The 144,179-nt window shown below is 41.3% G+C and overlaps 3 protein-coding genes across 6 annotated transcripts in view; all 3 read right to left on the reverse strand.

Moving 5' to 3' along the window:
* Window positions 1–18,231: 18,231 nt before the first annotated feature.
* LOC114050629 (serine/threonine-protein kinase 31-like) lies at window positions 18,232–88,836 on the reverse strand. Its single transcript, XM_027872466.1, has 24 exons — window positions 88,779–88,836; window positions 85,937–85,983; window positions 85,802–85,854; window positions 84,029–84,127; window positions 81,655–81,729; window positions 78,274–78,432; window positions 72,759–73,105; window positions 71,604–71,778; window positions 68,602–68,717; window positions 67,243–67,402; window positions 62,029–62,151; window positions 55,341–55,520; window positions 51,482–51,598; window positions 50,656–50,775; window positions 49,836–49,967; window positions 46,074–46,175; window positions 45,159–45,239; window positions 43,678–43,803; window positions 41,832–41,957; window positions 41,535–41,621; window positions 39,535–39,684; window positions 31,189–31,314; window positions 26,088–26,156; window positions 18,232–18,567 (listed from the first exon to the last, which is right to left on the reverse strand). The coding sequence occupies exons 2-24, from the start codon at window positions 85,962–85,964 to the stop codon at window positions 18,346–18,348; spliced, it is 2,973 nt and encodes a 990-aa protein (XP_027728267.1). The 5' UTR covers window positions 85,965–85,983; window positions 88,779–88,836; the 3' UTR covers window positions 18,232–18,345.
* Window positions 88,837–95,617: 6,781 nt separating this feature from the next.
* Window positions 95,618–114,418, reverse strand: LOC114050562 (protein FAM221A-like). 3 transcript variants are annotated; one of them, XM_027872352.1, is made up of 8 exons: window positions 113,947–114,308; window positions 112,455–112,572; window positions 110,610–110,783; window positions 106,550–106,740; window positions 104,824–105,030; window positions 101,414–101,506; window positions 100,674–100,753; window positions 95,618–95,738 (listed from the first exon to the last, which is right to left on the reverse strand). In XM_027872352.1, the coding sequence occupies exons 1-8, from the start codon at window positions 114,128–114,130 to the stop codon at window positions 95,673–95,675; spliced, it is 1,113 nt and encodes a 370-aa protein (XP_027728153.1). In that variant the 5' UTR covers window positions 114,131–114,308; the 3' UTR covers window positions 95,618–95,672. The 3 variants fall into 3 exon arrangements, with proteins under 3 accessions (XP_027728153.1, XP_027728154.1, XP_027728155.1); XM_027872353.1 differs by lacking the exons at window positions 112,455–112,572; window positions 113,947–114,308 and adding an exon at window positions 114,346–114,418; XM_027872354.1 differs by lacking the exon at window positions 112,455–112,572 and having other exon boundaries at window positions 113,947–114,026.
* A 23,786-nt stretch (window positions 114,419–138,204) lies between these two features.
* Window positions 138,205–144,179, reverse strand: part of LOC114050623 (coiled-coil domain-containing protein 126-like) — a 19,994-nt gene continuing 14,019 nt past the window's right edge. For both annotated transcript variants that reach the window (XM_027872456.1, XM_027872457.1), the window contains exon 3: window positions 138,205–139,106. In XM_027872456.1, coding sequence (XP_027728257.1) covers window positions 138,922–139,106 — 185 coding nt within the window. In that variant the 3' untranslated portion in view covers window positions 138,205–138,921. The remainder of the gene's footprint in view (window positions 139,107–144,179) is intronic.

A 144,179-nucleotide genomic window follows, 5' to 3' on the forward strand; every position in this document is an offset into this window, starting at 1 on the left:
AATCTTTCTCTCCCTCTCATCCTAGCATACAGAGGGTGCCATTTTGATTTCCCAAACCAAGACACTTTTTGTTGCTTTTAAGAATGGTAAAAAAAAAAACCATAATCATAAAGCACCCAATTAAAAACAAAAAAGAACTAGGGGTCTTGATTCCGGAGAATAGAATGTGAAACATGTTTTCCTCTGTCTTGGCCAGGGGGTGGGGGGTGGTCTATAGGTCTAGAATGTTGCTAACACTCTCAAAGTCTGTGTTAGTAGTTTTACCTAACCATTTTTCCTTGTTACAAATGTAAGTCATTGAAAAGTGAGAGCCTACTCTGTTGAGTTAGGTTCTCAAATTCTGACTACCTTCCTCGTTGGGGTTCTAGGGATAACCCTAAGGGATTATGGGGTTTTCCTTAATTCTACTGACTTAAGCCCTTATTCTGCTCTGTTCTTCCCAATATGAGTTACCAGTTATAACTTGTATCTCCCTCATATCACTGATTGACCCATAGATAAGTGCCTCAATAACATTTAATCGATAAACATCGACTAGTTTTGACAAAAGGATAGTTAATGAGAAGACAGAAAGAACAGAAAAAGAAACACATTCCCCCAAATCAGTAGCATACTCTTCCCCTTATACCACCTCAGTCCCTAGGGAGACTGAGCTTAAGCTGAAAGTGGCCACTAAAAAGTATTCACTGCCAAATGCACATAGCTGATGGATCAATTACTCCCTTGCTTGAAGGATGTGGTATCTCATTACCATCTCCATTCACCATTGGGCCACATCCGAAATATCACACTTTGGGGCTACATCGGCTTAGCATTGACAAAGTCAGGAATGGACTCCTGTTAGCTTGGTGACTCGGTGGATAACGAACAGAACCTGGAGCTAAGAAGATTTAAGTTCAATTCCAGCCTCAGATACTTTACTGGCTTCCCTGAGGAAGTCACTGTACCTCCATCTGCCTCAGTTTCTTCATTTGTAAAATGAGGATAATAATAGCACCTATTTCCCAGGGTTATTGCGAGGACAAATTGAGGTACAAGGCATTTTGTAAACCTTAAAGTTCTATTTAATGCTAGTTATTATTATGAGGCTGCCTAATTATGGTAGTGGATAGAGCACAGGACCTCAAGTCAGAAAGATATGAGTTCAAATCTAGCCTCAGACACTTACTAATTGCGTGACCCTGGGCAAGTCACTACATCCCTTTAATCCTCAGTTTCCTTATCTGTAACACGAGTATAATGATAAAATCTATCTCCTAAGATAAAATGAGATATTTGTAAAGCACTTTAGAAACCTTCGAGTGATATCTAAATGCTAGCTATGATGATGATGATGATGATGATAACTATGATCACTGAACCTCTGGTCCTCTGACCTTTAGAATCTTACAAGGTCATTTCATTTCTAATATTTCTGCAGACAAAATAAGGACAGGCCCAACTTAGGTATCATGTGGCTTTGAAGCCACACTGCAACCAGGTTGTAGAGGGGCTCCCTCCCCAGAAGTTACAGCAGTTCATATTCCTTACTGACATGCAGCCAGGAAATGGTGGTGAGGACAATTTGGCCAGTTTGTGCCTTTTGTATGCATAACCACTTCTGGCTTAGCAGCTAATGCAGCAGCAGCCCTCCTTGGCCAACAGGCGTAGAATAGAATCTGAAACTCCCAAAGCGGGGTTGGGGGGAAGTGGGAATCACACCAAGCAGAGTATTTCGTGCCCAGTCCTCTTTTACACAAGAAAAGGTTCTTTGTGCATAGGGACCAGGGGTTAATGACTGTGGAGCTTTTATTTTTAAGAGTACCAATAAAATTCTTTAAAAGAAATTTTAAAAATTGAAGTGGAGGCATTGAGATACACTCTACTTGCTATGTAGAATGAATTTTCCTAGGGCTGTCTGGGAGGAAAGACATGCCCAGAATTCTCAAAGAGAAGGTACCCTGCACCATGGGACAACTAGTCCAGAATGTTCATGATATTCATATAAATGTATCCTCTGTAGGGCCCAAGGCAGCCTTAACTTCAACTTGGGATCTTTTTAGAGGGAGGTGAGAAATACAACATTTTAAAGACCTTCCCTTTCCCCCTGCAGTCTTCTATTAGCACAGACTCTCGCTATTTACTTAAAGCAGCTCATAAATAATTGGAGGTGATAGGCAAGTCAATAAAAGTGGGAGCCAAGAGTTAAAGAACAATGCCCCATGCAGGATCAGCCAGTGGCACAGAAAGACTTTAGAGGATCCGCACTGTCCTGCAGCTGGGAAGCTAGGGACCACCGAGAGATCCAGCAGAGAAAGATGGGTGTTTCCCCATCCATCTGAAGAATGAAAAGCCATACGCAACTAGATAGCACTCAGTACTCATAAAGTAAAATGATGCTGGGATCTAACAGGTCTTGGAAACAAAATCAGTCATTTGAATGGATGAATGAGAGAATCACACATGACCCAGTTATCTTAGCTCAGTACAAAAAAATGCTAGCATTTAAAAAAAATTACATGCTTAGAATCACTGTAATATGATCTTATTCCCAAACAACTCCACTCCTTTTATTAGAGGCAGAAGGGTCCTCTGAAGCCAGTCAGTCCAAAATCTTCATTTTGCAAAGGAGGAAACTGAGACCCAGTGAGGCTGACAGACTTTTCAAAGTCCCACTAGTAGGGAATGCCAAAGCCAAGATTTGAGCCTAGGCCTCCTAACTCCAAATTCCGTGTTCCTTCCATTGCACCACTGGTAGGCTTGAAAAGGGAAATGTCAGGTTTCTCTAGGCCCCAACAGAGGAATGTACCCATGACATTCAAGGTGGTGAATCAAGGGATAGCTTGTTTTCTGAATCTCACTCTTTAACTTCAATAGCCTTGTGAATTTGGCAAGAGGGCATTCAGTCAGTACATCTAATTCACTTTTCAGGAGGAGATCAATCGTCCTGGATATGCTTGACACCACATGAGTCTGCCTGTCATTTTATCCAGTCTTGTGCTGCTCTCTAATGGAGCCACTGGTGCTTAACATGTCTTTGCAGAGAGTGGGAGCTCAATGAGCACAAATAGAGTAGGGTGCAAGCCCTGGGTTCTGGGCCATCTTCTTTCTGGGCCTCTGTTTCTGCACCTCTAAAAGGTGCAGATGGGATCTAAACAGGAATTCTGACTTTTTTTGTGTCTTGGGAAGTCTGAAACTTGGTAAAGCCTTCCCAGAAATATGTTTTTCCATTGTGTCAAATAAAACACATAGGATTACAAAGAAAACCAATTGTTTTGAAATATAACTACCAAAATATTTTTAGAAAACAAGTTCATGGACTAAAGACTAAGAATCCCTTAACTAGATGGTCTGCTGGCTTCCATCTGGTCTTGTATCTTAAACTGTCAGTCCCCAAGATAGAGATACCCAAGTCACAAAACTTAGGTTGATGGATCATTGAGCCCAACAATGTGAAGGAGTGATATGGCTGCTGCTGTCCATGGTACCTGGCCAGGACATACCTTGACTATGTGTCCTTTACTTGCATTCAAAGCTTTGGAGGTGCATTTGTCAATTAAGCCATGAATTTATTTTATCAAAAAGTATCTGATTCCAAATGAGGGTGCCTGATTCAACAAGGGAAGCAGCATGGGGGGGGGGGGAACTCTTGATTTAGAGCCTGGGGGTCTGGTTTCCAATCTCAGCTTTGACATTAACCCCTTGTGTATCCTTGGACAAATTACCTCACCTCCCTTGACCTCAGTTTCCTCCTCTTTTTTATTTTTTTAGGCAATTGGGGTTAAATGACTTGACCAGGGTCACACAGCTAGTGTCAAGTGTTTGGTCTGAGACCAGATTTGAACTCAGGTCCTCCTGACTTCAGGGCTGGTGCTCTTTCCACTGCACTACCTAGTTGCCCCTTTCCTCCTCTGCAATATGAAGGAGTTGGATGTGATGAGCTCTGGGGTCCTTTCCAGCTATGATCTTAAAATGAATGACTAGCTACTACTCTCAAATAAATAGTTCTTACAAAACTCAACAAATCTTCCCTTTGATGTTCAATAACTCAGAAATAAATGTCTAGATGATCTCGTCCATTAATGAAGCACTTTATTTGTAAAGATTTACAAGCAACATATTAACCAAATGGATACATGACAAGGTAGCATTTTTCATTTCTATCTAGACCCTTTCCCTCAAGATGTAAGACCTAGAAAAAAGAACACTGGGTTTGGAGTTAGCAGACCTGGATTTAAATTCTGGCTCTGAACACTTACTTTCTATATCACCTTGGCCAGGTCATTCATTTTCCTATGCCTCAGTTTACTCATCCGTAAAGTGGGGGGATTAGACAAGATGATCTCTAAGGTTCCTTCCAGATTTAAATTCTACAACCTTGAAGTTGTTAATTATGAACTTACCTTCTATAATTCTGCAAGACAGTCTTTCCTTTTCTCTGCCTTGTAGTCAAGTCCCAAAGAAAGTCTGGAACCACGTATGTCAGTATTTCTAGGAGAATAAAGAACGTCCTTCCTTTCCAAAGCTCTCATTCCAACTTCATCCCTTGGGCAGCCATGTAAGGTCACAACAGCATTCTCTCCAGGATTTAGGAGAGCTTCATGCAAAATGCTCCATGCTTGGCTTGTAGCTTAGGCTGCATAACAGCTGACATGGAGAGCTTGAAAGTTTGCAGAGTATGTTACACACATTATCTCATTTGAATCTCATAACAAATTAAAGAACATACATATGGTGAGTTACACACCTCCAGTTATGTTCATCAATGCTATCAGTAACCACCACCAGTGGTATCATCTTTTAATTATAAAAAACAATGAGGCATCCTGAGAACCAGAAAAGAATGCTAAGGAAAAGATCAAGGAATTGGAAGCATTTTCATTTCACTGGAGGTAAAAGGTCAGTGTTGCCTCTTGAATTCCCTTTGGCTTTTCTCCTGTAACCCAACTCTATCCTGTCCCACCATACCAAAATGACAATTTGGCGATCTATTCCAAAGACAAGTGTCAGGTAGATGGAAAGGATGGCCCACAGAAGACACGGGGAGATGAAGGAACCAGGAGAAAGAGAGTGAGGAAAGGGAAATAACTACCCACATACAGCTCCCATATGCTTTACACCACTCCACCCAACCCCCACCAACATATACTCTCACACATCCTTGCCCTTATTCTAATAATAATGTAATGGAACTCTTCATACACAGACAATATCTGTACAAGCTCTGGAGGGAAGGGTAAGGGCTCTATTATACCACCACCATCACTAATAATAATAATACATTAAAAGGTTTCAAGTTATTTACATATATTACCTCAATGGCTCCTCACTACAAGCCTGTGAGGTAAGTACTGTTATTATCTCCATTTTATGGATGAGGAAACTGAATCTGAAAACAATTGAGTGACTTACCCAGGATCACTGGCAGTGGCTGAAACAGAATTAGAATCCATGTCCTTCAGACTCCAAGTTCCACAAGTTATCGACCATGCAAGCCTTCCATCACTACCACTATTTCAGAGGCTGTCCAAGCCTCAACTTGGGTTTCCTCTAGCACCCCACCTGAAGAATCATATTTTGGTAATTCCTGGCTTAGTAAAAAAAAAAATCTTTAGAGGAGTCAGGAGAACTGATATTCTGGGACCAGCTCAATCAGTGAATGGCAAGTATGACCATACCCCAACATATAATGGATGTCCTTGATGAAGGTACATCCTCCAGAAACTCAAATGACCACCCATCCATGCCTGCCCATCCTATGGGACTTGTCCATGTCCTCTTGTCAACTTGCTACCTCAGGGAGCAACACCCAAGAAGCTTAAAGCCTCCACAGTCTCTTGACATCATGGAAGCACATGGGCTGCCCCATCATTCTCCTCCATTCCTATGACCAGTCCCTCTTCCTTTAAGATTACCAGTTTCTTCAAAGATATCCCTGATACTGCTTCTCCTACATAATACTTACTTCGAAATGTGTTGCAACCCCTTCACTGCTACCATGCATCTTTCCATTGCCCTTTGGGTGACTTTCAACTCCAATTTTTCAGAGGTGGACCATGGTGTTTCATGAAACTTCTTCATGGGTTAAAGAGAGGGTAGGGCTGGAAGGGTTTAGGGTGTCTATCCTAGAAAAGTGAAGTACTGGCTACCTACCTCAAAAGGTAGTGTCATAAACAGAGTAAAAATGTGTTTCAAAGCTAGCTAACAGCTGTCCTGATTTCACACCTTTTTCATAAATCTAGGTCCTATCCAATTAAGGCTCAATATAGAACATACACACAATCCTGCTTTTAATTTACTAAAAATATAATTGGTAGAAGATGCTTGAGAAACTATCCCTCTACACAGAGATTAGCACATTTGAATGGGCGTAGCATAATTTACCATCTGAGCAGAGAATCAATGCTTAAAAACAGCCAGAAAGCCAGCCCTAGGTGACTTTGGGCTACACCAATCAATATCTTTGTCCCATTAACTATCACAATTAGTAGAGTAATTATTCAATATTGATCTTTCCTGTCGGTTCACATTGGGGTAGTTTTGCACAATCATCTTTAATAAGTTTATTCACCTCTCAAAATTTAGCCTGTCATTAGAGCTTACTGCCACCAGATGGCAGTGCTGCCCCTTGTGTCTAAAATTCAACTCTGCTCATGGTCCCCCAGAGCTAACCAAGGATTGTTATCTACCTTATTTATTAGAGATTTTTTCCTTAATTTTCTTTTTTTCCTTTTTATTCATTAGAAATTTTCTTTTCTCTTAATTCTGTATTAAAATAAAACTGGTATTTGCATATTTAAGGCTTGCAAAGTGTTTTACCTATATCTCATTTTTATCCTCACAACAACCCAAGTAGGGTAAATACTATGTTATCCCCATTTTACAAATGAAAAAGTTGAGGTAGAGGTTAAGTGATTTACCCAGGGTCATACAGCTAGTAAGAGTCTAAGGTAGGATTTGAACTCAGGTCTTCTTCACTTCCAACACTATTCACTGCATCATCTGTCTGCCTCTGAATTGTGTCTGGACAACTCAGGTTATACGGTGGTTAGAGTACCATGCCTCAAGTCAGGAAGACCCAAATTCAAATCAACCCTGGGCAAGTCACTTAACCTTTATTTGCCTCAGTTTCCTCAACTGTATAATAGAGATAATAATAACACCTATTTCCTAGAGTCGTTGGGAAGATCAAATAAGATAATAATTGTAGAACATTGAGCACAGTGCCTGGCATATAATAAGTGCTACATAAATGTTAGCTATTACTATTATTTTTGTGTGATTATCCTATGATCTCGTCCCCTTTTGTTTAATCCTGGCTCTGATATAAGAATAATGGCAGCTTCGGTCCTAAACAGCCATTTAGGTCCCGTGGTGCACAGCCCCACGGATCAAAGGTCACTTGTAATTAGGATGAAAGATAAGAGTGGGCAGACCGATCCCCCTTGTTACTGGATTAGGCTCAGTCCTACACTGTGATCCTCACTGATAACATCATTCTGAGTTCCAAGATTCTTGAAGCATCACTCAAACCTGATGGCTCCTTCCCACCTCTGCTTTGTCTTCTTGCTTCTGACTGTTCTCTTGCACCTGCCAGCTGAGACCTCAGTCTTCTGAGCAATTATAACTTCAACTGGTGACTGCAGAGACTTAGGTCCGATTTGCCAAATTGGGAACCGGATATCTGGTTCAACCCTTTCCTAGTCCCAGCTCCCAATCCACCTAACCTGACCCTGTTAATTGTTTAACTGTTTGTCAGCATGACATTAAATATTAACCGTAACTATTAAAATTCTCCTTTATTTCATAGATTGAAAATATAATTTCATCCGGAAATTAAACCAATGCAAATGAGTTGCTACAACAAGGAGACTGAAAGACCCCAGAAAGCGCCGTAGCCATTGAAGATCTGATTTACTTGTTAAACAGAGATGGCCAAAGGCAATGTCAAGTTAGAATATAAACTCATCTGTACAATTCTGTGGAGGATGAAGATGGATAATTATGAATGGTATTTTATCATAAAGCAAAGAAAAGTGGTAAAGGGTAAAACGAACATAAAGAAAATGGGGCGAGATATCTAAGCATAGTTACCCCAGGAGCATAAAAATGGAAGGGGACCACAAACAAGAAAAAAATGGAAAAGATTTGCAAAAATCATTTCAACGAGATGTTTTCTGCATCAAGGATGGTGAAAGTGCCACGCTTGAACTCTAACCTTCCACGATATCTGAGATGCTTACAAAAGAGGCAGAAATTGCAATAAAGAGAATAACGATGTGGAAAGAAACTGGTTTGGACCAATTATATAAGGAAGAGATTCATGCTAGATGCAATTGTGAGGGCATTGGTAAACCAATATGTAAGATCTATAAAGGAGGGAAAGCTATCGAAGGTGTGGGTGGAAAATGTCAGACCTTATTAATACAAAAAAGGTGGCTGAGAGAACTTCAACCTATGGGTCTTTTCCATCTACACAATATCTTTAGGAAAGTCATCAATACTTGAACTAGGCATCTTCAATAGGGGTATTATTAAGCAATAAGCAGGCTTTCTTAAAAGATCATCAAAAAATGAATCCTATCTTTATCATCTCATAATTGATTGAAAGATGTAGAGAACATAAGCTCCCACTGCATTTATAATTTGTTGATTATGAAAATGCATTTGATTTGGTAGAACAAAACATCAATGCCTCAACTCTTTCACAACAAGGTATCTCTCAATGTGTGCATCACGATGATGCGGGATTCCTTGAAAGGTGCAACAGAACTAACTCTGCTCAGTGACCCTCTGCTCACAAACATCAGACAGAGCACAGAGCACGTACCCTCTCCCCCGACAGCCCTTCCTCTGATCGAGGACATCCAGCACAAAGTCCAGGACAAGGAAAGATTCCCTAAGGTGAGGTCCTTCAGATATTCCTGTTTTCAAATGTGATGACTGCAGGAAGCTCCTGCTGGAAGAGATCTGTAATCATTCAAGAGAGTTTCACCTACCCATTCACACAGCAAAGACCAAGCAGATGAAGGAAGTCTATTGCCCAGGTTTCCTCATGCATTTTGAAGGACAGCCAACAGAGCTTGTCCAATGGTGTGCGTATCTGGGTCAGACAGTACAGACAGACAGTGAGCTGAACCCAGAATTAAACAGGACAAGGAAGAGAGGATGTGGGATTGCTCTGGGGAGATGGCAAAGCTCTTACTGATTTCAGTCTTCCTACACAAAGGCCCATCTTTTCAACACTAACGTTTTACCAGCGTTGTTCCACAGCAAAGAGAAATAGACACCATTAGTTCTGAAAATGAATAGAATAATGGAGAGGTTCATGCAGAGAAGGAATAGGCTACAGCATATAACCATCAAGAAACTCTGAAGAACAAGAGTAAAGGAAATGTATGCTGGGAAAAGAAGATGGGCTGGTCACATGGCATGACTGAGGCAGGACAGCTGAACAACTAGGCAGCTAGGTGGCATACTGGATGGGTGTTGGAGTCAGGGCTGGACTCCAGGACCCACAGTACTAAGCTCAGAGTCAGAAAAATCTGAGTTGAAATCCAGATTCAGACCCTGACCAAGTCACTTAACTTCTGTCTGCTTCAGTTTCCTCCACTGTAAAATTGGGATAATAATAGCACCTACCTACCAGGGTTGTTGTGAGGATTAAATGAGATAATATTTATAAAGTGCTTATTAGCACAGCGTCTGGCATATCATCGGCACTTAATAAACGTTTCCTTCTCTCCTTGAGGGCTCTACTGGTACCCTCACAATATCAAAAAAGAGTAAGGAAGGCCTTCAAGTGCTTTTGGTGGGCGCCCTGTGGAGCACTTAGGGGAAGACATGGATCAGAGCGGCACCAGGTGGGCAGGCAGGGTTGGGCTGCACCGCGAATCACCAGAAGAAAATTCTGGAATGAGATCACAGGCCTACTTGAGTAATTACAATATTTTCTAGAAATCCCCATGAAAAACCTCAAATAAATACAATTTAATATCTTTCTGATCCCCTACTTTTCCTTTACATTCCCTGAATCTGAGTATATTATCAACCTTCCCCTCCCATCCCGGGTCTATCCTCAACCTTCAGCATAGTCATTCCAGCTTATTCCTCTCTGAAAAACAATGACCTTTTGTCTCAGCCACGAGGGATGTATTTACTCTGCCAAAGCCCTCCTGGGCCTTTTCTGCCTTTTCAGAACCTTTAGCCTTCTCCCAAACACTGCGGCAGATGAAAAGGAAATGGAGAAACAGCTCTCCCTTCATTCAACAAGCATTTTTGGGGTCTCTGTACCAGGGGCCAGTCCCTAATCATAAAGGCAGAGACCAGGTTCTCAAACCTCTTTGTATCATCAATGCCTTGAAAGGTAAGCTATCACTATGGCCTCACCAAATGAGCATTCTCACTGACACCATCTCTCATGACACCATCTCCTATCCTGGGGCCTTGGCAGGCTCCCTCCTCCTTCAGCCTCTTAAAATCCCTGCTTTCCCTACCACCTTCAACCTGAGGCCCTTCCTTATTATTCTAGTTGCTAGCATCTTCATTCTCTTTCCCCTCCAAAAAAAAATTAATAAAATCACCTTTTGTGTATCTTGCATATAACTACATGGCCAAACTCTGGAATCACTCTTCCAGAGAAAGGCTGGCTACACTGTCCCCCAAGCTTCCAGGAGTATGCCTAAAGGGATGGGGTGGCATTGTTGTTGTTTGGTCTTCTTTTCAAAGAGGACCAATAAGGTCACAGAGTGATGTCTGGCCTCTTGGGTGAAGTGGATTTCAGTGAGGCAGAGGTGCACAAAGTTGTCAGCCTCACTCTCTCTTCCAGAGTCATCCAAGTCCAATGGCAGGACGAAAGTCAGGAGATGCAGTAGATGAACTTGGCATCTTGAACTTGACCAAGCTCTAAGCACTCTGCAGTGCCTGCTTCAGCTGGCTACAAATTGTTCTCATCCACCCGTTCCATTTCAGGAAGCCTTCACGTGCTTGGAATAGACACCCCCCTCACTCACTGAGAGTTTGGGGGCCCATATTTTGCCCTCAGCCTGGCTTAGTATCTGCCAACATGGTTTACCAGGTTGTGGTCACTGTGCAGGTGACAGCTTCTTGGTATCAGATCAAGAAATTTCATTGTGTTCCTCCCACCATGTTAACTGTCAGGGATTAGTGCCCCAGTTCCATTTAGCCAACTAGCACCTACAAAGGGTTATTTACTGCAAAAATATAGCAAGAAAAAAGTTACAACCACATCCCCCAACACTTGGGGGCGCATTCTTCCCCATTGCTCCTGGTTCCTGGGGAGAACGGGCTCACACTTAACACAATGTCTAGCAGAAACAAAAGCAACAGAACAGTCTTGTGCTTGTACCAGCTCCAGATGAGAAGGGGCCTGAGGCCACCCCTACCTGGAAGCCCACAGCAACTCATCCTTGCACAATACCAGCTAGTCTGGAAAGAGTCAGAGTCAAGAAATTTGCCCTGGCTTTATGTTTTTTGGATGCAACTCAATTCTGGCTACACAGACATCTACAATCCACCGCCTTATTATGGGGTCCTCAGAATGAAATCAAGAAATGGGACCCTTCCTTTCCAGTCCAAAAGTCTTTCTAAGGGCAGACTCATCATCCTCTTCCATGTAGGGGATTGAGGATTTCATCAGCCGCCATTAACCTTATATATGGACATGTTGCCTCTCCTGAAAGAATGTAAGCTCTGACAGCAAAGATGACTTTGTCTTTGTCAAGCAGCAAGAAATATCATTTCATGGGATACTTGGTAATCTGGCATCACAGAGTTCATAATAAAGTATTTTTTAAACCATATAAAAATAATTATGGCTTATACAACTACATCTGTTGCAGAGGAAGAAAAGATAAAGAAATACTTTTACAAACTCAATGAGACCCTCCAAATTAACGCAAAATATAGTTTTAATGCCTAGAGACTTCTCTGCAAAGGTAGGTCCACGCAAGATTGGAGGGAAAATATCAGAAAATATTTCAAGAATAGGGAATCAATGAGAGGCCAAAGACTTACAGACCACTCAGAAGCTTCAAGTCTATACATCATAAATGCTCAATTTGAGAAAACAACTGGGAAGCATTGAGAATAGTGAATACAAAATATGGAACAGGAATTGACAGGAAACAACTTTCCCCTGACATGGGAGTCATTACCAAATCATCTATTGGCATGGACATACCACCAACTTGTTAGAGCATCTGACACCTATTTGTAGATGACATTGTGCTGATCGCATCAATCCCTGTAACACTGCAGAGGCTCCTAAATGAGTGCGAAGGAATTCTGTGTAACAAATCACATTAAAACTAAGTGAAGAAAGAATACTTGCTGTCCAAGGCTATGATAGGCAGGTAGATGGACAAGCTATACAGTAATAATGATAATAACATCCATAGTAGTAATAAATAGCTATCCTATCATTATATAGTGCTTTAAGATTTACAAAGCAACATATATAAACTCATTTGATCCTTATAAATGCTTTGTGAAATAGGGGCTATTATTACTACCATTTTACAGATGAGGAAACTGAGGCACAAAAAGTTAAGTGACTCAACCACAGTCACATTACTAGTATCTGAGGTAGGATTTGAACTCAGGTTTTCCTGACTCCAAGTCATACACACACACACACACACACACTATACACATGCATATATACATATGTGGCTACTTAGGTGGTACAGTGGATGGGTACAGATGATAAATAGACAGATAGATAGATAGATAGATAGACAGACAGACAGACAGTCAGACCTTAGGTAGACAGTAAAAATGGACAATGAGCTGGACCCAGAATTGAGCAAGCTGATTCTCTTTCAGAAACTACTTGTTTAATGACCCTAAGCTTCTCCTTGAAACAAATGTGCATCTTTTTTTTTTTGAGTATTTTTAATTCTAAACTTGAACACAACTAAAATGGATGTTTCCGGATACAGAGTGGAACAGAAAAAGATGGCACATAAAACTGTGATAATTCACTTTTCTTTTAAAACATACAATAAACATGTAGCTTCAAGGTTGCCCTGCTTGCTTCTTGCTGCCTTTCCTTCTGCTCTCCTCTTCGTATTTTTTTAAAATGCTCCAATGATCCTCTTTTCTTTTTAGTTTTTTGGCCACTTATCCTTAGCTTCCTTCTCCATCCTCCACCCACCACCATCACGGCAGGGCGGAGCCATTATTTTTTTTAAACTACATATTTAAGCAATACAAATTCCCACATTGGTCATGTCCAAAAAAGTATTTTCATTCTGCATTTTGAGTCCATAATCTGCCAGGAGGTGGAAACCATGCTTCAGCAACAGTCCTCTGGAATCATGGATTTGCAAAAGAAGAGGATGGATTGATCCTCTGATCAATTACTGCATTGATCAGAGGTCTCACATCCTTCAGAATTGTTTCTTTATGCTGTTGTTACTATTGTATAAACTGTCCTGCTCACTTCGCGGTGCATCAATCCATACGAGTCTTTCCAAGTTCATCTGAAACCAACCCTTTCGTCATTTCTTACAGCACAACAGTAGTTCATCACAATCATATGCCATAACTTGTCTAGCCATTTCTCAGTTGATGGGCATCCCCCTGGTTCCCAGTTCTTTGCCTAAACAAATAGGAGCTGCCGTCGGTATATTTTGTGTAAATGAGTCCTTTTCCTTCTCATTTGATCTCTGGCATATAGGCCTAAGAGGTATCTCTGGGTAATAGTATGTGCAATTCAATGGCAAAAGTCACTTTTTTAACATCACTGATGATGGATGACTCTAAGTCATAGGCCTTAACTTTTTATGTTGTGGACCCCTTTGGCAGTCCAGTGAGGCCTATGGACCCCTTCTCAGAATAACTTTTTTGGATGTGCAAAATAAAATACATAAAACTACAAAAGGAACCAAATAAATTGAAAGTTATCAAAATATTTTTTCAAAGTTCACTGACCCCAGAGTAAGAATGCATACTCTAAATCATAGAAGCTTATAGTGGATTAAGAAAGTAACTTTAAGATTCCCCCAAAGGGCCCTTTCTCATCTCCCTCACTTTGTCTTCTTTTAAATCCCAGATAAAATCTCGTATTTTGCAAGAAGCCTTTCCCAATACCCCTCAAGGCTAGTGCCTCCCTTCTGGTGATTATCTCTAATTGATCTTGTCTATAGTTTTTTGTATGTTGTCTACCCCATTAGACTGTGAGCTCCTTGAGGACAGGCACTGTCATTTGACTTTCTAGGTCTCCTCAGCACTCAGCACAGAGGCTGGCAAAATGGTAAACACTTAAATGCTTATTGACCTGCCAGGGATTACAAATGGACAGTGAGTTGGGTCGAGAATTTCCCTAGAAAGGATGGGAAACAATGAAGTTCAAATTTTGCAAATTTCTATGAATCATCAGTCAATGAATCACCAAGACAGATGCTGCCCATGACTCAGGCAAGATGATCGCAGCTAAATTACACTTGCATCCAACCCAGCTAGTGCAATTTGCAGTTACTAATTGGGAACCATAAATGGAGCTATTAACAGATAAAAATGAATCCTAGCATTTAAGGAAAAGCAAATAAATGTCAAAGGAGTAATCCACACAATACCTCTGAGCAGTTATGGAGATTCCATGTTTGCTTAGTTGGCTATCTGGTCTGAAAAAGCTTTTCAAGTAGGAAATATTTTATGCTCCCAGAATAGCTTATGCTTAGCAATTAAGTTCTTCTGGCAATAAATCCAACTTCCCTTCCTGTGGAACACTGGTAATGGCGGTGGTGACAACATACCTAAAGCAAGGTGTTACAGATCAGGCACTATTTACACCCCACAAGGAAGGGAGGGGAGAGGAGAGACAGAGACAGAAACAGAAACAGAGACAGATGGAGGCAGAGAGATGTAGATGGTGGGGGGAGGGAGAGGGAGAAGAAAAGGAGGAAAAGGAAAGGAATGTCTCTCCTATATGACAATCCATCCTCTTCTTTTGCAAAGGCTGGCTCTCTCCCATGCTTGGAATCCTTTCCCTTCTCACCTAAACCTTAGAATCTCTGGTTTTCCTAAAGTTCAAGTTCAAATGACACCTGCTACCTGGTCTTTCCTGTTCCCCCACCTGCTAGTGCCTCCTCACCACACAAAATGACCTTGCATATATTTGCATTAATTTACGTGTGTAGAATTGCTTTCCCATTATAATGTAAGCTCCCTGAAAGAAGGGATTATTTAACTTCTGCCCCCAGTGTCTAGCACAGTATTTGACTCATTGTAGCCACTTGATAAATGCTTGTTGAACAATGAACCATCCCTTCTTTCTGGATATTCTCTTCCTTGAAATTTCATAACCTAATCTGTGGGGATTCTCTCTCTCCCTAACCATCCTCAGTCTCCTTTGCAAGATCATCCATACCCCACCCCCTTTGCAAGGGTATCCCTCAGGGCTCTATCCTGAGCTCTCTTCTTGTCTTTCTCCATTTTCTCACTGGTAGATAGCAGGCCCAATGGATTCAGCTGTCATCTCTATGCAGAGGACTGACTCCGAGATCTGTAAATCCAGCCCTCATCTCCTTCTTGACCCCTAGTCCTCCAGCTCCACCTGGTCCCACATAGGCATCTCAAATTCAACACACCCAAAACAAAACTTAGACCTTTCTCTGCAAACTTTCTAACTTTTCTATTTCCACCAAGGACACCACTCAGTCACCAAGGATCTCAATCTAGAAGTCGTTTTGAACCCTTCATCCACACATGTTCAATGAATTACCAGTTTTTGTCAGTTTCATCTCGACTCTCCCCCTCCATCATTTTCCACTCGGCACCATCACCCTCATCCAGACCTTTATCACCTCTTCCCTAAACATTTCCAATGGCCTCCTAAGTAATGCCCTATTATCTAGTCTCTCCTTTCCATAATCCATTCTCCACACATCTTTCAAAGGACTATCTAGAGCACAGATTTAATTAAGCTATTCCCCTCCTATGGCTCCCTGTTACCTTTAGGTTAAAACAAACTCCTCTGACATTTAAAGCCCAGGCTTTTGTTTTCTTATTTCATATCCAAACTGGCCCGTTGATATTCCCTGTACAACAAATTCAATGTCCCACTTTGTTTTCTTTGCAAACGCTACTTTGCATGTCTGCTATGCTATCCCTCCTCTCCTCCACCTTTGGGAACCTCTATCTTCCCTCAAAGGGGAGCTAGGTGACAGACACCACAGTGCACAGAGCACTCACTGGGCCTGGAGTCAGGAAGACCCAAGTTCAAATTTGGTCTCAGACACTCACTAGCTGTGTGACCCTGGGCAAGTCACTTAACCCTGTCTGCCTCAGTTCCTCATCCATAAAATGGGCTGGAGAAGGAAATGGCAAACCATTCTAGTATCTCTGACAAGGAAATCCCAAGTGGGGTCACAAAGTGGTAGTACACAACTGAAATGACTGAAAAGACTGAACATTTCCATTGTACTGGAACTAGTTATCCTATTTTGCATAACTTTGAATACAAATTTGAATGCATTTGAATATTTCCAAGGAGTCATTTTTTGCACCAATTGGGCTCTAGCCATATAAGTTCCTAAAGCGCAGTGATGATCTCGCTTCTGTATCTGCAACCCCAGGCCTAGCACAGAATAAGAGCCCCTTAAATGCTTCCAGTTTATCTTAATGAGTGTCAAGAGGGCTACCAATGCCAGCACGAAGCATGCTCACCATTCCTGCCTCAAGAAAACTATGGAGAGGTTTGGGGGGGGGAGGTGCTGCTGCTCCCTGCCATATCTGACTCATCTCTGAAGGGCTGATACTTCAATGAGGGGAGGAGGCCCTTCCCCTTACTGGCAGCCTAGAGCCAGTGGATGACGTGCAAATGAGCATTGTCCCTTTGGCTATTGATGAAAAGGTTTAATTATCCCTTGGAATCTCACTGAATCCTCTTCTTAGTGCATATTACCTTTGTCACACTTGACTCCTACTGTACATTAAGTGCCTTACTTCCTGTTCTTGAGGGAGCCTTAGACGTAAGCCATAAGTGAAGTCATCCCCAAGACACTCTTAATCAGGAGAAGAGCGTAAGAAGTTTCCTTATTGGAGACACGGGTCCCTGGGATTAAACCACATACCTGAATACAGGCCAGGGAAGGGGGACAGTACATCCCCCCTCTTGCCTAGTCCCTGCAGTAATGCTTGAAAATTCGATGAAGAAAGCACTATGTAATGTGACTTATCATTAGTCTTGACCCACCCAAAGGAAAAGCAGAATACTTGAGAGAAATTTAAAAGCTATGAGAGGGTAGGTTCACCCTGGAAATTCAACTCCTTTTGGACATCCATCAATTGGGGAACTGGCTGAACAAGTTACGGTATATGATTGGAAATGGAACACTATTGTGTCACAGGATATGCCAAGCAGGATGATTTCAAAAAAACCTGGAAAGACTTACATGAACTGATGCAGAGTGAAGTGAGCAGAACCAGGAGAACATTGTACACAGCAATACAGTAATGGTGCAGTACGATGACAACTGTGAATGACTTAGCAATGATCCAAGACGCTTCTGAAGGATTTATGATGAAAAATGCTGTGTACATCCAGAGAAAGAACTGATGGAGTCTGAATGCAGATCAAAGCACACTATTTTTCACTTTTCATGGTATCTTTTGGAGGGAGGTCTGTGTTTTCTTTCACAACATGACTAACAGGGAAATACATTTTGCATGATTACATATGCATAACCTATATCAAACTGCTTACCATCTGAGGGAGAGGGAAGGGACAAAGAGAATTTGGAACTCATGATTTATTTTCAAAAAATGTTTAAAAAAGACAAGAGGGACTGCTAGGTGGAGCAGGGGATAGAGCACCGTCCCTGAAGTCAGGAGGACCTGAGTTCAAATCTGGCCTCAGACCAAACACTTGACACTTACTAGCTGTGTGACCCTGGGCAAGTCACTTAACCCCAATTGCCTAAAAATAAAAAGATAAAATAAAATAAACATGAATACAAAAAAAGAAACTACTTTAAATCTAAAAAATTAAAAAATGCTCTCTTATGTAACAACTTTGGCAAAATTTTAAATATATTGATAATAAAAAAGAAATTGAACCCCTTTCAAGTTCCTAATTTTATTACTCAATTCCCAAAAGTAGTAATATAATTTAAAATTTTTTTAATAATTACAAATTCAAGAAAATTTACAAATCAAACCAAACACTGTTCTGTTTATCCAAACATTTTTTATTTTTATATCTGAATACATGAAAAATAGGACAACTTGTTCTGGACCCTTCCAGAATTATATAGGTATAATTGTTAACTTTTTAGTTCCTTTAATTCAAACTAAACAAATGAAAAAAAGTAAAACCTGAGAAGCAAAAGGAAAACCGTTTTACTGGTCAAAACTGTCTTCACTATTTTTGGCCTTTTCTTCATACATATCCAAGTGCTTCTCCTCAAGCTCTTCCTTCTCTTCACATTCATAGTCTTTTTCTGGATACGCAATTAATGTTATCTTAGGCAGTAAGAAACACTCAGCATTCAAGACCTGCTCAGCAGTCATTGAATTTCTACAGTAGATTAAACTGGACAGCAGGGTCTTGACATCATCATCCTGAAAACAAAACAGAATAAGTAAAGGAGGACCGACTCAAAGCAAAGAGCTCTGAATACCTGAATCAGTGACATAGAATGATAATCTAGTTTCCCCCTAAATATTTTAATGAAACAAAACTCGAGGTATTATTTACACTAATGCCACAGACATATCCATCAAGCACATTCATGGTCCAAAATAAAGACAAATATTTTTAAAGGATGAAGATTCACTGCTAAATGATTCGAACAAAATGAAATTTCAGATCAGGTCCTCTTCTCATCTCCCCACCTCCATCCGTCACCCCCCCACACACACTTTTTTTCCCTCTTCTAAACAAACAAACAACAGCCAATCTTTCGAGGAGCTGAGAAGTCTAGTGCTCAGACATTTCCTTATCAATGTGTCTCATCTCAAGTCAGCCATTCACCACTTTTCCTCTTCCTACTATGGGAGTTTCTCAAGATAATCTTGTATATTTTCCCAAATGTCACCCAGTCTATACTCTTCTTCTTCAATGGCGGGCCCATCTGTTCTCCATCTTCAGTGTCTGTTCAGGATGGAGCAGCTGGATCGACACAATGGACTAACTGCCCACCCAACCACAACAGACATTTTCCGACTCTGCCTTTCTTGGGTCAGCGGTGATGCCAATCTCTCTCGTGTCATCCTGTATCTCTCTGGGGTTGCTGAGCTTGATACAACCAGCACATCTTCCACAAAGGAGAGCAGAACCATCTCCACGTTACACCTTACTCTGATACTGAAAAAGCGTAACTGAATAAACCTACCTAGAGGCATTTGCATCTATCAAGGAATCTCTGAGGCTGCATTTCACAAATGCTTTTAAAAAAAATCTTAGGAGAGCAGTTTTAGTCATGGTAAGGTCTACCTTATACCCCAAATGGGTAGCTGAAGTAGAACAGAGCTAAATATTCAAGGAGTTGAGTAAGTGCAGAAAACGAGGTCAGGTATCACAGTCATTAACACAGACAGAGAGGCAGGTGTCCATGCATTGGAAGATGGGGTAGAAAAGGGAAATCTCTGAAAAGCTTTTTTTTTAAATTTTAAATAATCAAGCAATAGAATCATGTGTTCTTTGCATCTTTCAGTCAAGTATGGCTCAATGAAGACAGGTTCTGCAGTATAAAACTTTGCACAATCCTGACCATCCCTTTCTCACATTTTCATCAAGCCCACCTCAGATGCAGAGAGAGACAATCCTCCACAATTTTCGAGACAAAGACATAAGCATATTGGTCAATAGTTACTGATGCTCTCTCAACTGCCTTCTACTGGCAAAAATCTATAGTGCTTCCTTCCTAATCACAGGGTATCAAAAAGAAGGACAGCAATCTTGAAAATTAATCCCTCAATGTCTTCACAATCATGTCTCCTCCAAGACAGATTTCACATGTGTGTGCCTGTTCTGTTCAGCTGCTCTTTCCAAGAGTTCAAATTTGGTGGTTCTACTGCCATAGATGATGACAAAAGTGGGTCCTAGAAATAAATGTTAACAGATTTATTCCACTTTTTATCTTTGCTCTCTTCCAATCTTTTCCCATCTCTGTAACCCCAGAGCCTGGCACAATCACTTGCACATTTGGTGAAACAAATGAAATAAAAAAGAATTAGCTCTAACTGAAACTGGACACTAGATTTCATCCAGTTTACTCTGATTATTTTAAGCACTGATTATTTTAAGTACTTAATATTACCTGCCTTCTTCAAACATTTCTCTTTTCTACCCAAGGCATGGAAACCTGACTCTCTGTGTTGATGACTGTTATACCTGACCTCATTTTCTGCACTTACTCAACTCCTTGAATATTTAGCTCTGATCTAATTCAGCTATCCATTCTGGGCTGAAACTGAACCATACTAAAAAACTTCTCTCCTCCTAAGATCTCTGGCCCTGAACCCCTCTCTATTCTCCTAAATCCATCCCTGGTGCTGATTTCATTCATCTTACTACCAACCTGGGACTTCATGCTGTCAACCCCTTTCAACAATGTATTCAATGTACTCTCCACAACATGTGGACACTATTGGAAATGACCAAACAAATTATAGTATGTGAATGTAAGGTATATTATTACACCATAAGAAATGATGAAATGGACAGTTTCAAATGAAATTGGAAAGATCCATATGAAATGACGCCAAATGAAATAAGCAGAACAACACTTTATACAAAAATATTACATATAACAAAAATTGTAACTACTTTAAGCCTCGATTACTGAGATAACAAACTCTGATTCCAGAAGACTGAAGATGAAGCATCCTATCCATCTCTTGACAGAGAGGGGATGGCCTCAAAATAGAGAATCAGACATACATTCTTTCCAATGGCCAATAAAGGACTCTGCTTTGCCTAACTGTGCATCTTAGGAGGTGGGCTGTTTTTCCTTCAGTGGGGAGGAGGGACTGGGAGGGAAAATTAGAGGGAAAGAAAATAAATACTTGTTAATTGAAAAAATAATAAAATTATATTTGAGAAAAATTCGCCATGGAGAGAAAAAAAGTCCTTTAATAAAGTACTTTTCTCCAGACTGATAATGGGAGTGAGAGAGAACTTTACATCTAAGGTCCCTTTCATCTCTAAAATTCTATGATTTTCTATGTATAATCCTGATTGTGTACAACTGGGGATAGGCACATCTATTTTACCTAATGTTAGCAAAATGTTGTTCAGTTGTGTCTGACTCTTCATGACCCCCCTATATGGGGTTTTCTTGGCAAAGATACCAGAGTGATTTGACATCTCCTTCTCTAGTAGATTAGGTAAACAGGGTTAAGTGACTTGCCCAGAGGTCATACAGCTAGTAAATGTCTGAGGCCAGATTTGAACTCAGGACTTCTTGACTACAGGGCCAGAATTCTATCCACTGAGCCACCTAACTGCCTCCTAGTAAAATGTTACCTGGAGCCTAAAAAACTCAACTATGTTCTCTCCACCATCACAGGATGCCTCAAGTACTTGGCATTCTGCTGCTCCCATCACGATAATCCCTAACAGTAAGCAACTAACTGCCTCCCAATTGCTTTCTTCACTTGTACTCCAAGACTGTGGAGTGCTGCTGAAGTCAAAGAAACTCAAAGATCAAGTCTACTGTAAAATTCAGGACACAATCTCCCAGAATGTTCACTGCTAATTCACAATCTTTTTGTTTTTCTCAATACCACTCCTTCCCATGGTAAAACTGTTCTCATCCTCCTGCAACCCCACAGGGATCCCACCCAATCTGCCAGTCCTTCCTCCAGACTTCAAGACCAAGCCAATGCCAGGGAATCCCAAGGGCTGTCCTTCCATCACTCTTCCTTCCAGACCTGACTGTTCCACCTCTTCCTGATCACAGAACTCTTTGGGGCTCCATTCTTTGCAAATATAAAGAGCCGCATTAAACCCACATTATCAAACCTGCTCTGGTAGGCCCACCCCACTCTTTGACTATAAGCAGATAGCTGTGACTTTATGCCCTCTGCTCTCCAGCCATCAGATGATGGCTGTCAAACATTTGTACTTTACCCCTGGAACTGCTTTAGGCTCAGAACTTGGCCTTCTCTTGTCCAAGCCTCCTCTACACTCCCATTACCTTTTCAAATCATGTTCAAGGGTCAACTCCAACCCAAGGCCTTTTCAAATCTTCCTAGTTGACACTCCCTCTTCTAAATTACTTTGTATTATTTTATAAATAATTTGTATTTATCTGTATGCATGTAACTTTCCCTCAAGGGAAAATGAACTCCTTGAGGGCAAGGGCTTGATTCCTTTTTGACTTTATAACCCAGAGCTTCATGCAGTGACCAACACACAGTAGTCACTTAATAAATGTTTGTTGAATAGAACTAGCTGAAAAGGAAAGGTGGCATCAGACTGTAAGGGGACATGAATGCTAGGCAAAGAAATGGAGATCTAAATGGCTCAATCCACCTCAGAGTCCAACATCTTCATTTCACTGATGAGAAAACGGAATCTAAGGGAAGTTAAATAACAGAGACACAAGATCTGAACCCAGGTCCTCTGACACCATAGCCTGTTGATGGGCAATAGTCCCTGCCCACCAGAAATGGAAAGTCCAAGCAGGGACGTGACAGTGAACTATAAACCCAACAGATAAAAAGGAAGGTGATGGCAAGAGGTGGAGAGATAATGAAGGCCTCCTACAGAAGGCAGCACTCAGTGAGGAGGGTCCTTGCAGAAGCAGGAGGAAGGACAGGACAGAAAAGAGGAAAGGAGACTTGGGGTAAGGACGCCGGTGCAATGGCTGATGGCACGGATCTGGGTTGTGATGAACAATAAGAACAAAGGAGAAGAGACGGATGCTAAATCCATGTTGCACACACATAGTGGCACTTTTCCAATATCTATCAAAATCGTTTATGTCAAGACCTATTCCAAAACTTCAAAACCTCTGTACCTCCACACATGTAATGAATGATTCACAAGATAGGAAGCCTGATGGAAGGTTAAAAAAAAAAGTTTGAATGACAAAATAAAATTAAGATATCCCTTAACTTAACATTGATTTTTCTCTACTTTTCCTTATATTAAAAAAAATTAAATCCAGAGAGGACCCAAACAAAATAACTACAAAAGGCAAAAAGTATCTAGCAATCAGTCTACCAGAGCATACTCAACTGCTGCACAGATACAATTATCAAATGATCCATAAGGATTTAAATAACTGGAGAGATATTCAGTGTTCATGGATGGGCCAGGTCAATACAGTCAAAATTAAATACTACCTACATGATTTTATAGAATTACTGCCATAGTAAACAACAAACCAAGAATATATTTTATAAAACTGGACAAAATGTTAACAAGGTATGTTAGAACAATAAAATCTAGAATCTTAGTGGAAATAATTTTAAAAAGTAGGAATGGGGAGAAGGTAGATTAACACTTCCAACCTCAGAAACCATCAGAGCAATTTGGAACTGGTTAAAAAACAGAAAAGTAGGAAAATAAAGAATAGAAAGTAACTAAATTCAGCAACCTAGTGCATGATAAACACCAAAAACTTCCCTATGAAAAAAGTTCTTAATTGGCAGGATTTGGTAAGAAAACCAAACATCAGTTGGACAGAAATTTGGTTTAGACAAATATCTTGTACCATATGCCACAATAAACATGGATGTGACCTAAAACAATAGCAAAGTGATTGAAGCAAGTCTTCATACATTGAGGACTGGCTAAACAAGCTTGGTATATGAATGTAATAGAATATTCCCATGGTATAAGAGACAATGAATATGATGAGCACAAAAAAGCATTGGAAGATTTTTAAGAATTAATACAAAGTAAAGTGAGCAGAAGCAGGAAAACTTTACAGGACTAGAACAATGTAAACAGAAAGAACAACAAAAAACCTAAAAATAAATGCTGTAAAATTATAATGACCAACTGAACACAAACCAAAGCATACTATTTTTTCACTTTCTTTTTTTCAGTTTGAGTTTTCTTCTACAAAATTAGCAACATGGAAATATGTTTTACATGACTACACATGTATAACCAATATTAGATTGCTTACTGTTTCAGGGAGGGGAAAGGGGAGAGAGGGAGAAAGAGAATTTAAAATTCAAAAAATGCTTTCAATGTTTTAAAAAATTGTTTTTACATGTAATTGGGGAAAATAAAATATTATTTAAAAAAAACTTTAAAAATTATAATGACCAAGAAAAATTATAATTCCAAATATATAAAAAATATAATTCCAAAGAAAAGATATAAAAAGGTATGTCCCCCTACCCCTTTTTTTGCAAAGGTGGGAGGGAGACTAGTGAGATAGAACATTGCAAACATAAGGCTTTTTCATGTGCCTGTTAGTTTTGCCAAACACCTTTTTTCCCCTCTTTTTTTATTCATTTTCTGGAAAAGGAAGGAGGGAGGGAAACACTGTAAGACATATGAGGCACAAAAAAAACCAACAGATAACAATACAAATTCATTGCTAAAAAATTCAGAATCAAGTAAAGTATTAATAAATTTTTAAACTTCCAAATTTGAATAGCCCAAAGGACACTAAATTTGCATTGCCAGGATTCATTTTTATTAAATTCTATCTATTTCCAATCACAAATTAAATCTTTCAACTTCAATCTTCCCATGTTTCAAGTAAAATTAATTCCATTCCTCCCTTGCCAAGAAAACAAGTAGCAGTCCTAACAAACACAGGGGGGCAAGTGTTATTATTCCTTAAAATCTGAGAATACAAGATGACAAAGGACATGTTTAATAGCTCTGTGCCATCATCACATTAAGGTAACCCCAAATCAGAGTCATCCTCTCTTGACTATGATTTTTCTCCTCCCCAATACAGAAAAATGTTTCCTTATTTCTGGTTCTACTATCTAATTTCAACTCACCTACACAAGCAGAACTTAATGCTCCTGTAAACTGAACTAATCCAATGGGATCAAAAGCCAAAAATAGGAGTCAACAGAGTTTATGTGGAGGAAGCAAGATTTTGCCCCTCCTATTAAACAGCTAAGAAACTATCATGTCCTGTCTCTATTTCCTCAAACTCAATCTAAATCCCCTAAAGATTGTCAAGTGCTTGTTTATCATTCAGCTTGGAATCACATAACTCTCAAAGGGTTAATTACATCACCAAACTAACAGTGTCATCACTGCCAACTTGTTGGGTGTGAGGTAAAACATCAGAGAGATTTTGATTAGCATTTCCCTTACTAGTAATCTGAAGCATGCTTTCTTAGGGTTGTTAATAGTTGCAATCCTTTTGAGAACTGTCTTGTTCATATCCCTTAATCATTTATCTATTGGGGAATGGCTTCTTGTCTTATATTTTAAGAAACATACCAAACTACCAAATTCTCATCTGAGAGATGGTGAGCAAATCCCTTAATACAATAATTACAAACTGAACAACTATAGTGTCAGCTTGTACACTAGTGAGAAAATGAAAAGTTCACATCATCATACACACAACGATAAAGGTCACTGCTTTGCAAGGGTCTAACACAAAACCTTTCAGAAACTTTACTACCTATAATTCACCAAATGATATTTGATTACAGATTAATATACTGAAAATATAACTTCTACCTGTGAATGAAAAAGTAAAATGCAGAACAGATGATACCCAATTTCAACTTACATACAAATTTAATACTATTTGAACATATGATATTTTCTTCAAGTATGCATAACCAATGGGAAAAACAAAATATGCAATATGTTTCTTTAAATAGTGGTAAGAGAAAACCTACAGCATTATATTCCACTTCCTCAAAGTCCTATTTATTACCTAAGATTCTTAGAAAAACTTCCCTTTTTGGATGACTAGTTCAAGGCATACAGAATTTAAAAGCAGCAAAGAGCCAAAATGACCAGTCTTAAATATGACTGAAAAAGTCATCTCCCTTTCCAAATTTAGAGAAGCATTTAGAAATTTAAAAATGATGAGTCTTTTTTTGCCAAACGGTTAACAGATTTTAAATATGAGCACTGGTATAAAATTAATCTACATGCTCCCAATTTAGTCAAATACAGGAAGTTTACATACCAGATGAAGAGCATCTACTTCAGGAATGCCATCCTCATTTATTTCAAATTCTTGATTCTGAACACAAAGCTGCAAAATAAATAAATAAAAAGTCATCATAACTTTAGGAAGTAAAAAACCATTATGGGCAGGAACAAGCTTTAATCACCTTTGCTTCCAGATGTCGAAAGAACAAGATCACTTAGAGGAGTATAGTGACTCTTGGATAACAGCTGCATCACAAGTTCACAATAAAGAAGAAATATTTTTTAATTTATTCCTTCCACCCCCCAGTCAGATTTGTGCTCAAAATGATTAGCTTATACCAAGTGGTTTCATCAATTGTCATAAACATTTAGCCCCATTATTTCTAGAAAACTGTTAATGACAACTCTGGATAATCCCACTTCATTGTCTCAGCATGACTTCTTCCCACCATCTAACACACCTTCATAGACTTTTTATCCAATATATCTATGGACTATGAACATTTTATTATCCCAATAAAAATACAAAGATAAATATATTCTGTCCTCAAAAATCACTTACTATACGCTAAAGATACAAAAAAAAAAACTTTAAAATCTTTTGGTCTTTCCCGCAAAAAATCTTTGCAGCAAGTTTCTCTGATGAAAGCCCAATATCCAACTTGTATAAGAAACTGACAGAAATATTTATGAACAGGAGTCCATTTCCCAAATAATAAATGGTCAAAGGCTATGAAGAGACAATTCTTAATGGAAAAAAATCCAAGATGTTGGATCCTATAAAAAGGTGCTCCAAATCATTAATAATTTGAGAAATACACATTAAAACAACTCTGAGGTTCCATCTCCCATCCCTCAGATGATCAAAAAGGACAATAAAGGAAGATGACGAACAATGAGGGGCAGAGTCCTTCTGGAAAGCTTTCTGGACCTCTGCCCCTAAAAGTTACTCAATACCCATGCCTTGTGACCTAGTAATACCTACACCCCAAAGAGATCAAAGAAAGAAAAAAAGCACATTTGAGTTTGCTCACTGTCTGCAGGAAATGGAAGAGACTCTTTTGGGAACCATAACTTGATTTAGCCTAGCTGCTGGCATGTTTTCAGTAACATTCCTTTTAAAGGATTGACGTCTTTACTCACTTAAGAACATCAAAAGGAAAAGTGGTGAGTTTGTGATGTCACATTCCCTAACAAAGTGAACGTCTTTCACTGAAAGTGTTTTTGCCTAATCTCTTCTTCTGGAAGCACCAGTTAAATGAACTCTCCAAACACAGGGAATACCAAGTAAGAACAGCCTCTCTGGAACATTCTTATTCCACCTCATCAAATCACAGAAGCCAATTACTCCTTCTGGGGGAAAAGCAAAAAGTAAGCCGAGGGGCAGAAGCCAAGAGAAAAAGAACTAAATTGATAAACAAGTACCGCCATCTCTCAGACACTGATTAGAACACGGGCCCAAGGGGAAAATGCATGATGTACACATTAATCAGACCAAAGGGCTCAAAGAAGGAATGCTGAATCAGCTTTCAGCATACTGTCTCTAATAAGCACTTTTCAAATGAATGGTTGCAACCCCCAGATCAGGATGCTGAAGAATGGCCTCACTTTGGGCAACGGATGTCCTCTGAGGGTACATTTAAAGACGATGTGCAGACATACCCAGCGTGACTGCAGCAAGCCTTGTACGCCCTCAGATGACCCAGACCCAATACCAGAGCATCCCTTTTTCCCCTCTCTCAAGGCAAGGTACCAACAGTGGTACAATCTCTAGACTCTACAGACCAGATAGCAGAAGAAGAAAAACAGAAGATGAAAAGGAGGCCGTCATTTCACCAGTGGGCAAGTGCCTGCAACCATTTGGAAAAACTACTCTGTGTTCACATCACTACAGCCCTACAGCAGCCTCTCCCTTTCATCAACCCACCATCTACTAGAAAATTAGGCTAGAAAATCCAAAAATTTTAGGGGGTAGTGACATGGTCACATGTGCACTTTAGGAAGACTAACTTGGCAGATGAGTGGATGATGGACTAGAGCTCAGAGACTCCTGAGGCAGGCAGAGCCCCCAGTCAGGCTACTGCAGGATTCCAGGCATGAGGTGATGAGGGCCTGGACCAGGAGGGTGTCCCTGTCAGAGCAAAGAAGGGAGCTGGTGCAAGAGAGACAGCTACGTGGTATAGTGAACAAAGTGCCAAGCCTAGAGTCAGGAAGACCTGAACTGCCTCACCTATTTGCCTCGGTTTCCTCATCTGTAAAATGGGAACAATGATAGCATCAACCTCCCAGGACTGTTGTGAGGACCAAATGAGACAATAATTGTAAAGTGCTTAGCTCTGTGCCTGACATAGTGCTATATAAATGTTAGCTATTATTATTAGTTATTAAGTATAAACAATGGGGCTTGCCAACATATTGGATGAGAGATGAAAGTGAAGAATCAAGGATAACACCTCGGTTGAATATGGAAGTTAGAAAGATGAAAGGGTTGGGGGAAGACATTAATGAGTTAAGATTTGGACATGCTGAGTTTAAGACGCCTATATATGAGATAATCCAGTATGCTCTAAGAAGACTTTACCCCTCCGGGGGAAAAAAAAAAAAAAAAAAGAAGGGAAGAGTCAGGGGGAAGAAATATTCCAGTAGGTGCTGACTGGCAGTGTATTACAGAATATAACATTGATATTTTTTAAATGTCACTCTCCCCCTTCTTCTGACCCCAAAGCACTTCACATCCTTCACCAAATCATACCATTATAATAAATACACACATTTCCTCAGAATCAAATGACCTATTACTAAGTTGCAGTGATCTCTAAAGCTAAAAGACAGTCAAGATTTAACAAGAAACACAAATTCCATTCAAAGGAAAACAAAAGACCAAAACAAAAACAAATAAATAAATGATAATTTATATTTTAAGTATGCAAATAAATAAATAACAACGCTGTTTGTTTAAACCATACACAACCCAAGTAAACTGTAAAAGTCAGGTGAAACACAGTAACTTGAGCTGACAGCTGACCAAGATTAATAACTAGGACCAATCACTTCTTCATCCTTTCAAAATAAGTCATTAGAGGGGTGGCTAGGTGGCACAGTGAATAGAGCTCTGGCCTTGGAGTCAGAAGGACCTGAGTTCAAATCCAGCCTCAGACACTTAACACTTACTAGCTGTGTGACCCTGGGCAAGTCACTTAACCCTGATCACTTAAGCCAAAAAAATAAAAGTTATTAGGCATTCTAATGGCCAAACAAGTGTTTGAATTTGGGGTTCTCCTTCCCCCAAAACAAAGTAGAGATTGCTCCCGAGTGAATCATTAACCTCACTGCAAGCTGTGACCACACTGTTCAAAACACAGACCCAGTTCTGTGGCACCTCTAAGAGGCACCAGGTTAAAGTCAACATTTCACATAACACAGGCTTCTTGGCCTTTTTCCATCAACTGAGAAAATGTTAGCTGAATTTACAGAATTCTTAAGAAAGTGGCACAAATAACTAAGAAAGATTAGACTCAAAGTCCATTTCCAATTCTCAGTTTACATTATGTCACACTTCCAGGGTCAAGTATCACACTTTTATCTTTCGTAATGAATTACATATAACATTCAGAACACCCTTATTTAAATAATAAACATACTGGTCTTCATTTTTTATTTTTCTGGTTCCTCCCTCCTACATGTATGACACTTTCTTTCAGGATTGCAATGTGGCATATAATATTATGAGTTTTCCAACGTACTCATCAGTTTTGCTGAATTTTTTCTCTTTTTCTTTCTTAAAAAAAAATTTAGGTCATAAGTGATGGCTCTCTAGGAGGAAAGATGAGGGAATAGAAGGAAATCTAAGCAAAAAGAAATCAATAAAAGCTATTTTAACTGCAACGCTGTATGTAATTTTGATTCATTTCTTATGATTCTACACTTAATCTCAGAATTTCAATATTTCCTTAAAAAAAAAAAAACACCGAAAAACATCCAAATGAAATTCTTCTCCTTTATAAAAAAGGCTTCACAAACAACATCATAGGGAGAAATTGTGAAAAACATCTTATCAACAACCAATTTTTCTAAGACTAAATTAACTGTAAAAACAATCAAACAAATGCCTTTAGCCCCTGTTACTGAATGGGACATAACACTCCTAGAGTGATCCTGGTTTGGGGCAATCTTCTGACTGACCACCCTGCTGCTGATCACGAAGGTTTTTTTGGGGTCTGCTGCTCAAAGTTGATGATGTCTCACTAGCGCTCCTAGAAGGAGATCTCAAGGCATTCTAGGACAACTCTTGGGCAATTGGTACATTTGCCTCCTGCTGATCTAGGTAGCATCATCAGAGACATCACTCCGATAGTTATTACTATATAAAGCAGAAAGGCCACCATTAAGCCTGAAATTTCTTTTAAAGAAGCATCCAAACCAATCAGCCCCAGTTGTGTTGGGCTTTGAAAGATGTAAAAACTGAGAATTACTTTTACATGCCTCCTACTCAACAAGGAGACCAGACTTAAGCCAGGGCAGCTGAATTGCAAAGGCAACTCCAGAAAGCCCTGGCAGAAGGGCAGCATCACTGGCTCCATGAGGGATGAAGGAATTGGCCAGACTATATTCAATTCTGATCACAGGTTGAATACAACCAGGGCAACTTATGTGTAGTGACTACTCTGTGAAAGGAAAGGTCAAGTGGTACCATGTACAACGGAGAAGGAGATAACAGGAAGAAAGGAAGGAATAGGGCAGGGGACAAAGAAACAGAAAACAATAGGGCCACTTATAAAAAAAACTCATTTTCAGTAGAAGCTCCAGGGTTTTCTACCTATAGGAGAAGGTAGTTTATAGCAGAACAAGCTTGGAAGAAAAACTAGCTTTTAAAATAAAGCACCTTCTGGGGCAGCTAGGTAGCGCAGTGGATACAGCACTGGCCCTGAAGTCAGGAGGACCTGAGTTCAAATCCGGCCTCAGACCAAATACTTGACACTTACTAGCTGTGTGACCCTGGGCAAGTCACTTAACCCCAATTGCCTAAAAAAAAAACAAATAAACAAACGAAAAAATAAAGCATCTTCTTGGTCACTGCTAAATCTTCATATGTGGAAAACTGGCATCAGTCAAGATTTCAATAAGAAACGACATACCCACAAAAAAAGACAGCCATAAGCATACAAGTCTGAAGCTGGAGAAGGTGGCTGTCCTGCTTTCAATTCTGGCGACATTAGGTTCAAGCCACCAATTACCACGGAATTCATAGCGGTACGCTGGCTCTGCACAGAAGACAAGGCACATATTTTTAAAGCAGCATAAAGTTTAAAGTTGCTTTTTAACTCAACACTTTCCACTCATCTAACATGTATTTTACAAGTTCCTTTCAGACTTTTTTTTGATATTCCTTCCTCTAATACTCAAAAATTAATAGATTTTAATTTTATGCCCTTAAAAATCCCTTTTGATTAATCTTTAAATTAGTCCCATAAAATTAAGAACTCACTAATGATTCTGCTCCAAGTCTAAAAAAAAATAAGTTTCAGACATATAATCACTGTTAACATTACTTGCTGGCTCACTTACTTAAACATTTAGTTGAAATTTTATTTTCTAACAAACTTACAAGAGGCAGTATGTATTAAGGGGTAGAATCTCTGGAGTCAGAAGCCAACCCCTCCCTTGTTCACACATTAGCTATGCTGACCCTTGTTAAGTGACTCCATATCTCATCTCAGAGCCCTAGCAACTCCCTTCCAGGAAAGAGCCCACAGATCAGCATCACTAGAGCAAAAGGAGGGAAAGAGGGAGTTCACATTCCAGAGCTCCTTTACCATGATGAAATGACAAGTACAAACTAAAAATAAGCAAGCCAACGGACCGGACCCTCAGATGTCAAGGAGGGCTTCTATATTCTAATGAAAGTCACTTCTCATATTAATCTCTAAAAACACTGAAATAAACGGTAGTTGTACATGTGCGTTCTTCTGCTAGAGGCCATCACGAATGTATCACTTTGCAAAATAACATGACTTGTGTCAGGACTAGGGCTTGAAATCAGAGGGCCAAGGTTATACATTCTCCATGACACCATCACAGCTCCTGGTACACATTAGGCACTTAATAATAAATACTGATACCACCCCAAGCTCCACCTCCACTAAAGGGATCTATTATTTTAAACCCAAATCATTAATCTAATTTTGAAATTTTTGATAATTTGAACACAAACTAGATTGAAGTTTTTTGTGCTGTGATCTAAGGAATTGGTAAGGAAATCCAAGTAGAAACTATATCATGAAAGGAATACTTGACATGATCTAGAAAAGCTATTATTTAACATATTAAGAGTAACCAAGTTTCATACAATTACCACTACTAATAACAGCCTGCATTTATACAGTGCTAAAAAGTTTGCAACCATGTGATATATATCTCATTGATTAATGAATTAAGTACAAAACCTATTAGTTTACTATCATGTATCCTTGGGAAAGAAAATGTGATCTTTGTAAAATAACAAACATAACTCAGACTGGCCTAACTCAAAAGTAGCTTATTCAGTTGTTGTTTCGTGTGTACTATATCAATATGTGACTAGACCCAAGCTGGGGGCTCTTCTTTCAACCTCCCATGAACCAGAGTACATGCTACTAACTAAATCACTTCCAGCCTCTGGAGATAAAAGACTCATAGTCTTTAGTGATAGGCTACAGCAGAAAAAGTAATTTTTCTTTCAAAAATCTGAGGTTTTGAATGAGAACCAAAATGAAAGTAGAACATCCCCTCCACTCTGTCAAGTTAACTTCAATTAAGCTAAAAAAAAAAAAATCGATCACTTAAAGAAGTTATTTCCCAAGTACTTAGTATATACACAGCACTGAAAATAGAAGTAAAAATTACTCCATTAGAAAGGCAGATAATGTAGTGAAAAGAACAGGATTTGGGCTCAGGAGACAGGATTTAAGAATTGCATAGTTCCAGAAGTAGAGAAGTAATTACTCCACTGTATTCTACCTTCATCAGGCCTCCCTGGGAATACTGTACTAAGTTCTAAAAAGCATAATTTATTAGGATATTGGCCAGCTGAAGAGTGTACAAAGGAGGGCAAACCAGCCTGGTGAAGGAAGAACTGTGAGTTTATGACACATTAGGATCAGTTAAAGAAAATGGGCATCTTTAGCCTTAAGAAAAAAGGACTAGGGGGAGGGGGCTGAGCCAAGATGGCAGAATAAAAGCAGTGAGGTCTCCCCCAAACACCTGTAAAAAATTCTAAAGCAGCAGAACCCACAAAAAGACAAAGGGAAACAAATTTCCAGCCCAAGACAGCCTGGATGATTGATTGGAAAGGTATATCATGCCAGGCAGAGAGAGAAACACAGTTTGGCGTGGGTGTGCAGGCAAAACAAGCCTCAGCAAACCTGCAGCAGCCCTCAGAGGACAGAATCACGGGCAGCTGTGGCGGTTTCCAGACTTCTCAACCCATGAAAGTCAAAGACAACTTAGAAGGCCAGCAGGAAAAGTCTGTGATTGCAGACCCCCGTGCGGCCCTTGGGCAACGCCTGCTTCCAGAGCTTCTGCCCCACAGACAGAGGGGCGATCGAGTGGTTGATCAGAGGGGGATTGCAGAAATCTCTTTCCTGGTGTTGAGACAGGACTCTCTTGCTTTGCCTGTCCTTGGATCTAGGTTACAGTTCTAGGTGGTGGTCCTGGGGCAAGGAGGAGTGCTGGCATGGTGGAGCTTGTGGTGGTGGTGGAGAAGGAATCCTCCTCACAGTTCCAAGGCAGAAAACAGTGCTTATGGTCACTCATAGACCAGAGCAAAGGCCAGGAAAGCAATAAACACCCCGCCCCTTATCATACTACTTTGGAAGAACTGAAAACTTACAGGTCCCTAGAAGTAGCTCTAAAAACAGCTGCACAAAACCCCTGAAGCTTGGGATAGTACATTCTCCACACTGGAAGCAGACCCCTACCTTAACAAAGAGTTTATAACTCAAGTAAGTGGCTCGAATCATGAGCAACTTTGCAAAAAAAGTCAGACCATACAATCTTTCTTTGGTGACAAAGAAGATCAAAACATACAAGCAGAAGAAGACAATAATGTCAAAGCTCTCACATCCAAAGCCTCCAAGAAAAATATGAATTGGTCTCAGGCCATGGAACAGCTCAAAAAGGATTTTGAGAAGCAAGTAAGAGAAGTAGAGGAAAAACTGGGAAAAGAAATGAGAGTGATGCAAGAAAATCACGAAAAACAAGTCAACAGCTTGCTAAAGGAGACCCAAAAAAATACTGAAGAAAATAACACCTTAAAAATAGCCTAACCCAAATGGCAAAAGAGGTCCAAAAAGCCAATGAGGAGAAGAATGCCTTAAAAAGCAAAATTGGCCAAATGGAAAAGGAAATCCAAAAGATTACTGAAGAAAATACTTCCTTAAAATTAGAATGGAGCAACTGGAAGCTAGTGACTTTATGAGAAATCAAGACACTGTAAAACAAATCCAAAAGAATGAAAAAATAGAAAACAATGTGAAATATCTCACTGGAAAAACAACCGACCTGGAAAATAGATCCAGGAGAGATAATTTTAAAATTATTGGACCATCTGAAAGCCATGATCAAACAAAAAAGAGCCTAGACATCATCTTTCAAGAAATTATCAAGGAAAACTGCCCTGATATTTTAGAACCAGGGGGCAAAATAGAAATTCAAAGAATCCACCGATCACCAAAGAGATCTCCAAAAGAAAACTCCTAGGAATATTGTAGCCAAATTCCAGAAGTCCCAAGTCAAGGAGAAAATATTGCAAGCAGCCAGAAAGAAACAATTCAAGTATTGCGGAAACACAATCAGGATAACCCAAGATTTAGCAGCTTCTACATTAAGAGACCCAAGGACTTGGAATATAATATTCTGGAGATCAAAGGAGATAGGATTACAACCAAAAATCACCTACCAAGCAAAACTGAGTATCATCTTTCAGGGGGAAAAATGGACATTCAGTGAAATAGAGGACTTTCAAGCATTCTTGATGAAAAGACCAGAGCTGAATAGAAAATTTGACTTTCAAATACAAGACTCAAGAGAAATATGAAGAGGTAAACAGAGAAATCATAAGGGACTTATTAAGGTTGAACTGTTCACATTCCTGCATGGAAAGATGATATTTGTAACTCATGAGACCTCTGTCAGTACTAGCGTAGTTAGAGGAAAAAATTTATCTATGTACATATATAGATAGATAGACAGACAGAGGGCACAGGGTGAGTTGAAGATGAAGGGGTGATATCTGCAGAATAAAATTAAGGGGTGAGAAAGGATTATACTGGGAGGAGAAAGGGAGAGGTAGAATGGGGTAAATTATCTCACATAAAACAGACAAGAAAAGGCTTTTCACAGTGGAGGGGAAATGGGGGAAGGTGAGAGGGAATAAGTGAATTTTATTTTCATCAGATTTGGCTTAAGGAGGGAATAACATACACACTCAATTGGGTATGGAAATCTATCTTACCCTACAGGAAAATAGAGGGGGAAGGGGACAAGAGAGCAGAGGGATAATAGAAGGGAGGGCAGATTGGGAAAGGGTGTAATCAGAAGCAAACACTTCTAAGGAGGGACATGGTCAAAAGAGAGAATAGAATAAAGGTGGGGGGTGGGATAGGATTGAGGGAAATATACTTAGTTTTTTACAACATGACTACTATGGAAGTGTTCGGCATGACTACACATGTATAACCTATATTGAGTTGCTTGCCTTCTCAGTGAGGGTGGGTGGGGAGGGAGGGAGGGAGAAAATTTGGAACCCAAAGTTTTAAAAACAAATGTTAAAAAAATTGTTTTCACATGCAAGTGGGAAATAAGATATACAGGCAATGGGGTACAGAAATCTATCCTGCCCTACAGGAAAACTGAAGGGGAAGGGGATGGGGAGATAGAAGGGAGGACAGATTAGAGGAAGGGGTATTCAGAATGCATGCCATCTTGGGGTGGGAGAGGAACAAGATGGGGAGAAAATTTGGAACTAAATCTTGTGGAAGTGAATGTTGAAAACTAAAAATAAATAAATTAATAAATTTTTTAAAAAAGAAAAGAAAAACGAACTTGGGAAGGAGCACTGACTCGAGGCCTGGCACTCTATCCATTGTGCCACCTAGCTGCCTATTAAATATGAGACAGTGGACTGTATATTTGATCCTGGTGGTAATAGTGGAGCTCATTGAGCAGAGAGATGGCATGGTCAGACCTATGCTTTAGAAAAATCACTTCTGGGGCAGTTAAGTGGCACAGTGGATAGAGTACCAGCCCTGAAGTGAGGAGGACCTGAGTCCAAATTTGGCCTCAGATCAAACACTTGACACTTACTAGCTGTGTGACCGTGGGCAAGTCGAGAGCGAGAGCGAGAGAGAGAGCGAGAGAGAGAGAGAAAGAGAGAGAGAGAAAGAGAGAGAGAGAAAGAGAGAAAGATCACTTCTGCAGTTGCATGGAAGAGGAATTGGAGAGAAGAGAAGCTTGAGGAAGAGAGATCAGTTGGGAAAATGTAGGAGTTGAGGTGAGACGTAACGAAGGCCTGCAGAGGAATGTTGGTTGTATGAGTGGAGTGTAAGAGATAAGCTGAAGGTAGAAAAGATGAGACCTGGCAATGGCTTTGGTTTGAGGGGTGAGAATGAAGAGTTGAGGATGGCATTGAGGTTATGAGCCTCTGTGACTAGCAGGATGGTGGCACTTCTGAAAGTAACAGGGACCTCTGGAAGGGGGGAGGCTTGGTGAGAAAGAGAATGAGTTTTGTTTTGGGCATACCAAGTTTCAGATGCCTTTGGGAAATCCAGTTCAGGATGTCTAAGACTCAGTTGGAGATATGTGACTAAGCTCAGCAGAGAGACTATGGTTAGAAATAGATTAAGGAATGATTTGCATGGAAAAGATACTTGAACCCCTAGGACAGGGGTGGGGAAATTGCAGCCTTGAGGTCACATGTGGCCCACTAGGTGCTCAAGTGTGGGGCCATACTTAAATGGGCTTTCCTTCAGTCCCACTGTGGGAACATAAAAGCACTATGGAAACATCTTACATCTGCTAGGGCTGTCATCTAAAGTTCAGAAAGATCATCATTTATCTGACTTTTAAAAAAAAACATAAGTAGATGATTTGTTAACATTGGAAGTAGCTTAAGCCAGTGTGTTCACTAGGTGCTACATGCAGTCATCAGAACTGGAAAGAAAACAAGTTGTTACTTGAGACCCTTTGCAACAAACACATAAATAAGTCCGGAAACATCCACTGGGACAACATTTTAAACATTCTCTGCTTCTCCCATAGAAATATATTGGTAATGAAATGAACAAAACCAAAAAAATAAATAAATAAAAAGGACTCAGGGGAAATGTTCAAGTATAAAAGGGATGTGCCATGCTGAAGAAGCATTAGACTTGCTCCATTTGGTCCCACAGAGCTGAACGAGGAGAATGGAAAGAAGCTCCAACGAGGACAACTGAGGCTTGATGTCAGGAGGACCGTGCTAAAAGGCAGAGCTGCTCCAAATGGAAGAGGCGAGCCACACTTCCTTAGAGGGCTTCATGGCCACTCGTCTGGGGTGCTCCAGTAGGATTCCTTTGCACATGAGGTAGAATAATTGGAGGCTAAGGTCCTTCCCAACTCTACACCTCTGTAATTCTGTGAAATGCTGGCTCAAAGTGTTCATATGTTTGACTACTCTGGTTTCCTCATTTAAAATGTACACAGCAGTACCTGTGCTGCCTACCTCATGGGACTGAAAAGAAAAATACTCTGCAAACCCTAAAGCACTGTATAAGTGAGGTACCACAAAGATAAGTGGGAGATACAGCTAACATAGATAATCATAAGAAATACACAGATTACCCTTCCCAACCCAAATCACCCACTCTAGCCATATCCTTTTTACTTTTATCCTTTTCCTGTAGGACTGTATGGCCAAACTGACTTTCACTCTCTGCCCAGTGTGCCCCCCCGCCCCAGGAAGATGCACTGAAATGCCAGTGAAATGTCTCTAAGCAGACAACGGGAAAAGCGCTCCAGATCATTTTCCCTTGAACCATCCCTGTGAAAGGGTCTGTAGGGAAGAGGTTTATTTATTTTTTTTTTTTTAATGATGGGTGTATCATTAGACTATGCTTTTTTTTTTTATAACGCATTTAGCATTTACTGTTCGTGGCTAGCTGAAACAAGGGCCCACACATTTTTATTTAAAATTCATAACTGAATTTTAAGATACTCTTGATTTTTATGCAATATTAACTTGCTAAATTGAGTATCTGAGCAAATCTGTTTTATGTCAGCCTTTTGCATAATCTGGCATTTGATTAGAAAACCAGATATAGATTCTCACTTGTCTGTTCATTTTGTGGAATGCGGTATTAAAAATAAAAAAATTCTCTGGCTTCATACAGAAAACAAGCATTACTTTATGATTTGAGGGTGACTACATGAAAACTAGCTGCCATTACAATCCATGATGCACAAGAGGGAATTTTTTTCCTTCTACTTCTGCAGAAGGAACACTTCACAGGAGGTCTACCATCTCAGCCGACTGTTGTCAGCTGGGTTTCTACAGATGGCTTGCTCTAAGCAGACAGCCAAGTGAACCCATCAATTTCTCCAACTAAAAAATCATCATCATTAGCTTAGCAACTCCTATGAACAGGTAACTTCAGGACAACCATCAAGGGCTGTTAAGGCATCTATTACCAGTCATACAATGTCAATCTTCTACTTCTGTGCATTCCTACAGCCTGTGGCCCAGTCCTAGAGGGTATCCCACCTCTGTGAGGCCTTCCTGGAGACAAGCCAAGTGGCTAACACGCTCTACTGCTCTTCCTAAAAGTCATAGTAGCCTTGGCTCCATCTTGCCCTTGCCCTCCTCACTCCCTCCACTGTGTCCTACTGCATCCTCTTATATGGCTATGAGCTTCCAGAGGACAGGGATGGTCTGATTTCTCACTTGGCACTCCTGGCATCCAGCAGAGTGATTTGCATACAAGCATCATCTGAAAAACTCTCTCTCTTTGTTCATCACGTCCTTGGCTTCCATGGGGCTAGGAAATCTTGTAAAAACTAGCACAACTCTATACATGATTAATCTTTCAATAAATACTTCTTTAATTATAGTGATACTCAGCTAACACATTCGACTGCAAGGTCTTGTTTCCATCTCTGTATTCTGGACACATAGCAGGCCCGAACAAATGCTCAATGACTGACGTTGAGACAGCATGAGCGTAATTACTGGTTATGGAGCAATCAGTCATTTAAGGCTCTGTCTACAAACACTACTTACCCCACCATTTTACCCACTCCTAACCCATAATAGGGAAACAGCAAACTGAACAAAGCTCAACACATACCTTAGCCCAAGGTACAGGAGCCTGTGTTTTAAACGTACATCTAAGGTCATGACTACCTACTGGTAACAGAGTACTCACATTTAAAGTAATTCAAAGAACCAACCCCAACACTAGACTTTTTACCACAGATTTGGTGAAGTCAAAATCTCCCACAATTCCTCGTTCTCGGTTCAAGACAAATACGTTGTTGTGATGCAGTGATCCATGGATGATGTCAGCTTTATGCAATGTACGAAGGCCATGCGCAACACCCTTCATGACCTTTAAAGCTTCCTAAAGTTTAACAACACACAAAGAAAAATTTTAAAAAGGTCAACTCATTCTGCTCCTGGGCCTTCTCTAATCACATCAGGGGCTCAATTTCCCATAAAGAAGCTCCCCTCAAAAAACCATGATGATTTCTCAAATAGTGACTAGTCAGAATAAAGAAAAATAACTAAATTAAAGACAGATAAAACTCTAGGTTTAAAAATGGAGAGTTTAACATTTTTCTGTTTTTCCAAGATAGCAAACCACTCAAAGCCCCTTTATAGATACTCCACTTAGTCATTATTTTAATGATAATTACTTGAGAAAGAAGATCAAACTTAAACTGATGTTATGAGAAAGGAGGAAGAGAAAATACTAAACAGTAGAAAGACTGGGGTCATACATCATACTGTATGCTGTATACTAAAATTCAATTGGATCCATTAACTCAAGTTTTGAAGTCCTTAAAAAGTGGGAAGGAAGATTTGTTTTCTATGATAGAGAAAAAAATTATAAAATGGAAGAAATTATAGGAGAAAAATGGATGGCTATGACTACCAAAAAGATTTTCTAAGATAAAAAGTAATATTTAAAGAAAAAAAGAACAGGTTATGAAAAAAAGTTTGGAATACCTGTGATAAATATACTTGATAAATATCTGACATCCAGAATCAAAAGAATAATAACTATTCCCCAATGGGAAAATGGTTAAAATAGACAAAGCAAGTAATTTTCAAAGGAAAATACATAAATTGTTAAGAACTAATTGAAATGCTATTCAAACTCTAACAAACAGAAAATGGCAAATTAAAAATTTGAAGGCACCAGCATACAACTAGCAAATTGGACCCCAAACCCTAAAAGAAATTCTATTCAACACGTACAGGGGCTAAGAGGAAAAAGATATTCTATTCCATTATTGGTAAGACTATAAACTGGTATGAGATTTAGAAGGGAGGAAGATGGCAATACAGTTAGTTATAAAAACTGATAATACCTTTTAACTTGTTTGACTACTAGGACTACAGCTCAAAGATATTATTAAAAATGAATATATGGACTTATATATAAAAGGGAGCAGCTTGGTGGCACAATGGATAGAGCACTGGGCTTGGAGCCAAGAAGACCTAAGCTCAAATCTAGCCTCAGATACTTACTAGCTGTGTGACCCTGGGCAAGTCACTTTACCCTGTTTGCCTCAATTTCCTCATCTGTAAAATGGGCTGGAGAAGAAAATGGCAAACCACTCCAATATGTTTGCCAAGAAAACCTCCAATGGGGTCATGAAGTGTTAGACATGACTGAAACAACTTAACGATAACAAATATGTAAAAGACTTTTGTTCAGAAATATTTATAATTGCTTTAGAGTGGTGGAAACTATATATGTGCTGAACAGTGGGTATGGCCGAATAAGTGATGGCATACTAATGTTATCATATACTATAGCACCACAAAAAATATGAAATATGAAAAGGCATACAAAGTGATACAAAGTACAGATACTAGAATTAGAATATGCAAATCTACCTCCAATTGTAGAAAAAGTAGCCACAACATTTCTAAGTAAATGCACAGGAAAAAAAAAAAAGAAAAAGATACAGTGCAAATAAATCATGTTCCACTACCTGGTATTATTTTATTATATATATGAGGCACAGTGATATATATAGATACATATATACATACATATACGCAGCGGAATAAGCAAATTGGGTACTTAAGAAATGCATATTATTGGAGGTTTTCTCCCATGTTCCTTGTAAAGCCTTTGCTGAAAAGTGGGAATTTTCAAGAAATACAACATTTGTTAAGAGAGAAAGGTTTTGTAAGCTCTAGGGTTAAGATGCCTGAGCCCACTGTTGCACTACTTACTTCTGCAGACAAAGGTGTGCTGGCCTGGACAGCGCCCAGACTTGCCCTAGGGTAATAGGGGACCATCAGATAAGCCAAAGGGTCAGACTAAGAACAAAGAGAAGGAGAGACGATGTGACTCGAGCGACAATGAGGCTGACACAATTTTTAAAATTAATAATTGACTTTCTAGCATGTTAAAAGGAGTAACTGTTTCCAGTGAAATCTGAAACAGTCCATTTATACCAAAAAACATCTTTCCTAGGTTTTAAAAATTAAAAACATTCACGAATCAAACTTGAAAAATCTGCATTTTACCTTACACAGAAAGAGGAACATCAAGGGCAACAGTCCCGACTCTTCCTTGGACTCTCTCCAGGCCTTGTGGTAGCGCGCCGCTCTCTGGATCACCGTGGCCTCCGTGTTCATGTCAACAGAATAGCCCTAGAGCCAAGAGATGAGGCTCCTGTGCCAAGCAAGGAGAGGGCCGGCCTGGGCACCACGAGGCCACCAGCCACCCCTCTGCTGCCTACTTCGCTACAAAACCTAGATGATGTTATCAGCATCACAAACTGGGTTTTTAAAAGCAACTTTGGATCAAGATGATCTGATACAGGTTTGGTATCTAAGATATACGAACAATTAACAAAACTATCTAAGACCAAAAGGCATCCATTCCCCAGTAGGTAAGCAGTCAAAGGATAAGAACAAACAATTCTCAAAAGAATTTTAAACTATTAACAGCCAAAAGAATGCTCCAAATCACTAATAATAAGAGAAATGCAAATCAAAATGACCCTGAGGCTTCACCTCACACCCAGAAAATTAGTCAAGATGTGAAGAGATGGGAACCATCAATGTTGGAGAAGTTGTGGGAAGATAGTATTCTAAGGCAGTCGGTAGAGTGGAAAGTGGTACAACCATTCTGGAAAGCAATTTGGAATTATAGAAATAAAGTAATTAAAATGTTCCTACCGTATGACCCAAATATTCCATTACTAGGCTTATTCCCCAAGAAGGCCAATGATAAAAAGAATACACACACACACACACACACAAATACCCCAAAATATTTATAGCAGCACTTTTTATGAGAGCAAAAAACTAGAAACCAAGCAGATGCCCATTAATTGGAGAGTGGTTAAACACACTGTGGTCCATGAACGTAATGGAATTTGACTGGGCTCTAAGAAATGATGTGTGCAATGAAGACACAGAAACACGGAAAGATCTACATGAACAGAGGCAAAGTGAATTCAGGCAGACCCAAGAAAAACACAGACACAAATGACAACAATACAAATGGAAAAAAACGACCAAAAATTCAAAAGTGAATGTTGGCAAACTTACACAGAGCAAGCGCAACTCAAAAGAAGAGACATGAGATTACACTCCCACCTGTCCCCTTTGCAGAGGAGAGATGTCCACATTACACATATTCTCAGATTTTTTTGCCTCTTTTTTTATTGTCTTTAAAAAGTACTATTTGTTACGTGAGATGGGGAGGGGGGGAAAAGGACATCAATAAATCTTATAACAAACCAAAAAAAGAATTAGAATTACCTACCTCACCTGATTGTTGTGAGACTCAAATGGGATGACATGGCACAGAGCTTACTAAATGCTTGCTGACATGTAAAACATTAAATGACCATCATCACACTAAAGATTGCAATATGAAATGCCCTACTAAAGACTACTGTGCTCCTATCTGCGTAAAGGAAATGGCATTGCAAAACACCTTTTCAAATGTACAAATATTTAATTACAATTTCTTTAAAATGTTTAGTTTTATCTGATTATGAAGTTAACAACTTCCTATATGATGTACTTCTAGGAACAGAAAGGAAAACCCCAACAGCACAATGTTTTAACTAATAATGTTAGTTGAGAATAACAGTAAGAAAAGCAGGAACTTTGATTCACAGGAATCATAAGACATGATATACAAAAAAAAAAAAGATTGGTTGGCTAAGGAAAAAAAAATTATTTCAATGTTCATCAGTAGCTGTCCCTTAAGAGAATGCAGGAGGAAAGGATAGATACTTTAATCATAAACATATTCTTCCAAAGAGAACCTCCATTATTTTTAGGTTGCTTAAAAGGAACCCCCACTCCAATTTAATCCTGTAAGTTTCCATTAGCCACCAGAACCAAGACTGACCTTCAGAAGAACCTTCTGCCCATCCACTTCAGAACACACCAGAGGACGCTTGCTGCTAAGCTCTTTCATAGGCTCAGCATCCAAAATGTCCCGTTCCAGACTAACAGTCAAAATTCCTCCCGAGTTCTGAGTAACACATGTGGGTTTGTTACCATTAACCAAAGATACACACACAGAGTATTACACAAAATAACACTTTCCTGTACTTTAACATCTGAAGGGTATTTCGTCATCCATTATGGGTTGGTATAGAAATGCCATTCTACAGCACACAATCCCTGCTGCAGGGGCTGGGAAGATCAGGTCCAGAACCCCCTGTATCGAGAAGGTCGGGCTCAGTTCTCAAGCTTGTTCCTTTACTCCCCTTTGCCCAGAGCTGCCAAAGTGCCTTTCTTGGAGCTGTACAGACTGGCCATGTTCCTCCTCTACTCCAGAAATTTCAGGGACAGCCCATTGTTCCCAGGATCAACCACAACCTCCTCTGTTTGGAATTTCAACCCTTTACAATCTGGCTCCCACTTAGGTTTCCAGGCTCCGCACAGCTCACGCCCCTTCAGACTAACCTTGCCATTCCTCCATCCCACCTTCATGTCTCTGCACAGGCTGTTCCCCATGCCTGGAATGCTCTTCCCCTGAACCTCCACCCTGAAGAATGCTAATCTTCCTTCAAAGCTCAGCTCAGATACCACTTCCCACAGGAGGCCTGTCCTGAACTGACAGTGGACTATGTATCTACTTGGTTTGTATATTGTACCAACTTCTGCACATACATTTTCCTTTCTTTCCAATCAAATGTTAAGTTCCTTTATCAAAGGGATGGCTTTCTCTCTCTATTCCCTGTATGTAACACAGCCCCTTGTACACAGTAGGTGTTTGGTAAGTGCTTGTTGAATGAACAATTAAAATTAAACATCTATCATCACCATCTTTTTTCAAGACCCAGATATACCAAGTGGATGGTGAGGCCAAGATGAAAAGCTTCTGGTGCACTGGCACCAAACAGCAATCCGATCCTGTTGCCTGTCACCCCACCTGCCAACCTCTCACTCCCTCAAAGACACAAACGCTACCTACCTGGCTGGCTACATCGAAGAAGGCAGAGAAGAAACTGCTTTTACAGGGGATGCTCACTAGCATCATCCTTCCTCACTCCCCAGAAGTGAGGTCTGCACCGCTCCCCTGCTCCTCCCCAGGCTAACACCTTGGCTTCCCCAGCACCCTGGGGGGGAGGTTGGGGGGGGGAGCAGCTGGGATGGCATGGGTTCCTTCCGATGAGCCCAGCAGTGGAGCCGCCACAGAGGCCAACCCTGACAAACAGCCCTCAGGTGAGTTAAGCAGGGAACAAGGGCAGGGGAGCAACGATCACACTGCTGCTCTGAGGAGCCTGGGTACAGGGAACCCGACAACTGCCGAGCGGGACTTTCCTTGGACCCTCGTGTTTCCGGACATTCTCCTCGGGCGTCATGGTCGCCAAAGCTTACCATGTATCTAAGGATCCCTGCTCCTGGGTGAAGAAGAGGCAGCTCAGGGAACCACGTCTGCACCAAGCTGGTCAGCTCCTCCTGGAATGAAGGCAGCTCATCACTACAGGGCAGGCACGCGCTTGGCGTCCACCTCGCTGCCCGCCTTCGCTCCGGGGGTTTGCAAGTCTTACTTTGATCGCGCATATGGCCGTTAAAGATTTTCAATAACTCATTTCAGACTTTGATTTAAAGAAACATTAGAAGAGGAACTAAGAATGAAGACCCCTCCCCTGTCCGAGTGGGAAAGAGCCTCCTTTGCTTCCTGGGGAGGCTTTCATGCCGATAGACAGGAAGAGCCCAGCTATTAAAAGCCCCAATCCACGCCCAAGATGGAAATAAACACTTCAAGCATTTATACTGCAGTGATCCAAGTTTCAAAACCGCTCATGGGTACAGCGCGCTCTGTGTGACAGAAACATCACAACCTCCACGTAACTACGAGAAAGGCATTGAAGCCAATGTGTAAACTGAAGGAATTCTGCCCAAACTGCTAATCTCAGGGACAAATTTTCTGAATCCTTGCCCGACCCCCGGCTGTCTGCTGGAAGGAGGGCCTACTTGTTAACTAAATTAAAACCAGATTCCTAGGCGACACAAGTAAATCCCATATTAACAACTACACACAATGTGAAGCCATGTGTGGCTTTACCTTTCACCTCCTCTTGTCTTCCCAGCCTCCAAGGAACACAAGAAAAGGTCTGACAACTCCCATTTTAGATAAGAAGGACATTCTCGGCGACAGTGGGGGTGGTTGAGGACTGGGATCCAGGCCTATGGGGGCCTCTCTGTGACATTGGGTACCACAGTGCTCAGCAGCCTGGGAGCCAGCTATTAGAAGCCAATCTCTCAAAACAGACCTAGCCCAGAACTTACATATTCCTCCTGCTCGTGGTAAATTTTCTCAAAGACACAATGACGCAACTGAATGATTTCTTCTTTTACTTTTTCAATTTCAGATTCATCACAGTCATCAGCCTGTAATCAGAAGAAAAATCAAAACTATTTTACATGTTTCTCAGGGGAAACAGGGTTCAAATCTGGCCCCAGACACATAACACTCACTAGCTGTGTGACTCTGGGCAAGTCACTTAACCCCAATCGTCTCACCAAAAAAAAAAAGGGTAGGTGCTCAACACTGTGGCAATATAAAACATTATCTAATCAGTCACCAAGTTCTCTCAATGATTCCTTCTTGTCTTCCCCCATAATCCCTTGAGAAGCAAGTATACAGCTATCCCTTCCCCATCACAACTTTCCTCATCAGGATTTCGAGATCTCAGGTCGACATAAGAATCAAATGGGAATTTTGGGAGAGTTTTGAGGAAGCTGCAGACAACACATAAAATCCAGCAGACAATCCAGAAAAAGTTTAGAGACTCATAAATGCACGAGATACATGTGTAGTATTACATAATATCAACATATTTTATGTTTTAATATCAGAAATATACACAATTTCTTTTCTCTGGTACAAAAGGAGGGTCAAAAATCTTATGCAGATTTTCCAGAGAAAGGGGGCAGCGTGCCCCTAACCCCCACGATATGGAAAGGATAACTGTAGTATAATGGCCAGATCCTGAGTCAGGCTTTTGAATCTCACATCAGACAATGATGAAATCAGGTGACCCTGGGTAAGTCACTGAATTAAACTAGACAGTGGCTTCCTCATCTGTCAAAGCAAGGGGCTAAGCTAGATGACCAGCTGCCCACAGTCCCCTTCCAGCTCTGAAGTGATCATCGTAGGATCCCTCCTTTCAATTCCCAATGGCACAATCCAAAACAAATCCTTTACTTCAGACCTGGATGATCTCACTGGTCTATATGACTCCATAACTGCTTACCTGGTTCTCTCTCATTTTCATCATTTCTCTCCTCTAATGGCTCCATCCTTAATCCCTACTGCCAGGCTAATATTCCTTAACCACTACTTCCAAAAGTATAACAGCCCTTTTTCCAAATCTTGAATGACTTCTCTCACCCTAGTATTCAAGGCCCTCCACAACCAATTTCCAAGCCACCTTTCAATCTTACCTCCCATTGCTCCCCACTTAGGAAGACCCCATACTCATCCTACCTGTCTTGCCACTGACTCCTTTCTGCAAGGCTTCTCCCCTTCTCTGTGACTATCCAAATTCCACCCATCTTCTCATGCCAATCTCAAGTTCCAGTTCTTCCAGGAAACATCTCTACTATCCATATTTCTCACTAGGACTTAAGCTTCCTTGCTCTGTTAGTGAGCATTTCATAAGTATATGTCTTATTTCCCCAACTAGATGGTAAGTTCCATGAAGGCTAAGACAATATCACATCCATTGCTTTGCTAAATAATTGTTGAAGGAATAGCTCCATCCCAATCCAAGTAGGGAAATATATTTAACACACAGTAAACAATTAAACAACAATAAGTATTTAACTACAATTACTGAGTATAACAAGAATTCAGAGAACAGAAAAATTAATACAGGGAAGGCTGCTAGGTGGAGTCATAGTGCAGAGACTCCTCTTCCCGAGTTCAAATCCAGCTTCAGACACTTACTAGCTGTGTGAGGCGGGTAAATCACTTGACCCTGTTTGTGTCAATTTCCTTATCCGTCAAACGAGCTGGAAAACGCAATGGCAAACCACTCTAATACCTTTGCCAAGAAAACCTCAAATGAGGTCACAAAGAGTCAGACATGACTGAAACAACTGAACAGCAACAACAATAAAAATAAAGAATCATTAATTACAAGAAAAAAATCTCAAAATGTAAATACATTCACCTTTTTAAAAAAAAATGTAAAGATAAAATAATTTCCCATAAAAAAAGTATTCAAAAGTCTATGGTCAGTAGTCAAAATCAACAGACAATTTACTGATTGCCTGTCTCATATCACCTATTACATACAGACCACACTACCAGAAACCTCTCCTTGTCCTACGGTAAGAACAAGGTATTATCAGTACTCTTCAAAGGACCTTGAAATTCGACTCTCCACTGTCAACTCATTGTTTTGCTTACCACTATGAACAAATAAGAACCACCAAACTATTTTCCCTGCAGGTCATACAAACTCCAAACACACATTACCCCTGAATTTGTGTGAGAAACTTTTCGGTCTGAGATTTCTGGCATGATACAATTTATAACCAAGCCTTCAAAAGAACACTCTCACAGGCATGTGCCCTTAAATTAACATGGAGCTATTAATAACTTAACTTTTTTTGTTTGTTTTTTGGCGAGGCAATTGGGGTTAAATGACTTGCCCAGAGTCATACAGCTAGTAAGTGTTATGTATCTGAGGCTGGATTTGAACTCAGGTCTGTTACATACTCACAAAGCCATGGTGTCTCTCCCAGAGTTCAACTGACTAAATAAAACCTTTTCCCTATAGGCAGGTTCAGCCTAGGGAAGAACTGGGAAGCCCAAACTAAATGTAGGCAGATGAGCTTTTGAACCTTCCGTACGGTTTGAAGCACTCAGAAAAAACAAAGTTCAAGTTCAGCCTAGACCTCTATGCATCTTCCTAACCCCTAAGCAGTTCCAAAAACCTTCAGGACAAAGGGACGAGAGGAGAAACAGATAACTTAAAAGGAGAGGTCTTTACTAGGCATACCAATCGTGTTGCTTTAAGCTCCATTATTCCATAAAAATTACTTAGGAAGCAAGAAGGGTCCCCCTCTGCCATAAAAAAAAAGATGGTAATACAGGTTCCATGCCTAAAGGCAGAGAGGTGGTATCATAGTGCACAAAGCACAGTCTAGTGTTCAGAAGACCCAAGTTCAAACCCAGCCTTGACATGTATTGTGTGACTGCCACTTAACCTCCATCTGCCTCAGTTGCCTCAAGGTTGTGAGGATCAAATGAGATCACGTTTGTAAAGCACCAGCACAGAATGGGCACTGAAGAAATGCTTCTCCCCACCCCCTTGCCCACTCCATACTCCCACTCTATTCTAGCAGTCTGATGCAACTCATTTCTGGCAATACCAATTGCAACAAGAAAAAATAAAGTTCTGGTTGAAGCCTTTCAGTTTCCACAAACGAGGCAAACTAACCCAAGGGGAGCACACAAAGGAAAGGGAAGAAGAAGAACTTGTAGAACCAAGACAAAAAATGAGCATCAAATGATGAATTAGCAAAGTTTCAAGTAAGGACTTTTCAACATCAAATGACGAGGGAGAGACGTCGTTAATATAAAATCACCTTCTTCCTTACTTTAGGCTTTTAGAAGAAACGTGATTTTTTCAGGACTATTTAGCCTTTTGGAAACGTGATAGAATATTATTTATAATCAAACCTGTTTAAAATGAATAGAAATGTCTTTTAAAGCACAAGCCATGAGAAAACTTTTTTCAAATTTTCAAACTTATTAAGTCATTCTGGGAAAACTGTAAAAAATGGTCTGGGATATGTAAACTCAAAAACTAAACTTTTAAGTACTCCAATTTTAACTCCACTTTTTTTAAACCAAATAAATGAAAAATCTGAATAACCATTTTCAATGGTTATTTTTATTTGCATTATTAAATATTCATCCTCAGATTCCTTTAAAAAACCAAGCTACCCTAATGGAAGCTAATTTGCTTGCAACTGCCATGAGAACACTTGCTGAGTAACAGCAGATCCCAGGCACGAGAGCAAGGGTATCCATACCTCCTCCAAGTTGTTCTTTTCAACCAGTTTCCATCTCAGTTGAGCTTTTAAGCCTTTGAGAGTCTTCTTAATAGAAAGCAAATGGTCCACATTGGGTCTTTTATTTAACCATTCCATAATCTGCTTCTTAAACTACGAATAAAAAAAATAGTTACAACACCATTGATTAACTCAGTCCATCAACAATACTTGAGTGTCTGCTGGTTAAGAACAGTATCAGGCATTGTGCTGAATTTAATTTTTGAAAGGTACCTAGAAGCTACCTTTATGACAAACAACCACAGATTTTACTGGAACCAAAGACTGAGTAAATTAAAATTTTAAAATATCCAGCATTACACATGTGCAAAGCACAGTATGCAAATGAGAAATCTCTCAAATCATGGATACCACAAAGGTTTATAAATTTGTTTTTCTACAGTATCACATAACCTATTAAAGGACAGACGGGTGTGGTATTGTGTTTTTTGTTTTTTCAAATAGACCCTAACAGGAGCAAATCTAGTTATTAAGAGGAATATGGTTTGGCAAAGGTTTCTTTAAATACAGTTACTTAATTCCTAGATTTACGATGGTGCTACTGAATTAAGAAAACCTAAGTGTTTTAGCTTCATGAATTTAGTATCTTTTTAAATAAATATATGTATAACTTCAACTACAGAGGGTCATTTCTATAGAAACTCACCTCAAAACTCAGTAGAGCACAAGCAATATTTGATTTTAAAAAGAGCAATAATAAAACATTTTTAAAAAAAAGGATACTTGAGAAAGTTGAATGCTGCAAACTATCACCCCAACACTTAAGTAAAAGCAAACGAACCTCAATACTGGCCTTGTATTTAGCTTGCACTACGGTGATAAGCCTCTCCTCTGAACGGATCTTTCGCAGGACTTCATTATACGTGTTCAGGATGATCTCCTTGTCTACGTCACATTGCTCCTGAATGGAAACGTGCACCGCGGTGCACGAGACACCAGAAGAGGTCAGCGGCAGCACCCCGGGCTCTGGGCGGTAGAGCTGCTGGCAGGAGCCTCAAAGGCCAGCAGGCCCAACAAGCCCAACTCCCCACTTTACAGACAAGGAGGCTGAGGCCCAGAGAGGGGACACAATTCCCCAAAGATCACACAACCAGAAAGTGTTCAAGGTCACATCTGAATACAGGGCTGCTGACTCCACGTTCTATGCCCTATCTACTCCACACTAAACTGCCAATAAGGGAAGGTAAGATTCTTACTTCCCTTCAAAAAAAATGTTTTCAGTAAATGTCCTTTTATTTCCAGATAAAATAGTCAGAAGATTAACTTTCTAATTTCAACGTTGAATTTGAGGTTTCTTTTAAATAGAAGAAAACCAATGCTAATCTTTTAAACGGGTGAGTTTTCTATACTAATTAATGCCTCACTCCTGACAACCTTTTGGTTTGAAGGAACTCCTTACGGATGAAGTAAAAGCTTGACATGAAATGACACCTGGAAGTGAGCTGAAATGGGACTGACAATTCATAACAAGGCACCTGAAGAACCTTTCCATGATCAGACTTATCAGGTAAAATTATTTTTAAGATGATAAGTCACTTTGCTTCCTTTCAACTATATACATGCCATAAAATATAATGCCTGTACACGTTTTAAGGACAGTAACTCACAACGAGAGAGATCTCCAGCTCTTTGCAAACATCAGACTCAATCTTCTCCAGTATTTCATCAACATTGCCAATTACTTCTTCAGAATTCAGAGATTCTTCATCATTTAGATCAAAAAACTTAGTTGAAAAAAATTGAAAAGATAATTATGCACAAAATCAAAAATTAGTGAGCTGCCTTAGGTTTTAAATCTTTCTAAATTTAGCAGTTAATAGCTGAGGAAAGAGTTAACAGGTAAAACTCAAGATAAGTAGGGAGTGGCTAAGAGAGCATTCAAGTCACCCAGGCCGACAAACTATCCTCTAGGGCAGGAAAAACTCTCAGATGAGATGGCTAAGCCACTTTAATCTTTTAAAGGTCATGAAGAATGAGAAAGAAGCTGAAGGACCAGAAAGGAACAAGTATGGCTCAGATTTACAATAAAGGGAAGAGAATTAAGTCTGCAAACTAAAAGCCAGTACGTCTCATTTCAATCCTTGCAAAAATTACAAAACATCATTTGTAAAAGGTTGTGAGTGTCTAGAAAACAGAGGAGTAACCACAAAGACACAACTCCCCTTCTCTTCATCGCAGAGGTGGGAACACGAGTTTGGAACACTGCAAGATTCAGCTGATGTGCTGGTTAGTTTTGCTATTTTTTTTTCCTCTTTGTTTTTCATTCTTTGTTAAAAGAGATGGTTCTCTGGGTGTATGAAAGAGGAGAGATATTTGGAAATGAAGGCAAAGGAAAATTTTTAAATATCAATAAAAATATTTAAAGAAAAAAACAAGTCACGAACTACATGAAAGTAGGCTCCAAATCACTAATAAGAAGATAAATACAAATTAAAAACTGAACTTTACCTCCCATAATGCAAAGGAACAAAAAATTGCAAAAGATGAGATTATTGTTCATTCTAGAACAAGCTGACATACTGTTGTTGCTTCTGAGAAGTGGTTCAACCATTTAGAATTTCAGAACTTGGAACTGTACAAAAAAGTAACTGAAACATTCACATTCTTTAACCCAATAACTGCACTATTGGGGGTGTGCCCTAAGAAGGTCAAACGGAGAGAAATAAAGATGCAGTGTTTAGCAAAAACATTCCCACCAGCCCACTACGAGTGTAGCCAAGAACTGGAAACAAAGTGGCTGAAAAACTAAAGTATATGAATGTACCAGCATAACAGTCATCAACTACGACACTCTTGGGAATCTCATGAGGTCCCAAGCATTTTACCTATCATCTCCATGCAGATGACTCACATATGTATACAGATAGAGTGATAGATGAAAAAAAGACAGAAAGGAAGAGACAGAGAGAGATGGAGAGGAAGAGACAGTGAGGAAAGAGAGAATGAGAGAGAGAGAGAGAATTCCCAGCCCCAGACTTTCCTTTGAGCTTCAGGTTCCACTTCATCAACTCAGTCAGTTAATAGACATTTATTAAGCACTTAATATGTGCCAGGCACTGTGGATACAAAGGAAGGCAAAAGACAACCCCTACTCTCAGGGAGCTCATGGTCTAAGGGGAGGGACAAACACGCAAACGATTATGTACGAACAAATGACGGACAGGATAAATTGGAAATAATCAGCAGAGGGAGGCAGTAGCCTTGAGGCACTAGAATTAAGAACGGCCTATTGGACAATTCAAACATGATGCGCTGGAGACACACCATCCTTCCCCACAACCCTCTTCGAAATTTCCTATTTCTATCCAAGGCGCCACTCTCCTGCTCCAGGTTCCCAGGTTTAGAATCCTCAATAGCACCCTCGACTCCTCTTTCTCCCTGACCCCACACCAAGCCAATCAATTGCTAAGTCTTAGTATCTGTACCTCCAAAATCTCTCTCAAATTCAACCCTTCAGTCTACTCACACAGTGTGGTCTCCCTGCCTTCAATCCTCACTCCAGTCCATTCTACACTAATGCCAGTCATTTTCCTTAAACACAGATCTGACCATGTGACCCGACCCTCCCACCCAATCAACTCCAAAGATTTCCTATCGCCTCCAGGATAAAACATACATTCCTCTGTTTACCTTTTACATCTCTTAACAAACTGGCCTCACTGAACATTGCTAGCCCTCCTTCATGAAGCAATCCAGCCAAACAGGCTACCTCTCTGTTCACTGCTCACAATGCTCTTTCTCCTACCTCTGCCTTCACACTGGCCACCCCCTGTATGTCCAGAATGTGCTACCTCTTCTTCTCTGCCTCAGAGTTCACAGTTCAAGCACAATCTTCTGCCTGAAGCCTTTGCTAATACTCTATGCTGAGAATCCTCAGATCTATTTATATAGTCCTAACTTTTCTCCTGAACTCCAACAGTCAATCTCCAGTTGCCTACTGAACATCCTGAACAAGATGAACTAAAGACACTTCAAAGGTAACATGTCCAAAAGTTGTCTTTATTTTTTCCCCAAAAACCTCCTCTGTGCCACTTACTATGGTCACCTGCTGCCCACATCCCTGGTTTTGCACACTTCACCCCCAACCTGAGCCCTGCTGTGGAGGATGCCATCAACTTCCTAGGCAACCCCAAAACGATCCCAGACAACAGGCAATGAAAGCTCCTCTTCCAAAGGGGATTCTGTCTCCTTCAAGGATGGGCTATTATCTACACTGCCAGACAGGGTCTCTTTCTAAATCAGGTATTTGACTTAAATATTTTCCTTAATCACAGTGGAGGGTTCAATCTGGAAAAAGTGTGAAATGCCCATTATATGACGACAAAAGCCATCAAGAAAACAAGTTTAAATGAAACCAGGTAATGACAATTTTTTTTTCTTTCAACTGGGTTACAAGACAGATGGTAGATTAGAAAAAATGTTGTAGATTTAATTTACCTAGATTTCTAGAAGCTTCTGACAGAAACTCTGATATTATCAACCATAAATGAGAGATGGAAAGATGTGGGCTATACAACAGCATACCTAGTTAAACTGAGAATTAGTTGAGTGTTCATTACTCCAGACTAGTCATTAATGAACTGATATGAGTTTAGAGCAAAGTCTCCACAAAATACCCTAGAGATTAGTCCTTGGCCCTTTACTGTTCAACTTTTTTAAAAAAGATATTTCTTTACATCTTTTAACATAATCTTCATTTCTGAATAAAGAAATATCTCCCATCTTTTTCTATCCATGGGGCCTATCCTTGTCAAAGAATGAGAAAAAGAATCCAGCAAATCTAGGTTAATACATCAATTTTTCAGTATTTTCATCAGTTACCTCTATGAAGGTATGTTTATAAAAGGTGGAAAGGACAAAAATCTTGTTATTATTAATTATTAAAGAAAAAGGACTTCCAAATAATTAATGATAATGACACTATAATGCTAAATGTTACTTTAAGCAATATCTAATCATTAAAACACATTAATGAGTGCTGAAAAACCCAAGAATTAAAAGAAAAACTAAAGTCCTAAAGTATGTATACATACATTTGTACTAAATGATGAAAATGCCAAATACAGGGCACCTAATTATGCCCAAAGGGTTATTTCCAACTGTTCAGACCTTATGACCCAGCAATACTGCTTACTGGGTGCAAAGGGGATCAAAGAAAAAGGAAAATGAGCCATATTACAAAAACTTGCACAGCAACTCTTTTTGTGGTGGCAAAGAACTGGGAACTGAAGAGGCATCCATCATTTGGGGAATAACTGAGCACCATATCGGTTCAGGCCCCAGCACATGGTAGACACCAGAGGGACTTCCCTTTCCCTTCCCCTCACAAGGTTGTTCTAAAACCCATCAAGAGCCAAGAAAATGATGAGCCCACACACATGAAGTTGAAGTTTAAAAAAAGTTTGAAATCAGGACAGGAAGGGCAGGAGTCTTCCTCCAGATCCCAGAGGGCAAGAGCTCCTTTACCTTTATAGTGGAATTGAACCACTCAGTAAGAAGTTGTAGGGAAGCTTCTGTCTCCGTTCTGACCCGGTTAAATTCCTCTCGCTTGCCATGTTTCCACTCATAAAACTTCTGCAGGATTTCTTCAGCATTTGTCACTTCTCTGGTCTGCCCATACACGGCTTCTAAGGAAGCAGACAATTCCTAGGAAGGTATTAAACACAATTTTTCAACAAGAATTTTAGTGGGTGCTCAAGATACTATAAATCAAGAATTCTTAACCTATGGTTCATGAATTTGTTGAGGTTTTTACATATTTTGAAAACTGCATTTATTGTAATCCTATATATTTTAAGTTATATTTTTTAAAATATTATTCTGAAAAAGGCTCCAGACACAGGGGTCCACAACACAGAAAAGGTTAAGAACCTGTGCTATAAATGGACTTTAAAAACAAAGAAAGCTTTTGTCATAATTGTATCACTTACTGTCTCGGAATAACAGAACTCAACCCCAAAATTAGAATACAAAGTCACGTTTTCTAAATTAGAAATTCCCATTCTTCTCAATCTTAATCTGCATCTCCACAAAAATATAGTACATTTCCAAAGGCATGATTTAAAGTTCCAGCAGTACATGACAATGAACAAGCACATTCAAAGTATGCCAAAGGACATTCATTTTGGAACTTGCAGAAGCTGATTTTGGCCTCTCCCTGGCCAATATTTAAAGGGACTTTCTTTTCTCATAAACAGGTTACTTTCACATGTGACTCAGGCCAGATTTTACTGGTTCCCTTCCTCCTTTGTACCTTCCCACCTTCCCATGCCTTCCCATTTCTGGCTGTAGATTGGACTATCAGTAGCTCCTCCCACCCACCATAGCTAAGCCGTTGTTCTGTTCAATACCATGCTATAGTTCTTTCATTTTAGGTAAATCCTATGTGACTTCTACATATAGAAAAAAATGTCACCCCTTTCCATGAACATCAAACTAATGTCTTTCTCTTTTGCTTCTCCCAAGATGAGCTTCTTTCATGCTATCCAGGGCTTCCAATGCAATTCAAGCAATGGACCCTATCACCAATGCTTGGTACAGTAACTTGTGCCTAGTGAACACCTAATCAACATTGGAAGAAATGAATTTACCAGCCCAGCTAAAGAAAGAATGCCTTATTCCTATCAGCATTAGCTAATGAACGGGTTTGCCTTGCGAATGAAAATACAATGCAGTCCTTATTTATTGAATATGACGAAAAGAATAGGATGGCTCAAGTGTAGAAAGTCACAGCACCTCTAATGGTCCCAAGCTGTTCCCTGACACAAAAACCCATCTTACTAAATGTAAATTCTTAGCTTCGAGTCCTACCAGCACAATCTGTAAAAAATCAAAACTGCCGATAAGATACAATCAATGTGTCTACAGCATTCTCCTAATCTGCCACTCTGGGAACCCTAGTCAAAAAAAAAAATAGAAAAAGAAAAAGAACTGACATGTTAACCCAGTATACCTGGAGCTCAACAAAAAAAAAAAAAAAAAAAAAAAAGAATGACTTTCATGCTATCATCTGAACAAGGTGGAGAGATATCAGGGTAGGGTCAGCAGATTCAAAACTGATTCAGTGGTCAAAAACCAAGAAGTGATCACTAATGGATCACTTGAAGAAAGGTGTCCAATGGTTCACCCAGTGACCAGCCTTCCATCGATGACTTGGAATAAAGGCATAGACAGCATGCTCATTAAATATGCAGAAAAGAATAAGCAAGGAGAGGGGAGCTGGAAACCACGACCATCCCTAATACAATCCTGTCAAGCCAGAACAATGGACTGAATGTCCAAGATGACATTCAAGAGTGGTATGGCCTGATGGCAGGTCATGTCAGAAGACCTAGGGGCACTTCCCTCTCTTCTTGGCAAAGGTAGAGTCCTATGGGTGCTGAATATTGCATACTCTGTCAGGCTTGTTTGACAGGCTCAATAGTTTTGCTAAACTGCTCTTTATTACTACTTTCTTTTCTATCCTTTGTAATAAGAGATGGCTCTGTCAGTGTAAGAGAAGCAGCAATACAATGGAAAATCAAAGTGATATAAAATAAAAGATAATAATTAAAAGGTACAAATAAAACTTTTTTCAAGAATTGCAAGTTATCCCCCATTACACAAAAGATTGCTCCACAAAAGCAGGGGAACAATGTCCACAAGGACAACAATATTATTAACAATGAACAACTGTGAAAAGGCCTGGCTACTCTGATCAACACAATGATCCAAGACAATTCCAAAGAGCTCATGAAGAAAAATGCTATCCACCTCCAGGGAAAGAACTGATGGACTCGGAGCATACACTGAAGCAAACTTTTTTTCACTCTCTTTATGTTTCTTCTTTTACTTATTTTTTGCCATTTGGTTAATATGGAAATATGTTTTGCATGACTTCACATGTATAACTGATATTATGCTTATTCTCAATGAGGAGAGAATTTGGAACTCAAAATGGTTTTTAAAAAGAATATTAAAATAAATTGAAATTATAACTCCAAAAAAGAAAAGAAAGATTGCTCTCCATCAATAACAAGAGAAATTAAAATTAAAACCGACATTTCACTTCTTACTCAACAAACTGATAAAGATGAGAAAACATGGAAACAGTTACTATGTTCGACACACCACAGGAAGACAGCAACAGCAGCAGACTCTTGGCAGATCTGCAGACTGAATTCTGGAAAGCAATTTGTGACTGCAGGAAAAAAGTGACTGGACTTATTCTTCCCTTTGAACCAATCATCTCATCACTTGGCATATATCCCGAAAAGGCCAAATAGAGAGAGAAAGGTCCTATGGATACCACTATGTTCATAAGAGCACTTTTTTTCTTTTTCTTTTTTTTTAGGCAATTGGGGTTAAGTGACTCAGCCGGGGTCACACAGCTAGTAAATGTCAAGTGCCTGGTCTGAGGCTGGATTTGAACTGGGTCCTCCTGACTGCTTAAGAGCACTTTCTGTAATAACAAAAGGACTGAAAACAAAATGAGTATATCCATTGATTGGGGAATAGTTGAACAAGCGTGGTACATGATTGTGACAGAATATTATTATTCCACAAGAAATTATAAACACAAAGAATTCAAATAAATATGTGAAGATTTGCATGAACCACCCAGAGTGAAACAAGAATACAATACATGGACTACAAAGTATAAAAGAAAAGACCAGTAAAAACCCAGGCACACAAGGAATTGCAATGAACAATCTTGGCCCAAGAGAAGAGACGAGGAAACGCACCTCCCACCCTGCTGGAGAAAAGATAATGGGTTCAGAACCCTGTACGTATACAGCTGGATACACCGCTAGTTGGTTTAACTTAATTGTTCTGTATTGTTTACCAAGGAAGGCTCACAAGGTGGAAGGCAAAGGAGTGAGGGAAGAGTTCAGTTTGAGAAAATGATACAAGCTATTGTCACATGAAAAGGTGCTCTAAATCACTCATAATTAGAGAAACATGAATTAAAACAACTTTGAGCTTCTACCTCACATTTATGAAAGATGGTAAAAAAGAAAAATGCCAAATGTTGGAGGGGCTGTGGAAACACAGGCACGCCAGGGCACTGTTGTTGGCCCTGTGGACTGGCCCAGCCATTCTGGAAAGCAATTTGGAACAATGCCTAAAAAGCTACTAACCTGTGTTATCTCCTTTAACCCAGCTATACCACTACCAGGCCTATACTCCAAAGAAATCAAAATAGAGGGGAAAAAAGATCAAAATGTACCCCAAAAAAATTTATAGCAGCTCTTTTCTTCGCTGTTGTTTTACCAAAAAAAAAAAGCAGCTCTTTTTGTGGTAAACAAAAACTGGGAACAAAATAGATGCCCATCAATTATAGAACAGCTAAACAAAACTATGGCCTATGAAAAGAACAGAATATTTGGTACCATAAAAATGATAAAAAGGACAATTTCAGAGAAAACTGACGAGACTTCTATCTATATACTGATGGAGGGCGAAAAGAACCAGAGAACAATTTATACAATAAAAACACAATAGAGGAAAATAAACCTTTGAACAAGTTTAAACTCTAATGAACACAATGATAAACATGCCCCCCAAAAAACTTCCAAAGAATGAAATGGAATGCCACACTTCCCTTCTGACAGTGGTGACAAGCTTAAAACAGAGAAATTTTCAGACTTGGCCCAAGTGGGAATTTGTTTTGCTGGACTATGCCGAAGTGACATATTAGGGGTTAAATTACAGAGTGAGGATGGTGGTAGGGAGGTGGGAGGGGTTCTTTTTCTTTGCTCAATGAAAAGGGGGAGTTGGCAGAAGGGGCAGGTTAATTTTTTTTTTATTATCAAATAAGGATGAATGCGAGAGGACTTCCCACAGCTAAATGTTATTCTATTATGAAATACAATTGTTACCAACAGTGGTTTTTTTTAATTGACTGTGATGTAAAAATAAGCAGCATCAATAAAACGTTTTCTAATTAAGGGTTTTAGTCAACTCTAAGTGCAATGTGAGACCAAAGTGTAATACTATACACAACAAAGTTAATACAACCTTAGGCTTCAGTAAGGATCGCCGATTATAAAACAAAGGTAGTGATCATCCTGCTGTATTCTTCCCTGGTCAGCAAATATTTGGAATAGTATGCTCAATGCTGGGCACTACACATTTCAATCAGTCAAGAAGTGCCACGTCAAGGTCAGGCATCTGGACACTCACTAGCCTGCTGGCAGGTATTCCTGCCACACACCACTCTCCAGTCCTCCACTCAGCTGTCAAAGTGATCATCTGAAAGCGCAGGGCTGGCCATGGCCCACAGTGGCTCTTTATCACCTCCGGGATCAAATACTCCCTTCAAACCTTGCCGCATCCTCCCCTGCTCCCCGTCTTCTTACACTTTACTCCCAAACATACTCTTCCATCCAGACATACCGGCTTCCTGGTATTACTGGAGCGAGACACGCTACCTCTTGGCTCTGGGCATTTTCCCTGGCTGTTTCCAATGTCTGGAATGCTCTCTCTACTGGACACTGCTTCCTGTAATCTCTGACTTCCTTCAAGCCTCAGCTCAAGTCCTATCTTCAAGAGGAAGCCTTTCCTGATCCTTTCTAATTCCAATGCCTTCCTTCTGTTGATTATTTCTAATTTATCCTGTATATATCTTATTTGTGATTTGCATGATGTCTCTTCTATTAGACTGTAAGATCGAGGGCAGCGACTATCTTTTACATTTTTTTGTTTCCTTAGTGTTTAGCAAGTACCTGGCACATAGTAGGTACTTAATAAATGTTTAAGGACTGGTAGGCATTGAGTTTTTGGTTTTTGTTTTTTAAAGCAAAAATAGTTCCTGCCCTTATGGAGCTTACATGCTACTGGAAGACACAACACGTAAACAACCAGATACATTCAAGATTATGTACAAAGTCAATGGGACATAATTTCAGGCAGGAAAGTACTGCCAGCTGGGGGTACCAGAAAAGGCTAAATATTATTACTAGTATTAGTATTATTATGGTTGACATGTTCTACTCACTGCTTCAAAATTTAAAAGTTGCCTTACATCTATTACCTTATTTGAGCCTTACCTCAGCCCTGGGAGGCAGATGTTATGATGATGCCCCCATTTTACAGATAAGGATATAGAAGCAAAGAACTAAAGGGAATTGCCCAGTATCACACAGGTCACCCTAATCCTAGCCCTTAGTTAACTTAAAAAGAAAGAAAAACAAAGCCTCTGGAATAGAGTCAAGCAAAACAAATTCACACATGACCATGTCCAAAAAAGAAGTCCCACTGTGTGACCCTGGGCAAGTCACTTAACCCTGATTGCCTCACCAAAAATAAAAAAAAAAGATATATTAATAAACAAAAAAGAGGTCCCAATCTGCACCCGAGACTATCACTTCTCTGTGAGGGAGTGAGTAGCATGTGTATTTCATCCTAAGCCCTCAGGAATCACAGTTTGTCACTGTGTTGATCAGACTTCTTCAATCTTCAAAGATGTTTATCTTTACAACATTATTATAGTAATTGTTTTCCTGGTTCTGCTGACCTCACTACACATCAGTTCATAAAAATCTTTCCAAGTTTCACTGAAACTGTCTGGCTTGCTTAGCAGAATGCTTGGCACATAGTAGGCATTTAATAAATGCTTATTGTCTTTCCCCTTCACCACTTCTCATACCAAGATAGGAATCATTTCATTCCATTTCTTCTTTCTTGGATCCCTCTGGGTTACAAACCTCATAGCAGTACTGTTGGGTCAAAGGGCATATGCAGTTTAATAATTACTGGGGCTTCAATCCAAATAGTTTTCCACAATGGCTGGACCGGTTCAAAACTCCACCCAGAGTGCATTAAATATACTTGTTTTCCCACAGCCCCCCAGCATTTATCATTTTTCCTTTTTAATCAACTTTACCAACCTGAGAGGTATATAAATTGCTTTAATTTACATTTCTACAACTATTATTAGCCTGTAATGGTTTTCATACAGCAGTTATTTTTTATTTAAATGCATAAGACTGCTGTTATAAATTATAAAATAAAATAGTAACAATAACAAAGAGAGTAAAAATTTTGCTAATTTAAAAAGAAAAAATAACAATCAAACAACAATGAAAATAATTTGAGATTTCTATGAAATAATCTTACCCTCACTGTTCAATTTATATTTTGGTTTGAAAATAACAAATTATTAATTTCTAACCTGTAAAGTTTTCAAGCGCTTATTAAGGGATAATTCATCCACTTCCACAATGAAAACTTCAACAGCTGTATATAGCTTCTGTCGGACTTCATTCCTCTTGGCTATCAAGATATCACCTTCATTCTGTGAGGGGGAAAAAAAAAGCACCATCAATGGACCAACTGAACTCTATATATCAAGCTACATAAGAGAAAAAAATTATACTCTTCAATATTATATATTTCAGTATTATGTTCTCAGTTCTCAGATGATAAGTCTCTTTCCAAACATAGATATCTGTCTAATTATCTTCATTAATCTAAAATTAAAAAAAAAAACCAGTAAGTATTATATCCAATAACCTGCCCACTGGTATTTTTTCTGGTTCTTTCTCTAACAATACATTTTTTCATTTCTTTAAAAAACTGTACAGTAGTAGTTACATTCATTTTACTCATCAATCTGGTACTAAGAAGCTTAGCCTTTAATCCATACTTCTTACCAAATTCAATCTAATCAAAACCTATAGACACCTTCAAAATCTAAGACAATGAAAAAAAAAATGTAAGTCCAATACAATGACAGAATTGTTTTTAAAACTTGTTTTCTTCATCAGAAAAACATCCAGGGGAACAATCAAAAGATCAGCATGTAAGACTTAGAAGTCAAGAGATGAGGGCTGATGGGCCAGCTCTGAGGCTCTCTACTTGTGTGTCCCTAGGGAAGGACCTTAATTTTCTTATCTTCCAAATAAAGGAACTGATCTAGGTAATCTCTAAGATCCCTTCTCCCGCTCTCAAATCTATGACCCTATAAATCCACCAATAAAATGCTCACCAAATTGGTGAGTGGACTTCACAAAAGAAAAAGTGGATGCCCTGAGAACATCTAAGACTTTTATAGTACATAATGGATTCCAAAGAAACTAATCTAGTAAGAGCATCCTAGTCAACCTTATATTGAACAGAAACAACCAACCAACTGATCTCAATACTTGTTTGTATAAAAATAAGTTAAGAGGCTTTTATTAAGCACCATTAGAACACAGGGATATCTTTTATTTTCCTTTTTTCCCTTTGAAACTGTATTTTATTTTTCCAATTATATGTAAAAACAATTTAACATTCTTTTTTTATAAAATTTTGAGTTCTAAATTTTCACTCCTAAGATAGTAAGCAGTTTCATATAGGTTATATATGTGCAATCAAGTAAAACATATTTCCCTATTAGTTATGTTGTATAAGAAGATTTCCCTATTAGTTATGTTGTATAAGAAGAAACAGAACAAAAGGAAAAAACTACGAAAAAAATAAAGTGAAAACAGTATGCTTCAATCTGCATTGAACATAGTTCCTTCTCTAGATGCAGATAGCACTTTCCATCATAAGTCTTTTGGAACTGTCTTAGATCATTGTATTGCTGAGAAGAGCTAAGTCAATCACAGTTGATCATAGCACAATACTGCTGTTACTGTGTACAATGTTCTCCTGGTTCTGCTCACTTCACTTTGCATCAGTTCATGTTAAGTCTTTCCAGGTTTTTCTGAAATCTGCCAGCTCATCATTTTTTATGAGCACAATAGTATTTCAGTATGTTCACATAACATTGTCCTGTCATTCCCCAAATGATGGGCATCCCCTCAGTTTCCAATTCTTTACCACCACAAAAAAAGAGCTGCTATAAATATTTTTGTACATGTACGTCCTTTTTCCCTTTTTTATGATGAGTTCTTTGTGAATCAGACCTAGTAGTTGTATTGCTGGATCAAAGAGTATGCACAGTTTTCTAGCCCTTTGGGCATAGTTCCAAATTGTTCTCCAGAATGGTTGGATCAGTTCACAACTCCACCAATAGTGCATTAGTGTCCCAATTTTCCCACAACCCCTCCAACATTATCATTTTCCTTTTCTGTCATATTAGCCAATCTGATAAGTGGGAGGTGGTACCTCAGAATTGTTTTAATTTGCATTTCTTTAATCAATAGTGATTTAGATAATTTTCTTACGTGACTATAAATGGCTTTAATTTCTTCATCTAAAAACTGCCTGTTCGTATCCTTTAACCATTTATCAATTGGGGAAGGATATCTTTTATTTTCAAAGAGAATTACGATCTTACTCACTATACTTACTCCTGAGGGGTCAGTGACTAGGAACAGAATTTTGTTCGAAATAGAATCTATGTCCCCTGCAGGAGCAGCCAATTAGGCCAAGGGCGAATTCAGTTAAGTATTATAGTGGCTAGGCTTGGAGTAAGAAAAACCAAGTTCAGATCCTCATTAGCTGTGTGCCCCAGGGCTAGTCACAGCCTCTGTGCCTTGGTTTCATCACTGTAAAACAGAGATGATAAGAGTGCTTCCCTCCCAGAGCTGTTGTGAGGATCAATTAAGCCAACGGGCACAAAGCATGCTGCTGTAAATCTTAAAACACTCAGCAAAGAGGACCCACTCTTTGACTGTCCTCTCTGACCCACAGGATTGAAAATGAGGGTGTTGACTACATAACCTCTAAAGTTACTCGAGGTGCTGAAGCTCTGACCCTATGACTGAGAAGCCCATACAGATGCCAGGATACCAGAGCCCTTGTCAGTGCTGCACCTCTGCCAAGCCAACACAGAGAAGGCACAAATCAACCACAAGCAGGTTTGGGGCTCAACTGGCCAGTAAAGCTTGGTTCACTGCTACTTTAAAGCCTTCCTTGATATCTCACTGGTGACAGATGATCTCTGAGTGGTGCCTGGGCACACAGGAGGGCTGCAGAGAAGTACAGACCCCCAACCTGGGCAGGAGAAATGGCCTGACACCTTGGTTCCTGGCGCTGCTTCACTTTCCTCCACCAGCTACTCCTTTCTGCCCACAATGTGGCCCCCTAAAGGGGCTTCTGCTAGCAGAAAGGAAAGGTGGGAAAAGCCCCAGAGGAGGAGGAAGAAGGGAAGGAACAAGTGGAGCTGCCAGAGAAAAGACCGGCAGGAGAGGTCCCTCAGGATGAAACACCCTATCATTGTTCCTCCTTCTGCCCTCTTGTTGCTTTCCATCTACTCGATGAAATAAAGTCAACGTCGAAATGGGCAAACTCATACAAGTTTGGTGAAAGACTTTATGGTTAATAGCAGCAAGAGAGAGTTTACAACAAAAGAATTTATAGCAACAAAAATACTTTTTTGTCGATCAAAGATGCATCATTGAGTAAGCAGGAAATGACATTATAAAACTGTCTGAAATACTATTCCCAGAGTTGAAAAACCTGTTCCCTAATTTAAAAGGCTGATAAGCTAAAAATACTGAAATACACTGAGCATGTTTTACAAGGTGTTATATATGGTGTCATCTACACATATATGTATGTGTTTGTGTGTGTGTGTATATAAAAACAAATAGAAGCCCATCTTAAACTAGACCCCATTTAAAGGCAAACTACATTCACTAAGTTCTGAATTAAAACAGGCTACCATAAATAAAATGTAAAAGGTCATAAAATTTCAAAACTTCTATCCACCTGCTTTCTTTGAACATACTCATCAGATAAAGGAAAGCTTTGTTCCTTTGCCAAGTCCTGCAAAATCCTACTTCTAAGCAAAACTGGAATTAGGTCGGGATAAATTAAGAAGTTCTCAAATTGTAAATCTTTAGCAATTTCCTTTTCATGGGGAACTAATGTGGAATCGGTGACTTAAAAAGCATCTGAGGACAAGAAAATAGGAACATTCTTACCCTTAAGCTAGCCAACCAATCCAACTCCTTTGAAAGTCTTCTTGTACTCCAAGTGGAGCAGGAAATGACCAGCATCCCTCCCCACCACCTCCTTCCTCAAACTGGCCTTCTGCCCAGAATGAAGTCAGCAACCTCTGAAGCAGAGGGGCAAATCACCTAAACAGCTGCAAAATGAAAAAGACCCAATTCTACAATAATAAAGACTAACTCCAAGAGTTCCTATATTACACAGATCCAAGCAATTCTCCAATTTCCCCACACAGTAGCTACTTCCTTTCAGGTCTTCCAGAAAGTTCAGCTCTCAGGTATCTCATTTCACAACCGAGTTTTCCAACAGGTCAAAAAAAGGTAATCAAGTTCACTCTCTAACATTCTCCTGCATGGTGGTAACATAGCAAAACTTTTCCTTGAGAAGTCTGTGAGAATATATCCTATTGAGAGAGATAATAGCAACATAGGTCCAGACTGATGGAATATTAGGGAAGAAATGCCTTCTGCACCACCCCCCCGAAAGAGAAGAAGAACAGCCTCCAAAGCCTGGACTTCCCTGACTCCTCTGTGGTCCCCCATCACAAAGGACTACTCCCCAAGTCCAGAAACAGAGGATGGAGAAACTGCGACATGAGGAAACCAACACCCTAGGGGCAGAAAGCTGGACTAGGAGCTACAGACAAAATTCCCTTCTCATTTTTCTTTCCATGGACAGTCAAGAGATGATAATGGGAAAAAAGAAAGAAGAGAGTCCAAGACGAAGGGCTCAAGCTTGCTTCATGCTCCAGACCTGTTTCTTTAATGAAAAGTCCTCTCTAGTCATTGTCTCCCCTTCCCTCATGGGGGGGGAACCTGTGCCCCCCCCCACCTTGCATCCTTCACCGTAGGAGGAAAGAGCCATGGGAAGTTTTCATTACAAAGAACTCATGTATAAGGAGGAGAAGATGGAAAAGGGGCCTCCCCAGCTGCTCGGCTCAAGCGACTTCTTCAAACCACCCACTTTTCAGTGACTGGTATTCTCAATCACTGCCTTCCCATTCTAACAAATTTAATATACAGCCCAATTCTATACGCTTTCTTAATAGGATGGAAATGCCAAACATGTTCAAGCTCTCTGGCACAAAGACCTCCTTACTTAACTTGACTAGTGAAAGACTACTGAAAGTCTTGTCCATAAGAGTATTAAGAAACTGTCAAAAGCACTGGTGAAATCTCGTTACATAGTCTCTTAAGGTATTCCCAAATCTCCCAAATTAAGTCTCTTTTATACCATGAAAGGTTTTTAAACAATGTAGTAGCAATGGGGAAAGACATGGAGTAAGACACTGGACTTAGAAGTCACGACCTCACATACTCTTCATATGTAAAATGGCAACAATACCTACCCCTTAGGCTTGGTTGTGGTGACCAAATGAACCATATAAACACTTTTCTCTCCTAAAAGGCCTAACGCAAATACAAAGTAGGCCCTAAGTGGATACAGCAACTGCACCATCATATTCCCACACCTACAAAAGAAAAACTGTCCACTTTACCACATTCTGACAAATCTGAATCTTCTCTTGAGCCAAGTTGTATTCCTCCCAGATCTTCTCCAGCTCATCTAAGGATGACGGAGTGACCAAGTGACCTTCAGCCACCACTTTGACAGCATCAGAGAGGTCATCTCCACAACAAACATTGACGTTTGCTCGCCTATTAATGGGGGGTGGGGGGGAGCAAAACAAGAAAGCAAATTTTTAGAAAACAGAAGTCTCATAATAGAAAAGATGACTACCACTTAATATCAATGAGCTCTAAATAAGTGTTTAACCTCTCACCAGGTCTAGATCTTTCCCACTAACCCAAGCGAAAAATTAAATTCTTCCTAAGAGTATTTCTAGGAGCTAAAACATACTACATAATTCACTTATCATGTTCTCCATGTTCTTCTGACACGTCACCAGAGTTTCCTAGCCTTGGTCTCCATGGCTGGTTACTTGCATGTCTCCATTCTTAAAACAGTTATTTCTTCTTCCCAAAATTAAAAACTCACTCTCTGCTATGAAATCCAGAATCCTGTCTTTACCAAATCCACTTTTCTAGGGAAGGTCTGTCCTAACGTCAACCTACTCATAAGCCCAATGTGGCCTAGGTCAGTGTCCAAAGGGCAAAGAGGATGGGAGAGAAGCAACATCTTAGGGAGGAGTGTTGGTTTTAAATAAAACATAACTTTTTAAAGGATAGAATACAAGGTTTATAAAATTAAAGTACTGATAATCTCTCAAACAAACCTATAAATCCTCTCACTTTTTAATATCGAATCCAAAAAGAAATCTGTGATTTTGTCAGCCAAGAGAGAACAATCCATGACTTCATCGTCATAGGGAATGCTCTGAAGTCTAAACCAATGCAAACCCATCTAGGACTTTGCAGCTGGATAGCTACAGAGTTGCCTAAACCATAAGGAAGTTAAACTACTTGCTCAGATTACATGAAGGCAGCTTTAGAACTCACATTTTTCCTGTCTATAAACCCAATTTCTTACTATCCACAATGTAACACTCCCTCTTTGATTTTTTTTACAATTTTTTTTTAAATCACTTAAAAATCCAATCAAATAAGAACCTAAGTGCCCACCTCATGCAAGGCAACGTGCTAAGGAGACAAGACAACGACTGTTCCTCCATCCTCAAGTCAACCCTGCCAGCTGTGACCAGAAGTGCTCCTCTAAAACAGGGCCAGTGCTGATTACACCAAATTCTCTTTAAAGCTTCACGAAAAAGAGCTTGGGTTTTTTGTAATTGTTTTTTGTTTTCAAATGAGCAAGAGAAAGCAGGAATCACATGAATAAAACCAACCCCAAAAAGTAATGAGGATCTTCCTCTATTTTCTTTAAGAGTGACTTCACCTACCTAACCTCTTTCACTATTTCAACCTTTGCAGCAAGACTCTTCATTCTCGTCCCTATGTGCCTGTGCAGAGTGTTTTCCAAATGTTTAGTCAGTTCCACGGAAGTTGCTTTTGCTCGCTGAAAACAGAAAAAAAATGCATGTTGGTATGGTGACAGGATAACCCAGTTCTAAAACTTAAATGATTGGGGGGTTTTCTTTAAAAAAAAACGGCATGTCTCGAGTTGGGTTAGATGCCACACAGAACCCCGATGGCAAAGGGAAAGACAAATAACCCCGCATCCAGGAGACAGTATCATCTTCATTTCATATTCATGGCAGCTTGAGAGAGGCGTCAGATCATTTTCCTCTTGATACAGAAAACTGCCCTGAGAGAGAACTCTTAAAATTTTGTCTTCACTATGAGTTCTATGCTAATTTATACAGAGGAAGTGAAATATTTCCCTGATACAGAGTAGATACAATTTCCCTGCCTGTGTTATTCCAAATTGTTTTCCACACTGGATTTTCTAGAATAAAGAAAGCAATGGCATTAGTAATATTAAATTATCTATATTTAGCTCTGGAATATGTTACATGATTTTTTCCAGAAGCTTTACCTTGATATTAAAATTAAGTCTATAGCAGTATTTACCAGCTAACAGATGGCCCAGAAACAAGCTTGAATAGCTTATATAAGAGCTAACATTTGCCCCCGATAATCAAAAGTCTTCTTGTACTACATTTTTTTTTTACAAAGCAGTATATTTTAAAATTTCAGAGCTATCTTATAGATTTATTTCAACCCTAGTATATAGAGATGATATGACAGTTACATTAAAATATTCATTAAAATCATTTAACACTAATAAACATTTAACATCAATAAAAACTACATTTGAAATTGAAGTCAGATTTAGAAAAACAAAAGGTCAAGAATATTAAAGAAACTAATTTAAAAAAGTAAAAGAAAAAGATTCGGCAGTCCCAGATCTTAAAACTGTATTATAAGGCGGTAATTATCAAAACTATCTGGTTCTGGCTAAGAAAAAGAAAAGTAAATCAGTGGAACACAGTAGACATACAATTTACAGCAGCAAACAAATATAGTAACTTAGTGTTTGACAAGTGTAAAGACTTAAGTGTTCAGGACAAGAATTCATTATTTGGTAAAAAAAAAAAAATTGTTGGGAAAGCTGGCAAGCAGTCTGGCAGAAACTGGGCATAGACCAATATCTTATACCATTTACCAATAAAAGGTCAAAATGGATTCAAGACTTAGCTATAGAAGGTGATATTACAAGAAAAACTGAATAACATGGAACATATTACCTATTAGATTTATGGACAGATGAACAATTTATGAATAAATAAGAGATAGAGAGCACTGTGAGGTGTAAAATGGATAATTTTGATTACATTACATTTAAAAGGTTTTGTACAAATAAAACCAATGTAACCAAGATCAGAAGGAAAGCAGAAACCTGGGAAAAAAAAATTATAGACCGTTCCTCAGATAAAGGTCTCATATCTCTAATATATAAAGAACTTTGCCAAATCTATAAGAATATGACTCATTCCCCAATTGACAAATGGTCAAAGGATATGAATAGGTAGTTCTCTGATGAAGAAATCAAAACAATTTATAGTTACAGGACAAAATGCTCTAAAACATTACTGAATAGAGAAATGTAAACTAAAACAACTTTGAGATATCATTTCACATCTATCAGATTGGCTAAAATGATAGAGGGGAAAAGGATAAATGTTGGAGATGTGGAAAAATTGGGGTACTAATGCACTATTGCTGGAACCATGAGCTGATCCAACCATTTTGGAGAGCAATCTGAAATTATGCACAAAGAGTTATTAAAATGCCTGTTCCCTTTGACCTACCAACACCACTATTAGGTCTGCTCCCCAAGATGATTAAGGAAAAAGGAAAAGAACCTGTAAGTTCTAAAATATTTATAATAGCAGCTTTCTTTGTGGTAACAAAGAATTGGAAATTGCAGGGCTGTCAATTGGGGAACAGCTGAACAAGTTGTGGTATACGTTCGTGATGGAATATTACTCTGCTATAAGAAATGATGAGCTCAACGACTTTAGCATGGAGAGACCTCCATGAAATAAGAGCAAAATGAGCAGAATCAAGAGAACACAGTAACAGAGTAACAAGAGAATACAGTAACAGCAATATTATTTTAAGAACAACCTTGAGCTGACTATTCTATTATAAACTCAAATTAATGACAGAGGATATCTGTAGCCAGAGAAAGAACTGACGTTATATACACATCTTTGTGCCTAATGGTAGTCACTCTGGGGTGGGGGGAGAGATAAAAAAAAAAAAAGTTACATAATAACTTTGTGGTATATTTGAAAGAACAGCAAGTTGTACATAACAGATCTGTAGTTTCAGGTGCAATCCTCTTTTTTCTATTCCACTTTGGTATGGAAATGCTTGTTTTACTTCTTAAGTTCAGAATAAAATGAAAAAGAAAAAAAAAAGAAACTGAAGTCAGCTCTCCCTTTGTTTCCCCAAAGTGGACTGTCCTCCTCAACGAATCCATGGAGTTCGGTGAGAGAATTTCTCTAGATTTATTCTACTATTGGAGGATTCAAGGTATGTTGCCTTTACCTGAGTTCAACCTCTGAAGCCTAGAGCGAGTTCCCTTATAGAATTTTTACAAAACGATCAGTGTGGCAATCTTCTTCCTACCTAACTTGGCTCCTAAATCACCTGTGCCATCGTAGTCCAGTATATACTTTCTTGGGTAGGAATGAGGGGGCCTTTTTTTCCCCTCAATATGACTTGACTCTAGACTTCAGTCAGCTGCCTACTTTTGAGGTTAGAAGGAGTAGAGTGAAAATAGAAAGAAAAGAATGGATTGTCCACATACTCCTAAGGAAAACTGAACCAACCTCGAGTCAGGCTTTTCCCAGGTGTGGAGTCCCCACACACATACACATACACACACGCACACGCACCCACACACAACTAAAAGGAGGTGCCCAGGCTATACCTGCAGCTCTAAGGAAGTCTGCTCGACCTTCAGCTCCAGCTCCCTGTAACTCTCAAGCAGGTCCTCCTTCTCCGATTTAAGCTTTTCATTCTCTTCGATTAGCTTCTGGTCCTGCTTGATTTTTTCCAGGCTGACATTTGATCCCAAATTAAAGTCACCAACAGCTAACCTATCCCTGTTAAAAATGAATAAAAAACACTAAAGTAAAAAGAAATTCACTTCAGTTTTCAAACCCAGCAACCTGAGACGAACCCAAAACGTCTTCAACTTTACCCACAACACTTGTGACTATATCAAAGTAGGCTGGGTGACTAACCCATCCTGAACGTTAACTAGCATACAACATACAGACATCTGGGCAGGAAGGGCTACCTAAATTCTAGGGCTAAAAATACCACTTAACAAACACACACACACACACACACAACGAAGCAGCAGCTGCCTCGTCTCACTCTTACCCAAGAAGTGTATACAAAAACCTCACAGTAACACAACAGAAAGTAGTTCTGTCCTGGACTCCTCCACCAATGGAATTGGGGACAAAAGGCCCTTGCTATCAGGCTGTCTCCATGTAAAGGTGGCAAACTCTGGCCTGAGTCTCCGGGAGAATACCCTACACACTGAGATGCCAACCCAAAACAGGCTTTCTGCTTCAAAGTGAATCACAATTTCATAAATATAAGCACTTTTCAAAAGTACTTCATTTCCCACTACACTATTAAAGATTCAAGAACTTGCCTCTACTTTTTTTCCAAGTAAAAATGGGCAAATGAGTTTAAAATTTGCCTATACTTTAAAAAAAAAAAAGGAGGAAAACTACAACAAGATCTTCTTTTTTCTACATCTGCCTTTGTAATTAAAGGCTTAGTGGTCTTCTTAAATAAATTAGAGACCTATAAGAATAGCCACCACCATGAAAGTGCATTGATTCCTGAGCCTCCCACATCGCTCATCACCTCTCTGGTGAGGCCTTAGAGACATGTCATCACCTGTTTACAGGATAGGAAATGGAAACTCAGTTCAGGGTGAGGCATTACAAGGACCAGAACCCTCGTGCCCTGGCTCAGGTCAGTGCCCTCCCATTAAGGCACAGTGCCTCTCCTCTGAGGGAGGCCACTCTTAGGAAAAACCACTCCCTTCCCACCAAAGACTTACTTGGGGAATGCAACAAGAGTTTTCCCCTTCAGGTCAGGAACCATCCGTCCATTGAAGCGGCCCTTTGGCCTGGCAAATGCTGATGGGTTGGGCCTATGCCCCCAGAGAGGAATAGGGCTCTTGAGGTTCCCAATGCCAAGCTGCCCAGGATCCATTTTCTTCTCCTCAGGGGCATTATTGCTGGAAGGGAGTTTGCATTTCTCTGCATATCCTTTCTTGGCCACTTCCTCCCCAATATCCACATTACCATACTCAGCCTGAGCGACAATTGTGCCATCCTGGTATGTCACTTTATGGCGCATTTTTATTTCCTTTTCAAAAATCAAGCTCCCCAAAAATGATCTGCCCTAGGAAAGAAAGGAAAGAGGAGGTTCATTACATTTTACGTAAGTACATCTCCTTGGGGTCAGAGTCATAGAACCTGGAGCAAGAAGCAAACTGATGAGTCTACTGCAAACTCTTCATTTTACAGATGGCCAAACTAAGAGAAGCTAAGGTGCCTCACCCAAACCCAGACAGTAGAGTCCTCTAAAGCCATCTCTAAAAGGCCACTTACAGTATACAAAAGTGAAGAATGGAGAGTGGCAAGAACATAGTCCCAGAATTGGAGCGTATTAAAAGAGGTAGGAACATCAAGGATCAGCTCGTCCAACCCTCCCAAGTTTACAAATGAGGAAGCTGAGGCCCAGAAAGAACTGGCTTGCCCAGAGTCACACACACATAAAATGGGAGCAGTTCAGAAGTCTGAGGAAGAGAGCACTGGACTTGGAATTGGGAAGCCCCTAGTTCAAATTCTGCTCTACTAGCTTTGTTACTCTGAGCAAATCACTTAACCTTTCTCAGCTTTAGTGTCCACATCTGTAAAATGGGAGTAATAATAGCATCTAACAGAGTTGTTTGGATAGCAAATAATATATGTAAAACACCTTTCTAAACCTGAAAATACTGCATAAAAATGGTAGCCATTATTATTATTCTAAGAGTTCAGCATTCTTTCCATTATGCTATGTTGGTACTGTTCAGCGTTTTTCCAGTCATGTCTAACACTTCGTAATGGCAGAGATAGGTACCTAGACAGCTAGGCAGCTCAGTGGATAGAGTGCTGGGCCTGGAATCAGGAAGGCCTGAATTCAAATCCAGCCTCAGACAGTTACTAGCTGGGTAACCTTGGGCAAGTCACAACCTCTGTTTGCCTAATGCACTAGAGAGGGAAATGGCAAACCACTCCAATATCTTTGCCAAGAAAATCCAAAATGGTGTCATGAAGAGTTGGACATGACTGAATATCACCTTGGCAAAGATCCTGGAGTGGTTTGCATTTCCTTCTCCAGCTCATTTGACACATGAGGAAACTGAGGTAAGCAGGGTTAAGTGACTTGTCCAGGCTCACACAGACAGTAAGGGTTTAGGGCCACTTTTGAAATCTGGTTTTCCCAACTCTAGGGCCAGCACTCTGTGTACTAGGGCACCAGCTAGCTGCCCCTTTGCTCTGATATGCTGCAAATCAGAGCTCATAACTTTTTTATTCTGAAGATTTTATTTTTTAAATAATCACTTCCCCTTGCTGAAATAGGTAGATAGACAGATATCGCTAAACCTATAATAATAATTCTTCAAGATGGCTTCAAGCACCAGCACACTGTCACAAACTCTGCTGCTAGGGGAACCATTGACATAGGAGGCCCAGGGGATGCTCCAGGCCTGGAATCTGGAAGTCGCCCCCAGTGAGAACTCCTCATGCCTTCCTAGTGCAGCTAAGTCACCAGCATGAACAGGAGGGAGGTACTCTCACCTCACTCATCACGGTGCACCACCTACTCAGCTAGCCCCCCAGCTCTTCAAGCCCAAGACTAACCACATTACTCCCTTTCTTAAAAAGGCTCAGTTGTTCTGTGCAAAGTTTGGCTCGCTCACCAGCTCCTATCAGCCTTTCTCCATCTCCCACATTTAAACTCTCTCTCACTTTCGTATAAACTCATACACTTAGACTTTGCACACAAACGCCCCTGCCCCTAGTAGAACGTAACCTTTTTGAGGGCAGGGTTGTTGCTGTGTCTCTGTATCCCTAACACAATGCATTTGCACCTAGTAAGTATTTAATAATCCTCATTAGATTAGTCTAGGCAGCACTTTCCCCAATCCAAAGTGACTGAGGCCTGGAAATTCAATCCTCTTCAGAGGAACTAAATGCCTAGAATGCCTTCAATGTGCCTGTACCTGCGACTGCACCATTTTCCTCCTCAGCAGCCACTGACCCAGCCTGGAGACATCTAGAGCTCTTGCCAACCCTTTCAAAATGGGGAGAAATTCTCTTCCCATACTTCCCCACCCTGAGACAGGAGAGCTGACCTTTTTTTAAAAAAAAAACAAAAAAGCTTTGCTTCCAAGGAATTTTTTAATTCCTTTTAGGATGTTCTGGGAAGCCTAACTTCCACCTGTGATTGCAGCTTGCAGCTAATAATAGTTGGCACAGGTTATATTGCCCATCCAAAATCACCTGGCTATAGATGGACTAATTTACATCCAGGTTCTCTGACTCTCAGTCTAGTACTCCCTCTCCGTCGCACCCCCCCCCCACCCTACCCCAAGAAAACAAACACTTCTAATTCTCCATCAACCACCAAAAGAACTTCAATGATTCTACCATAAGATGGTGGTGTAAGAACGCACAAAATATTTATTTATGGAAGGACTGAACTTTTTCTCATGTAAACAACTGTTGAATTAGCTCAATTTATATAAAATTCAAATAAGAAAATATAATTTTATTAGACAACTCAGTTGTCAAGAGATACATTTTAAATGTCTCATTTCTGGCACGTCTAATAAAAGGTTTTTCCCTTGATCTTACAACACTTCCAGGGGCAAAAGTTACATGAGGATCTAGGAAAGAAGAAAAGATGTTAATACTTACCCGAACATAAGAAAAAACTTCTAATAATCAGAACTGTCCAAAAATGAAATGGACTGCCTCAGGAAGCAACAGTTTCCTCCCTTAGGAGAGGCCTTTCAAAATCTAGATGATCACATTCCAGGGTTGTTCCAGATCACAACTGAGGCATGTGCTATGTTATCTGAAGTTCCTTCCAGTTCAGAGACACTGTGACTACAAGTGTATCCTTTCCTAAAAGCCAAACCTAGTGCAGTTCAAAAGGGATGCTGGGTATTCAGTCATAGACTCCGGCAAAGACCTCCAGACATGACATTCTCCCCCTCTACTCCTACTTTCTCCCCACCTTTTTTCTCCTTTTTTTGTTTTGTTTTTCCTCTACAAACATTGGTTTTGTCCCCATTTTACATTTCCCCACTGGTGGCTCTATTTTAGATAGTTTATTTAGGTCCTCAAAAAGTCTTAACAGGGGGCAGCTAGGTGGCACAGTGGATAGAGCACCGGCCCTGATGTCAGGAGGACCCGAGTTCAAACCCGGCCTCAGCCCAAACACTTGACAGTAGCTGTGTGACCTGGGCAAGTCACTTAACCCCAACTGCCTAAAAAAACAAACAAACAGGAGAGAATTTACTTCCTTACATCAGGTCTTTAAATGGTATCACTGTACTAATTTAGAAGCAAAGCTCTTGCAAGATAAGGGCTTCATGGATGCCTCACTCTACATAACTGCAACAAGGCTAAGCAGAAGTCAGATATGCACAAAGATGAGTTTGAATCTGGCACTGCTCATTTAACGGGAAAAATGCAGCTAAATAACATCTTCCCATGACACTCAAGTTCAAACATGTCTCTGTCTTACATAGAAAAAAAAAAAAGTTATTGCTTAAACCAGTTTCCTCATTAAAAAAATAAAATGAAATGAGGGTAGATCACCTACAAAATCTCTTCCGATCCAAAACCGTAGTATTCTAAATACGTGGGTGGTATAAACAAGTCTATACCCAGTGAAGCCAAATCTTTTGAAGTAGTTTCCAGCTCCACTTTTAAACCCCTCAATGCCAAAATACTGAAGACTGTGTAAGGTCATTTAGGTTTACAATCAATCCTGTAAGAAAAGCTGTTTTCATCTAGATTTGACTCAGTTCAGCACAGAGAAATGTTTCCTCTAATGATGACTGATGAGAAGCTACTTTACACAAAACACCTGCAAGATTCTCAGAAAAAAAAAAAACAAACAGGTAATTACAGGTACCAGAAGGAATTTTAATTTTGTGTGTTATAATCTCAATTACATTACTTTTCACAAAAAAAAAAAAACACTTTGCTAAGTAAAATGGAATCCCAGAGCAAATAAGCATGTAATTTCCTATCACTGAAAAAAGCACAACACTCATTGCAAAACAGAGCATTGTGGGGGAAGTTAGTATGAGAACAAAGCTCTGAAATCATTATCTCCTTCCTTGGGTTATATGTCATTACAACAAAATCCTAAAGAAATGAATAAGCTAGAATGTAGTTAAGACACTCTGCATTTGCAACTGCAGCTTGACAATGTGAGTCTGCCAGCCCCCAAATCTCACTAATTCAGGTTCTACTAACTTGGAATTTGAGATATTGAAGAGGAGTGGCAAGCTTGCCTTTATAATATAAACAAGGTTATGGAGAAAATGTTTGAAATACATCAGAGGATACATTTTTCATAGCTTTGCAAATCAGAAGAACTGATTTATATGTAGCTATACTAAAATGCAAAATCACTTCTATATTTAATTAAACAAGTATGCTCAGGACCTTTCTACAAGAACACAGTTACATTTATTTCAAAATCTTAAGATATATTCATGACATACTCACAATAGTCAAGGAGACCAATCCTAACTCTATGGATTTATACTACCCACCTCCAAAGAGAGAAGGGATGAACTCAAAGTGCAGGCCAAAACATCTCCCCTCCCCACCTTTATTTTGAAATAGCTAATGGAGGAATGTGTCTTACTTCACTATACATGTTTCTAATGGGCTTTGTTTTTCTTACATTCTCAAATGGGAGGAGGGAGGAGAGAAAGAATGTGAACCTTAAAGTAAAGTAAAATTGAATTTTAAACAATAACTTTGACTCAGCAAATAAACTTTAGGGAGTTGCCAAATGGTCTTGCTCAACGTCACAAAGTTAGAAAGAATCAAGGTAAGAAATCAGAATCAAGTCTTCCAACTCTAAACCAGCACTATCCACCACTACACCATCCCTCATTGTCTGCCTTCCTCTATGTTTTTGTCCAACTTGAATAAGGATGTAGAGTTAAGGGTGATCACCACTACGGGTCAGAGTTTTGCTTCTGAAGACCTTCTAGACACTGCAAACTACTGCTACCTGACAGTCAAACTGGAACTAGAGTCTCTACACTTTGATATCACATTTCTTTTAAATTCATTCATAATTCAAAATTTTCAAACATTCAGACTAAACTTCCTCCCAGTCTAAATTAGTGAGATTTAATATACCTTTATTTCACTGAGATTTACCCAATATTATTCCCCATGTCCCTTTTTCCAAGGCAAGGGCCTCAATACCTCAAGTTCATTCGCTCAATTACAATTCAGTCTTAAAAAGTGAGGATTACTTGCCTGGTCAAACTGAGTAACTTCTTGTCCAGAAGGAATCTGTAGTCCCCAGAGTCTATATTTTTTGGCTACATCAGGAAACTGTAGATTCAAAGGAATCTCAACAATTTCAGAGCGATTTAGAATTTCTGTATTTCCATAGTCAACGTACCTTACCAGACACTATGAGAGAAACACAAAAGAACAATAGAAACAGCAGAGTCAAAATCCAAGTAGTTTATTTAGCTCCAGTCCCAAGTGAAAAACCAACTTACTACTTACACACACATTTATGTTTCCACTCCATCACTACCTGTGAGCTTCATAATAAATCACATGTGCCATATTCTCTCAAAATTGCCAAATCACTTACTAAGCCTTTACTAAGCACTTACTATAGGCCAGGCACCAAATGCTTTTAGAAATGAAGCTAAGAATACTAAGAAGCTCTACTATAACTTCCACATAAATGAAATTCAAGGCCCAAGAAATAATACTTCAAACAATATTTGTTCAACTTTTAAATGTATTTTTTTAAATTGGCATCCTTTAAAAAGGGATAATGTAGGATTACATTTCAACAATCTACCTCCTACTTCTAATGTTAAGCGGCTGTAATAATTCTGCATTCTTTACTTCAAGGTGGGAGCAAGTGTGTTACTCTAAAGGGAGAAGAAAAGAGGAAAGGAAATACAACCAATATTTATTAAACATCTACCTCATGCAAAACACTGAGCTGGATGCTAGGGATACAAAGACAAAAAAAAATGACCATCGGGCCCTCAAGCAGCAAACAGTCTACTGGGGGTACATAACAAAATATGAAGCACAGACAAAGCGTAATCCCAAGAGTAAGAGAGTATGGGGGAGGGGAAGAGGAGGGCGAGATCATGAAGGCCTCTGCTTGAAGGTGATGGCCCAGTTATGACTTCAAAGAAGCTCAAGATTCTAAATGACTGGAGAAGGAAGGAAGCCCACTCCCAATACAAAAGACCACTTATGCCAAAGACAAAGAAGCTGCATGGAGAGAACCAGAAGGCCAACTTGACTAGAACAGAGAGGAAGAATAATGTGAAATATAACCGGAAAGGGGGTTGAAAGCCACACTAGAAACAGAGGAATCTAAATTTTGTGCTAGGGGTAAAGTTAAGCCAATGAAGATTCCAGAGTAAGGGAATGACATGGTCAAAGTCATACTTTAGGAATACTTATTGGGCAGCCATGTCAATGGCATGTCTATGGCAGAAACAAACTGGGAAGCTATTGTGATAGTTTAAACAAGAAAGAAGGGCCTGAAGTAACCATATATGTAAAGAAGAATATGCGTAAAACCTATTGGGGAGGAAGACTGACAAAACTTGCAAATGACGGACTAAAGAGGATATGGGAGAGTAACGAGTTAGTGGAGACAACATCAAAGTCACAAACCTTGGTGACCAGAAATGTAAGGGTGCCCTTGAAAAAAATAGGGAATAGAAGGGGAAGGGAGGAAGAAACAAGTATTTAACGGTAAGTGGTTTTTCAGTCATATCCAAAAATCTCCATGACCCCACATTTAGGGTTTTCTTGGCAGAGATAATTGACATATTTGCCATTTCCTTTTCCAGCTCATTTTACAGAGGAGGAAACTGAGGCCAACACAGTTAAATGATTTGCCCAGGGTCACACATCTAGTAAGTGTCTGAGGCTGGATTTGAACTCACAGAGATGAGTCTTCCTGACTCCAGGCTCCATGCACTGTGTTACCTGGCATTATTAAGTATCTATTAACTATTCACTCTGCTAAGTGCTTTACATATACTAACTCATTTGATCACTCTTCGATGTACCTTACCAGAAACTGCGACAGAAATATAAAGAAACAATATTAACAGCAGAGAGCCAGAATCCAAGTAGTTTAGCTCCAGTCACAAGAGGAAAAAAAAGAAAAAAAAGTAAGGATGGCTATGAGGGTATACAGGAATTCCATTTTGGAATATGCTGCTAGAAGACTTAACCAGCATACAGTTATAGTTGGGTGATGCAGGAATGGAGGTCTAGAGGCCAAATCTGTAGATTTGGGAGTCATCTGCCTAAAGGGGATATTTGGAACTCAAAGGAGCTAATGAGCGCAACCAAAAGAAAGAATACAAGTAGAAAAGTGGACCCAAGACAGAACACCCTAGGGACCACACATATTTATGACATAAGACATAGATGATTAATTAACAAAGGATACCAAGAAAGAATGGGCACGTGGGTAGGAAAAGAATCAAGAGACAGCAGCGTCACAGAAGTGAAGGAATGACAGAACAGCTCAAAGGAAGGAATCAATATTATCAAATGCTACAAAGATATTACACAGAATGAGAAATGGTGGAGACAGAGGGAAAAAAAAAAAGAGAGCAATATTTCCTTGCTAGTCCCAATCATGATCAGTTACACTCTGGGCCCTAAATAGGATTCATATGTAATTGTGGACAACTTTCTCCTGTCTCTAGAAATTGGCTAAATCACTAAGATTTCCAAATACAGCTACACTTTAAATTCTGTAAAAGAAATTTCCACAAGTTTATTATGTGAACTGATTACTTTCAATGTTTTTCTTCAACACCATCTATAAAGGAAGGTACTAAGTTTTAAAGAACCAATAATATGGAAACCAAAGGAGAAAACTACTCAAAAAACCAGGAAGCTTTAATCAATGAATGGTAAAGGACCATGCCTGAGGACAGTACGATTATCATTCTACCAATTAAAACCAGCTATTTAAGGTCCACCACCAGCTGGTTCTAATCCTACTTCTAGCCTTGCTTCCCACATTGCAGCTCAGTCAAAGTGGGCGACTAGCTGTACCCTGAATACGAAGTGCTAGGCATTTGCAGCAGCCCCCCAAGCACCTCCAGCTGCTGTTAATGTTCTTTTGCTCCCCAAATTGCCTTGCATTTACTTACCTGTGTATGCTACCCTCCCTAAAAATGCAAGCTCTTGGAGGGCAGGGTCCCCTCAGCTTTTATGTTCCTGGAGTTCATTTCATCAATGTTTGCTAAATTGCCTAGTGAGCCAGAGGGCTTCTCTACTGACTAAATAAGAGGAAGGACAAAGGAGCTCAAAGGGATCTAGACTTAATTCCCTCATTTTAGAGAAGATGAGAAAACTAAGGCCCAGACAGTTTCAGTGCTTGGCTCAAGGTCACATTCCTTCTGTCTCTCTTCATTAACCATCCACAGCTAAGAGACACCAAGTGACCGTCTATTTCTACTGAATAACTTTAAAAATTTAAACACAGAAATATTCTCAAAGTAGCAGACCACCACTGATTCTGATGTTAATAACTAACTACTGACGACACTCACAATCACTCCCATTTTGCAAACCAGAGTTCAGATGTCATCAAAGCAAAAGAGTGAACCATTTTTGTCCTACCTTTTCATCGCTGATGACTTTCTGCACTTTACATCTGTACCAACACTTATCTTCAGAAAACAACCCAGCATAAATCTGCAAAAGAGAAAAGTGAAGCAAGATCGTCAATCTACGAGCATTAAGTGATGTGGGAAAGACAGAGCTTAAAAATGAAAAGAGCCCATTTTCAAGGAGCTCCCCCCCTTCCATCAAGAGTCAGCATGAACATGGACACACACAGAGAGAGCCTCCAAAGTCTCGATGCTGCTTTAAGCTTAAAAGGGCACTAAGACTTTTTGGGACACCTTGTATAGGATACTGTTTGTCAAGCAGCTTTAGATAAAACCAACTATGTTAAGTACATCAATTGAGGCATGAATGGTTATAGTTTATTTTTTTAACCCAGAAGATGCCATCAAGTCTGATTACACAACTTGGGTAATAGCCAAGAAAGATGTACATACCTCACTAACGTATCAATCTGTGCACAGTAAATCTTGTTAAAGGTCCCTAAGTTTAGCAGGTTGTATCCTTTAGCTAGTTCTTTCACGCTCTGAACATTTTTCATTAAATTAAACACTTTTAAGCTATCAAGGGAAAAAAAAAATCACCATAGGATAAATTTATCCTTTCGGATACCTGAGGTAAAGTGGTTCTCTCTATCTTTTTATTGCACTGATAAAATCAACAATGAATTGCCCAAACCTCTGGTGGACATTACCTGTTCCCTATGTAATTTGCTGGGGCACAGAGATATGTTCCGTCCTACTGTGGGTAAAAATACCAAGGAGTAGCTCTGTGGCCTGAACTTCTAGGATTACCCCAAGTAGCCAGTTATCCACACAAAGGAGGAATCACATTGGCAACACAGAACATGTGAGGCAAACAAATTACTTTGCAACGAATTCAGAAACACCCACTCCACGTCCAACTTCACCTTTTTCCTGACTCATCCCCACTACTGGGGATCAGGGTTCCAAAACACATAGCACTTTGTTCTGTCACTCTATCACTCACTCGTAAGGCTATTAGTGCCGCGTTGGCATTTGACCTGTCTCCGCTACACTCTCAAGGTTCTTATACAAGGACCAGGTCTTATTTGAAATCTCTAAGTCCCACTTTTACCCTAGCAAGCTGATGTGTACACCATAGGAATAATGTTTTATTAACTGGACCACTTGCAAGGGAGAGAGTGGCAGTTAGTAATTAATCAAGGATCCACAAAAAAGACAACACAGTCATAAAAAATTCTTAACAGGTCACAAAAAGGTTGAGTCTGCCTTCCTCTAATGAATTTGGATGTTCTCAAAGAAAAAGAAATTCAATTTAACTTGAACATTTATTAAGTGCCTACTATTTGTGAGGCAAAAGTGGTCCATTTTGGTTCGACCTTCACATACGTGAAGGGGAGTAGGATGAAGTGAGGTATAAGTGCATTTTACCCTAAAGGCAACAAGCAGCCTGGGAAGGGTTTTCAGCAAGAGAGTGACATGGTTAGACCTGTGCCTCAGCAAGATTCTAACAGTGGTCTCAAGACTGAGCTGGAGGCCAGGAAGACGACCAATCAATTAGAAGGCTATTACAATAGCCTATTAATAGGCTATTAATATATAATAGCCTAGACTATTACAATAGTCTGATCTTACGGTGATGAGGACCTTAGCAGAGGAAAAGAAAAACAGGTCACCATGAGCCTTCCCAGGCTCCTTGGATCTGCTTTACACCTCATTTCATCCTACTCTCCCTCCTTCATGAGTGTGAAGGTCCAACCAAAATGGACCACTTTTTCTTCGAAAATAGTAGGCACTTAATAAATGTTCAAGTTAAATTGGATTTTTTTCTGCTTTGAGAACATTCAAATTAGTTCGTTAAGGGGAATATAACCCTGGTCAAGAAGCCAGACTTGGGCCTCACCTTACATAACTTCAGAGTGGGAGAAGTCTGAGGTTAGGAAAGCGCCCCTGAGTTTTGTTTGTTTTTGTTGGCCATGGCAATGAAGCTACAAAATAGTCAACTTAAAATTCCCTTCATTTTCACTCACTTAGACATATGGGCTGCCCTCTACATTGCTAGGAAGGAGTGTTCATATCACCGAGATCATATCCAACCAAGTGTATACATAGTGCGAGTTCCTAGTCAGACCACGCCCTCCTTTAGGATATTCTAAATCATATCCTCAAATTATATTTGAACATTTATAATGTGACTTTTAGAGCTGTGTAAATTTACTAGAATTCCAGTTCATATGGGTCCTAAACATAGATTTCTTCACCAAATATCAAAAATGTACTAAAAACTCTAGAAATTAAGAAAACATGATCTCAAATTCAGACAAAAAGAGGAAAAATAAGAGTATAAAGAATGAATGGAATAGTAACACCAAAGAATGGCTCACCTTGTTTAGGTCAGGATTCCCAAAAACTGAATTGGACTGGGGACAAACTTCAGCCAGAACACAACCTATCTTCACAATATCACAATTTCTATTGATACTCTAAGACAGGATAAATGGCATGGAATCAGAGGGAAAGCAAGAGATAAATGTGTTAACTATAATCCAACAGGTTTGTGTTGACATTTTATTTTCTGCCACATTAAAGTACTAAGGCAATTTTTAAACAATTTTTCTCTAGAATTCACAATCTCATTGGCATGGGTATTCCCCCACACTGCCACAGATTGCTTCTACAACTCAGTAAATAGTATTCATGATTTGCTGTGGTCAAAAAAATTCTATCCCTCCCCCATAGGGAACTTAGGGACCAGCCCCTCTGAGTTAGTCTAGCCCTCAGATCACAGGTGGTTGGCTGCCTCACTCGCACTTTGAAGCCTCTGCTTTGAGATAAGCCCCGCCAGGCCTTGTACACCTTGCACCTGAACTCTGAGAAACCAGATCATCTCCATGCCGCAGTGAAGCACAGCAAGGAGACCATAACCAAAAACAAAACAAAAACAACTTGTTCTTTGAAGACTTGGGGGTTTTAAATAACACACCAGATTTCTTTGCAGTGATGAGCAGAAGTTTCCCCACCCCACCCCCACCTCTCAACAAAACATTCTATAGGATGTGGATGAAAAGGCTATTTCTTGGAAATGCCTATTCATTAAGCTCCTCGAAGACATCAATTTTAAGATAAAATTCTGAGGATTAAGAAATCCCTTCTCTGCCTCCTAGGGATGCCTAGAATCCGATCTCCTGGTAAAGAAACACTACCAGAACTGTGCATTCCTTGCTGCTCAGCAATTCCAAATTCCAAATCTCATCAGTTCCAAACCAACAGAGAACTCAAGGCTTCTAGTCCAGTTAACATTCTATCACTATCACCGTATCACCTCTACCCAACAAAAATCCCCTGTACAACATCTTCAACACATGGCCATCTAGCCTTTGCTTGAAAACAAGGAGATGCTCAGTCTATTCCATTATACTTTGAAATATCTCTAACAGAAAACATTTACCTTACTTCGGGTATAAATTGCTTTCTTTACACCATCCGTATGTTATTCCTAGTTATCTTTAGAGAACTCTAAAGGTGACCCTGGGTTCTACAAGTTGTAGAAGCAATCTGTGGCAGTATGTAATAAATAAACAGAACAAGCCTAATCTCATCTTTTATTGGTGACATCCCAGCAGATACTTGAAGACAGCTACCGTGTCCTAAGCCTTCCTCCCCCAAGTCTTCTCTTCTCCAGACTAAACATCTCTAGTTTCTTCAACTAATTATTATGGCATGTATGCAAGGCCTTTCAAAATGGAATCCAGAACTAAGTCAGAACGTTTCTGAGGAGGTCTGACTGGATACAATACAATTGGAATAGCTCCTCCGTGGTCCCAGACACACTGAACCAAAGAATGCATTCACTTGGCAGGCTGCCAAATCACACTGCTAACTCATACTGAGTTTAAGATCCAGTAAAACCTCCAAACTTTTGTCAAACTCCTATCTAGCCATGATTCCCCCACTCCTACTTGTGACTGTAAAGCCCACTCTTTTAGCCCAAACACAAGATTTTGTGTGCACCGTGGTATTCAAATCAGAAGCCAATAAATACCATTTGTCTTTAATACTGCTCTACCCAATAAAGGTTGGTGATTGAAGATAATGAGTGACCCCCATATTTTTGTTTAGACAAAATATGCCTTCAGCATCCAGATGGTATTTTTTACCTGTGCCCAAAATGTGACTGCATCTTCTACATGACTTCCAACCACATCCTCAACTGAAACCAGAATGACAGGAAAGAATTAGAAGTGATTCAATATTAACTTGCTCTTAAACACAAGAATTTGTATTATCAGTACCTTTATTATAGGTTACATCTTCATCCATGTCGACAGCCCCTGAAAAACTAAAATTATTCAATACCTTCAGTATAGTAAGGATCATAGATTGAGACCCTGAAGAGACACTTCATTAGGAATCTAGACCAACCCTTTCATTTTACAGTTGAAAAAATTGAGGCCTAGAGAAGGTATGTGACTTGGCCAAGATTACACAGGTAATAAATAACAGAGCCAAAATTCAAACCCATGATCTCTAAGGCGACTGAAATTCCTCCATGTTTAACTACCCTCAGGCACTGAATATTCTATTCCAACTATAGTCCCACCCACCTTGGTGTCATTTTGGAAAGCTGACAGGAGCTAGCAAAAAGGTAGGTCTCTGCTCCTGAAATCCAGGCCACAAGATAGTAGTCGACTTTTCTGCACCAAAGATTTTCCCCTCTCTGATCAGACTTGCTTGACAAAGGAGGTAATGCAAATGTTCCCTGCTCCTTTACAACACAGCCTCTATTACTAAAGTTGTCTTTTATTTTGCTAAAGGTTCTCACTCAAGTTTACCATAGGAAAGCAGAGATACACTATATTATGGTCAATTACACTACCAGATGGATACTTGATATCTTTTTCTGCAATAAAGAAACAGTGATGAAATGGAAAACACCTGGACTTGATCAGCAGAAAGCCTGGACAGCCGGTCCCCAGCTCTGTTACTTATTAGCTAGATAGATATAGGACCCTGAGAAACTTCTGCAAGCCTGAATTTCATCACCTGGATTGGAGAATAACACTGCTTCCACTACCTAACTCACTCTGACTGCTGTAAGGAAAATTTTGTAAACTACTGAGTAAATGTGCAATCTTACTGAAAAAGCAGCTAGCTGGCATAGGTTGGGGGGGGGGGGGTCACAAGGAAATCAGATCCTTAAAAAAGAAAAAAAACCAAACTTGAAGGGCAAAACTTCGAAAGTGCCATAAGTAAAATGTTTAAAATAAAGTATGGAACTGCTATGGCTTGGGCCTTTATTATTAAAGACTTTGAAATCACACAAACACTACAAAAAAAGGATCAAATACCCTCAACTTTCCTCAAATATAATTGTTTTCCTCATATACTGGAAACAAGGCTAAAAACCAACTACTTCATCAGAAAAAAATAGAAGTCAGCATTCTTATTAGTCTATCCTCATCAAATTAAAAATAGTATTGACCATTTGGGACACTTCTTAGAAACTAAAAATGAGGCAGTTTAAACAACAACTTCAGAGAAAGCATACTCTCACCTTAAGCCTCTAAAAAGATGCCCAAAGAAATCCCCACAAAGCTTCACGCACTCAATGCTATCTTCCAATAAGTAGGAAGAATTAAACTAACTTAACTTTATTTAATTTTTCTCAAACTGAGAACAAGAGGCTGAAGACTCTGAAGCACCGTTCCTTTGACAGGCAGTTTAAAACAGCTGCAAAGGCTTTGAATGCAGTACTGCACCTCAAAGCCTCTCACAAACACCAATTATTGCACTAGTACCTATAGGGCTCGGGAAAAGTTTAAATCTTTAAAAACTAAATCGGGCAAACATGTCATGGCATCTTGTCCAAGACAACCAGTTCAGAAATCAGACTAGAGCGAGAGTTCTTAACTTCAAATCCCTGAACTTTGTTTAAAAAATATTTTTGTAACAGTATGTAAGCATAAAAGTATTTATGTAAGTAGAAAGAGCCCCGGACTTGGAGTCGGGAATGATGAGCTCCAGTCCTTCCTAAGGCACTTAATAGTGTGTGCCTCCGTTTCCTCATCTGTATAAAATCCTCATCTGATAAAATGGGGGTCCTCCTCACGTTGGAGGATAAAATTATATACATCATAAAGCACAGCACTCTGTCTACATGCTAGCTATTAACGTAACTGGTTTCCTTTGTCATACTACGTATGTTGTTTTATGCTTTTAAAAACGCCGTTCCGGGTAGAGGCCTGTGGGCTTCGCCGGACTGCCAAAGGGCCTGATGACACGAAAGGAGGTAGAAGCCATGGTCTAGCCGGATATCCCACGCCTTTCTCTGGCAGACATGGCAGCAAGCATCTCTCACGCCCACACTACTACTCACAGGAAGGCCACGCTACTCCAGTCAGGAAGGTGGAAAAGCTCCCTTCCTTCCACCTGAAGCCCCCAAAGCCACGATCTCGAGGTGGTTGGGCCTGCTCCTACCAACGACTTTCTCAGAAAACTACCACAGGGTGAACCGAAAGCCCATCGTAGGGGAAGAATCAGAGGCCGACAGACTGAGGGCCGGAGGACCTCACCCGTGATGCCCGTTCATCCCCCTCACTGTGCAGATGGGGAAACTGAGGCCCAGAGAGGCGATAACTGAGCACGACGGCCTAAGGGCTGGGGCAGGCCAGCCCGCCCCCTCACTGAGCAAATAGGGAAACTGAGGCTCCGGGAGGGGAAGCGTGACAGAAGACTGGGGCTGGAAGGGCCCTTAACCACTAGCCCCACCCCCTCACGGGACAGACAAGGAAACTGAGGCCGGTGGGAGAGAGGGTGGAAGGATCCTGCGCCCGCCCGGGCACGAACCTCTGGGCCTTTAGCTGGGCTGGTCCTTGGTCGGCAGACCGAGGGTCCATCACCGGCCTCTCCAGGGGGAGGGCCCCACTCGCAGCGGCCCCGGCCAGTCCAGGTCAGGCGTGGGCTCCTCACCCACTCGCGCCCACCCTCGCTCCCGCGGACATGGACGCCACACCACAGGCCGCCCCCTCCCCCCGCGCCCCGCCGACCGCTCGCTCCCAGTCCGCTGGCGTTCCAGCTCGCGCCCCGCCCCGCCCCACGTGACCGCGCCCCGCCCCCGCTCCTCGCACCTCGCACCTCACGCGCCGCCACCACAGCCGGTTTTCCAGGTGGCTGGCTCCGCGCCTGCGCACTGCGGCCCAGCCATCGGGGCGCGGGGAGAGCACGTGGCGGGGCAGCGAGGACCGCCGCCCCGCCCTGCGCGAGGCCGCTTGGGGTGTCGCCATGGGTACCGCGGGGGCGGGGCGGCACGCGGAGGAGGGTTTTTATAATTGCTTTTATAATTGCCAGAGCCCAGAGGGAGGTGAGGGCAGGAGCCCGGGCGTGCGCCGCGCCGGCCCTGCTGTGCTGCCTCGGTGGGTCGGCGGAGCGTGGGATGGCCGGGATCGAGCCCCGCCCTCGCGGTCACGCTTTCCGCGTGGCGCACCAGGGGCTTGGCCAAACCGCGCTAGGAGGGGAGGAGACGAACAACCCCACCCCCAGCACCTCCCCGTCCGGGCTGGGGTGGGAGGAGATTGGCACTCTAACACTGGTCGACACCAACAGTGGGCGGGTGATGGGATAGGAGGGGCCTAGCGCCCCACCCCCACATCTCCGCACCCACCCCACCCGGCGGGGCGGGGCGGGGCGGGGCGGGGCGGGGCGGGGCGACCAGAGCAGCGGCTTACCTCGGCCTCCACACCCACTCGGAGGCAGGTACCTGCTCGCTGCTTTTCCTCCTGGCGCGTGGGACCTGCAGGCTCCACATCCCACTCTTGCTTCTGCCGACCCTCTACCTAGTAGCCTGCCCTCAGTAACCCCAACGCCCACCGCTAAAGCCTGGGCTCTAAAAGGCTGAGGGCCCTAGGCTGTAGCCTCCACGACTGGGATGTCATCGCTGGGCAGCGGTTGCCCAGTGTACCAGATGTCCCCACCCGAGCCTGTGGATTGCTGTCTCGATCGCTTTGCCCATCACGATGCCCTTCTTGCACATTTAACCTTTTGTTTTATGTTTTTACATAGAGAGCAGACCAGGGAGGCCAGACCTGGCCATCAAGCCCAGCCTCCAGTGCTTGGAAGCCAATTGACGCCGAGCCAGCCCTCCCAGTGGACCCAGGCAAGTCTAACCCTTGCCGAACAGTTACTTTATTATCTGTAGTGGTCGGTGCACTGGGTATTCCCAATACTAACGGAATCCTGGCCCAAAACAAGCATGGTTACACTCTTATTCTGTATTGTCTCCTCAGAAACCACAAGAGGTTGGGGTTTGCATTAGACAGCCATACCTAGGAGTCGTTAGGTCTGTGCAGTCGTACAGTTGGTAGACCTAAACCTGCTGTAGTGGAAAGAGCATGGGAACCTGAATTCGAATGAAGCAAGTATTGAGGACCGAGTGCAAAGCACAGGAGATAAAAAAGAGGCCAAAAGACTTCATTTAGTTCTAGCCCTAGTTCGCCCAGTTCACAAATACTTTATGTTGAAGAGTCCAAGTTAAAAATAAAAATAAACAAAAACCTCACCTACCTGGGTCACCAGATTGTGACATTTAAATGGGATGATGTATTTAAAGAACTTTAAAACACCAGAAACTTGAGAGCTGTCTCTCAAACCCTAGTTACTGACCCACGGCTCTCAGAAAAGGTTTGGTGTTGTGTTTTGTTTCTAATAAATAAAAAGATAGAATTTTGTTACTAGTTTAAAAAGGAGCGGCCACACGTACCCCACGAGAAAGCAATAAGTGATTTGATTAAATTGGATTCAAGCTGGCTAGTTCTTTTAAGAATCTTTAGGTGATCGGACTAATGGTGGCTCTTATGATTAAATACATTTGTTAAAAGATTTGATAAAGGTTAAATGCCTGTAGAATGAGCTCATAACCAAAATGAAGCATTTAGATTATCTGTGGATTTACATGCTTTAGGCCCAAAGAAACCTCCCTGCACTGAAAATTTGTTGTTCATTGGTGTGTGACTGTTCCTGACCCTATTTGGGGTTTTCTTGGCAAAGGTACTGGAATGGCTGGGTTTCCTTCTCCAGTTCACTTTTACCCATGAGGAACTGAGGCAGACAGGGTTTAATCGACTTGTCCAGCGTCACACAGCTAATAAGTGTCTGAACTCCGGAAGATGGCTCTTCCTGGCTTCAGGCATAACACTCCATCCAGTGTGCCACCTAGCTGCCCCTACAATGAAGACGGTTTATTTTTAATTTAACTTCTTACTGGGTGAGAGGAAGGAAAGAGATAGAGGGGAGATAAATAGCACCAAAATGAAAAGAAAACCTTAACACTATGAAGTTACGTTCCAGTGCTACAAGATGCCATATTATGGCTCCTTAAACCAGTTGGTGGTCCCCCCCTGTGGTTTTGGTCAGAGGTGAAATCTTGAAAAAGCCAAAAAAGTCATCACAGGCCACACAAATATTAAATTATATTTGAGTTTGAAGGGCTCTGAAGAAGAAAAATACCCCCTCCTTAAAAAAAAATTCTTATTTTACTTTTAGTTTATCACATCAACCTTGAACAGTTGCACTTTTTTTTTCAGAGAAAGAATTATGTTTTATTGTCAAAATTATTTTGCTATTGGACTTATGTGTCTGTTATTTCTAACAATAGTGTATTTTTATATATTGCTTATTTTCTTAACTACATGTAAAGAAGTTTAAGATTCTTTTTTTTGAGTTCTAAATTCTCTCCTTCCTTCCCATCCTTGCCCCTCTCCTTGAGAAGGCAAGCAACTTGACAGATTATAGATGATTTGCATTCATCTTGAAAAGGGAGTTTGTGTAAGAAAAATTCACATTTAAAGTTTTAAAGCTAAAACCTGATGAAATTATGACATCAGATAATCTGCAAGATCTTATTGAATGAAAACCAGTTTTTAAAAAAACTATTAAAAAACATTGGTGAAGGCATCATTTTATTAGTAGACATATTTTTTCTTCTCCAAGTTCACAGAACCCTATAATCTACTCCACCCCAATCCCCATCAGATTAGGACACTGTTGGAAGTGATCCTCTTTTCCAAAGTGAGTAGATCTTTCTAGGTCCAACTCACACTTTTGCACCTACTACAGATGCCATGGGCCCCATTCTACCCCTGGCAAAGAAACTGAAGCTTTGAGTGGTTCATTTGCATAAGAAAAAGCCAGCAGGGCCCATGAAATCCCATCAAGGACGTAGTTTTTTAGTAGCATTTCCCCAGCACCCCCACCAACAACGAGCAACAAGCATATATTAAGTATTTCCTATATGCCAAGCTCTGGGTGTTTAGCCACTCGTTTGCATAGACTAAGGAGAGAACCTTAAGAGTTTAAAAAATAAACAACTGGGAAACGCTGAAGCCCAGAGCCCCAGTTCATACACAACCCCCAGCCACCCCACCCCCGCCACCAGTCTGATTGTGACCACAGGTGATAAGAGCAAATTGCCATTCCCTAGTTAGGGTCTAGCCTGGCAAAAAAGAAGATTTGGGAGGCTTTCTCTAGGGTCAGCAGCAGTTAGAGAAAGAGCTCTCATGGGGAGGACCGAGATCTTTCATTTCCTGCTTGGAAAGAAGCCTTGGAGCTGAGATCATGAGAGAACAAGAGAAAGCCTTACTATGCCAGTCCTAGGCTAAAGGATTCACTCCCAGCTGAGGACTGCAATCTGAAACTGGAGGAGACGGAAACTGTATCTGCCTGTTAAGAACCAGGTCCATCTTGCTTAGGAAGAAAATTTCCTACCACCTCTTCTTCATAGACTATTTCATTAAGTATTCCCTTTGTCAAAGCTAACTCTAGCTAGCTGATTGATAATCAGTAGGGAGCGCTTGGGATTAGTGCTCGTGAGTCTTAATATTAGTTAATTAGTAATGATTAATAATCCTCAGCTGCCCTCTGGGGGGTTTTAACCTGCCAAAATGCATGGGAATTAGGCCAGAAGTGGGGAAAAGGGTGCTACATATCATCTCCTCTGATAGAATGTAAGCTCCTTGAGGACAGGGTCTGCTTCTTGCCCTTGTATCTCCAGTGGCTAGCACACTCACACATATTTAATACATATTCACTTGATAAATGCTTATTGTTTGACTCAAAAGAAAAAAAAAAACAGGTCCAGGGAATCCAAGGGAACAACCTTCCCAGTGATAAACCTCTTACAGACTGCAGGGCTCTGGACTTGTGCAGTTGTGAGTTGCTTTGGCCATGTGCAGTCCCTCCATATAAACCGCTCACCCCCATGGCCATCATAGTGTATATTTGGAGTTGGGAGGAGGGAATATTCTGTTCTTGCTAGCTAAGACGTAATTGAGTCTGCCGCTGATTGTTAATAGGAATCACAATTGTAGGGGTTCCTGAACTGTAGTTTTAGAAGAAGGGCTCTAGAAGGCCCTTGCCCTCTGACAATCAGAAACTTTCTGTGGTTCCACCCCTCAAGTGTTATCGTAAGTTGGAGGAGTAGCGCAGAGAGGAATGCTACAAAAAAGTTTTTGTTGGGTTTTGGGGTTTGGTTTTTTTAATAAGGATGGTCTACTTTTTCCTTGGCAATGAATCCTTAGAAAACAATCTGCTGGGACCCTTCTTAAAGTTTTTCCAGCATGGTAGAACCTGCCCCTGGTCTAGTCTTCTGTTACCAAAGGTAAATCACCTCCAGACCACCAGGAAGCACCAGAGGGCATCAGGGGGAGGCTGATGAGCTATATGAAAGCAAATACTAAGTTTCTTTCCATTTATCCCATTCCAGAACTTGCCAAAGGGCTTATTTCTTGTACACTTCCTAGCTGTATGACCCTAGGCCAAGTCACTTAATCTGTTTGCCTCAGTTTCCTCATCTGTAAAATGGGGGTAATAATGGCAACCACTTCCAGGGTGGTTATGAGTATCAAATGAGATACTATTTATAAAGCACTTGGTGCAGTACCTGGCACATAGTAAGAGCATTATGTAAGTGTTGGCTGTTAGCATTCTTCTTCTTAATAGTCAGGTCCCTTTTCTCTCCCTCTCCCTTTCCCTTTCTCTTTCTCTCTCTCACTCTCTCTCATTTCCCCCTACCAACAAAAGAATCAGGATCACAGGCTACAGCTTCCAGAGAGCCCTTTACCGTCAATAAGCTAGATACAGAGGGATGGGTGGTGAGTAGTGACTTCTACTAGACGCTGGCTAGAAGTTTACAAGACACAAGCCCTTGGAATCCAACTCTGGCAGTCTGGAAGCAGATGTTGGGGGTAAATGGATTACAAAGGCTGGGTGAGCTCAGTGCTGGGCACCTGGTGCAGTGAATGATTCCCTTGTTTTCCTTACTGAAAAATTACCCTGTGACAGAAAGATGTTATAATTAACACAAGGAAAAAAATACATCTGACCCTATTAGAATCAGCAATTGAACATATTAAACAATTCCTTAGTATTTAAACTAGTAACCAAATCATTTTTTATTTGAAAAAGTTTTAGTCAAAAGGTAAATACTTACATTTTTACAGTAATTAAGCATGTGATAAAAATCATTGTAGCAAAGCCCTGAATAACATCAATGTTTAATTGTAATTATGTTATATATTATTACTTCTCCGCGGCTAGTTTTACTGTTCCAAAGTGCTTTCTTGCCAAGGCAGAGGAAGAAGGAAAGCTTGATGTGAGGTCAGAATGACTAAGGTGAAGAAGCTTAGCACCTTCGAACGCCTCACTTTCTCCTTGTCTGACCTTAGAAAAATCACTGAACCTCTTGGCCCATCAGGTTGTCAGGAGAAAAGTGTTCTCCGAACTTCAAAACTCAGGCTCAGTGTGAGTCATTATTATCCTCTCATTTTCTCATAACTAACAGTAAGAGGTACTGAAGAAGGTTCAACTTCCCACTAGCTATATAAAGGCCTAAGAGCTGAAAAAGCCAAACAAAACAAAACTGACTCCTCATTCCCAGTGACTGGAAGGCCTCCAACATAGAGGGTCCAAAAGGCCACAATCTGACAGGATGAAATAACACTCAACATGTTACCCGTGATATATTTTAGAGACAACTTTTTGCTCCACTCAGCAAATCTAAGTATCAAAATGTACTTTTAATCCACTCTTTCCCCAACTTGGAAGTTTGCCATCTCCCTCATCTGTGAGCCGTGCATATCTGACCCCAACTTATTGCCAGAGGACTGTGCCTACCCCAACAGGGAAGAGGCAAGAAGAGGCTTCCACTGGCTCCCTTGTGATCTTGGCAACCAAACTGGCCGCCTCCAGCCCCGTGGGTCTCTGAATCGTGTCTAATGTGCTCCTAAAGGCTGTCAGCCACCTCAGAGCCTGCCAGCACAAACACGCCTCAAAATCAGATGGGCACATGAGGGGGACAACCAGAGGGCACATTTAGAATCACATTTGTGATTCTGCAACCATGAAGAACACGTCTTCATTAAGGATCAGTTATTTATTTCATCTTACTGGTTGCATCTGTCTGCATCCCTCATTTCTTAGCCACAGAGAAATTTGGATTCAAATGCCTATAACAGCCTAAAGACCATTACATGTTAGCATAAACATTGGCTTTAGAGAAATGCAAACTCCTACATAATATAATAATAAATGAATGAAGGGCTCTAACTCAACTAAGATACCACAAAGGGAAAACGAGGCATTTTCCATACGGTTTGTATTTTTTTGCTCTGAATATGAAACCTGTCTTTACATACTCGTAAAATGCCACGTTGCCACTTCAGCATCTGTTCTCCTGAGAGGGAAAAGGACTAGTCCAAAGATATGACAGAAACTTTCTGCTCTGCTTTTAGACAACCCCTTCACCCTTTCATGTAGGAGGATAACCCAAAGTGAAAAAGAAAGAGGTAGGTAGGAGGGACCAGAATAAGTACACACCACCTCATGTTCATTTTGGCAAAGGGAACCTAACTCCCACAAAGGAGCCCAAAGAAAGGCTAAGGATGTATTTTAATGCAGGACAAGGATTCCACAGAGCAAGGAAGTGTATCTATCTACTGCAGTTACATTTATTCATCATGGCTGTCAATCCCTCCATCCTTAACGTTTCGCTGTGGATGGCAAGGCCCCCACTCCTTTCTTCTTAGCAGCCTTTTCCATTTTAAGCTGTAAACAAAAACATTGACACGATCATATTGTAGAGAGATAATTCAAAGATCAACTGACATCTAACTTTCATTAGCTTATTATTTTATGAAAAGTCAGAGTAATTGCTGACACTGACCTGCTGACTGTTGAGAAACCCCAAACTTCCCAAAAGTCAGAAGTAACTGGGGAGAACACTGCATATTAATAACTAAGTGCACATGAAGACTGAAATCTCTTCGATGATATCACACTTTTTAATGGAGAATCTATGGCGAGTTAAGGACATTCATTTGCCATAAATACTTTTAAAATTTCTCCAGCTGCTGACTCTACCACCCTGTCCCTGTCCTCAGGACAGAACCTCAATTCCCACATTTGCCAAGAAAACTGAGACCTCCATCCATTGGCACCTCCCTCTTCACTCCAATGCAGTTCCAAACACCATCCTCGTCCTCATGCCCCCTCCTCACCTCAGTGCTACTCGATGCCTAATTATGTGCTAGGCCCTTTCAAGACCTCCTATGTGCATAGGATGACAAAACCCAGACCCTCTAAGTCTCTAAGAGCTGTTATGGCTTCTTGTCAAAGCTGCCCCCTCCACTGTGTCCTTCATCCAATCCCCTCCTGCTTGTTCCAGGACTCTGTCCCTTTGCTTATCTTCTCCCTTCTGACTCTTCGTGCCTCAGCTGCCTTCTCACCCTGGCCCATCCCTCTGCCACGCTAGGCTCCTTCTCCCATAGGAAGATCCTTCTAGGGGCTGCCATTTTGGGAACAGGTCCAGGCCCAAGCTAGCCAGGCTTCATTCCTGTCCTGGCTATACTTCTGACTCTGGACGTGGCCACCACTGTACCTGCTAATGCTTCTCTTCCCACTTCCACCAATTTTCACACGTTCCAGTCTCCCTTTAGGCAGGGACTCTCCTTTTATTTTTGTATCCCAGAGCTTAGCACAGTAAACACTTGATAAATGCCCCCTGCCTGCCTGCCCCCTCTCTTTAACATTCAATCTCTCCTGTCTACTGAATCGCTTCCTTTTGGATGACATTCTTCAATCTCCAGTCCATTCTCCACGCAGCTGCCAACTTGGTATTTTTAAAGTACACAGCTGACCATGTTAGTCCCCAGCTCTAGAAACCTCAGTGAATAAGGTATAGCTAACCTTCCTTGGGCACTTCAAGCTCTTCACCACTTCAGAAGCCAGGCTTTCAGAATGACTGTTTTACACCATTCCCCCTGGACCACTTGAAGGCCCAGCCATGCTGGCCATGTCCCCTCACCCCCACGTTCTGCACAGGCTGGCTGTCTCCATAGTGCAATGCCTCTCAGCACCACCTCTGGGGATCCCTCAGAGCTGAAGCATCACTTCCTATACAATTCATCAAATGGGTATTAAGTGCCTACCATGTGCCAAGCTTTGTGCTCTGCCCTGGGGTATAAAGACAATAAATGAGACAGCTCCTACTCAAAAGGGCTTTCCCTGAAGCTCCAAATTGTCAGGGGGTTCCCCTACCACCCCCTAAAATTTTAATTAACTTTTTACATATTTTTAATAGATTTATCTGTATATGTGTATATATATATGTTGTACCTTTCCACCACCACCATCACCCCTTTAGAATATAAACTTCCTGAGGGCAGGAATTTGTTATTCCTGTATCCTCAGGGCCTGGCACATAGTGGATATTAATAAACATTTGTAGAATTGAACTGAATTATGGAATCTTTATTCTCCAAAGTGCATCACATGTTTGTTTCTATGCCTAAAACAGACCTGTTTCTGCTTGTGAAGGAGGGCTTGTTCTCCTAACATCTGTTCCTCCCTCACTGACTTTCTGGTTCTCATTACCCTCTGCCATCTCCCTCAGATCCCATCTCTCTTCAGAGCATCCAGAAGTAGACAAGTACATGAGGAAAATGAGGCCACACAGGCTGTACCTCTCAGAGTCAGAATTTGAACCCAGGTCCTCTGCCTCCAAATCTGGCACAATCTTCTCTTCCTCGTGCCCCATGACTACCCAGTTTCTACCTGGGTAGGTAGTGAGGAACAACACAGATTCATAGTATTCAAGTAAAATTAACCACCAGGAACTTGGCCTTCTGGGTCCTGCTCAATCCCTAATTATGCCATCCAAGCTTCCTTTGCCACCCGTCACTCTGACCACTCTGTCCTATGCACCAGTGGCTTTCACCAGTCCACCTCCCACAGACCTGTTCCAGGAGATTTTGTCTTCCTAGGAACCCTGGAAGGTGGGTTCTCCTAGAGGAGCTTTCCCACCTGAACTGGCCCAGAACCAGGTCCCAGCACAGGTCTCTCCCCAGCCATCTCCACCTGCTAACCCTCCAGGGTTTGTATTCCCCCATTATAATGTACCCTCCTGAAGGGCCTTGTTTTCCTGTCATTTTGTACCGCGCCTAGCCCACTGTGATGTCTCTCTGTCTCCCTATAATTCATACACCTTCTTATCAGGACAACCCATCCCACAGCTTACTTTTACTCCCTAGCCCACCACTCTCCAAAGTCAAGTTTATTCAGTGCCTCTGAGAATGACTGTGCTTCCTTCTACACCTCCATTCACTCAACAAATACCTGTAAGGCACCATGCCAGGAGCTGAAGACCCTGGATGCAAAGGCAGAAGAAACAGTCTCTGCTCCAAAAGAGATTGTGACCAATGATTATGTTGAGATGATCTCCAAAAAAAAAGACTGAAAGGGGGAGAAAGAGGAAGGGAGAGGTAGAACGGGGCAAATTTTCTCACATAAAGATGGAGCACAAGGAAGAGCTTTTATAGTGGAAAGGCAAATGGCGAGGTGGCTGGCGATGGCTCAAAGAGGGAAGAATGTACACACGCTCAGTGGGGCGTAGAAGTCTATCTTACCCAAAAGGGAGATGGGAAGTGAAGGGGAATAATAGTTGGGAGCCGGGAGAAAAACAACGGGGAGGGAAGATTGGGGGGAGGCAGTGGTCAGAGGAAAGACAGACTTTTAAGGAGGTACAGGATAAAAAGAGAGAAAGATAAATAGAGAAAAATGGGATGGAGGGAAATGCACAGTGAGTGATCCTAACTGTGAACATAAGTGGCACGAACTCACCCAAAGAATGGAAGTGGACAGCAGAATGGATTAGAAACTAGAATCCAACTGTAGGTTGTGGACAACAGACATGACTGGGAGAGAAAGACAGACACAGGGCGGGAGCAGAGGCTGTTAGGCTTCAGCTGAAGTGAAGAGAGCAGGGTGGCCATCAGGATTTCAGACAAAACAAAAGCAAATCAGACCTAATTAAAAGACATAATCAGAGAAACTATATTTCGATAAAAGTTACCACAGACAATGAAGTAGTATCAAAAAATTTTACAGCAAGTTTCTCTCATAAAGGCCTCATTTCTCAATATATATGTGGAACCAAGTCAAGTTTATAAAAAACAGCCATTCCCCGGTTGATAAATGGTCAAAGGATATGAACAGACAGTCTTCAGAAGAAGTCAAAGCCATCTAGAGTCATATTAAAAATGCTCTAAATCACTACTGATTAGATAAGGCAGATTAAAACAACTCTAAGGTACCACCTCACACCTATCAGAAATGACAAATGCTGGAGGGAAGGAGGGAAAATAAGTATATTAATGAACTGTTGGTAGAGCAGTGAACTGGTCCAACCATTCTGGAGAACAATATGAAACTATGCCCGGAGGGCTAGAGAACTGTGCATACATACCCTTTGATTCAGCAATGCAAAGATCAAAGAAAAAGTAAAGGGACCTATTTGCAGCAGTTTTTTATGGTGGCAAAGAATTGGAAATTGAGAGGATGCCCATCAATTGGGGAATGGCTGAACAAGTTGTGGTATATGATTATGATAGAATACCATTGTGCTGTAAGAAACAACAAGGGAGTGGTTTCAGAAAAAACATGGCAAGACCTATATGAACAGATGGGAAATGAAGTGAGAAGAACCAGGAGACCATTGTGCACACTAACAGCAATGTTGTAGTGATGACCAACTGTGAAAGATTTGGTTTCTCCAATCAATACAATGATCCAAGACAATTCCAAAGGACTCATGACGAAAAAAGTGCTATCCCCCTCCAGAGAGAGAACTGATGAACTCTGAGTGCAAACTGAAGTATGATTTTCTCAATTTCTTCTTTTTGCTTTTTTTTTTTGCAATATGGCTAATATGGAAATACATTTTGCATGATTTCACATGTACAATTGATATATTATTTCCTTCTTGGTGGGTGGGGAAGTGATGGGAGGGAGAAAATCAGGAACACAAAATTTAAAAAGAAAAGAATGTTAAAAAGAAAGAAAAAGATTGTGACTCAACTGGGAAGGCCTGAAACAACCGCAGACTTCCAAGGCACATGAGTCTCTGACCCTGTACTGTATGCCTGGGATACTTCCCAGGCGTATCCCCACAGGCCACTGTCCTCCATCTAGCAAAAAGGGTTATGTGACCTTGATGAAGCAACCCTGAGCTAATCATAGGTACCTACCTTTCCCAAGGCCAAGTCTCCTGAGACATGGATCTCTCACGAACCAACACATCTGATGTGTGTATAAAAACATCCATTCATGATTAGCAGATTACTAAATCATACCTATATTAACAATATGGTTCTCACTCTGTAAAAAGTTACATGACTGAAGGCTTTCTTAATCAAAATTCTAAGTATCATCAAAATGATGTTTTCTGAGCCTAACAAAATCATGTGTGCTTTTGTTCTGCTCTCTGCAGAGCCTCTAGAAATTAACTGTGGCCATGTGCCTTCATCAGTGCTGTATTATGGCTTTTGTTCTAGGTGATGCTTAGTGCCAAATCCCAAGCAAGAAGAGACCTAGCATGTACTTTTCAACGTCACCCTGTAAAGGCAGTGCATAAACAGTTTGAGTGATTTCATGACAAGTAAATGCTTAACAAAAGCATTGGGGAAAAAAAAGTTTCCTCTTTACCCTTTCCTGGTAATGCCTTTCAAAGTAAGCCATGTCGTCTTCATCAGGTCTCCTTAAGGAAGATGCTTGATTACTTGTACCTAAAAATGTTTTTTAAAAAGATTAATCTAAACATGTAAAAGTTATTTTATACATTTTGAAAATAGTAGTAAGTATTTAAACCCTCTAGAAAGCTTCCATTTCTTTTATCTTGTTTTAGACAAAAGATTAAAATACAAAGCATACTACCCTGATAGTATGTGCTAGGAGATAACAGTTACATAGGATAACCGGATAACAGTTTGATTTTTCTTGCCTACCTTTGATTTCTAAAACATGAAGTGTTGTGAACCCCCCATATAATCACTGGGGAACTGAATATCACTGGGCTCCATTCCCTTTGGAAGGGCACAAAGGACATGAGGTTCTCTAACCTGAATTCAGAAAACCACAGGATATGATTTTATGTCCCTTCCAATTCAGCTGAAACAAAGGCTGACATAAAATGGGAGATCCAGAATCAGCCACCCCAAAGATGGCCCCCTCTAGCTCTATCTTTTCAAAGCTCATGAAGCTTCTTAATTTTCTCCATGGTCTGGCCAAACTAAAATGAACAAATAAAATCTATTGAAAACCAAACACATCTAGATACTACAAGTAGACGGGCACTTAGGAAAGTGAATCCTGGCAACCTTCTCTGGATTCTGACTTGAAATAAAAATTCTCTCTTAAGTTAACTGCATTACCACCTATTTGCCTACCTTGAGCAGAACTAGACGGCTCTTGAAATGCTCTTAGGAACGGGTGGTCTGCAGCAGCAATCGGAGATTCTAAAATCTCAAGTGGAGGTGCACCTAAGTAGAAAAACGATATGAGTAGAAAAGTGAAATTGCCCTTTTAAGGATACCAACAAGATGTAGGCCAGCAGCATCCCAGGATCTCAACCCTGGAAGAGACCTCAAAGGCCATCTCAGCCAATTCACACCCAAAGCCGTGGTCCCCTCGAGAACAACCCCACCCTCTGCTTAAAGGGCCTCCAGGAATGAGACGCCCCCCCACCACCTCACAGGCAGTGCATTCCATTTCTGGAAAGCTCTGATTATGAGGCTGTTTTTTCCTTGCATTTCGAGAGGGAAATGGCTGAGAAAACCCCAAATGGGGTCACTGAGTCAGACAGAATTGAACAACTCAATGATCAGTTTTCCTTACATGGAGCCTAAAGAGGCCCCTGGGGCCAAAGAGAGTAAGTGTAATCCCTCCTATGCATGCCCACCCTTCACAAACTTGAAACTAGCTTTAATGTCCACCCCTAAGTGTTCTCTTCTCCAGGATAAACACCCCCTGTTTCTTCAACCAATCCCCCTCTAGCATAATCTCCAGTCTCTTCACCATCCTTGGTACTTCCTCACCCAAAGTAATTCAGTTAAAATGCATTTAATAAAATAATTACCAAAATTCTCTGTATTAAAAAGTTTAAGAGTATTCACCTCATTACAGGGAGCATCCATCTTGTGAAATATATGATGGGTGAACAAGCATGAGATAGAAAAAATAAAAGTCACAGAAGTCTCTAGTGATTCATAGGAGACAGAAGGAATGAGGCTCATGAGCTCTGTCTACCCCAAAATGCCCAGAGTATGGCTAATAAACGAAGTGAACTAAGGAGTATTCATGTAAGGAGACAGATACTGCAGAGATACCCCAGCTTGAAGGGCAGTCCCACCCAATAGCAGCCGGCATCCAGATAGGTGGCACCAGAAGGTCTGAAAGCACATTCCATATGTCACTTCCTTTGATCTCCTCCTAACCCCCCTTGCCAGTACCAGAGGTATTTCTAGCCCCATCTGACCAGGAAACTAGGTGGCCCCCATTCACGCAGGAAGTATTGGCAGACAGCATTGGAAACTAATTTTCTCTTATTACTGAGTCCAGTGAGAGCAAGAGGAGGAGGATGAAAGACCTAGAGCCACTGCCCCAGTGGAGAAGTGAGAGAAGGCAGCTCCTATTTTTTGTGTTTTCTCTACCAAGAAGAATGCTCCCTGGGCCAGAAAGGACAGAGTAAAAATGTTTGCTGGCTTCCAGGGCAAGACGAAGCATTAGACTGAGATGATACTGGCAGCCTTCTTGCATGGTTAATGGAAATCAGTCTCATTTTTTAAATAAATAGCTCCTAGGTAAGGCTCTTCTATCCCAACATGACCCAACCTCCCAATGCTGAAAGGGGAAAGGCATTAAAAATGGTCAGGGGAAAGAGACAAGGCTGCTCATGTGTTTACTCTGTGTGATCTTCACAGAAGATACAAGAGGAACCCATAGATTAAAAAGGAATAATCAGATGAGAACGAAAACAATTCTAGCATATACGCCCAACGTCACTCTCACCAGAACAAGAAAATAAGGGCAGCAAATGGGATGCAAAAAGAATGCCCAAGAAGTGAGGACAACATTCAAGTCAGAGAAACAGAGAGAAAAGTACATTTAACTAAGTCGAAAGTGTAAAAACCAAATCAATCAGTGAGAATCCTTGTCACATGCCATAGATGAAGAAGAATACGCAAACATAAATTAGAAAGGGACAATAAAGAAGATAAGAGAGAATATGCTGGAAGTTATTATAAAACCGGGCAAGCCAGACTAAACAGCTACCACTTTCCTCCACCATTAGTGATCAATGGCTCCACTGCCCAGGTGGGCCACAGCCAATACTCGTGATCTCTGTGTGTGTGGCCAGAAAAAGCATTAAGGAAAACTCTGAAAGCAATTCACGGACAGACCACTGGAGGAAGAAAGGGCAGCCAGAGACAGTGCCTAACTGTTCACGTTTGAAAATTCTAGCTCAACATGAAGGATGAGGAGGAAAGTCCCATCAGGACACATGTTCCTTCTGCCCTTGCTAAAAGCTTTCACAAAAGACTTTCTGCACCAGAAAGGGGTGATCTACAAAAAATACACAGGGAAGAAGATGAAGAATGAGGCTAGAGGAAGGAAAAGCAGGAAGTGCCTACAAAGAAATCTCAAAGGAAGTATACACCCATAAGCATAAGAATTGATGGGCCTGAGTATGAGGGCCTTTTGCTTTTCATCTGTGAGTCTTCAGAAGACAGAACTAGTTCAAAGCAGGCATTTCAGATGGATCGTGTAAATAATAAGGTGCTGGTTCAAATCAGGCCACCGAAGCATCAAGTGTGTGCACATCATGGCACGTCTTTCCTGGACCAAGGGAAGAGAAAGAGGCCAAGAGCTTTCTTGCCCAAGAGAAGGAGGTACGGAGTCAGATACTGAGGCAACTGAGGCCACAGCCTCTGCCATGGGGACGAGTCAGCTAAGAGTAATCCTGGGCGTCCCAAGGAGGGGCTTGAAGGAGAGGGGGAAGGAACAAAGACGGCCCTCCCAATTGGGGTCAAAGGCTGGCCAAGCAGCTAAAGCTTAAACATGCACCAAAGGAAGAAACGGTGACAAAGACAACCTGGACCAAGGGGCGAGTGAAGCAGATCCGGGGCAGTGCCTGCAGGGTTCAGAAGGAAAGGATCAGCAGGTACACATGGGTGATTTCACCACATTCCCTCTACTCGGGCACCTTCTGGGCCCAGAGAGATGAAACCCTGTGCAGAGCCCCCAGCGGGGCTGTGCCAGAGGCAGGACAAAGGCCAGGGCTACCCTTCTCCGAGGCCCCTCTGTGGCCAGCAGACAGCATAACTTGATGCCATGTTTGGGGAGGTTGTATTTGATTGGCTAGTGAGAAAAGAGCTGTAAATATGATCATGTGAGCATGTTCTTTATCATACAAGTCCCATGATAATCAAACCAATGTTGGAAGGGAAGCCAGCAGGGCCAGGCCACCAGGATGGCTGGTCCTTGACCAACAACGCCGTAAAAACCAATGCAGCAAGCAGCCCTGCTGTGGGCCAGGGCCCCGCTACCAAACAGCCCCTCCTGCTCTCCCTGGCAGCCGTGGGCAGCCGCTGGTCGCACCTCGACACACTGGGGGTCTTCCCCTTTTTTGGCAGACTCTCCAAAGAGAGGTACGAAATAAAGGTGACCAAAAAACCACAGATGGCACCCCAAATGTTCCTCAGTAAAGAAACGTGACCCACCATAAGACAAAACGAGGTGTGCTGAGGAGGATTTCACACACCAATATCTCAGCCCTCTTCCCCCGATGGTCACCCACCTATTCCGCTGTCATCTAGTCTCATGTAGCCTTCTGCTAGTGAACTAAAGCCCGTCAATCCTCCCACTGCAGCATAAGGAACGTCCCGTCCCACAGGCTTTCCCAGGGCCAGCCTCTCTTCTTTAGTTTCTACCACCGTCTCGTGGGTATATGCAGGATGACCACAACTACAAGTAAAGTAGCTATGAAACCCTGGGCATTTGTTACCTGCATAAAATCACAGAAAAAAGGAACATTTGTCAACATCTGTAAGTTAGTGTCTTAAACATGGCAAAGCGGGACAGGGGGCTCTTCCTGTTCCCTTTACTATCCAGGATACGCTTTGGTCTCAGGCCCTCCCAACTCCAGGCCCTCGGCCCATTCCAGGCTCTAGCTATTACTTCTAGAAACTCCAAGAGTGTCTGATAATACAAGTAAGGGCATAAAGCAACAAGAAACATCCAGGAAAAATAACTGAGGCAAAAGGACTGCAGCACAGCAAATGGGAAAGAATGCTCTAGAAACCAGGAGGAAATAGTAAGGCACAGTGGACAAATTGCTGGGCTTGGAACCAGAAAGACCTGAGTTCAAATCCTACTCTGGGCACTCTCAGCCTCAGTCCCCTCATCTGTAAGTGAGGACAATCATGCTTGTAGCACCTTTGGAGTGGAGCTGTGGTAATATAATCTATGCAAAGTGCTCTTACAACTTCAAAGTCTCTATATGTCAACCATGATTAGTAAACCATTGATGTGAGCACCTATTTACCCTTGGGAGTTAGGAGCAGATGAGAGGAACAATGGACAGAGAACTGCGGAAATAAAAAGGAATAATATACTTCCATTTTCCCTCAAGACCCAAGTAGAAAGTGTCCCAAAAGTCTTAGTGCAGCTTTAAGCTAATAAGCTGAGGGATCAATTCCAAGAGATAGTATGCTTAATGAAAACTCAAGCCACCCATACACACACATGGAAAGTAGGGGGTACAGCTAGGCTTTGCCTATTTGCATAACAGAGCACAGATTTACCCTTAAAAGTCATCAAAGACTCATTCTATTAAAAACATCATTCTAAACTGCTCTAATACACAATAAGATTTCAACTTAAATTATTTTAAAAATAACTGAAATGGCTTAATATGTATAACCTAGAAAATCAGATATATAGCTTTCATTTTTATATTCATTCTATCTAAATTATAATTTCTCCCAAAGGATGTATTTTATTCAGGATAATATACACTATTTGTCACATACTGTGTTGTACCAGCAAATAAAGCTGCCTCAAATTCTTTTGGGGGCACAGCTGGAGTATAAATAAGTAGAATCTAAAACACTAGTGCTTACAAATACCAGGACTAACTTTTATGGTGCCTACTGTAAACAGTGTCTACAAATGACCTCCCAGTAATATGCATTAGTGGTGCATAATTTAAGTGATTAAATTCCCACTAAAAATTTTTCAATAAACCCAAAGAACAATTACAACATAAACTCTATGGCTATTAGTAAAATTACTGATTTACAGCATCTAACGTTGCTGCTTATGATGCCAGCAAAGAAGAATATAATTAGGGCAATTCCTTAAAAAAAAACTGGTACCAACATTCACTGCTCATCATAATTTCTTCTTTGTTGAATAACCCAGTAAGTGGTTCAAATCCATGCAAAGAAAAACTACAAATGGTTGCCTAACACAGAAATGCCCCAGTTCTGCCTCTGCACCCAGAGAAACCTGCCTTCACTTACACGTCCTGCAAACCCGATTTGGGTCTGCGTTGTGTTGGTCAGCAAAATGCTTACACTTGCACCGAACTGGTCGACATCCACTTATAGGCACATAGTAGAAGGAGGTGCAGGGGCACTGGTTCACTTTGCAGGGCAGGGAAATTGGGCGTTCTGGTGGGATCACTTCCAAGTCAGTTTTATGTTGTCTATACCTGAAAAGAAGATTGAAACAAACCAAAGGAGACAGTGAATAAGCACAGGGCGGCCCAAATTTACCAGGATTTCCGTCTTTTAAAATCCTTCAAAAACAGTTAGCCAAGTGAACCTCAGCAGACATGAAGAGTCTACATGAACCCATCAACTGAAGAACAGCTAAACATGGTACATGCCTATAATGGGGCAAGATGATGTTGCCCCAAATGGTGAATGTGATGAAGGCAGAGAACCACAGAAAGAGCTACATGAACTGATGCAGAGAAGGAGGGAGGGCTGAGAAACCATGCAGACACAATGACTCTGACATTGTCAATGGAAAGAATGACCTAACAAACAATCGAAGGTGAGTATCACAAAATTAGCAAAATCAAGCAGGACTCAAGAGACACAAGAGGACACCCGTTTGTGGAGGTGGGAGGGCCACACGTGCTACACATCGAACGTTTTCCAACTTTTTCAATGGATTGATTAGTTGCACTGATTTTTTTTTCCTCTTAAAAAAAATACTATTTAGGGGCAGTTAGGTGGCACAGTGGATAAAGCTGTGGCCTTGAAGTCAGGAGGACCTGAGTTCAAATCCGACCTCAGACACTTGACATTTAATAGCTGTGTGTCCCTGGGCAAGTCACTTAACTCCGATTGCCTCACTAAAAAGAGAAAAACAAAAAACAAACAAAACAATAGGATGGTTTTCTGGGAGGGGGAGGGGAAAGAACATCGGGGAAAACTATGATGATGTAAGAAAACAAAAACATCAATAAAAACTTATTTTAAAAAAAGTTCACATCAATTCTTGTGTTTTGGTAGGAGAATGAAATGAAGTATCGTTACTAATACCTCCCATCCTTGGTTACACCATCCTCCTCAAACAGGAGCTTGCCTTCTCTTTTAAATGTGTTTAAATGTGTTTGTGGTATTCGTTCTGCTTCCTCAGAAGTCAAGGAAAGCCACGCGTTCATTAGGCAACACAGTCTATTTAAAATGACGATAACGAGAGAATCATGCTGGGGACTTCCCCACCAGACACATCAGGAGTATGGTGTGCACGTCCATTTTAGAAGGCTGGAGAGGATCTAGGTGAGGGCATTCAGAAAGAAAAAGGCCTCTGAATCACAGCATGGGAGCAAGAAGACACGCCGAGACTTGGAGGGACAAGGGAGGTGCCCTCCGGTATTTGGAAGGCTGCAGAGGAGAAGAGGGCCTGACCCCATAGGGTGTGATGAGGTGTCATCGATGGAAGCTACACTCGGGTAAACTTGGCTCAATGTCACAGCAACTCAGAGCCAGGTAAAATGGTAAGATCTTCAAAGCACAGTGTGAACACTTCCCTAACAGTGAGAGCAGCCTGGATGTGGAAAGAGCCGCCTCAGGATATAGCAGGATGGAACCCCTTCGGCGGAGGCGGAAGAGGGCTTACCAGGCTGAATAACCAACCACGAGAGCCTCTACAGAGGGGCTTCTGAAATCCTACTGCCTGATGGTCTCATCAAGGCCATTATTAAGGTCAGATAACCCTCAAAAACTAAATTGGGTCACATCCAGCATCAGTCAGAAAGTTCTCTCCAGATATGCAAATCACACCCTATCTGGGCCTGCCCATCCTGTTCTGCTCCCCAAAGCAGGCTCAATGTAAGGGAGGGCTTCCTTACCTCCTCCTGACATCCTAAGGGAACCAAAGGATCACTCTAGCTGCCCCTGACATCCTTCACTCTTGCCACATGACCAGCCCATCTTCTCTCCCTGCCTTCCAATTCCTTGAGGACATCTTTTGCTTCTATTCCTCAGACTTCTTCATCAGAGTTCCTCCCCAGTGACATGTCACCCCTGCTCACACCAACCATGGGCCTCTCTATTGCCTTCTGTAGGAAATTAACTTTTAATTCCTCAGAGACTGTTGTGTTCCACATCTTGCTGCCATACAGAAACACCAATAGAATGGTGGAATGCACACAAAATAATAAATATAAAATAATTTAGATTTAGTGTTGAAATGCCAGCAAAAAAGAAGTTACATGTTCAGGCACAGATTTCCATATATGACTGCCTTTCCTGGATTGCTATGATGTGGGAAAGGGAAAATTAACTCCTAAATAACAAAGCTGATAACACTTCATAAAACATAAGACATTGTTTCAGAAGAAAGTCAAGTTTGAACAGGTGAATGTGAGACTACTGAAAATTCCCAATGAAGGAAAGACCCAGCTAAAAGCGAAAGCACATGAAAGCCTCACTACTGCTGAGCCTTCATGTGGTAGGCAAAAGAAAGGAGTTACTTTAAACATTTTTAAGCTCAAATAATAGACAAGTAACTCTTCAATTATTCTATCTAATAAAGGGAATAAGGTTAACAAATCTGCTCATTGAAATCCCTCCGGAAAAACTAGAATTTCATTAACAGAACCTTTTGACCTCAACAGTACCATGTCTAAGCAAATTAGGCCCAATACATCAAGCATAAACATATCTCTCACTGTGTATTTATCAAGGATCAAAGTACCAAAAAATATTATTTGGTGGAAATTTGAATCCAAACACAAACATGTTACTAGATGACTTCCTTGCAAGGAAAATTTGGTTCTAACAAAATCATCTATTTACCCAAAGGAGGTCATACATATAGAGAGAGGAGATACAACAGATCAATCAATCAAGTTTGTTAAGCACCTACTATGTACCAGGCACTGTGCTAGGTGTTGCATATATAGTTATTAAAAAATGAAATAAAAAATAAAAATGAAACAGTGCCTGCCCTCAAGAAGCTTGCATTCTACTGGGAGGAACAGCTGTGCAAAGCTACATGTTACACAATATATACAATTTACCATGTACCAAGTAATTTCAGTTAGGGGATAAGGTCTGGAAGGTTAGACCCTGCTGAAGCTGAAGCCAGAAGCAAGCTCAGGATTCCAAGAAGTGGAAGAGAGCAGGGAGAAAACCTGAGGGAAGCCGGTGGAATCTTGGGCACAGGGAGCAGGAATCGAGCCGGTGTGGCTGGAACGCAGAGTGTTCTCCTCCTGGTCACAGCCAAATGCTTAGAAAGGGACGGTGACCGCTAGCTCCACTCTGTCACTTCTCAATCTCTCCTCCATCTTTTATGAGCTGCCTTCCGATCCCACCACTTACCAGAAACTGTTCTCTTCAAGAGAACCGATTATGTCTTGACTGATAATGTCGATGGCCCTTTCTCTGCACTCGTTCACTCGTTCTGCTCGACCCTTCTGCAGCTGGGGACTACATTCATCACTCGCTCCTCCTGGGAACTCTACTCTCCCACGGCTTCTATGACACTCTTCTCTCTTGGTTTCTTCTTAACTGCCGGCTCATCCCTTCCCAGGCTTTTTAGCTACATAATCATTCTCCTCCCCTCTAATAAATGTGGACGTCCCCCAAGGTTCTATTCTCCTCTGTCCACAGTCTCTCCCTTGGTGATTTCATCAGCTCTCGTGAGTTCAATGATCATCTCTCTACTGCCTGCTGGACAGCTCCGCCTCAATGCCCTAGAAGTATCTCAAATTCAACATATTCAAAACAGAACTCACTATATTTTCCCCAAAACCCATTCCTCTTCCAGATGTGCCCATTTCTCTTGGGGAAACTACCATTCTTCCTATCACGTTGTTGTCATCCATGACCCTTTCCTCTCCCTCACTCTCCATATCTAATCAGTTGCCGAGGCTTGTCGACTGCTGTATGTCAGGTAAGGCCTCCCGTAGGAATTGGCACATAATCTGAATTTCACATTATAACAAACATCATGGAGCATATTCATCCATCTTTAGTTCAACTACGGCATCTGCTAGTGGATTGTTTTATTATAGTTTCACATTTTCTAGTCATCAGTAGAAAACTTAACATAATACCTTACCTGTGTGTACAAAAACACTGAGTTTCTGGGCCAATAAGCTTACAGTCTATGCCCAGGGGCGATCGCCAGCTCACAAATAATCTGTTCCGTAATCGCATTGGTAAAATTTTACTTTTGTACTCTTCATATTCTTCAGGGGTGAAAAGTTTCCCTCCATCATCCTCACCAACAATTCTACAACAAAATTCATTTTTTATAAGTTTGGGGTATTTGTTTTTCAGAGAAAGACAAATTCAAATATAAAACTCAACATTCCTGAAATAGATTGCACAGTCAAGGAAAGATTCAACTTTTGTCTTTTGTGTTAATCAATCAGTGAGCAATTCTGAAGCTCCTGAATGTGTCAGACTCCACACCCATAATCAACATCACTTTAGCAACAACACAGCAGTAACAGTTGCAAGGGATGGTTCCCAAAATCTCTGGTTCATATATAAAAGCCTGGAAATGAAGCGATCAATAAATGAATAAATCCAGAGAGAGATGGAAATGAATCTGGTTCACAAGACTATAGCCCATCGTTTATTACATATTCATCTGGATTTTCTCCTCTTTCTGAAGCCAACTAAAGCGCATTCTGTATCTCTTTACCCCCTCCAGGATTAGCCCAAAGGGGCAGGTCTGAAATGCCAAGGCATATATCATTCCAAAACCACGAAAATGCTCACTAGTGCACACAGGTGACTCCGGCCCCCAGCCAGGGCTACTAGAGACACCCCCATGGAAAGCACCTGCTCCCAGCCATAGAGAGAGGCAGCACGCAGGCTAGGAGTCAGCAAGACCTACGTTCAAATCTTCCTTCCGACCCTGACGAGCTGTGACCTTCTGGCCCAGTCACCTGACTTGCCCCATCTGTAAGACTGGGGGTAACAACACCTCTAGTACCTGCTTCTCAGTACTGTTGCTCATGAGGCTCAGATGAAATCACGTGTAGCTGAAGAGCCTGGCAAACTTTAGGGCACACTGTCATCGCTAATTGTTATTGTGCTTAGTTTACATAAGCCCCCAACGCTACCGATTAAAACAAGGCTGACTATCTGAACAACAATAAAAATGTTAAAAGTAGGCTAAACCTTCAAAGTGTCATACAAAAACTAGAGGAAGGAAAAGGAAAAGATAAGGAGTCAAAAGTGAAAGCTTTTCTCTTTGAATTTTTGCCTCTACAATGACATCCGGTATCTGCTCCATAATTTCCCATGTCCCACTTTTCCTCCTACATAGTATGATTATCTTTTAGCCTCTAGGATTTCCAAATCAACTGATAGCAGGTTAGGGGTGAAGGAGAGGCACACCAATAAATCATCCTAAGACCACTCCTCTTCTATGGACAAATCAAACTTAATTTTAAAAATTATAGTGCTTTGTACTATTAAAACGTTTCTAAGCTTTTTAATCAGTTTAATGGCATGAATATGATCACAATCATATTGTTATACCAAGGTATTCATTTCTCTAGTAGATGCATTCTCAAATGAATGGAAGGAGGGAAGGAGGGAGGGAGGGAGAGAGGAAGGAACAAAGGAAGGGAGAGAGGAAGGGAGGGAGGAAGGAACGAAGGAAGGAAGGAACAAAGGAATGAACAAAGGAAGGAAGGAAGGAAGGAAAAAGGGAGGGAGGGAGGAAGAAACGAAGGAGGGGAGGGAGGGAGGGAGGAACAAAGGGAGGGAGGAAGGAAGGAAATAAGTATTAAATGCCTACTATGTGCCAGGCACTATGCTAAGTACTTTTAACAAATGTCTCATTTGATCCTCACGGCAACGTTTTGGGTGGTATTATTATCATCCCCATTTTACAGCTAAAGAAACTGAGGCAAAGCGAGGTTAAGGGACTTGCCCAGGGTCTTACTTTGAGGACGAGTCTTCTTGAGTGCAGGCTAGTGCTCTATTCACTGTTCCACCTAGCTGCCCAAATAACAGAGGAATGAACGTGATGGTAGAATTTTGGTCTTCAGATGTGAGAGTCACTGGAAAGGGCAAGGACTGTCAGTACCTCTAAAATCACAACAGACAGTGACCAAATACGATCCTAAGCCAAAGGCTGTCACAGGACAGTATCCAGAGTTCATTAGGCGTTAACATTATACATTAAGAGTTTATGTTTTAGGCTGAGGTTACGGCTCACTTATGAATCTGCTGGATTTAAGCATTTGTTGTGGGGGAAACCCACTAGCTGCCCTCCAGCTGATCCTACAGCAAGTACTTTTCTACACGGGTAGAAAAGTTAATCCCCTTTGGGCCGACCCCAAAGGTATACTGGGAGATTTTCAGGTAAGGGCATAATGAACCAATTGTCATTCAACCATGTCCCGACGCTCCGTGACGTTTTTTAGGGGTTTCCTTGGCAGAGAGACTGGAGTGTTTTGCCATTTCCTTCTCCAGCTTATTGTACAGATGGGGAAACCGGCAAGTACAGTGAAGTGACTTGCCCAGGGTCACAATCAGTGTCTAAAGCCAGGTGTGAACTCAGGAAGCTGAGTCTTCCTGACCCCAGGCCCAGTGCTCTATACACTGAGCCACCCCCCTACCCCTGGGAAGGAGAGCTAAGCTCAAACCCCACTTCTGGTGACTGCTCTTGTGACTCTCGGCAGATCTTTTCCCTTCAAAGGGCTTCCGGTCTTTTTCTCTAAAATGAGGCAGGTCAGAGGTGCCAGCTCGAGAGCTGGGACTGGAATGAACCTTCCCTAGGAGGGCCTTCCCGATTCCTCCAAGTTAGCGCCTCCCCCTGCCCAAATGACTATCCTGTGTCTTCACTCATCTGTGGCCACGTTGTTTCTCAATTCTTTCTATGTGCTGTTTTCCCTCGTTAGACTGTAAGCTCCTTGATGGCAGATACTGTCTTAAGCCCTTAGCAGAGAGGCTGGCACATAGTAGGTGCTTAATAAAATGTTTACTGACTCTGACTTTGACTCAAATAGAATAGAGCCTGTGGTATCCCGTTACTGTTCTGGGCTCTGGAAATACCAAGGCAAAAATGGAACAATCCCTGCCCTCAAGGAAGGCCAGTAAAAGAAGCCACTGGTTCTTGGGTCAGGAGACACAGATTCCAACCCCACCTCTTATCTTACTGCCTCTGTGACCCTGGGCTAGTCATTTCTCCCTTTTGGGACTCAGTTTCCCTGTATGTAAAACGAGGGCACTGAAGTGAATGGCTTCTCAGGGCCCTTCCCGCTTTGAATCTATGATCACTGTCCCTTCTCTCTGAGCCTCAGTTATCCCGTCTGTAAAATAAAGGAAGTGGCCTCTGAGCCCTTTCGAGCCCTAGATCTAACACCCTAGGTTACTTCCCCTTTCTGGGACTCAGTTTCCCCAGCTGCAAAAGTGTGGGGGTGCGATGTTACCTCTGAGGGCTTCAGCCTGAGGTGTCAGATTCGGGGCTTCCTCCCTGGAGTGACTTGGGACATGCTGTAGTTCAGCTCTAGGGTGCCTCAGTTCCCCCAGAGTAAAGAGGGATGGGGGTGGTCTCAGAGGGTGCCAATTCATAGTGCCAGATTCAGGGCTTCTTCCCTGGGTAACTCTGAGCATGCTGTCGCCCAGCCTTAGGCTGCCTCCGTTTCCCCAGCTGTAAAAGGAGGGCCAGACTCTGAGGCCCCGCCCAGCTCTGGGCTACCTCAGTTTCCCCGGCTGTAAAGTGGGAGGGACGGCCTCTGAGGTCCCGCCAGCTCCGGACTGCCTCCCGAGGTCCGGCTCCCGGCTGCCTCAGTTTCCCCGCTCCGCGCAGCGGGCGAGCCGCCCCTCACCTTCTGTACTCCAGGTACTCGTCCACGGCGGCGGCGGCCCCGGGGGACACGGTCAGCCGCTCCATGGCGGCCTCCCCGCGGCCGCGATCTCTCCGCCCTCTCGGCGCCGCCGCCGCGAACGGCTCGCCCCCACCCGAGCTAGGCTCCCGCCCGTTACCCCGGCGACGCGGGAGGCTCGTGCGGCCACGGCTCAGGGCTGCCTGGGGCTGCTTGGGGCCTCGCGCACGCGCGCGTGCTCACGGTCACGGTCACGGTCACGGCCACGGTCACGGTCACGCGGACGCTCCCGGGCGACTCCTCCAACCTAGGCTTCAGCGCTCATGCGCAGATGGGAAACTCGCTCCTCCCCTTCCCTCCCCCGCCGCGGTCCCGCGATACCCCAACAGGTGGATACCCCGCGGCAACTTTGTGTACACTTTGTATCCAATTTTGTCTCCCGGTGGCTACCCCGCCCCTTCACTGTTTTCTTTTTGTCTTTGAACTCCCAGTTACAGAACAGTGCCTGGCGCCCAATTAATGTTTCCTAAACCTGTCCTGTCGTATCTTTGGTTCTGCCCCTTCTGAGGCCTTGAGAGCCTGAAGGACTTGCCGGGGTCTGCTCTGAGAGCTTGCACATAGCTCTCATTATCATGCCTGCCTTAAACCATCTCAGTCATTTATTAAGCACCTACTACGTGCCAGGCACCGGCACGGGGGATACGAAGAGGCAAAAGACTGCCCCTGCCCTCGAGGAGCTCACAGTCTAATGGGTGAGATAACAAATATGCACAAACAAACTAGATAGGAAATAATGAGTGAAAAGAGGAGGCACAGGAATGAAAAGGCGTTGGGGAAGGCTTCCTGTAGAAGGCCGGGTTTAGTCAGGGAATCAATCCAGTAAGCAGAGATGAGGACCGAGAACATTCTAGGTATGGGGAACAGCCAGAGATAATGCCCAGAACTGATGGAGTATCTTGTTCACGGAACTTCGGAGCCCGGTGTTACTGGATTGAAGAGTACGTGTCAGATGTAAAAAGCCTGGAAATAGGGGTGGGAGTTTGGGAGGCTAGGTTATAAAGAGCTTGGAATGCCAAATAGAGAATTTTATATTTAGTCTTCGAGATGATAGGGAGCTATTAGAGTTTGGTGAGTAGGGAGGTTACATGATCAGAGGGACTTGAGGAAAATCACGTTCCTAGTGAATGGACAATGGATTGGAGTAGAGAGAGACGTAAATCGGGCAGACCCACTAGCAGCTGTTGCTGTAGTCCAGATGTGAGGTGACAAGGACCTGCACAGGGGTGGCAGGGTCAGAGGACAGAAGGGGGTCTACTCCAGAGGCAGCAACTTTGCAGAGGGTTAAAAGACGAGAGAAGCTGCAGAGGTGAAACAGACGAGAGAAGCTGCAGAGGTGAAACAGACGAGAGACGTTGCAGAGGTGAAATGGATCAGAGAGGTTGCAGAGGTGAAATGGATCAGAGAGGTTGCAGAGGTGAAATGGATGAGACATGTTGCAGAGGTAAAATCAACAAGCCTTGGCAACAATTCTATATGGGGAGTGAAAGATAAGGAGAAAATGTCAGTCTGGGGAATTGGTAAGATGGTGTTTTTTAGACTAAATAGCCCCAGTTCTTTCAATTCATCATCATATAACATGATCTCCAGTTCTCTTAGCAGCCTCATCACTCTCATATGGACTCTCATCAGTGTTACTCTGAAATGTGGAGCCATGTTCTGGATGTGCTAACATGGGTGGGATACAGCATAATGGCGCTATTGCCTCCATGGTCCTGGACACTATGATTCTCAGTGTAACCTAAGACAGAATTTGTTTCTCTGGCTGCCTAATAACACTGCTGATTCATTTGAGCTTAAAATCCACTAAGACCCTTGGATGTTTCTCACATTAACTATGGTCTACAGGCATACACACACACACACACACACACACACAAGCGCACTCTGGCCCACACCCACATTGCATATGTGAAGGCAGGTGTTGGACTTTACATTTACCTATTAAATTTGATCTTACTATTTTTGGTTCATTGTTCTACACATTTGAAATCTTTTTGAATACTGATTCCACCAAAGGGAGCTAGTCCTTTTTGCATCATTTGGTCCTTATTTGCCTTTTATGCCTTCATCAAAGTCACTGATAAACAGTTTTAAATGGCATAGGGCTAAGATAGATTCCCGGGGCCCTCCACTGGTATAGGTCACTTCATTAAAGGAAGGAAACTCCTAAAACCTTGGGATGGATAAATTTAAAACAAATAAGAAGGAATACTGTTTCACCTAGGCAAAGAAACTTACAGAACTCCCCAAAGTGGCACAGGCTAAAATTACATACTTCTTAAATGTATAAATTTTGCATATAACTCTATATGTACCAGAGCACCTCTCTTCATTTTTGGCCTTGTATTCCCAGAGCCTGTGCACATTTTAGGTGCTCAATAATTGTGTGTTGATTGATTGACTTTGATAAATGCATGGATGACTGAGTCATAATGAATTTCAAAGAGAAATATCCAGTCTTAGTGACATCAGAGAAAATAAACACATCTTTCTACAAAGCATATCTTAGTGCTTTTTTCAGAGACTATAGGTTTGACCCTGAGTAGTGATTTTTCTATTTAATTACAAGTTTATCTCTGAATCTCAGTTTCTCCAACAGTAGAGTAAGGGATAATGTCTACTACTATTATCTACCTTCTAGGAGGCTTAAGCACCCCAGTCATTTGCTTTCAAGCTGATCCATGTAAATTCTAGGTATCATCATCATTATCCACACCAAAGATTCATTCGGTGCATGTTATGTATGTACAGGACATTGTGCTAATCACTGGACACACAAAGAGATGCAAAACAGCCTCCTTCTGCCCTGAAGAGGCTCATATTCCATTTAAAAAGACAGCACAGATACATAAAATGAGAGGCAATACGGGAAATGAAAAAGGAAGGAAGCATCTGCTGTGGCCTATACAGAAAGCACCTTTTTTTCCCTCCTTCTCAGATTAAAAAAAAAATTAGAGAAAATGAATGCTCCAAGACTTAGAGGAAAATGGAGATGAGATGAAAGAAAAAAATATCAAAGGACAGAAAATTTTTCTGGTCCTACCCTAGGAAATTATATTTTATTAATAACAGTTTTCATACTAAGAGGCAGTGTGCTATAATAGATAAAGAGGCTGGGCTTGGAGACAAAGGCCTAAGTTCAAATCTATCAGCGTCACACAAAGCTGTATGAGCATGAGCTTCAGGGCCCTGGGCAAACCTGCCAAAACTGTAAATTACTAAGAAGCTGTGGATCTGTGTGGTGGGGGGAGATCCTTACAATCCTCAAACTACAGGACCCCCATAGCAAGTCGTGTCTTCTCTGGCATGTCCGGCAACTGAGTACCATGTCTGCACAATTCATCATCCTCTTGGTTAGCACACATAGCATTTTTAAAAATCATTTTTTGAATTCCATTGACCGGCACCCTCATTGGACACATGGATTACACATCACATTTCAAACAACTTTGTAGATTTATACTTGGACCAACGTAACCCCACCCTCTCCCCCAATCTTGTTTGCTCTCTCAGAGAGATTTTTTTGTAATGAAACAGCTTGGGGGGCAGTGGTAGAGGGGTGTACTTTTGCTGGTTCTCAAGCCTAGGGAGAATGTGGACTATATAGCTACATGTTACCCAAAATGAGTGTGATAAAAATGTGGGTGATGAGCTCTGAGGTCCCTGCTAGCTCCAAATCCCATAATCCCCTATTGCATTCTGCCTTGTGTTCTACTGACATCTGGGCAAGTCATCCATGTGTGCGCTTGTAGTCAATTCCAGCCATCCTGGTAGATGGCAAGCTCCCTGAGGACAGGGCTTACGCCGTTCCTATTCTTCTATCCATAGTGCTAAACAAAGAGCCTAGCAAATAGGCACTTAGTGTTTGCTAAGTAGAGTTTAGACTTGCTTTCTACAAACAGACCCTTGCAGATGCTGAGAGGACAGGGTCTTGTAGATTATGAGACTTTCTCAATGAGAGAAAAGAAGAGAGATAGAGACAGAAAGACACAGAATGACAGAGACAGAGAGATTTTCTCTGGCCCACAGGATCTGGAACTTGTGGATACAATGTTGTCGTATCCAGAGCACTTAGAACAATGTCCATTTTTCCTCCAGCATGTATTCTCTATTCACTGTTTCATAGGTTTCAATTTTTTCTAAATAACCAAAACAAAATTTTATTCTGTATTTTCCCTTAACTCTTGAGAAATAACAAAGGAATTTTTTTCCTATGTCCAAATTCATGCTAGAAATCATGCTAAGTAAAGGAGAGAGACAGAGACAGAGAGAGACAGAGCAGGGAGACTGTGAGAGAGACAGAAGAGACAGAGACACAGAGACACATAAAGAGGAGAGGAAACAGAGATAGTGAGAGACAGAGGCAGACTGAATAAGATGATGAGAGACACACACATAGAAAAAGACCAGCAAAGTCTAGAGGACCACCTACTCCATGTTGCCTGCAACACTCCCTAGTGTGGAGGTAGCAGATGAAAATACAACTGGGAAATATTTAACAGAATAAACAAACCACAATAAAGCCCGGACAATATTCCACTTTGCAACTAAATCAATATGCGACTACAGGGATCGTTCTGCACAGATCAGTGCCTCTTTCCATTTGAATCTGACCGCACTGATGGAGGCCAATCCCCTCATTTCACAGAGGAGGAATCAAGTCCAGGGAAGATGGCGATTTCACCTCCCCCTTGGTCACACAATAAGCAGCGTGGCCCAGATTCAGACAATCCCAGTGCTCTTTCTGTTCTATGGAAAATCGAGGAGGGTGAGATGACCTTGTGGGGTGGGAAGGATCAAAGAAAGACCAAGGAAAAGGTAGACCCTGAGCCTGGAATCGGCCTTTGGGGTAATGACCTGCCACATAGTTGGGAAGAGCCAAGAAGAGACCAATCTGGCAGAAACATTGGCGTGCAGGAATGAAAATAAGACCAGAACGGTCTGGGACTTTGGGCCTAGGTTGGGGAGGGCTTGAAATGCCAAGTGTGGTGAGGAGAGGGCTGGTCTTGGAATCCGGTCTGAATTAGAATCCCGCCTCAAATACTGACCCCAAGTTGCTTCCCCCTCCCCACCAGCTGGCAGTCTAGCAGTCAGTCACATGACAACACACAGGGAACAGGTCTGATGTCTTCATCAAGGGTTGGCATTTCATTGGCATTTGTTGATTTCCCTTTGGAAATTTCTATTTTGAAGAAATTGTTGCTTTTCTAAAGAAATATGACTACCTCTTCTCAATGTTATCTTTCTAACATACACATTTCAGTCACTTTCCATCAATGACTGACCACTTAGCTTCCAGTTCTTTACGATCCCATACACACACATATATACACACATATGTGCACACATGCATACACCCACACACACGTACACACATACATGCACACATACACACTCATGTACACACATGCGCACACCCACACAAACACACACATGATGCTGCTCTAAACATTTTCCCACTTCTTCTCTCTGTCTTGGACCCTCTGGGGGTCCTGATTTCAGGACGCAGAGCAGGAGAGAAGGGAAAGTCTGTGATTACTTCCTCAAGCAAAGAGAGAGGAAACTGGATGGAAAGAAAACCATTTGAGAACAAAGGGTAGATCATATGCACTCCCTGTTTTTGTTTTGCATTATGTACTGGAGTTGTTTTTCTTGATAATTGCTAAAGATCACAGTTTTTAAAAGGAAAATTTTAAATATCAAACATGAAATTTTAAAACATCAAAAATGAAATTTTAAAATATCAAATATGCAATTTTGAAACATCAAAAATGAAATTTTAAAATATCAAACATGCATTCAAGCTGAGGTGTCCTGCTCAAATACATAAGGACCCCTGAAGGCCACAGACTGCCTCAGAAAAGCACTTATTAACACATTCATGTTCTACTGTATTTTTATTTATTTTGTTAAACATTTCCCAGTGCCATTTTCATCTGGTTCAGCCTGAGGCCACAGGCCACACATGTGATGTCTCTGCATTAGAGATTGCAAAGCAAGGAGGCAAAGAAAGGCCTCACCTTTGTTGCTGCCAATGGGCCAGGCAAGGCTTGATGGACTGGGCAGCATTTGAGTTGGGCCCTAAAGCATAGGCAGGAATTCAATAGGTGAAGAATCATCACAGTTAGTTTTAAAAATGCTACATATTAATTATTCTTTTTGTTTTTAGGTGAAAGATGAGACTTTAAAATTTAACATGTAAATTGAATAAGATTCCTCTGTTGAAAAGAAGAGGAAAGTATGGGTATGAGGAAAGACAAGTAGGAGAGGCCCAGACAGAAAAAAAGTAGTGTCGGGGCAGGGGGACATTGCCACAAAAGAAGCTCTGTAGCCCTAAATGCAGGTACTTGGATAATAAACATTTCCTGTTGCATAGAGGACAATATGGCAACTTACAACATAAAAAAGAAGTGATTCAGGATCTAGTAGTGAATTCCTTAAGATTGAAAGAAGCATAGTACCATGAGAGTTAGTGGATCTGTGTTTGAAAGCTGGCTCAGGAACCACCAATGGGACTTGGAGTGAGTCAATGCACCTTTTTGGGCCTCAGTTACTTCCTCTGTAAAATGAGGCTGTTGAACTAGAAGATTTCTACCATCCCTTCTAGCTCTACAAAGATCCGTGCTCCTAAGATGAAAAAAGCATCCTGGGGAAGGTTTCAGATCTTGTTTGCCACAGTCATTGGATATGCCTGGACAACCGAGAAGTCAGTTCCAAAGCATGACCATGCAGTTTGCCCAGATCATTTCATTTTTCTTGTGCTTGAATGAAATATTGAGACTCGTGGTATTGAAATTAAGACAAGGAAAAGACATGTTTTTAAAAGTACATCTTTAAAGGAAAAAAATCCTTTTGCATTTAAATTGTTTAATTTTTAAATTTGAACATGTTATATCCTAGAACAAAATCTAATTTTAAAGGTGACTTCTTGTTAGCCTTTTCTGTATTACAACTTTTGTTGCAGTCAACAGTGACAACCACCTCAGCAATTCTACATACAGTTCAAATCCTGTTACAAATACCAGTGATTAAAAAAAATTATGTAACAAATTATTCTCAGGCTCTAGACAAGAGATTATTTATTGCTTGTGCTCTCTCCTCTCAAATTACTTCATATTAATTTAATGCTTACTAGCTGTATAACCTTACCCAAGTCATTTAAACTGTGCCTCAGTTTCCTGCTCTGTAAAATGAATGGGTTGGGCAGGATGGCCTCCAAAAGCCCTTCCAGCTCTGACTTTATTATCATAGGATCCCTGTACTTGTTATATCCACCCCCACCTGCATTAGAACATAAGGTTCTTGAGGTCAGACTCTTTCATTTTCATTTCATTTCATTCATCTTTCTTTCATTGGTTTGGCCCTTGTACATGCAGCACCTTGGACAGTTCCTGGAATAGCATTTCATTTCAATGAACTGTCTTTTCATTGAACTGGATATGCCCTAGACCAACTCAGATCACAAGCCTTAATTTAATAGTGATAGAAAATTGCCTGAGGCCCAGAGACAGTAAGAGACTTGTCCACAGTCCCAAAGCTAGTAAGTGTCAGGGGTGGGCGTTGAGCCTAGGTCTTGCTAACTCCAAGTCCAGGACTGTATCTCTCTTCTATTCCAGGCTGTTTCTCCCCTTTGCGTACCATTAACAATGAACACACATGTGTTGAATTAAATTGAATTATTAGATCAATACTGATAAAACAAAAGTATGGGATAGCATAAGAATTCGAATAGTTCTTTGGAAGTTATTATTATAAGACTTGATTCTGGCAGAATTGCTTAGAAGTTTGAAATTAACTTGTATCTGATTCTGATTTGCTCTCCTGAGTTGTTCATAAGTATTTCTAAAGTTCTCCGCATCTTTTAGTTTTCTATGACCTTAATAAAGCATTAGGCAAAAATTGGTAAGTGGAGAGATTATTTCTGCTGCCATAGTTCTGATTAAAGGGCTCAGATGGTCATTCTGCACCAGCAGAATGCTGCACAAAGCACTCCCTTTTTTTTTTCTAAATAAAATTGTAGGGGAATTTTATATAATTACAACCAAATTACATTTTGTTTTCATCTGACAATTTTCTCTCCCCATAGAATTTCACAGGTGCAGATGCCAATATCAGATGGAGTTGAGATGATTTTTCTGTAACCTGTCACCATTCTATTTTAGCTGGCCCTCTTATTACACCTCATAAGTCAAGGGAAGCAGTGATCAAAATCTAGGTGAGAAGTCTTACTTTAAATTCACATCAAAAGGCATTTATTGAACTGCCTAGTTTCATGTGGCACTTTTCTCTCAAGATGTAGAAGTAAATATCAGAATAAGGATTCTCTCCAATGAATTCAGGGGCAGTTCATATCTTGGGGTGGGGGAGCTCATCTCCCACAGTAGGATACCAAATCTGAACCCCAACAAAAATTGTACCTCCTCCGCTCTTCTATCCCACTTAAAATTTGTCCTGCAAAAGCTCATGGGAGCTGCTCTAAGAAAGACTATTCACTTAGACCAAAGGATTCAGCTACAGGAAAATCATCCAGACTTACCTTACTATTTACTGAAGAGGAAACTGAGACCCAGGGAAGTTAAGTGAGTTGTCCAAAGTCACACAGCTAAGATTCAATTGTAAGTCTTCTGATTCCAAATCCAGTGCCCCACACTTCCCTGGAGTAAATCAATAAGTGACTATAATCTGTACCCTTCTTTTCCTCCACTCCTTACCTCACCCAAAGAAATCTGAAGTTTATCGTGTCAGTAACTTTCAGATATTTTGTTGAAGTGGTTAATTACAAAAGAAAATATTAGGGAAATTAAAAGACTTAAAAAATCTAAAGAATAAAGAATTCCTTCAGAAGACATTAAATGTCATTTGAATTGCTTGTTTTCCACCATATGAATATGGAATTATTAGATCTGAAAGTTGATGTTTGTCCTTCATTCTTGAAGAGAACCATGACATCAAGGAGGTGATGCCATGACATGCAAGTGATTGGATTTAAGTGAGGGAGGGCTGTGTAAAGTCACCAGCCTCACTTTCTCCTCTGGAGTCATCTGGGTCCGGTGGCCAGATATAGATCAAGATGACTGGAGATGGCCCAAGGTGCAGTGGGGGTCCTTGGCCTTTTCAAGCTAAGATCTTTAACAGGTCTCAGTTTGACTGAGGAAACATGCTCATTCAATGATTAAGGTTTTAAAAAAAAAAAAATGAGGCAAAGAATGGCCTCTTTAAAAAAAAAAATAGATCCAGGAGAGGAAGACCCTCAGGGTTTCTGGCCAAAACAGAAACAATTGTTATTAACTGTTATTCTGAGCCAATTATATGAAAATTAGAGAAACACCATTGGTGGCTTATAAGGATCACTCTCCCCCCTCTTCTTTGAGATTCCAACAGTGGCATCTAGTGGCCACCTTGAGTATGACCCCTCTATGTTTTCGATTCCATATACGTAAACTGTCATTGCACCATCCCTTCCCCATGTTGGCCTCAATGATCTCAGTGCTGCAACAACATAATCCAAGATTTCATTGATCCTAGCTTCATAGAATCTTCATGTGGGGACATTAATGTTAATTAATTCATAATGGGGACATTAGATGTTAATTGATTCAATTCGTCCCCGACTTCCCTTCTGCAACACCCTGGACCAATGCTCATTCCTACTCCATGGGAGTACCTCCAGCAATAAAATGACCACTAATGTGGCAGAGGGTCAAAAAGTGCTTCCTTATATGGATCCCAAACCTGCCTTCCTGAAATTTTCATCCATTTGTCACCTGTAAGAGAGTGTTTACTCCTTCCAGGGGAAGCCAATTATCATGTCTCCCCTGCTCTTGTCTTTTCCAGTTTAAATATTCCCATTTCCTTTAACTGATGATATAATTTAGATCCTTCATCATTCCTCTTGCTTTCTTTTGGCATGTTCCCTCCACGTATATCAATTATCCCTCTTAAAAACACGGTGACCGAAACCAAACACAAACCAGATACTGACCAGTACAGAATACAATGGGACTGCTACCTCTCTTCATACAGATGCTATTTTTCTCTTAACGCAACCTAAGATTTCATGAGTTGATGCTGTTTTCTAGTAGTCACATGATCCAGCTAACTCATTTGTAGAGCTTCTGGTCTAAACTCCCCCAGATCTTTTTCACATAAATTGTTGTCAAACCAAATCTCTCCCATCCAGTATTTGTACTTTGTTTGTTTTTGTAGGACTCTCCATTTATTTGCAGGGGACCTTCATAGTCCACTGAGAAAGACAGTATTTCCTCTAGAGTGTCAACCTAAGCTAAAACATTAAGAAATGCCACTTGGAGGGGAAGCCAGGTGGCTGTGGTGGATAGAACACTGACTCTGGAGTCAGGAGGACCTGAATTCAAATCCAGCCTCAGGCACTTACTAGCCGTGTGACCCTGGGCAAGTCACTTAACCCTGATTGCCTCCAAAAAAAAATACTAAAACAAACTGCCACTTGTTTTATTTAAAAGGGTCAATATGCAGGACCATCTGTAGTTGAGTAGTAATTACTGTTAAAATACATCTTCTGCCTGGGATTCTTTGAGAGACTTACTTCACAGTTCTGTTAAGAATGAACTTTCTGGTGGCTCTAGAGTTAAGAACAAAACCCTCTGTTTGGCCTTTAAAGCCCTTCTCAACCAAGGTCTGACCACTTTTCCAGCCTCATAATACAACACTCCCCCTCAAAGGCTTCACAGTCTAGCTCAACTGGCCTACTTGCTCTTCCACACTACCCCATCTCCTTCACGCTGACTGCCTGTTCCCCATGCTGGAAGCACACTTCCCTCTTCACCGCTGCCTTTTATAAACCTCTTTTTCTTTCAAAGCTGAGCTCAAGTGCCTTCTTCATGGGAACTTTCTTGATATTGGCACCTCCCCCCACTCCACAATTACAATGGATTTATTGTGCATATGCTTCAACGTGTACACTTTATCTCCACTGATAGAATATAAGCTCCTGGAGGGCAGGAACAGTGCCATTTTTGTCTTTATATGCTACAGTGGCCAGTACATAGTAGGTACTTAATAAATGTTTGTTCATTGAGTTGACTGAATGCGTATGTATGCAAAATATATGGATACAGCTCAATTCTCTCCCCAAAACTGAAAACAAGGAAGTCAATAGAAGAAGAAATGAAAGAAACCAACATTCTCTCCAGTTGATTTGTTCTCCCTAGTTAATAGAATTGATTTTTAATTGTTACTGTTTTCTCTTTTTCTTTTGCCTAAGACAAAATGTCCTTCAGCATTCTGCTCATTAAAAAGCTTTCTATCACATCTGTACCCATGTATCTTGAAAAGCAGTACAGAAAGTAAAACTGTGATCTATATAACTAAATATAATGTACGTCTTTTATTCTCCCACCTGGTAAAGAAAGCTAAGAAGACACATTCTTTTCTGTAGACATGGAGAACAAACACATGAATGCCAAGGACAAACTGAAGATAACATGCGAAAAAAAATCAATGGTAGAAATAAGCAAATCTGGTGTGGAAATTTATGGCACTTAAGAGTCATTTAAAGTTGCACTGATCAATTCTTGCTAGACACTTTACATGCCGTAGAGTAACTGATAGGGAGATAGATTGGACCCTGCATAGAGCCCCTGCCGTGATTAAGTGAAATAATAAAGTCTGTGTTCCCTCATTCCTTCACTCTAGCCAGGGGACCATCACATGTCAGTGTAAATGTACTGCAATCCACTTAATCTAGAGATGAGGAGTTCTGGGTGAATTCTAATTTTGCACTGAAAATGCTTTTTATCACTTAACTGGGGATCTTTTAAAATGAAAGTCCAATCTCCCCAAGTCTAGCCAGTTACCTGGTCTCCCATTGGCTGTGAGACATAAGGATAGAAAGGGATTTAGCTGCAGAGCTGAATGACAGGAGGAAAAAAAAAAGCTAATTCTTCATTTTTCCTGACCTACTTAGACCCAATAAGCAACTCTGCTTGGGTTATGCAAGTTTTGACTTTTTATAAAGTGCTTAAGAAGGCTTTATGTCTCTTCATGCCAAAAAATTAAACTCTCTTTTAAAAGATAGTCACTAAAGAAAAGATGTTTAAAGTCAACAACAAAAGATAGCCGGGGCTTAATGGCTGCTATGGCTGATGTATGGAAGAAAACAACAAGGGAAAATATTCTGGGAGACAGACGATATTTGTCATTCCCTATCTGGACCCATTCCTTCAATACTTCAAAGATCTGTCATGTCATCCATACGGATGCTTTCCTCACTGACACAGATCTCAGCTATTCTGGATCTTCGTGGTTCGTCTTCAGTGTGAACTTACTACTCATTTTAAATCATAAAAAGTTTTACTATCAACATCATGTCCCTCTTTAGATTCAACTCTTAGAACAAAGAACAGCCAAGCCCTGTGGTAAAGAATGAAAATGAGGTGCTATTAAATATGATCACCTAATTGAAGAATGCCAAAGAAATAGCTATAGAGACTGAGATCCATAGCAATGGTTTAACTTCTCCATATATCCCCACTACACACACACACACACACACACACACACACCTACACAAACACAAACACAGAGGAGCAGATGGGCTGCCTGCTTCCTCTGGGTAGCCTTTCAAGTTCTTGAGGCTACTGATTTTCTCTCCCTCCTCAAATCATTATGTAGACCCGTTCCCCAAGTCTGTACATCATAAACATTTAATAAACACTTCTTGAATTGGATTTTGGAAAAAAGATTTATATTATCAATCAGACTTTGCAGTAATAGAAATAAACTTAAACATAGAGAAACACAAGCATTATGGGCCTTGTTTCTGAAGGTTTGAAAATTCCTACTAGCTCATCAACCACATGAGGGCAGCAAAAGTACCTTAATTATTTGGGCAAACCCCATCTGGTATGTGCAAAGTGCTTTTTGCACACAGAGTAGATGCTTAATAAATGGCTTTTGAATGAAGCAGGATATCACTAGGGCATTAAAAAAAAAAGTATCACTGCTTATATAGGTTATGGGATCAGAGCTGGAATTGCATCTTGTACAGAGAACGTTAAGTGACTTCCCTTAGGTCAACACATGTAGAAAAATCAAAAGTAGAATTTGAATGCAGGCCTCCCGCCTTGAAAGCTAGTGTTTTTTCCATTCATTATACTATGAGGTTTCCTACGTTCTGATGAGAAACTTTCTTAGTTATAAGACATAGAGCAACAGCTTCTGAACCATTACAAAGTTGGGGGGGAGTTCAACTTTATGGTCCCCATTTTTTCCTTTGATGCCTCCTAGTCAGACAATTTTCCTTGGGGACAAGTGAGGAGATGAGACAGAAATAATTCAAATGATTGCCCCCAAAATTTTACTGACCATTTATTTAGAATACTCCTGATTGGTCAATTCAAAGGTCTGCTTCGTCAATTCAGAGGTCTGCTCGCTCTAGATTGGGGCATTTGTAAATGGACCAGCTGCCTTTGTCTACCTGGTATAAAAAAACTCATCAAGAGGAAGCAGGTCGAGCTACTCAGAACTAGCCGGAGGTTCTGAGCAAGACTGGTGACCTGGGACTCCTGCAGCAACTGCCTCATCTCTCAGAACCAGACCCAACCTTTAGTTTCAAGCCAGGTAGCTGAGGCAGTCAAGGTGACATGCATCTTTAATATCCTTTACCCTCTTATTTGGTTCATGTGTGATCAACTAACCCCATCCTTAGTGTGACGGGGATCTGGCCCATGCACAGACCCATTGGCTTGCTCAGATGGCATCTCTCCACATGAAGAAGGGGTGGCTTCTGGGACAATGGTGATGCCAAAGGAAGAATCGTGGAGAGATTGTACAGCATATAAAGACTGTGCTTCAAACAACCACTAGCACATAGTAGGCACTTGTTTTAGGTACAGGACTAAAGAGAAAACAAGAAATGAGGTTATGATTCCAAGAGGGCAAGGAAATGAGGACAAAAATACATGTTCTTCCTAAACTTTTGGTGAATGTTCATAATATACTAATGATAATAATATTTATGTAGTGTTTACTATATGCCAGGCACTAGGCTAAGAGTTTTACAATTACTATCTCATTTGATTCTCACAACAATCCTGAAAGATAAGTGCTATTATTATCTCCATTTTACAGATAAGGAAACTGAGGCTGAGAGGGATTAAATGACTTGCCCAGGGTCACACAGCTAGTTAGTGTCTGAGGCAGAATTTGAATTCAGCTCTTCCTGACTCCAGGCCCAGTACCCTATCAACCGTACCTCCTAGCTGCCAAGGCATGACCTTCACAAAGGGTGCTACCACCTTCTGACAAACAGGATAAGACTAAGGAAGAAATCTGAGAAGGCCCAAATGCTCTGTTCAGGGAAGGTAATTCTTTTTTTTTTTCCCTTCCATGTTGATAAAAAGTCATTGCTTTCTAGATATACTGCAAATGTGGCCAAGAATCTCTAAGTCATGGAATATTTCATGGGTCCAAGTAGAAGCTAGGTCTGGCAGACCACAGTGATACGACTTGCCAGGTTACTGTTGCTTCCTAGCTGCATAACTAACTGATAGCTTCCCTTTGGACTATAGAGCCTATATTTTCAATTTTCATGATGCTGAAATGTACGTGTGTGTGTGTGTGTGTGTGTGTATGTGTTGGTAATCAAAGTTAAGTGACTTGCCCAGGGTCACACAGCTAGTAAGTGTCTGAGGCCAGATTTGAACTCAGGTCCTCCTGACTCCAGAGCCAGTGCTCTATCTACTGTGCTGCCTAGCTGCCCCACTGAAAAGTACTTTTTTTTAGGCAATTGGGGTTAAGTGACTTGCCCAGGGTCACACAGCTAGTAAATGTCAAGTGTTTGGTCTGAGGCCAGATTTGAACTCAGGTCCTCCTGACTTCAGGGCCAGTGCTCCATCCACTGCACCACCTAGCTGCTCCTGAAAAGTACTTTTAACAAATATTTCCATCAGGCTAATATCCATATTAATGAAGCATATTTTTCTAATTAACTTGGGCCTGATGATTGTGAGATTGACTTTAATTCAATTATTAAACAAATGTCTGTTAAGCATCTAGGACAAGAGGCATAATAGTTAGCTTCAGTCAGGAAGATCTGGGTTCCAATCTTGCCTCTGACATATATAGTGGCTGTGTGACCCTACGCAAAGCATTTAACATAGTGCCCCCGCCAAATCCTAAGACTCTCAATTGCACAGTATTTCCACCTACTATTGGCAGAATGATTTCCTTCATGCAGGATTCCCTTGAACTATGAAATAGAGGTGTGGATATCACCTCCCCCAAGCCCAAATGGTAACGTACTGTGAACAATGGAGAGACAAAGATACATACACACATATATTCACACAGTCCTTGAACTCAAGGAAGCTTACACTATTCTTGGAGGAGGGGAAGAAGTTACAATATGTACCAAGATGGGTAAATACAGAGTATATACAAAGTACACAGTTAATATAAGCAATAAATCATAAAGATGTAAAATTACTGTAATTAAGTATAGCAAGAAGTAATTTCAAGGGGAAGAGGGACAGACCTTTTTTCTTCATCTCCAAATTGTGACAAAGACTGAATCTAAGAAGCCCCCTGAGATTTACAGTCATGTCAGTCAATTGTAATGATGTGCAGAAAGCAATAAATTTGTCCCATAAAGTTGCCATGGTTATATTGGTTCTGACATTATGAAACTGTCTGAAAAGATGGTAACAACAGTGTCTTTCTAAAGACACTAATCTAATAACCAACTGTATTATTGATATTATGTGGCCATCTGGCTGCCCACTGAGGCCATCTTGTCAACTGCCTAGACTACTCTGGTTGGCCGCATCCTTGGTTCCCACTTCCCCCTTGTTCTGGATACAGTAAACAAGTCAATAGCACCATTACCTCTTGAAAGTGGCTAGTCAATCAACTGCCCAATGCATCAACTTACCTACTGCGACTCCCCAGACCAAAACTCTTTCCCCTGGTTACCACTCTCTTTTGAAGGCAGGGATTTTCTCCCTTTTATATTTTTTTCCTCGGTGCTCCCTAGAGGTGCACAGTACAGTGACTGGCACAGTAAGTGCTTAATAAATGCTTTGTGTTTTTTTTCATTAATTCATTCACTTGTTCATTTAATATTCCTCCTCTCCTGCCGACTACATGGCCCCACAACCAGGACCAGCAGACCTTTCCCTTCCGCCATCCTTCCCCACCGTCCACCCTCCTAGAGATCCCAGACTCTCACCTTCAGCATTGGGTAGGAAGCCTTCTGTTCAAGTCCTCCACCTCACATCTCATGGCTGTGGAACCCTGAGCAAGTTATCAGCCCCCCAAGCGACTCTCAAAGGCTGGAAATTACAGAGCTGATGCAGATCGGGGCTTCCTCAGCCAGGAGTTCCCCATAGCCATGAAATAACAGGTCCCCTACATGACTGAAGGCAAATGTCTTTTTAAGGACACAATAAAAGAGACTGAGAAAATGATGCAGCCTTGTGTAGCTGGGAGAGCACTTCCAGCTCTGTCCATGATTCTGGGATCCCACAACTCTTCCCAAATAGCACCAGGGGAGGAGAGCCTCTGTTAGCCCTCAATTCAAGGGTCTGGTAGTCAAATATTTTAGTTCACATGAAGAATACATTTTAAAGAATGAAAATGCAATAAAATATGTTTATCATTTGTGTTAGGGTGTTTGGGAAGGCCTCCCTCTAGGAAGCCTACAAATTCTTTATCATCATAATAAGGGGAGAGTTCCAGTGAAATGATTCCACAATTTTATCCAAGTTCCCTATTAAAGATCAACTGAATTGATACCTCACAGATAGTTCCTAAACTGTATCTTCCACATAATAACCTTAAAAATCCTGCATAAAGAAGCAATTTTCTCTTGAAACACCTTCTCTCATCCCATCCTATTCTAAATAGCATTCCAATTCATAGGTATTGTTGTTTCAGTGTTTGGGGGGGTAAGTTTGCATCTCAGCTTTTTTCATCTGCTTTCTTTCACTGTGTTCAGACTTTCCTTTTGTTCACTCATTCCTTGGGTGGTTCTGAAACAATTTTTCATGGAACATTTTAGGTAGCTTTTTTATTTTATTTTATCAGTTTAGAGAGTTTAGCACAGTGCTTGGTACACAGAAAATGTTCAATAAATGCTTTTTCATTCATCTGGGAGCTCCTGGCAAATAATTCGCATTACCAAGGTTGATTTTTAGAGAAGTATCCATTTATGAAAACTGGTTTTTATCTGCTCCAAATAATGGCCCTATGCATACACAGGCCTTGGTGAAAAGCAGACTTGAATAATCTCCAGTTCATGGAGTAAAAAAGCCAGCTGAAAATAAGAGAATAGCACTTGGAACTATGCTCAGCCTAGGGTCCCTGCATTTTATGTTAAACAGTATCCTGAAGCTTATCAAAGAAGAAAATGGGAAATAGTAGGAAAGAATGGAAATTCCATGGGAACACAGGGTACTCCATAATTCTGATTAGTCTCTCACTCTCAATGATCAACTCTAGATGTAGGAGGAAGAACTGGGGGTTCTTTCCCTATCATGAAATTGGTTAGATGATTTAAATACATCTATATATGTTTGTTGGCTTATTTATTTGTACATGTATATATAAACTAAAGGTCTAAATCATAGATCCAAGAGCTTAGTTCAAATGATGAGAAGCAATTAATTATAGATAGAACTTTTCAGTGTTAGAAAGTTAAGGATAAACAAATTCCCAGCTATGGTTTCCAGTAATGGGAGAGAGGCAAAATATAGTCTCTTGCAACCAAAATAATTTTTACAGTAAGTTAGTACTACATCTCTAAGATAAGTCAGATAATTAACTTGGAAGAAAGTTTTTCAAAGATCTTACATAGGTTTTTGCACTTTTTTCAAAAATAAATTGCCCTGAATACATTTCTATTTCCTGTATCTACCAATAACCAGCCTGTTGCCAAGACCCTACTTAGGGCATCTCTACAATGGTGGAACCTGGCAGACTTTACACTTTGCTAGCATCACTGTTGAGAACCTAGGGTTGCCTTCATACCACCAGGAGGCATCAACAACAGAGAACCAATGGGGAACTTCAAAGAACAGGAGTAAAAGATGCTAGGCATAGAGCAAGAAGAAGGGATAACAGGTGGACAGGCAGACTGCCAGGGATAGCCTCACAATGTCGTGAGAGACTGAGTAAGGCCTCAATCACACTGGGTGGATCCTTGGCGGCAAATTTATAGACAAAAGTCACCCAGGACGGACAAAGATGGAACAGTCTAAGCCTCAGCACTGGAGAGATCCTGGTACTATCTGACTATTATTAACTAATCATATAAGATAAAATAATATTTGGCAACTCACAGTTAAATATTGGTACAATGGTAAATGATGCCTCCAGTTCTAAATCCCATTCGCCAAAGGGGGGAAAAAAGCTACCAAAAACACAAGGCCACCATCTAGTGGCTGCTCCAAAACTGGCACATGATCCTTACGAGTTGGAAGAGGAAAAAATGTGTTGTGTTGATATCATAAGATCATGGATTTCAAGCTTGAAAGGATTGTAGAGGTCAGCCAGTACAATAATTTAACTGATCTCCCCACAGCACATTTCTTCCCACTCTCATCTATCCTCCACTCAGCCGCCAAATTCTTATTCCTATAACACTCCCTACTCAAATATCTTCCATGGCTCCCTACTGCCTCTAGCACAAAGTACAGAGTCCTCTATTTGGCACTGAAAATTATAGAAAGGGTGGGGATAATAGAGAGAACAATATTCTGGAGAAGACAGGGAGGGGTGGGATTCAGCATGTAGGTACGGGAGTTTACCTTTGCAAGAAGGGCCACCTCTTCATGAAAGAGACAAGTGAAGGAAATCATGGGGGAATGTCTGACGATACGCAATTAGGAAGAGTAGAGAAGAGGGAGCTCTTGGTGAATAGCGTCACTTTGTCTGGTGAGGTAAGGGCCAAGGGCCTTGGCTGAAAAGGGAGAAGCCAAGTTGGCGACACGGGAGACTAGAGGAACAAAGAGCTTTGGAACAGGCTCTACAGTGAGTGGGACAGTGAATCGATTAGGCAGGAATGCCTAGCTGCAGCTGTGTAACATCTTCAAGAGCTGGAGGGTGCTGAGATGTACCTGGCCCCACAGGCTTCTTCAGCATGAATACCTACAAGGGCAGGCAAGCTTCAACCTGTTCCCATTCTGCACCTGTTCGGGCAGATTTTGGCAAACTTCACCATGCTGTCAAACTGGCCAGGAGATTTATTTCCTCAAAGAGCCACGCAATTGTTCTGCAGCTCTCAGGTTTTTTAATTAATTGTTATTCACCAGCCCCCTAATGCCACTTCACGTTGAAATACCAAAGCTATCCATCAGAAAACAAACACCTCAGCCCAATGCGTTTGCTCAGAAAAACCTTTGGGTTTTTTTCAGTGAGCTTAGCGCCAGCCAGGTAAAGATGGCCAGGGCCATAACTAGCAAAATTTCCACCTGGGGCAAGTGGGGAGTCCTACGTTATGGTTGATATGCCTTCAGGATGCCACAGAAAGGGGCTACTGGCTGGAACGGCTGTTTGTCCATGGTGGCTGCCCCATCTAATGTGACTGGAGAAGAACTGGTCCAGTTTTCTTCTAAATTGTGCCTCCTCCATCACTCTCTACTGCTCACCTGACCTCCTGCTGCATCCACCCGAAAAAACAGCTTCCATCCTGACCCCTGACCCCTGCTGACGACCATTCTGATTGGATGCTTCCTTTCTCTTCGCAGCTTTTCTATCTTCTTTTCCTTATAGCTTTTTAATTTAGTCACATGAACATACACGTTGTTTCCCTCAAGCTAATGTCAGATCTTTGATGACAGGACCCATTAGTCTCAGCACCTGGCAGTGTTTGGCAAAGAGAAGAGGCTTCACAAATAGTTGCTGGCTGACTGCCTGGGAAGCAGCTAGGTGGCTCACTGGATAGAGCTCTGGACCTAGAGTCAGGAAGACCTAAGTTCAAATCCAACCTCAGACACTAGCTGTGTGACCCTGGGCAAGTCACTTGACTCTGTTTGCCTCAGTTTCCTCATCTGTAAAATGAGCTGAAAGAAGGAAATGGCAAACCACTCCAGTATCTCTGCCAAGAAAATCCCAAATGGGGTCGAGTTGAACACAAGTAAACAGCATTATCTTGATACACTCCCATGCAAGTTAGACTCGTTTGGGGTTTTTTTTTTCCTCAAAAGGTATTGAAACCATTTTCAAGACTTGACTGGCTCAAGAGCTCAAAGGTTCAGGGCCAAAGGTGGGGAACTTTCAGCCTCAAGGCCACATGTGGCCCTCTAGGTCCTCAAGTGCAGCCCTTTGACCTAATCCAAACCTCACAGAACAAATCCCCTTAATAAAAGGATTCATTCCGTAAAGCCTGGTTCAGGCTCTCGGCTGAACTATTCCTTGTCCCCTGAATATACAACAGCCTAGAGGAGCATGTGGACTCTGCTGCCTGGCTGGCTCACCACATAATTATTGTCATTCAGATAATAATGTAAAGTGCATAGCATAGTGCCTGACACAGAATAAGTACTACATATCAGCTATTATTATTATCATGGTTTACAATTATAAATTATCCCTCTCAGTTTTGTAACACCTTTCTATGCCTCTCCTTGCTTGAAAAATGATGGGTTCTCATATTTGGAGTTAGAAGGGATCTTAAAAGTTATCCAGGCCACTTCCCTCATTTTACAGAAAAGGAAACTGAGTCCCAGGGAATTTGTGACTTACCGAAAGCTAGAGAATCACATAGGTTTAGAGCTGGATGAGACCTTCGAGGCCTTCATTTGACACATGGGGAAAGCGAAGCAAAGAGAAGTAGTGACTTACTTAAGATCACACAAGTACTAAGTGTTACAATTTGAACTCAGGCTCTTGGACTCCAAATCCAGCCCCATTAATGAGGGCTCCTTCCAGACAGAAAGAGGCCCATACTTTGGGGCTATTGTTCTTCATAGATATCTGATTCAACCCAACACATATTAAGTGCCTACTGAGTACAGAGAACTATCCTAGGCCTGGAGGAGATAAGTCTAAATAAGGCACAGTCTCTACTCCCATGAAGGTTACAGTCTTAATAATAGAGGGAGGGATAAGCCGTACATAGGTAACTATCATACACAGTAATGCATGGTAAGTGTGAATTAGAGAAATAGAAAACTAGGTTTCACTCAAGGTCTCAATGGGCAGGTTGATGCCAACAGGTAAAATCAGGGAAGACTTCATGGAAGAGGGAGCATTTAAGTTTGGCTTCAGACGACGGACCAAGGGAGGGCCTTCCAGGTGGGCAGAGGGGAACGTGTAAGGAGAGCCACGAAATGGGACCGTGAAGGGATACGGGCTCAGTCTGGCTGGAGTGAAGGGTAACACGGGCGGAGAGCCTTCAGCAGAGTTCACAAGACCAGCACCAAACACCAGCACCACCTTTACCAGACTGTCCACTCCAATTTAAAGGAATGTCATCATCAGCGCACCTGCTGGTGCCCACTCTCTTCAGTCCCGCTCATTCTTTCTTCATATTCAGTCGGTCACTTAGCAGCTTAAGATCTCTAAGGCTCTGGAGTGTGCCCCCGCCTTTCTTTAATCAGTACCATCTATGGCTCAGGCCAACGGCGTGTGCAACAATGATGCAAAGTCATTCCAGGTGGTCAATGAGGGTATTCCCTGAGTCCAAAACAAGTTGAATTTCAGAGCTGCATTTTTTGGCCAGCTCTCATGGTTTTTATAATCCTATTTTGAATTGTTCATCCCTTAGAACAATGCTAAAAATGACAGAGCCAATAGTGTGAGTTTAACTTCTGGGGTCCTAAAAATAATTCCAGACAGACCATCCCTAAAGAAAACCCTCTTTTCAGAAATGAGACGGCCCCTCCCTCGCTCCTGTTTTTGCAAAGGTGGGGGGGCCTATGGGCACAGAGCACTGACTATACATATATATATATATATATATATATCTTTGGTTATTTTTTCTGAACTACTTTTTCTTAACTTCTTTTTATTCTTTGTTATTTGTATGGGACGGCTCTCTTGGTTGGGGAGAAGGGAGAAGGATATTTTGGGAAATTAAAGAGATGAAAGAAAGAAAACACAAAACTAAGATCACTTTTTACAAGTACAAATATTTTATTTTTTCCCTGAAAAAAACAATTAGGTCCAACCAAACATATTCCACATTTCACCTGTTGTGGCCCATGTTGTTTCTTCACTTACACAGCGCTAGCCTATAGGACGGCTGCAGAGAAACTCAGACAGCTACCTCTGAATACGAAAAGCACCTGAAATTCTCCATCTTTGTTTTAGTAAAATATTTTAATAATTGGTACAACATGACAGCATGTTTCAGGAATGAATATTCCCAAATGCAACCCTGCAACACTTCATTCACTACAGTTGAACACACAGCCACTGTGCGGCACGTAGCTGAGGAATAGAGAACAAGGTAGAAGGGTGAACCAGAGAGGGCATCAGGATGACAGGTGGGCCAATTGCACAAAGGAAAGTTAAGCTGAGCTTTCCTTGGCTGCACACGCAAGGTCCCGAGTGAGAATCTGCTCAGGCACTCCTAGACCCTCCCCCAGGAGGCTGCCACCAGCACGGCACCCTGTCTTCCGCTTGCTGAGATCCCTCTGGGGGAGGGCAGTGAGACTTGGAACAGTGAATCTCGCCTGCTCTCCTCAGCAGTGTCCTGTCAAAACTCACTGCGCGTCCCTGGGGAGGGCGCAGCCTGAACCTCATCACCAGCTGCTGCGGCTCCCGGAGCATCAGGGAAATGAAAATTAACTCCCTCCTTAGCAAACCAAGGCTACTTACTGGCAAAGTTACTAGACTCCTCTGAGCCTCAGTTTCCTCATCTGCACTTTACATTCTCTGATTCTATGAAAAAGAGCTGAAAGCTGTTCTTGAAAAACTTCTCCTTTATATGATAAATATATTCTTGAAAAGTTCTAAGTTCAATTTGTATAATTATCTCCTAAGACAATGAAGTCCACCACAAAGAGAAATGGGGCCACTAAACCATATATAAAGATCACTGCAGAGCACAGATTAACCTGGAAAACCATATATTAACAATATTTATATTCTACCATACTTTTCACTATTTTGTTAAATATTCTCCAATGACATTTTAATCTAGTTTGGGCAGTGTATTTGATACCGCTGCTCAAAAGGTCCTGAAAGCCTGCTACTTAAAAGAAGCATTTTGTAAAGTAAATAGCTCCCCCCCACCCCACCCCCACCCCCTGCAACGTAGCTACTGCATAAATCCAGATTGTCACATTCAGTTTCCTGAAAGGAGGCTCCACATGTAAGAACCAACATTTCCCTGACTTTCCATTTCACCAGACTCCCTCCCCAGCACCTCTCCTTGTGAGAAACATCCAGAGAGCCCCCCAATCTCCTCCTTGAGTTCCCAGACTAGATTCATATTTCTCCCTTTAATTCAGTACCAGAAAAAAATAATCCAGAATAAAGAGAGGCTGCACCAGGCTGCCAACACAAACTGTCCAGGGGTTTGACATGAAAAGAGAAATCATGGAGATATTCACATATCTGGAAACCATAATTCTTCATTTAAATTAATTATTTTAATTAATTGCTATAAAATATTCATTTTTTTCTTAGAATGTGGCTAAGAGAACAAAATATCTAGGGGCAGCTAGGTGACACAGTGGATAGAGCACCGGCCCTGGAGTCAGGAGGAGCTGAGTTCAAATGCGGCCTCAGCCACTTGATACTCACTAGCTACGTGACCCTGGGCAAGTCACTTAACCTACCTGAAAAGAAAAGAAACCGAAATATCTAAGTATGAGATTATGTTCACTTAGCTGTTGACAATTTAATTGTTCCAATATCTGGAACACATAAGTTCTGGACAGTAGTTGCTTCACTATCTTCAAGTTATGCTTTTGCGAACAAAATGTTTAGATATACAGCAATCTCTCTTTAGATATTCTGGCAAATAGTGCAAATAAAGACATTCTTTGGGTCGTGATTTTCAAACATTCTCAACATCATATCCTATTCTCTATCAACAACTAGGTAACAAAATATAATACTGTAAATACACACATTTCCCAACAGCATTAGTTTAACATTTATGAGTTATGTCTGTTGAAAAGATGAAAAAACGGTTCAACTACAATATTTTCCACTTGTCCAAAAGACATATATTTCTACTTAAATAAATATAGAAATGAGCTCCTACATCTTTTGAATGGTTTGAGCTTCGCCCCAAACACAAAAGCCTTGTACACCAGCCACCTGCTTATTACATCAGCGCTGGGGCCGCGATAAAGACCAGCAAAGGCAGAAACCTGCCTGAAAGTAACACATGGACCATCTTTTTCAATTATATACAGAAATGAAGGTTCCCTGGATCCCACACACTCCTTGGAAAACATCATGTAGACCACCTGCACGGAGCCAGCGACGGCTCCTGCCCGAGCCGGAGAGATTCCACGGCATTCCTGGGAGGGGAGACGAGCCACGAGCCGTGGCTCGCGTCGTGGCCGAGGGACTCTCAGGCCGCTATCTGATGTGGCCCGACGCGTTGATCCTCTTACTGGGAGTCCCGGGCAGGAGGTTCCCGCTGGTGCCATTGGTGATGTTGGCGGCCACATCACTGACCCCGATGTAGTCCACTCTGTTCTCCAGTTTCACCAAGCGCTGTAAAATGTCATCCAAGAGGACGGCAATAGTTCTTTTCAAATCAGCTGGGAAAGGAAAAGACGGCCCACATGAGAAAAAGAAAAAAGGGACTAAATGATGTCACAATTATGCCCTTAATGCCTGGATCTGAGTGGGAATCAGAAGGAATCTGTGCAGTCTTTATGGCAAACCTTAATGCATGGACAATGCATTCACGTACTCCACAGACCTTCTGAAGCAGCTATGTGCAGGACACGACCCATGCCACAGAAAGCGCACCCTGGGAGGAGGCATGTGACGTTGGGCAAGTCACCTAATCTACATGAGACTCAGTTTCCTCATCTGTAAAATGTAAGGGTTTAACTAGATGATTTCTGAGGCACTTTCAGCTCTAGACCTGTGATCTTATATTACTAAAAGCATCCTTTTCCTAATGTTTAATTACGTTTACACTATGGTACCTTTGCATTTGGTTGTAAGGCACATCAGTCCCTTTTAATTATCTATCTTTTTGGTCAGGCAAGCTGGTGATGAGGACTCGAGGCAGGCTACAGGCACAGGTAAAATGTGTGATCAGCGTAGGCGAGTGTGAATAAGAATAGCTCCTCTGGACCAGAGGCAGGAAATTAAGATCTTTCAGCTGCTTGAGGGGAGGCCAGGACCTGGGGAGCAGTTCTAATTTCCAGTAAGGGTTTTCTGGGGCAACAGGAAACAGCTGGGGAGGAAGCCATTAGGAAGTGGGGGGCCAAGGCCTCGGAATTTAAAAGGCCCTATCCAAGCACGACAGGATCTAATCCTTAGATTCTGAGCTGAGGGAAGGGGACAGTCCTCTTTCCAGGACTCTTCTGGGTCCACATCAGATGGTGGGGCCATCGTGTCAGGCCCAACTCAAAGGTCTGTCCTCCAAGAATTCTCTGGCCCCGGGATCAGGGCCCGGGACCAAGTTGCTCAGGAATGTTATCATTATTATCATGCTTATTACCATCTACCTTCTCCAACATTTTGTCTCTCAGCTTCTCTCTCTCCTAAGGTAGGCAGGCTCCTGAGCTCTGACCAGAATCTTTACTGACAAAGTCAGCTAAACAGAGTCACTAAACAACCACTGTACCTGCCCAGATTAAGTTTACCCAGAGGAGGCTCAAGGCAGTCTTCTCTTTAAAAAGAAAAAAAAGTGGAAGTGAAGTTGTTTTCAAAGGTAGGTTTCAAAGGTGTCGCTGAATTGTGTCACTGGATGGACTTTCCCCTTTATACTTGGCATAATTTTCCTCTTCAGAGGAAGAGGGAAAGGTCAGAATAGGGACCTGGGAGAAAGAGGTGACCACTCTGTCCCTCCCTCCACCCCTATGAGTCTCTCTGTTTTGGGGCCTGAAAAAAAGAAAAAGGCCAAGAAACGTCTGGCTCCACAAGACCCCAAAGGCCAAGAAGGATTCTGGTCCCAAGCTAAGCTTCGGCCTGAGTTAGAAAGGAACATTCTAATTAGGGTCTAGACATAAGAGCGAGGTAAGAAGACACCATTAAAGGAAAACTTAACAATTAGGAAGAAAGAAAACCCTATTTGTATCTTGGAATGTTTGACTTAACAATGCTCCAAAGGGCAATAAGCTTGGAATTAACTGTTTTAATAAAGCTGTTTTTATATAAACAGTGAGGAAATTGTTCTGTTTATAACAAGCTTGAGCAGAGAGCCACCTCCTCTGTCTTCAGGACAAACGTTTTTACTACCAAAGACTGCGTGCATCCCCTGTATCTATCACGAAGTGAGCTAAAAGCAGCTGGGGAGGAATAAGCTGAAGGATCGACCCATATCGCTCCTAGGGCCTGAGCCCTAAAGCACAAGAAGAGAATGATCCATCACCTCCATTCCAATTGAGAACAACCCAGGTCATCCCTAGCCTAGAGCAGCACTTGCTAAACTGTGGGTCTAGACCCCACATGGCGTCATGAAAAATCCAGCAACAGTAAAAGGTTTCTGAACACGCAACGACCAAAAATTAACTGAAAATCAAACACAGAATGAATCCGGGGTGTTTCTGTCAGGGATAGCCCATGTTGCCTGGAGCAACTTCACTGTAGCCTTGGTCTGAACACAAAGCACGCGCACTTTGCACTGCGCGTGCTCTCAGGCCACGAAAGCCAACCACCACTGGCTGCCAAACCACAAAAAAGGGTCTTAAGCAGAAAAAGTTTAAAAAGCCCTGGCCTAGAGGAAGGAAGACTGTCATGTTGCATGGATGGTTTTCAAGGCTGGCCCATGGATCTAAGACTGTAGATCAGGCTGGGGGGGTCTGGTCTGGTTCCAGATCCTGAGGCCTTCATCCATACTGTAGGCGTGGGGTGTGTGGGTGTGGGTGTGTGTGTGTGTGTGTGTGTAGCACCAGATGTGTGTGGAGTCCTTGGCTAGCTACTGAAAAGATGAAGAAGGAGGGAGAAAATAAAGACGCACGAGGACAGAAGGCCCCGGCCCGTAGCAAGGTCCTAGCAGAGGGAGGCAGGCAGAGGAATTAGCCCCCTGATTGTGACTGGCCATCTCTCTTCCTCTGTACTGGAAGCCAGGACAGATCCTGGCATGAGGCACCTGCAGAATCTTCTCCACGGTCTTCTGCTCTGCTTGAGGGGTGGTCAGAACGTTGAGGGCAGAGGGCAAGTTCCCACCAGCTGCTGTGTAGAGGAAGATAAGGAATCAATAAAGCAGCAGAGGGGACTTGACCTCCATTTACAAGAGGCAGAGGCAGAGTCAGCAGATCCAAGATAAAATAACACACCAGACTACCGGCTTGAGCACACCAAGAGTGGGTACAGAGGCAAGCGGAGTGGCTCTGAGACCGGGAGAATGGGCACGGCGGGGGAGACCCAGCATCAGAATGAGGAAGGGGAAAGGCCAGCATTAGTGTTCACGTTACAGGAGACTGTTCCTGGAGAGCAGAACTCCAGAGTGTGGAATGGAGAAGGCAGCACAACTCTCCAAGATGGTGGGGTCCGAGACAATCACACCGGCATGGGGCTGAAATGGGGACAGAAATGCAGTATGTGGAGGTGGAGGATGTCCAAGAGCTCGTGGATCGCGTGCTGTAATATGATTACCGAAGTCCACGGATTGATGACAAATTATGGGAAGAAGCCCAGAAGCCAAGGCCTAAAGCTCACTGAAAAAGAGAAAGACTAGGCAGCTAGGTGGCGCAGTGCATAGAGCTCCAGCCTTGGAGTCAGGAGGATCTGAGTTCAAATCCAACCTTAGACACTTGACACTAGCTGTGTGAACCTGGGCAAGTCACTTAACCCCGACTGCCTCACAGAAAAAGAGAAAGACCCATAGGAGGTAGATGGGTGGGGAAAGGAGTGATAACTGAGCCTCATGGACCTCCAGATGTCATTTAGGAATAATGATCTGGAAGTGGATACGGGAACCCGCTTCTCCCTGGCCTTGTAAGCCAAGGGCAGTGGAAGAAGGACTGGTCACTAGGGGAAAGGACTGCAAACAATGGGGCACCCCCAAGGGAGAGCTAGGTTTCTGTTATATCAAGGCGGGAAAAGAAATGTTGGTTGAAAAGTTCAAGAATATAAATGGCAGTTTGTGGACAATAAAGTGGGGGTTCCAAAGGGCACTGCAGATGCCCAGACAAGAGGTGTTTTGAGTTTGGGTGGGACTGGGAAAGAATAAGGGTGAAAACAACATAGAACGGGCATGCTGCTCAATCGTACCTAAGACAACTAAACTGCTTGGGAAGGCAGGCCCTACTGTTCCTGGAGGCCACGCGTGCTGGACACTGAAGAGAGCACTGGCTTTGTAGCCAAGGGACCAGAAGCCTCAGTCACTCCCAATGGGACCATGGGCAAGTCTCCTCCCAGCTCCAAGCCTCAGTTTCCTCATTGTTAAAATAAAGGGACTGTACTCAATGGCTTTTGAAGTTCCTACTGGCTTAGATCCAGGATCCCTCAGCAGTAGGACCACCAAGTGGAAAAGAGCTGACTGAAGCCCTGGCCCAGCAACGGACGGATGGATGGACCAGAACATTTGCAGTCTGAGCACCAGCCCCACTGAGCTCCTGAAGACCATCCTGATGATGAGGGCTGGGCTTTGCATCAGGGAGTTCCCTCACCCAAGAAATCACCGATCCTTGAAATACTAAAGTGATTTTAGAATCAAGTTGGATCTGTTTCCATAGGAAACAAAAATCTCTATCTTTGGTCATGCTAAGAAAAAACATACATATACCTTAACAATAATACCATTAGATATTTAGGAAACATTTTATAAAATTAGCAACTAACATCTTGGTTTTAAATTATGACATTTTTATCAACCTTTACAACTTAAAAAAATTCTGTTTTATAAGAAGATTTCATTTGAAACACAATCCACTCAATTATGTATACAAATACAGTGCTGGAGAAATAATAAGTCTTCATAATTCAGAGCCCACTTACTTGAAATTTGTGATTAATTCAGACTTGAATTGGGGTAAAAATTTACCTTCCCATTATCTATGAAAAGATAATTTGCTAAACAAATTATGTGAATCAGACTACACAGGGATTTCTCAGTCTCATTAAAATTTTAAACACTGTTGAAGTTTCTATAGGAGCAGCCTATTTGCAGAAAATGTGCTTGTTACAAAACAATCTTTGGCAATCACTAAGGCTGGAACTGGAAGAAAGACCACAATGACTAGTCAAAAGATGTGGCTTTGTATCCTGGCTCTGCCAGGCACTTCCTTGCCATCCTCCCTGCCAAGCACCCTCTGGACCCCTAGACCTCCTGACACCATGACCTAGGTGACTTAATCCACTCACTTTGGAAACCCCCATAATGGAATCATGCTGCCCTAACTGGTGGGTCAGAGTCAGGGCAGACAGTTACCCATAGCCCACTCTATATTAGCCATCCCCAAAGCCTGCTTCACAACTATCTAGCCATCCACTCTGATGCCAGGGAGGGTACTACTCTTACCACCGCCGCCCCCCTCCAATTTCCTCCTCTTCTACTGGAAACAATAATGAAATCAATATGACTATTGAGAAAGGATGTTAATTGGATTCCCTTATGGTTCTAACTCACCACCCCAGTACCTTACAAACCAAATACCTCTCTCTGGCTACCACTCCTCTGTTAAGTCTCTCTCTCTATTAGAAAACAAGCT

The sequence above is a fragment of the Vombatus ursinus genome, unplaced genomic scaffold (assembly GCF_900497805.2).
Source record: "Vombatus ursinus unplaced genomic scaffold, bare-nosed wombat genome assembly UNPS02014799.1, whole genome shotgun sequence".
Taxonomy (NCBI): domain Eukaryota; kingdom Metazoa; phylum Chordata; class Mammalia; order Diprotodontia; family Vombatidae; genus Vombatus; species Vombatus ursinus.

Bases quoted from the DNA above. Each gene is read 5' to 3' on its own strand.
- LOC114050629 (XM_027872466.1), bottom strand. From the start codon at position 85,964: ATGGATGAAGATGTAACCTATAATAAAG. The intron at 68,718-71,603 runs GTATAGCCTGGG...TTCTGTTTTCAG, and splicing joins AGACTTCCTTAGAGCTGCAG to CGAGCAAAAGCAACTTCCGT. The intron at 51,599-55,340 runs GTAAAGGAGCTC...TTTTCAACTAAG, and splicing joins GGTTCAATTCCACTATAAAG to TTTTTTGATCTAAATGATGA.
- LOC114050562 (XM_027872352.1), bottom strand. From the start codon at position 114,130: ATGCTCAGAGTTACCCAGGGAAGAAGCCCTGAATCTGGCACTATGAAT. The intron at 100,754-101,413 runs GTAGGCAAATAG...AAACATTTTTAG, and splicing joins GCCGTCTAGTTCTGCTCAAG to GTACAAGTAATCAAGCATCT. The intron at 95,739-100,673 runs GTAAAGAGGAAA...TTTTGTTTACAG, and splicing joins AAAGGCATTACCAGGAAAGG to CTTAAAATGGAAAAGGCTGC.